Source organism: Elephas maximus, chromosome Y, assembly GCF_024166365.1.
Source record: "Elephas maximus indicus isolate mEleMax1 chromosome Y, mEleMax1 primary haplotype, whole genome shotgun sequence".
Classification (NCBI taxonomy): domain Eukaryota; kingdom Metazoa; phylum Chordata; class Mammalia; order Proboscidea; family Elephantidae; genus Elephas; species Elephas maximus.
The window spans coordinates 5,901,273-6,045,451 of NC_064847.1; the positions used below are offsets into that span (position 1 = coordinate 5,901,273).

Here is a 144,179-nt window from a genome sequence, read left to right on the forward strand (position 1 = left end):
ACCAATCACTCCTGCCCCTCTAAGACTGTAGAACAGAGCCTCTACCATACGGTTAATGACTACCTACCTGGACACCTGAGCTGAATCTATACAATAAGAATGAATGGACTTCTTGACTAATATATATACCTAATAAACATCTCTAGCCATCTGGTGGCAGGACGACAAAGCTTCAAAGGCAAAAACAAGCTAACTCACTCAAGCAACCCATTGGGGCATATTGCAACAAAACACAGCAAGAAGCTAGGATACAGTAAACAAACAGAAAATAAACAAATACAATAATTTATAGATAGCTCAGAGACAACAGTCAACATGCTAGGATGCAGTAAACAAACAGAAAATAAACAAATACAATAATTTATAGATAGCTCAGAGACAACAGTCAACATCAAATCACATAAAGAAATAGACCATGATCGTTTCAACAAGCTCTCAAAACAAAGAATCAAGGTATCTTCTACATGAAAGCGCCTTCCTGGAATTACCAGTTGCAGAATACAAAAGATTAATATAAAGAACTCTTCAAGACATCAGGAAGGAGATCAGGCAATACACAGAACAAGCCAAGGAACACACAGATAAAACATTTGAAGAAATTTAAAAGGTTATTCAAGAACATAATGAAAAATTTAATAAGCTGCAAGAATCCATAGAGGGACGCCAATCAGAACTTCAGAAGATTAACAATAAAATTACAGAAGTAGACAACTCAACAGAGTCAGGTGAGCAGAGCTGAGCAAGTGAAAGGCAGATTGGTAAGCTTGAAGATAAAGCACTTGGCACAAATAGATTTGGAGAAAAATCACCTAAAAGAATTTTGAAAAATGAAGAAATCTTAAGAATCATATGGAATTCTCCCATGAGAAATAGCCTATGAGTGATTGGAGTACCAGAACAGGGAAGGATAACAGAAAATGCAGACAGAAGTGTTGAAGATTTTTTGGCAGAAAAATTCCATAATAGAGGGAAAGAACAGATGATATCTATCCCAGATGTTCATCGAATGCCACATAAGGCAGATTTTAAAAGAAAGTCACCAAGACATAATCAAACTTGCCAACCCAAAGATAAAAAGAATTTTAAGAGCAGCCAGGGATAAACAAAAGTCACCTACAAAGGACAGTCAATAAGAATAAGCTCGGACTACTTGGCAGAAACCATGCAGGCAAGAAGGCAATGGGATGACTTATTTAAAAAATGGAAAGAAAAGCACTGCCAGCCAAGAATCATGTATCCGGCAAAACTGTCTCTCAAATATGAAAGTGAAATTAAGATATTTCCAGATAAACAGAAGTTTAGGGAACTCATAAAAACAGAACCAAAACTACAAGAAATACTAAAGGAAGTTCTTTGGTTAGAAAATCGAGTATCAACGCAGGACAAGAACACTGGGCAGAGCAATCAGAGGTCAACCCAGACAGGGAAATCACAAAAATAAATAAAGATAAAAAATGCTCAAAACAGGAAAACAGCAATGTTGTTATGTAAAAGAAGACAACATTAAAACAAGAAAGAGGGGCTAAGAAATGTAGTCACAGGTCTTTCAAATGGAGAGGAAAACAAGGCAATATAAATAAAAAAAAGTTATGTTTAAAGGTAGAAAAATGAGGTTAAATATTAAGGTAACCACAAAGAAGACTAACTATTCTACTCATCAAAATAAAACACAAGAAAAAAAACAGAGACTCAGGAGAAACAAAAAACAACAACAAATAATAGGAAAAGACAATATGTAAAGATAAACTACTCAGCACAAAAAATTAAGTGGAAAAAAAGAAACTGTCAACAACACACAAAATGACAGCACTAAACTCATACCTATCCATAATTACACTGAATGTAAATGGGCTAAGGGCACCAATAAAGAGACAAAGAGTGGCAGAAGGGATTTTAAAAAACATGATCCACATATATATTTCCTACAGGAGACACAACTTAGAAACACAAACTAAACTCAAAGGATGAAAAAAATGTAGGAAGCAAACAACAACGGAAAAACAGCAGGAGTGGCTATACTAATTTCCAACAAAACAGACTTCAAACTTCAATCTACCACAAAGGATAAGGAAGGATACTATATATTGATTAAAGGGACAACACACCAAGAAGATATAACCATATTAAATATTTATGCATCCCATGAAAGGACTGCAAGATACATAAAACAAACTCTAACAGCATTGAAAAGGTGCCACAATTATAGTAGAAGACTTCAACACACCACTTTCAGTGAAGGACGGGACAGCCAGAAAGAAGCTCAATAAAGACATGAAAGATCTAAATGCCACAATCAACCAATGCGACCTCGTAGACATATACAGAACACTCCACCCAACTGAAGCCAAGTATATTTTCTTTTCTAGTACACATGGAACATTCTTTAGAATAGACCACATATTGGATCATAAAACAAGCCTTAGCAGAATTGAAAATATTGAAATATTACAAAGCATCTTCTCTGACCATAACATCATAAAAGTAGAAATCAATAACAGAAAAAGCAGGGGAAAGAAATCAAACACTTGGAAATTGAACAGTACCCTGCTCAAAAGAGACTGGATTAAAAAAGACATTAAGAATGGAATAAAAAAAATCATAGAATCCAATGAGAATGAAAACTCTCCCTATCAGAACCTTTGGGACACAGCTAAAGCAGTGCTCAGAGGTCAATTTATATCAATAAATGCACACATACAAAAATAAGGGGCAAAATAAAAGAATTATCCCTACAACTTGAACACATAGAAAGAGAGCAACAAAAGAGACTTTCAGGCACTAGAAGAAAGCAAATAATAAAAATTATAGCAGAATTAAGTGCAATAGAAAACAGAAAAACAGGTGAAAGAATTAACAAGACCAAAAGCTTGTTCTTTGAAAAAAGTAACAAAATGGATAAACTATTAGCCAAACTGACAAAAGAAAAACAGGAGAGGAAGCAAATAACCCAGATAAGAAATGATTTGGCTGATAATACAACAGACCCAACCAAAATTAAAAGAATCATATCAGATTACTGTGAAAAATTATACTGTAACAAATTCGAAACTAGAAGAAAGAGATGACTTCCTAGGAAGACACTACCTACCTAAACTAACACAAACAGAGGTAGAACAATTAAATAGACCCATAACAAAAGAAGAGATTGGAAAGGTAATCAAAAAACTCCCAACAACAACAACAACAACAACAACAAACCCTGGCCTGGATGGCTTCACTGCAGAGCTCTACCAAACTTTCAGAGAGAAGTTAACACCACTGCTACTAAAGGTATTTCAGAACATAGAAAAGAACGAATACTCCCAAACTCATTCTTTGAAGCCAGCATATCACTGATACCAAAACCAGGTGAAGACACCACACAAAAAGAACGGTACAGACCTATATCCCTCATGAACTGAGATGCAAAAATCCTCAACAAAATTCTAGCCAATAGAATTCAACAACATATCAAAAAATAACTCACCATGACCAGGTATGCAGGAGATGGTTCAGCATTAGAAAAACAATTAATGTAAACCATCATGTAAGTAAAAAAAAAAACACAAGAATCACGTGATATTATCAATTGATGTAGAAAAGGTATTTGACAAAGTTCAACACCCATTCATGATAAAAACTCTCAGCAAATTAGGAATAGAAGGAAAATTCCTCAGCATAATAAAGGACACTTATACAAAGCCAATAGCCAACATCATCCTAAATGCAGAGAACCTGAAAACATTCCCACTGAGATCAGGAACCAGACAAGGATGACAATTATTACCACTCTCATTCAATATTGTGCTGGAGATCCTAGTCAGAGGAATTAGTCTAAATAAAGAAATATAGGGCTTCTATATTGTTAAGGAAAAAGTAAAAGTATCTCTATTTGCAGATGACATGATCTTATACACAGAAAAACCTAAAGAATCCTCAAAAAAAAAAACAGTACTGAAATCAATAAAAGAGTTCAGCAGAGTATCAGGATACAAGCTAAACATACAAAAATCAGTTGGCTTCCTCTACAGCAACAAAAAGACATCGAAGAGGAAATCACCAAATCAATACTATTTACAGTAGCCCCCAAGAAGGTAAAATACCTAGGAATAAATCTTACCAGACATGAAAAGACCTATAAAAGAAAGCTACAAGACACTTCTGCAACAAACCAAAAGAGACCTACATAAGTGGAAAAACATACCTTGCTCATAGATAGGAAGATTTAACATTGCAAAAATGTCTATTCTACCAAAAGTGATCTATAGATACAATGCAATTTAGATCCAAATTCCAATGACATTTTTTAATGAGATAGAGAAACAAATCACAAACTTCATATGGAAGGGAATGAGGCCCCGAATAAGTAAAGCATTATCGAAAGAGAAGAACAAAGTGGGAGGCCTCATTCTACCTGATTTTAGAACCGATTATACTGCCACAGTAGTCAAAACAGTCTAGTACTGGTACAACAACAGATACACAGACCAGTGGAACAGAAATGAGAATCCAGACATAAATCCATCCATATATGAGCAGCTGATATTTGACAAAGTCCCAAAGTTTGTTAAATGGGGAAAAGACAATCTTTTTCACAAATTGTGCTGGCATAACTGTATATCCACCTGCAAAAAAAATGAAACAAGACTCATACCTCACTCTATGCACAAAAACCAACTCAAAATGGATCAAAGGCCTAAATATAAAATCTAAAATGATAAAGATCATGGAAGAAAAAACAGGGACAATGCTTGGAGCCCCAATACATAGCATAAATAGTATACAAAACATTACTAACAATGCACCAGAGAAACTAGATAACTGGGAGCTCCTAGAAGTCATAAACCTGTGCTCATCCAAAGACTTCACCAAAAGACTAAAAAGATTACCTACAGACTGGGGAAAAGTTTTTGGCTATGACATTTCTGATCAGTGCGTGATCTCTAAAATCTACATGGTACTGCAAAAAACTCAACTACAAAAAGACAAATAACTCAATTAAAAAATGAGCAAAAGATATGAACAGACACTTCTAAAGACAAAACTCAGGTGGAGAAAAGATACATGAGGAAATGCTCGCAATCATTAGCCTTTAGAGAAATGCAAATCAAAACTACCATGAGAATCTATCTCACTCCAACAAGGCTGGCATTAATCCCAAAACCACAAAATAATAAATGTTGGAGAGGTTGAGACAGATAGGAACACTTATATACTGCTGGTGGGAATGTAAAGTGGTACAACCATTTTGGAATCGATCTGGCGGTTCCTTGAAAAGCTAGAAATAGAACTACCATAGTCTCTAGCAATCCCACTCCTTGGAATATATCCTAGAGAAATAAGAGCCTTTACACAAACAGATATATGCACACCCATGTTCACTGCAGCACTGTTTACGATAGCAATAAGTTAGAAGCAACGAAATTGGCCATCGATGGATGAATGGATAAATAATTTATTGTATATTCACACAATGGAATACTACGCATAGTAAAGAACAGTGAGGAATCTGTGAAACATTTCATAACATGGAGGAACCTGGAAGGCATTATGCTGAGTGAAGTTATTTGCAAAAGGACAAATATTGTATGAAGACCACTATTATAAAAATTTGAGTGGTTTAAACAAAGGAAACTATTCTTTGATCATTATGAGAGTGGGGAGAAAGGGAGGTGAGGGAGAGAGGTTTTCACTAATTATATACTAGATAAGAACTATTTTAGGTGAAGGGAAAGAGTACACACAATACAGGACAGGTCAGCAGAACTGAACTAAACCAAAACAAAGAAGTCTCCTGAATAACCCGCATGCTTCGAAGGCCAGAGAGCAGGGGTGGGGGTTTGGGGACCATGGTTTCAGGGGATATCTAAGCAATTGGCATAATAAAATCTATTAAGATAACATTCTGCATACCACTTTGGAGAGTGCCATCTGGGGTCTTAAACCCTAGTAAGTGGCCATCTAAGATGCATCAATTGGTCTCAACCCACCTGGATCAAAGGAGAATGAAGAACACCAAAGACACAAGGTTATTATGAACCCAAGAGACAGAAAGGGCCACATGAACCAGAGACTACATCAGCCGGAGATCAGAAGAACTAGATGGTGTCCAGCCACAACCGATGACTGCTCTGACAGGGAACACAACAGAGAACCCCTGAGGGAGCAGGAGAGCAATGGGATGCAGACCCCAAATTATCTTAAAAAGACAAGACTTAATGATCTGATTGAGACTAGAAGGACCCCAGTGGTCATGGTCTCCAGATTTTCTGTTAGCCCAAGACAGGAATCATTCCCAAAGCCAACTCTTCAGACAGGGATTCGACTGAACAATGGGAAAGAAAATGTTACTGATGCCCACGTGAGACTATGTGGGCAGCTCCTGTCTGAAGGGGAGATGAGAGGGCAAAGAGGCTCAGAAGCTGGCTGAATGGACTCTAAAAGAAAGAGTGGAGAGGATTGTACTGTCTCATTAGGGGGAGAGCAATTAGGGGTATATCACAAGGTGTGTATAAATTTTTGAATGAGAGACTGGCTTGATATGTAAACTTTCACGTAAAGCACAATAAAAATTAAAAAAAAAAAAAAGGCACAAGGTAAAAATTAGTCCAAGAGACTAATGGACAACGTCTACCACGGCCTCCACCAGAATGAGTCCAGTACAACTATATGGTGCCAGGCTACCATCACTGCCTGCTCTGACAGAAATCACAGTAGAGGGTCCGAGACACCTGGAAAAAAATGTAGAACAAATTTCTAACTCAAAAAGACCAGACTTGCTGGCCTGACAGAGTCTGGACAAATCCCGAAAGTATGGCCTCTGAGACCCTTTCAGCTCAGTAACGAGACCCCTCCTGAGGTTCACCATTCAGCCAATGATTGAAAAGACCCATAAAAAAAAAAAAGAGACTAAAGGGGAATACCAGCCCAGTGGCAAGGACTAGAAGGCAGGAGGGAACAGGAAAGCTGGTAATAGGGAACCCCAGGGTTGAGAAGGGAGAGTATTGACATGTCGTGGGGTTGTTAATCAATGTCATAGAACAAGAATGTGTCTATTAACTGTTTGATGACAAGCTAGTTTGTTCTGTAAACCTTCAAATAAAGTACAATTAAAAAAAAAAGTAATGCTGGAAGCAACAAGAGAGGAACAAACACTGACAGAGAAAGTATCCCAAGTAAGATTAAGTGCAAATTTCCCAAAACTTCTTGTACCATGGGTGAACATGGAGGACATTATGCTGAACTACGTCAATAGACAAAAATTATATTGCATGTTTTTACTTTTATGGAATGACATGACAAATATACAGAAAATAATGATCATTAGTGGTTACCTGGTATGGGCAGGTATGGGCATTCACTCTCTGGATAGTGATGGGAAAGGTAACACCAAATGAAGTGTACACAGCTGGACAAAGGTAAATGATGTCACTAAAAAGTACACGAGAGGAGGTGGAACCAATGTGGTGGACTAGACAGGCGCTTCCTGCAAGCCTTCTTTACAACAAAAACCTCAAAAAAACAAGTGAAACAAGTATATTTATGACAAGCTAGGAGCCCTGAGAATCAAAGGCAAGCTTAGAAAATGAACAGAGGGGCAAGGGGAGGAAAATACCATTCAGAAGCAGAGGGGAGTTGCTGGACCTGAATTGCCAGGAGCCCTCAAGCACCATTCCCAGAGCTACGGCGGTGGTGGCGGTGCACTGGTACTAGCATTCGGCCGCAGTTTCCTCAGGAAGAAGCAGCCAGCCACACAGCCTACTCACACCTCCAGAACAAGAGAAGAAGGTGCTTTCTGCAAAAGCTAAGTACTTGTGTATATTTTACAGCATCCTCCACCCCCAAGCCGGCTTCAGTGGCTGAATTCCCTGGGCCTGAGATAGCCCCCGTTAGGCAACTAGAGCCATCCTCCTGGACTTGGAGAAGGAAAAAAACTGCAATTGGGGGAAAAGATAATTTACCAGCTCCACTAACAGGGGGAGATCAGGACAGAAGAAGCTCCTGTCTACGCATAAATGGTTTGCGGACTTTGAGCACCTTTCCGTTCTGCATGGACCTGTGCGGGCGTATTTCAGGAGAATAGGCCCTTGTTGGCAGACTCCAACTGTTTCAGCTGTGCGGTGGAGAGGTGGGTGTTTGATGTTTGACATTGCTTTGCCTGTTAAACAGGGTCCTTACCTTCCCACATCAGGGACCTAAGGACTGGTAGCTCCACTAAGGTCACCCAGCCACCCACAACAGGGGTCCAAAGATAACTGGTACCTCCCAGTCCTTACAACCAAAAACTTTGGGTGGTCATGGTCCGTCTACAGAACCCAGCGACCTGCACACTCTAGGGAACAGGGAAGTGCTTTCCTCAGGGACATTGAAGGGTCGGTTCTCAGCCCCTGGCCTTGTTCAGAGAATGACCCCCTTCTGCAATCAGAGAAGGGTACACATACCAATCACCCCTGCTCCTCTAAGACTGTAGGACAGAGCCTGTACCACACACTTCATGATCAGCTACCTGCACACATGAACTGAATTCATACAAGAAAAGTGAATGGACTCCTAGACTTATATACCTGATAACAGCTCTAGCCATTGGGGGACAGGACGTCAGAGCTCCAAAGGTGAAAATAATCAAGCTAGCTCACTCAAGCAACCCATCTGGGTATACCAAAACAAACCAAAGCAAGAAGCTGCAACACAGTAAGCAAGCATACATTAATACAATAACTTATAGATGGGTCGGAGACAACAATCAATATCAAGTCACATAAAGAAACAGACTATGATCATCTCAACAAGATCTCAGAACAAAGAATCCAGGGATCTTCTAGATGAAAGTGCATTCCTGGACTTACCAGATGCAGAATACAAAAGATTAATATACAGAACCCTTCAAGACATCAGGAAGAATATGAGGCAATACACGGAACAAACCAAGAAACACAAAAATAAAGCAATTGAAGAAATTAGAAAGATTATTCAGGAACACGATGAAAAACAATACACTGGAAAAATCCATAGACAGACAGCAATCAGAAATTCAGGATAACAATAAAATTACAGAAGTAGACAACTCAACAGAAAGTCAGAGGAGCAGAATTGAGCAAGTAGGAGCCAGAATTTCTCAATTCAAAGATAAATCACTTGGCACTAACATATTTGAAGAAAAATCAGATAAAAGAATTTTTAAAAATGAAGACTCCTTAAGAATCATGTGGGACATATTTTAAAGTGACAATATACCAAGAAGGTATAACCATATTAAGTATTTATGCACCCAGTGAAAGGGCTGCAAGATACTTAAACTCTACCAGCATTGAAAAGTGAGATAGACAGCTCTACAATAATAGTAGGATACTTCAACACACCACTTTTGGTGAAGGACAGGACATCCAGAAAGAAGGTCAATAAAGACACGGAAGATCTAAATGCCACAATCAAACAACTTAACCTCATAAACATATACAGAACACTCCACCCAACAGGAACCAAGGATACTTTCTTTTCTAGTGCACATGGAACCTTCTCTAGAATAGACCACAGATTAGGTCACAAAGTAAGCCTTAGCAGAATCCAAAACATTTAAATACTACAAAGTATCTTCTCTGACCATAACATCATAAAAGTAAAAATGAATACAGAAAAAGCATGGGAAAAAAATCAAACACCTGAAAACTGAACAGTACCCTGCTCAAAAAAGACTGGATTATATAAGACATTAACAGTGGAATAAAGAAATTCATAGAATCCAATGAGAATGAAAATACTTCCTATCAGAACCTTTGGGACACAGCGAAAACAGTGCTCAGAGGTCAATTTACATCAATAACTGCACACATCCAAAAAGAAGAAAGGGCCAAAGTCAAAGAATTATCCCTACAACTTGAACAAATGGAAAGAGAGCAACAAAAGAAACCGTCACGCATCAGAGGAAAACAAATAATAAAAATTAGAGCAGAACTAAATGAAATAGAAAACAGAAAAAATAATTGAAAGAATTAACAAGACCAAAAGCTGGCTCTTTGAAAAAGTCAACAAAGTTGATAAACCATTGGCCAAAATGACAAAAGAAAAACAGGAAAGGAAGCAAAATCCTGAAGAAGAAATGAGATGGGCGATATTACAACACACCCAACTGAAATTAAAAGAATCATATGAGGTTACTATGAAAAATTGTACTGTAACAAATTTGAAAACATAGAAGAAATGGATGATTTCCTAGAAACACATTACCTGTCTAAACTAATACAAACAGAGGGAGAACAACTAAATAGACCCTTAACAAAAGAGGAGATTGAAAAGGTAATAAAAAAACTCCCAACAACAACAAAAAAACCCTGGCCCAGAGGGCTTCACTGCAGAGTTCTAGTCTAAATAAAGAAATATAGGGCATCTTCTCTTACAGAGAAGAGTTAACACCACTACTCCTAAAGGTATTTCAGAGCACAGAAAAGGACGGAATACTCCCAAATTCATTCTATGAAACCACCATATCCCTGTTACCAAAACCAGGTAAAAACACCACACACACACACACAAAAATTACAGATCTAGATCCCTCAGGAACTCAGATGCAAAAATCCTCAACAAAATTCTAGCCAATGGAATTCAACAACATATCAAAAAAATTATTCCCCATGACCAACTGGGATTCATATCAGGTATGCAATGACGGTTCAACATTAGAAAAACAATTAATGTAACCCATCACATAAATAAAACAAGAATCACAAGATTTTATCAATTGATGCAGAAAAGGCATTTGACAAACTTCAACACCAATTCATGATGAAAACTCTCAACGAAATAGGAATAGAAGGAAAACTCCTCAGTAAAGGGCATTTATACAAAGCCAACAGCCAACATCATCCTAAATGGAGAACGCCTGAAAGCATTTGCCATGAAAATGGGAACTAGACAAGGATGCCCTTTATCACTGCACTTATTCAACATTGTGCTGGAGGTCCTAGCCAGAGCAATTAGGCTAGAAAAAGAAACAAAGGGCATCCACACTGGCAAGGAAAAAGTAAAAGTATCTCTATTTGCAGATGATACTCTGATGAACTCTTCTATTAGATTCAGTAGTTTTCCTGAGGATTCCTTAGGAGAACTACTGAATCTAATAGAAGAGTTCAGCAGAGTATCAGGATACAAGATAAACATACAAAAATCAGTTGGATTCCTCTATACCAACAAAAAGAACATGGAAGAGGACATCACCAAATCAATACCATTTACAGTAGCCTCCAAAAAGATAAAATACTTAGGAATAAATCTTACCAGAGATGTAAAAGACTTATACAAAGAAAACTACAGTACACTTCTGTAAGAAACCAAAAGAGACATACATAAGCGGAAAAACATACCTTGCTCATGGACAGGAAGACTTAACATTGTAAAAATGTCTACTACCAAAAGCAATCTGTAGATTTAATGTAATTCCAATCCAAATTCCAATGACATTCTTTAATGAGATGGAGAAACAAATCGCCAATTTCACATGGAAGGGAATGAGGCCCTGGATAAGTAAAGCATTACTGAAAAAGAAGAACAAAGTGGGAAGCCTTACTCTACCTGATTTTAGGACCTATTATACTGCCACAGTAGTCAAAACAGCCTGGTACTGGTACAACAACAGGTACATAGACCAATGGAACAGAATTGAGAACCCAGATGTAAATCCATCTACTTATGAGCAGTTGATATTTGACAAAGGTCCAAAAACAGTTAAATGGGGCAAAGACCGTCTCTTTAACAAACAGTGCTGGCATAACTGGATTTCCATCTGCAAAAAACTGAAACAAGGTGCACACCTCACTCCATGCACAAAAATGAGCTCAAAATGGATCAAAGACCTAAATATATAATCTAAAGCAATAAAGATCATGGAAGAAAAAATAGGTACAATGTTAGGAGCCCTAATACATGGAATAAACAGTATAGAATACATTACTAACAATGCAGAAGAAAAACTAGATAACTGGAAGCGCCTAAAAATCAAACACCTATGCTCATCCAAAGACTTCACCAAAAGAGTAAAAAGACTACCTACAGGCTGGGAAAAAGTTTTTATCTATGATATTTCTGATCAGCACCTGATCTCTAAAATCTACATGTTATTACACAATTTCAAGCACAAAAAGACAAATAACCCTATTAAAAAATGGGCAAAAGGTATGAACAGACACTTCACTAAAGAAGATGTTCAGGTGGATAACAGATACATGAGGAAATGCTCACAACCATTAGCCATCAGAGAAATGCAAATCAAAACTACAATGAGGTTTCATCTCACTCCAACAAGGCTGGCATTAATCCAAAAAACACAAAATAATGAATGTTGGAGAGGTCGCAGAGAGATTGGAACACTTCTACACTGCTGGTGGGAATGTAAAATGGTACAGCCTTTTTGGAAATCGATTTGGTGCTTCCTTAAAAAGCTAGAAATAGAACTACCATAGGAGCCAGCAAGCCCACTCCTTGGAATATATTCTAGAGAAATAAGAGCCTTTATATGAACAGATATATGCACACCCATGTTTATTGCAGCACTGTTTACAATAGCAAAAAGCTGGAAGCAACCAAGGTGTCCATCAACGGATGAATGGTAAGATAAATTATGGTATATTCACACAATGGAATACTATGCATCGATAAAGAACAGTGAAGAATCTGTGAAACATTTCATAACATGGAGGAACCTGGAAGGCATTACGCTGAGTGAAATTAGTTTCAAAAGGACAAATATTATATAAGACCGCTATTATAAGAACTTGAGAAATAGTTTAAATGGAGAAGAACATATTCTTTTGTGGTTACGAGAGGGTGGAGGGAGGGAGGGTGGGAGAGGGATATTCACTAATTAGTAGATAAGAATTACTTTAGGTGACGGGAAAAACAACACACAATACAGGCATGATCAGCACAGCTGGACTAAACCAAAAGCAAGGAAGTTTCCTGAATAAACTGAATGTTTCGAAGGCCAGCGTAGCAGGGGTGGGGGTTTGGGGACCATGGTTTCAGGGGACAACTAAGTCAATTGGCATTAAAAAATCTATTAAGAAAATATTCTGCATACCACTTTGGAGAGAGGCATCTGGGGCCTTAAACTCTAGGAAGCAAAGCATCTAAGATGCATCAGTTGGTCTCAACCCAGCAGGAGCAAAGGAGAATGAAGAACACCAAGGACACAGGTAATTATGAGCCCAAGAGACAGAAAGGGCCACATAAACCAAAGACTACATCAGCCTGAGGCCAGAAGAACTAGATGGTGCCCAGCTACAACTGATGATTGCCGTGACAGGGAACACAACAAAGAACCCCTGAGGGAGCAGGAGGGCAGTGGGATGCAGACCCCAAATCCTCATGAAAAGACCAGACTTAATGGTCTGACTGAGACTGGAAGAACCCCAGTAGTCATGGCCCCCGGACCTTCTGTTGGCCCAGGACAGGAGCCATTCCCAAAGCCAACTCTTCAGACATGGATTGGACTTGACAATAGGTTGGAGAGTGACGCTAGTGAGGAGTGAGCTTCTTGGATCAGGTGAACATTTGATGCTATGTTGGCATCCCCTGCCTGGAAGGGAGATGAGAATGTAGAGGGTGTTAGAAGCTGGTGAAATGGACATGAAAAGAGAGAGTGGAAGGAGGGAGCAGGCTGTCTCACTAGGGGGAGAGTAATTGGGAGTATGTAGCAAGGTGTATACAAGTTTTTGTGTGAGAGACTGACTTAAATTGCAAACTTTTACTTAAAGCACTATAAAAATTATTTTTAAAAAAAGTACCAAGAAAAAGGATACGTTGGTAATTGCTACGGCATATATACTTTTGAGATCACAGCAATAACTACCAAAAAATATATGTCTGTATATACGCGTGTATGCTCGTAGATATGTATATATGTATGTATATATAGGTGTATGCATATGTTTATGTATCTTTGTTACTGCATGCACTTATATTCATGCATATAATAAAGCACATAAGGGACACAGTTACAGATATTTCTGAGACATAACCAAACACCTGTGGGCTTGGATTTCTGGGTTTGAAGGGTTACGACTTCAGTTTCATAAGATACCTCAATCAACTGGCATAGTATAGTTCATAAAGTTATGGTCTGCATCCTTGTGGGTAGTGTCTCGGTTCTTAAAAGATTATGAGCAGCCACCTAAGAAGGAACAATTGGTAAGAATGAAGCCAGGCTTGAAGAAGAAACTTATCTACAGGCAAACGGGAAGAACTAGATGGAGCCCAGCTACTGCTACCAACCATTCCAATCAGGATCATGTTACATGGACCCTGCTAGAAGGGAGAAAAACATGGCAGAGAACTTCAATATAAAAAATCTGGACTTACTGGCCATGTTGAGACTGGCGGACTCCGTGAGACTATTCAAACCTTAAGATGAAATTAACTCCTGAGGTAACCTCTTGTGGCTGAATAAAAAATTAGCTAAAAAACTAGTATCATCCATAAGTACTTTGCTCTTTTTAAAAAAAACCACATATAGGAGACCAAATGGTTAACAATCACATTAAAACAAAGTGAGAATGTAAGAGGAAGGGAAATAGATTAATGGAAACAGAACACTCAGAGCAGAAATAATGAGAATGTTCACATATTGCAAAGAATGTAACCAATATAACTGAACAACTTGTGTAGAAATTGTTGAATGGAAACATAAGTTTCTGCATAAACCTTCACTGAAAACACGGAACAACAACAACAAAAGAGATTAAGTGCTAATTAATCCACTAACCAACTCCCATTGAGTCAATTCTAATTCATAGCAACCCCATACGGTTTCCAAGCCTGTAAATCTCTATGAAAGCAGACTACCAATTACTATTCATAAACTTGGAGACCAAAAGGCAATGGAACAATACATTTAAAGTGTAAAAAGAAAATAAGTCAATCAAAAATACTAAACTTGGCAAAACAGTTCTTCATGAATAAGGGTGAAATTAAGACATTCCCAAATACACAAAAGCTGAGAATTTGTTACCACCAGACTGAACCTAAAAGAAATGTTAAAGAGTCATCACACAGAAAGGAAAAAACACTAGGCAGTAACTTCAAACTGCATAGAATAAACTGTTTCCATTAAAGGTAATTATGTGGGCAAGTTTCAAGGTAATTTGCTTGGTAATTATAGTTTCAAGTACATAATTTAATCATTTATAATTACAAATGCATAAAAACTAATATACAAGGTACTTGATCTATAAATATGTAATGGTTGATAACAATATCAACAAGAAATGAATGGTATATGTATAGGGTTACTGAAGTCAAGTTGGTATCAATTTAAACCAGGTTTTTAAAAATGTAAGATGTTAAACCTAATTTTATGGTAACCACAAAGAAAAATACCTAAAAAAATACACATGAAGAAAAAACAACAACAAAAAGCACCAGTATTGGAGGAAGAAAGAAGCTACATGATACACACACACACATACACACACACACACACACACACAAAAATAATAAAGTGGCAGAAATAAGTTCTTCCTTATCAGTAACTGTCAAACATGTAAGAAAAAAAAATTAAATGCCTCAAGAAAAAGGCATAGAGTAGCAGAACAGATTTTTAAAAAATGATCCAACTATATGCTGTGTATAAGAGACACACTTGAGACAGGCTAAATGTAAAATATTTTTAAAAATTAGTAACATTTAAGAGAGTTGGCATGGAAATTTTAATATCACATAAAATAGACTCAGTCAAAATCTGTTCTAAAAGACAATGAAAAATATTATATAATGAAAAGAAGGGCAATTCATCAAGAAAGTATAACTCTTATAAATATATATTCACATATCAGAGCTCCAAAATACATAACAATACAAAACACTGATAGAACTAAACGGAAATACACAGTTCTACAGCAATAGCTGGGTATGTCAATATACTATTTTCGCAACAGACAACATAACTAGAAAGATGATCAATAGCAAAATACATAACCTGGACAATATTATAAACCAACTAGACCTAACATATATAGAACACTTCATTCAACAACAGCACAATATGCATCTTCTTCAGTGCACATGAGTCATTCTCCAAGATATTTGAGGTCACAAAGCAAGTCTCAATATATTTCAGAAGACTGAAATCACACAAAGTGTATTTTCAAACAAAATGGAATGAAATTAGAAATTGTTAACAACTGGAAAAGACACTAGCATGGAAATTAAGGAATACACTACTAAACAACCAATGGGCCAAGGTAGAAATCAGAAAATATTTAGAGTTAAATGAAAATAAAGCAACATTTCAAAACATATGGCATACAGTGAAGGCAGTGCTTAGAGGAAAATTATGGCAGGAAATATTTACATAAAAAGACAAAACAATCTCATATTAATAACTTATTTAGAACTTTAGAAAGTAGAAAAAGAAACCCAAAGCTACCAGAAGAAAATAATGAAGATATGATCAGAGATAATAAAACAGAGAACAGAAAGGCAAAAGAGAAATCAATGAAACCAGAAGACAAATTTTTGAAAGAAAAAAAACTAACAAATCATTAGCTAGACTGACAAAGAAGATGAAAATCAGAAATGAAATAATACAACCAATGCTACAGAAGAAAAAAAAAGCTTAAGTGAATACTGTGGACAATTGTACACCAACAAATTAGATGAAATCAAATGACATATTGCATTGGGTGAATCTGCTGCAAAAGACCTCTTTAAAGTCTTAAAAAGCAAAGATGTCACTTTGAAGATGAAGTTGAGCTTGACCAAGCCATAGTATTGTCTTATATGCATGCAAAAGCAAGGCAATGAATAAGGAAGATCAAAGAGGAACTGACACATCTGATTTACAGTACTGGGGAAAAATACTGACTATACCATGTCCTACCAGAATAATGATAAGATCTGTCTTGGAAACAGTACAGCCAGAATACACTTTAGAAGGAAGGATGACAAGACTTCTTTGAACATGTAGTCAGGAGGGACCAGTCCCTGGAGCAGCACATCATGTTTGGTAATGTAGAGAGTCAACAAAAAAAGAAGAACCTCAACTAAAGGGATTTATACAGTGACTGCAACAATGGGCTCAAACATAGCAATGACTGTGAATGAAGAGCAGGACCAAGCAGTGTTTCATTCTATTATACACGGGGTTGCTAGACTCAATAACACCTAACAACAACAGAAGAAATTGACAAATTCCTAGAATCAGACTAATGTCTCATATTGACTCAGAAAAATTATAAAGCTACAGTAATCAAAATTGTCTGGTACTTGTATAATGACAGACTAATTTAGACCAATGGAATAGAATTTAGAGTCCATAAATAAACCTGCGACTGACCTTTGAAAGTCAAGTGATCTTCAAAATGGTGCTAAATCCATCCAATGGGGGTAAGTACAGTCTTTTTTAACAACTCTTGCTAGAGCAACTGAATTTCCACTTAAAAAAGAATGAAGCTGGGCCCATAAACCTTACACCATAGATGAAAAAAATTATGGGCCTAAGATCTAAATGTAAGATCTAAAACCATAAAATTTCTAGACAAAAAAAAATTTCTAGGGACCAACAAACACATGAAAAGGCACCATGATCATTAGCTATTAGAGAGAGGCACACCAAAACTACAATGAGATATCATCTCACCACTACTCAGATAGCCACTTGCTAGTGCTTAAGACCCAAGATGCCACTCTCCAAAGTGGGATGCAGAATATTTTCTTAACAGATTTTATTCTGCCAATTGACTTAGATGTTCCCCAAAACCATGGTCCCCAAACCCCTGTCCCTGCTATGCTGGCCTTTGAAGCATTCAGTTTATTCAGAAAATTTCTTGGTTGGTTTAGTCCAGTTGTGCTGACCTCACCTGTATTGTCTGTTCCCGTTCCCTTCACCTAAAGTAATTCTTATCTACTATCTAATTAGTGACAACTCATCTGGTCTTCAGTCACTAGTGTCCAATGAGTCAAATCTATTCTTGAGATTGTATCTAAATTCAGGTGGGATATACTCAAGGTCATATTTTGGTTCTCGTGGACTTGCTCTGATTTTCGTCAGTTTCAGCTTGAGCTTGCATATGAACAATTGATGGTCTGTTCCACAGTCAGCCCCTGGCCTTGTTCTGACAGATGATATTGAGCTTTTCCATCATCTCTTTCCACAGATGTAGTCAATTTGATTTCTGTATATTCCATCTGGCGAGGCCCATGTGTATACTCGCCATTTATGTTGGTGAAAAAAGTATTTGCAATGAAGAAGTCGTTGGTCTTGCAAAATTCTATCATTCGATCTCTGGCATTGTTTCTATCACCAAGGCCATATATTCCAACTACTGATCCTTCTTCTTTGTTTCCAACTTTTGCTTTCCAATCATCAGTAATTATCAATGCATCTTGATTGCACGTTTGATCAATTTCAGACGGCAGCAGCTGATAGAAATCTTCTATGTCTTCATATTTGGCCGTAGTGGTTGGTGCTCAAATTTGAATAATATTCATATTAACTGGTCTTCCTTGTAGGCATATGGTTACTATCCTACCACTGACAGCATTGTATTTCAGGATAGATCTTGAAACATTCTTTTGGACGATGAACGCAACACCATTCCTCTGCGAGTTGTCATTCCCAGCATAGTAGACTATATGATTATCTGATTCAAACTGGCCAATACCAGTCCATTTCAGCTCACTAATGCCTAGGGTATCAATGTTTATGTGTTCCATTTCATTTTTGACAGTTTCCAATTTTCCTAGATTCATACTTCGTACGTACATTCCAGGTTCCAATTATTAATGGATGTTTGCAGCTGATTCTTCTCATTTTGAGCCATGCCTCATAAGAAAATGAAGGTCCCAAAAGCTTTACTCCATCTACTTCATTCAGGCTGACTCTACTTTGAGGAGGCAGCACTTCCCCAGTCATCTTTTGAGTGCCTTCCAACCTGGGAGGCTTATCTTCCAACACTATATCAGACAATGTTCCACTGCTAGTCACAAGGTTTTCACTGGATAATGCTTTTCAGAAGTGGACTGCCAGGTCCTTCTTCCTAGTCTGTCTTAATCTGGAACCTCAGCTGAAACCTTTCCTCCATGGGTGACCCTGCTGGTGTCTGAATACCGATGGCATAGCTTCCAGTATCACAGCAACACACAAGCCACCAACTACGACAAACTGACAGACACGTGGGGGACTCCCACATATATTCCCCAGGTTTTTGTACATATTAGAAATGTAAAGCAGATCTTTTGGAGTGCAGCATACCTCCTCCTGGGTCAAACTTTGTACTTCACCTTTTGCTGACTACATCTGTGGAAAGAGATGATAGAAAAGCTTAATATCATCAGTCAGAACAAGGCCAGGGGCTGACCATGGAACAGACCATCAATTGCTCATGTGCAAGTTCAAGTTGAAACTGAAGAACATCAGAGCAAGTCCACAAAAGCCAAAATATGACCTTTAGTATACCCCACCTGAATTTAGAGACCATCTGAAGAATAGATTTGACTCATTGAACACTAGTGACCGAAGACCAGACGAGTTGTGGAATGACATCAAGGACATCATCCATGAAGAAAGCAAGAGGTCACTGAAAAGACAGGAAAGAAAGAAAAGACCAAGATGGATGTCAGAGGAGACTCTGAAACTTGCTCTTAAGCATCAAGCAGCTAAAGCAAAAGGAAGAATTGATGAAGTAAAAGAACCAAACAGAAGATTTCAAAGGGCGGCTCGAGAAGATAAAGTATTATAATGACATGTGCAAAGAGCTGGAGGTGGAAAACCAGAAGGGAAGAATATGCTCGGCGTTTCTCAAGCAGAAAGAACCGAAGAAAAAATTCAAGCCTCGAGTTGCAATAGGAAAGGATTCCATGGGGAAAATATTAAACGATGCAGGAAGCATCAAGAGAAGATGGAATACACAGAGTATTATACCAAAAAGAATTAGTCGATATTCAACCATTTCAAGAGGTGGCATATGATCAGGAGCTGATGGTACTGAAGGAAGAAGACCAAGCTGCTCTGAAGGCACTGGCGAAAAACAAGGCTTCAGGAATTGATGGAATATCACTTGAGATGTTTCAACAAACAGATGCAGCACTGGAGGTGCTCATTCATCTATGCCAAAAAATATGGAAAACAGCTTCCTGGCCAACTGACTGGAAGAGATCCATATTTATGCCTATTCCCAAGAAAGGTGATCCAACTGAATGTGGAAATTATAGAAAATATCACTAATATCACATGCAAGCAAAATTTTCCTGAAGATCATTCAAAAGTGGCTGCAGCAGTATGTTGACAGAGAACTGCCAGAAATTCAGGCCAGTTTCAGAAAAGGACGTGGAACCAGGGATATCATTGCTGATGTCAGATGGATCCTGGCTGGAAGCAGAGAATACCAGAAGGATGTTTTCTGTGTTTTATTGACTATACAAAGGCATTCGACTGTGTGAATCATAACAAACTATGGATAACACTGTGAAGAATGGGAATCCCAGAACACTTAATTGTGCTCTTGAGGAAGCTTTACATAGATCAAGAGGCAGTTGTTAGGACAGAACGAGGAGACCTTGATTGATTTCAAGTCAGAAAAGGTGTGCTTCAGGGTTGTATTCTTTCACCATACCTATTTAATCTGTATGCTGAACAAATAATCCGAGAAGCTGGACTATTTGAAGACTAATGGGGCATCAGGATTGGAGGAAGACTCATTAACAACCTTTGTTATGCAGATGACACAACCTTGCTTGCTGAAAGTGAAGAGGACTTGAAGCACTTACTAATGAAGATCAAAGACCACAGCCTTCAGTATGGATTGCACCTCAACGTAAAGAAAACAAAAATCCTCACAACTGGACCAATGAGCAATATCATGATAAATGGAGAAAAGATTGAAGTCGTCAAGGATTTCATTTTACTTGGATCCACAATCAAGAGCCATGGAAGCAGCAGTCAAGAAATCAAAAGACTCATTGCACTGGGCAAATCTGCTGCAAATGACCTCTTCAAAGTGTTGAAGAGCAGAGATGTCACCCTGAAGACTAAGGTGCTCCTGACCCAAGCCATGGTATTTTCAATCACATAATATGCATGTAAAAGCTGGACAATGAATAAGGAAGACTGAGGAAGAGTTGACGTCTTTGAATTGTGGTGTTGGCGAAGAATATTGAATATACCATGGACTGCCAAAAGAACGAACAAATCTGTCTTGCAAAATGTGCGGCCAGAATGCTCCTTAGAGGCAAGGATGGTGAGACTGCATCTTACATACTTTGGACATGCTATCAGGAGGGATCAGTCCCTGGAGAAGGACATCATGCTTGGCAGAGTACAGGGTCAGCAGAAAAGAGGAAGACCCTCAAGGAGGTGGGTTGACACAGCGGCTGCAACGATGATCTCAAGCATAACAATGATTGTAAGGATGGCACAGGACCGGGCAGTGTTTCATGCTGTTATGCATAGGGTTGCTATGAGCCAGAACAGACTTGACAGCACCTAACAACAATTAGTAAAAGCCCCCTCCCTCTTACCTTCTCTCCCACCTCTCATAATCATCAAAGAATTTTTCTTCTCTATTTAAACTATTTCTCGAGTTCTTATAATAGTGGTCTTATACTATATTTCACTCAGCATAATGCCTTCCAGATTCCTCCATGTTATGAAATGTTTCACAGATTCATCACTGTTCTTAATGATGCGTGGTATTCCATTGTGTGAATATATCATAATTTATTTAACCATTCATCTGTTGATGGGCACTTTGGTTGCTTCCATCCTTTTGCTATTGTAAACAGTGCTGCAATGAACATGGGTGTGCATGTATCTGTTCGTGTAAAGGCTCTTATTTCTCTAGGGTATATTCCAAGAAGTGGGATTCCTGGACTATATGGTAATTCTAGCTTTTTAAGGCAGCAGCAAATTGATTTCCCAAGTGGTTGTACCATTTTACATTCCCACCAGCAGTATATAAGTGTTCCAGTCTCTCGACAACCTGTCCAACATTTATTATTTTGTGTTTTTTTGATTAATGCCAGCCTTGTTGGAATTACATGGAATCTCATTGTACTTCTGATTTGCATTTCTCTTATGGCTAACCTTTGTGAGCATTTCCTCATTTATCTGATAGCTACCTGAATGCCTTCTTTAGTGAAGGTCTGTTCATCTTTTGCTCATTTTTTAATTGGGTTATTTGTCTTTTTGTACTTGAGTTTTTGTAGTATCATGTAGATTTTAGAGATCAGTCATTGATGGGAAATGTCATAGTTAAAAAGTTTTTCCCAGTCTAAAAGTAGTCTTCTTAGTCTCTTGGTGAAGTCTTTGGATGAGCGTAGGTGTTTGATTTTTAGGAGCTGTTATCTACTTTTTCTTCTGCCTTGTTAGTAATGTATTCTATACGGTTTATGCCATGTATTGGGGCTCTTAACATTGTCCCTATTTTTTCTTCCATGATCTTTATCGTTTTAGATTTTATATTTAGGTCTTTGATCCATTCTGAGTTCTTTTTTGTGCATGGTGTAAGATATGCGTCTTGATTCATTTTTTTGCAGATGGATACCCAGTTATGCCAGCACCATTTGTTAAAAAGACTGTCTTTTCCCCCATTTAACTGTTTTTGGGCCTTTGTCAAATATCAACTGCTCATATGTGGATGGATTTATGCCTGGATTCTCAATTTTGTTTCATTGGTCTCGTATCTGTTGTTTTACCAGGCCAGGCTATTTTGACTACAAGGGCAATATAATAGGTTCTAAAATCAGGGAGGTGAGGCCTCCCACTTTACTTATCCGGGGCTTCATTCCCTTCCACATGAAGTTGGTGATTTGTTTCTCCATCTCATTAAAAAATGCCATTGGAATTTGGATCAGAATTGCACTAAATCTGTAGGTTGCTTTTGGTAGAAGTAGACATTTTTACAATCTTAAGTCTTCCTATCCATGAGCAAGGTATGTTTTTCCACGTATGTAGGTCTCTTCTGGTTTCTTGCAGAAGTGTTTTGTAGCTTTCTTTGTATAAGTCTTTTACCTCTCTGGTAAGATTTATTTCTAAGTACTTTATCTTCTTGGGAGCTACTGTAAATGGTATTGATTTGGTGATGTCCTCTTCAATGTTCTTTTTGTTGGTATAGAGGAATCCAACTGATTTTTGTATATCTTGTATCCTGATACCCTGCTGAACTCTTCTATTAGTTTAATAGTTTTCTTGAGGATTCCTTAGGGTTTTCTGTGAATAAGACAATGTCATCTTCAAATAGAGATACTTTTACATCTTCCTTTCCAATATGGATGCACTTTATTTCTTTATCTAGCCTAACGGCTCTGGCTAGGACCTCCAGCACAATGTTGAGTAAGAGTGGTGATAAAGGGCATCTTTGTCTGGTTCCCGATTTTAAGGAGAATGCTTTCACACTCTCTTCATTTAGGATGATGTTGGCTGTTGGCTTTGTATAAATGTCCTTTATTATGCTGAGGAATTTTCCTTCTATTCCTAATTTGCTGAGAGTTTTTATCATGAATGGGTGTTGAATTTTGTCAAATACCTTTTCTGTATCAATTGATAAAATCATGTGATTCTTGTCTTTTGTTTTATTTATATATGATGGATTACATTAATTGTTTTTCTAATGTTGAACCATCCCTGCATACCTGGTATGAATCCCACTTGGTCATGGTGAATTATTTTTTGATGTGTTGTTAAATTGTATTAGCTAGAGTTTTGTTGAGGATTTTTGCATCTAAGTTCAGGAGGGATAAAGGTCTGTATTGTTCTTTTTGTGTGGTGACTTTACCTGGTTTTGGTATCAGGGATATAGTGGTTTCATAGAATTAATTTGGGAGTACTCCGTTCTTTTCTATTATCTGAAATACCTTTAGTAGTAGTGGTATTAACTCTTCTCTGAAAGTTTGGTAGAACTCTGCCGGGAAGCTGTCAGGGCCAGGGCTTTTTTTGTTGTTGTTGGGAGTGTTTTAATTACCTTTCAATCTCTTCTTTTGTTATGGGCCTATTTAGTTGGTCTACCTCTGTTTGTGTTAGTTTAGGTAGGCAGTGTTTTTCTAGGAATTCATCCAAATCTACGTTTTCAAATTTGTTAGAGTACAATTCTTCATAGTAATCAGATATGATTCTTTTAATTTCAGTCGGATCTGCTGTAATGTCATCCATTTCATTTCCTATTCGGGTTATTTGCTTCCTCTCCTGTTTTTCTTTTTTCGGTTTGGCCAATGGTTTATCAACTTGGTTGATTTTTTTCAAAGAACCAGCTTTTGGTTTTGTTAATTCTTTGAATTGTTTTTCAGTTTTCTATTTCATTTAGTTCTACTCTAATTTTTATTATTTGTTTTCTTCTGGTGTCTGACAGTTTCTTTTGTTGCTCTCTTCCTATTTGTTCAAGTTGTAGGGATAATTCTTTGACTTTGGCCCTTTCTTCTTTTTGTATGTGTGTATTTACTGATATAAATTGACCTCTGAGCACTGCTTTCATTGTATCCCAAAAGTTCTGATAGAAAGTGTTTTCATTCTTGTTGGATGCTATGAATTTCTTTATTCTATCCTTCATGTATTCTATAATCCAGTCTTTTTTGAGCAGCATATTGTTCATTTTCCAAGTGTTTGATTTCTTTTCTCTGCTCTTTCTGTCATTGATTTTTACTTTTGTGGCCTTATGGTCAGAGAAGGTGCTCTGTGATATTTTGATGTTTTGGATTCTGCTAAGGTTTGCTTTGTGACTTTATATGTGGTCTATTCTAGAGGACGTTCCATGTGCACTAGAAAAGAAAGTATACTTGGTTGCTATTGGGTGGAGTGTTCTGTATATGTCTATGAGGTCAAGTTGGTTGATTATGGCATTTAGATCTTCCGTGTCTTTGTTGAGCTTTCTTTCTGGATGTCCTGTCTTTCACCGAAAGTGTTGTTGGTCTCCTACTGTTATTGTGGAGGTCTCTATCTCACTTTTCAATGCTGATTGAGTTTGTCTTATGTATCTTGCAGCCCTTTCATTGGGTGCATAAATATTTAATATGGTAATATCCTCCTGGTGTATTGTCTGTTTAATCATTATATAGTGTCCTTCCTTATCCTTTGTGGTAGATTTAACTTTAAAGTCTATTATGTCAGAAATTAATACTGCCACTCCTGCTCTTTTTTGATTGTTGTTTGCTTGATATGTATTTTTTTCCCTCCACGAGTGTTTGTTTGTTTGTGTTTCTACATCTAAAGTGTGTCTCTTGTAAGAAGCGTATAGCTGGATCGTGTTTTTTAATGCAATTTGCCATTCCCTGTCTCTTTATTGGTGCATTTAGTCCATTTACATTCAGTGTAATTATGGATAGGTAAGAATTTAATACTATCATTTTGGTATCTTTTTTGTGTGTGTGTGTGTTGTTCACAGTTTCTTTTTCTCACTTAATTTTTTGTGCTGTGTAGATTATCTTTATATATTGTCTTTTCCTCATATCCATCGTTGTTGGTTTTTCTCTGCTAGGTCTCTATTTTTTTTGTGTATTTTATTTTGATAAGTAGGATAGTTTGTCTCCTTTGTGGTCACCTTATTATTTACTACCATATTTCTAAATTTAAACCTAACTTTTATTTCTTCATATTGCCTTGAGTTCCTCTCTTTATTGTTTTAGTGTTGTCTTCTTTTACATAATAACGTCACTGTTTCCCTGTTTTGAGCGTTTTTTTAATCTTGATTTATTTTTGTGATTATCCTGTCTGGGTTGACATCCGATTGCTCTGCCCAGTGTTCTAGTCTTGGGCTGATACCAGATATTATTGATTTTCTAACCAAAGAACTCCCGTTAGTATTTCTTGTAGTTTTGGTTTGGTTTTCATGAATTCCCTAAACTTCTGTTTACCTGGAAATGTCCTAATTTCACCTTCATATTTGAGAGACAGTTTTGTTCAATCTATGATTCTTGGCTGGCAATTTTTTTCCTTCAATTTTTTTCTGTAAGTCATCCCATTCCCTCCTTGCCTGCATAGTTTCTGCCGAGTAGTCCAAGTTTATTCTTATTGACTCTCCTTTGTAGGTGACTTATTGTTTATCGCTAGCTGCTCTTAAAATCCTCTTTATGTTTGGTTTTGGCAAGTTTGATTAAAATATGTCTTGGTGACTTTCTTTTAAAATTTACTTCATGAGGTGTTTGATGAGCATCTTGGATAGATATCTTCTCATCTTTCACGATATCAGGGAAGTTTTCTGCCAACAAATCTTCAACAATTCTCCATTTTCTGTTGTGCTTCCCTGTTGTGAAACCCTAGTCACTCGTAGCGTATTTCTCTTGATAGAGTCCCACGTGACTCTTAAGCTTCTTTTTTAAAAAAATTATTTTATCTGATTTTTCTTCAAATGTGTTGGTGACCAGTGCTGTATCTTCAAGTTCACCAATTCTGCCTTCCAATTCCTCAATTCTACTCCTCTGACTTTCTATGGAGTTGTCTAATTCTGTAATTTTATTGTTAATTGTTCAAATTTCTGATTGCTCTCTATCAATTTTTCTAGCTTATTAAATTTTTCATCATGTTCCTGAATAACCTTTTTAATTTATTCACCTGCTTTATCTGTGTGTTCCTTGGCTTGTTCTGCGTATTGCCTGATTTCCTTCCTGATATCTTGAAGGGTTCTGTATATTAATCTTTTGTATCCTGTCTCAAATACATCACTGTAGGCCTCATCCTCATCCTGATGCTCTGATCCTGGGGATTTTGCCAAAATATCATATACATTTTTACTATCTGGTTCTAATGGTAAGAAAAAAAGCAAAATTTCAGGTATCATGAAATAAGGGTCTCAAAGTAAAAAAGGGATCCTTTTCCAGTCAAGCCCAGTTTACAGTACTGATCATCTTCCTGTCCTCTCTCACACCAGAGAGAAATGTGCCGTAGCTTATTCACTACCTATTCAGCTGAAAACGTTTTGCTCACCACACACAGAGCTGCCATAGAACTTCCAAGAGTCTTCTGAGTCATCACAATACTGTAGGCCATTTAAATAATCTGGAGAGAGAGAGAAAGATAAGACCTGCTGATATGGACAATATGCTGGCAGTCTTAGGAGGCATTTTTCCTATAAAAGCAGAACAGGTTGGCATGCCACTTCCTGTCTCCCCCACAAAGTTCCTTTTTTGCACACCAATCCAGTTTCTGGCAAAAGTTGCTAGTCTTCCCAGGGACAGATACCATAACACTCTAGCCCACCAAAACAAAACATAAATTGGTAAGCTAAAACTTTCTGCACTTTGATATGCAAAAATAAAAGCTAAAATGGCAGTAAGTAAATGTAACTTTGGGTTACATTAACTATAACTTACTTACTGTAACTTAAGTTAGTGACATTCTTTGGCTCTAAGTGTATGATAAGTAATTTAAGTGCAGGCACGTTACACTCATGAAACTCTTATGCTTTTTGCTTCTGTTTTATAGGTCCTTTAATAACTAGGGAAACTGCTGGTGTAGTGTTTAAGAACTATGGCTGCTAACTAAAAGGTGAGCAGTTTGCATGCACCAGAGGCTCGTTGGAAACTCTATAGGGCATTTCTACTCTGTTCTATAGGACTGCTATGAGTTGGAATTGACTTGACAGCAAAAGGTTTTTAAAGGGTTTAATGACTACAGCTTTAGTAATGGGTTATCCAGTGACTGAACACCAAGAACTATCCAAATAACTTCATGTATAAAAGGCTTAGGACTTTCATCCAGACTCTCAATGTAAAAATATGAGCCATAGCTAAGATGAAAATGCATTTTCAGGAAGTGCAAATAATTTTAGGAAATCTCCTAAAGCATTAGTGTGAATAAACCAAAACCCGTTGTCACTGAGTTGATTCCAACTCATAGGGATCCTATAGGACAGAGTAGAACTACTCCATAGGATTTCCAAGGATTGACTGGTGAATTTACACTGCTGACCTTTTGGTTAGCAGTTGACCTCTTAACCACTGTGCCACCAGGGCTCCATTAGTGTGAACAGATCAAAGCAAATGTGTAATCAATGACTATTCCTGAAAATAATTAGCTTCATTAGACGAATGATTTACCACACAAAAGATTAAACACATTATTGCTGTCCTAAACTCTTTAAAACTCAAGTTTTTAAACTTCTGCTTAGTAAAATCCAAATCTAAATAATTACCACCTAATTTTTTAAAAATAAACAGCACTTCTTGAACTTTGTGATTCATGATTCTTGACATGATCTACCTCTCAGAAACCTTTCCATAAGTTTGCTGTGAGTCATTTTCATGATGGTTCCACCTGAGTATAGAGCTAGAGAGGGTTCAGCAACATAGGAAAGGAGCAGCTGGACAATTTCCAAGTGATCATCCTCAATTGCATTATGGAGAGGCCTGGGGAGAGACACACAGTGAGGACTGAGCTTGTGCACATGATGTTTGTTTCTGGAGTCCTGGTGGTGCAGTGGTTAAACAGTTGGCTCCTAATCAAAAGGTCAGCAGTTTGAACCCACCGGCTGCTCTGTGGGAAGAAGACCTGGTGATCTGCTCCTGTAAAGGTTACATCCTAAAAACGTTATGGGGCAGTTCTCCTGTGTCACATGGAGTCACTGTGGGCTTTTTTTTTTGGAACTCCATTTTTAAAAGAAACTAAGTACAAAGATAAATGATTAGGGAAGGCTCAACTAAAATCCTGATCCCAGGATTTTATACAGATCAATGATCAACCCACTGGACCAGAAGCTGAAGAATGGTAAGGAGAGAGGAAATGCGATCAGGAGCTGGTCTAGAATCAGTGAGTGTCTGCGGTATGTTCTCAGGAGAGTAAAAAGCCCTCCCATCTATGTCCACTGGGAGATGAAACACTGTCTGCAGCCCCATCCTGAGATAATGTTATTTGACACTAGAGAGAAAAGGAAATTAGGCTGAAAACCAGAAGACACATCATAAACTTTTAACCAAAACCCACTGCGTAGAGTCAATTCTGACTCATAGTGACCCCATAATGTTTCCAAGACTATAAATCTCTATGGAAGCAGACTGCCATGTCTTTCTCCTGTGGAGCTGCTGGTGACTTTGAACCGTCAGCCTTTCAGTCAGCAGTCAATTGCTTTAACCACTGTGCAACTTCAGTTCCTTATAAATGTTTAAAGTTATACTGGACTTGCCAAAAAGTTCTCTTTAATTCAATTCCAGAGAATTTTGCCATCCGTGTACTATCATGTCCCTCTAATCTTTCTTCCAGAGTTTCGTGTACACCCTGAGAACCACAGCGTATCCCAGGCTGAAGCCAGACCCACCACTGACCTTGTTACATCCTGGGTGCTGAAATTGACGTCAGCACCATATTTAAGGAGGTGTCCCATGATGTTGAGCCAGCCTCTTGCACAAGCTCCACGTAGGCAAAGTAACCTTTGCAACTTCGGTGATTCATGTCGCAAATCCTGTTCTACAGGCAGTACACAAGACCACATCCGGTGGAAGGGGTAAGGAGGACTGCCATCAGATTGCTGCCAAATATACCTTGTAACAGTGACCTCTCTGTAGCTTGGTAGTGCCTGCTTTCAAAGATACACCCCTTATGCCCAGGCAGAAAGAACGTGTCTGGGCTGGGTAGTGGGGCAGGTGTATGTGTAAAGGCTTGGTGCTGGGGCAAATGTAGTCTGGGACTGTGCTTGAAGCCTGGCTCTGCCACTGCCCAGCTGTCTGGATTTGGACAAACTATCCTTCAGAAATTACCCTTACACTTCTGCAAACCTCCATTTCCCCCTCTGTAAAAATGAGAAAAATAACAGAGCTTACAGAAGACTGTCAAGAGACTGCAATTAGCTAATCCTAAAAACATCCTATGCCCAGTGCCTGCAGTAGTGACCACAGAGGGATTCTGGCTACAGATATCTCAAATGGCCCATTAGTAAGTATGAAAGCATTCTAACTCAATCCTAATTCAATAGGTGGTAGTGACAACAACACAAGTTTATATAAAATATGGATGATCTGATATTAGTGGTAGTTCGTGTGCTGCTATGATGTTGGAAGCTATACCAGCAGTATTTTAAATACAAGCAAGGTCACCCATGATGGACAGGTTTCAGTGGAGTTTACAGACTAACACAGACCTGGAGATCTACTTCCAAAAGTCAGTCAATAAAAATGGATTACAATTTACCACTGTCTGATAAAGTGCTGAAAGATGAGGCCTCTAGGTTGGCAGGTACTCACAATACACATTGGCTTCAACAATGAACCAAGCATTGTAAAGATGGCACAATACTGAGCAAAGTTTCATTCTGTTGTAGATTGGGTCGCCATGAGTCAGTTCTGACTCAACCTCAAGTAACAATAAAAAATGACTATCAATTCATGAGAGATTATGAGCTAGAGATCATGCTTCAACTTAGTCAGTGATGCCCAAAGGTGAGCCAAGTTCTTACGTCACTCTTATAGAAACCCCAGGAATCTGACTGTGGGTAACAATGCTCCTGTTTTATATGCAGTAGAGTTAAAGAGAAGTTTATGTGTACTATTTAAAATGTTTCACATAGGGGGCGAAGCCAAGATGGTGGACTAGGCAGACGTTACCTCGGAGCCCTCTTACAACAAAGACACAGAAAAACAAGTGAATCGATCACATACATAACAATCTACGAACCCTGAACAACAAACACAGATTTAGAGACGGAGAATGAACTAATACGGGGAAGCAGCGATTATTTTCAGAGCCTGGAGCCAGCTTACCACTCAGGTACGGCACAAGCACAGAGAGCTGCTCCACCCCCTGAACTAACCCCAGGAGGGGGACCAGCCGGTTCCGCGGGTGGTGTGGGACGCAGCCGGTAGGAGAAGTCCCCGGGAGGCAGTGACTGGTCTTGGAACGGGGAGAGCAGCGTCACCAGGGAACCATCCTGCCGGGATTTGGACTGGATGCAGGCGGCTTCATTAACATCCTAATAGCCTGAGCCAGAGGGAGAACTCTGATAGGGATCTGACTGCATTTTTTTTTTTAGCGGATTTTCTGGAAAAACTAGTTTCCCAGTGATGACTCAGAGACAACAATCCATATCAAACCACTTAAAGAAGCAGACCATGACAGCTTCTACAACCCCCCAAACAAAAGAATCAAAATCTTTCCCAAATGAAGATACAATCTTGGAATTATCAGATACAGAATATAAAAAACTAATTTACAGAATGCTTCAAGACATCACAAATGAAATAAGACAAACTGCAGAAAAAGCCAAGGAACACACTGATAAAACTGTTGAGGAACTCAAAAAGATTATTCAAGAACATAGTGGAAAAATTAATATGTTGCAAGAATCCATAGAGAGACAGCATGTAGAAATCCAAAAGATTAACAATAAAGTTACAGAATTAGACAACGCAATAGGAAGTCAGAGGAGCAGACTCGAGCAATTAGAATGCAGACTGGGACATCTGGAGGACCAGGGAATCAACACCAACATAGCTGAAAAAAAATCAGATAAAAGAATTTAAAAAAATGAAGAAACCCTAAGAATCATGTGGGACTCTATCAAGAAGGATAACCTGCGAGTGATTGGAGTCCCAGAACAGGGAGGGGGGACAGAAAACACAGAGAAAATAGTTGAAGAACTCCTGACACAAAATTTCACTGACATCATGAAAGACGAAAAGATATCTATCCAAATGCTCATTGAACCCCATTTAAGATTGATCCAAAAAGAAAAACACCAAGACATATTATCATCAAACTCACCAAAACCAAAGATAAACAGAAAATTTTAAAAGCAGCCAGGGAGAAAAGAAAGGTTTCCTTCAAGGGAGAATCGATAAGAATAAGTTCAGACTACTCAGCAGAAACCATGCAGGCAAGAAGGGAATGGGACGACATATACAGAACACTGAAGGAGAAAAACTGGCAGCCAAGGATCATATATCCAGCAAAACTCTCTCTGAAATATGAAGGTGAAATTAAGATATTTACAGATAAACACAAGTTTAGAGAATTTGCAAAAACCAAACCAAAGCTGCAAGAAATACTAAAGGATATCGTTTGGTCAGAGAACCAATAATATCAGATATCAGCACAACACAAGGTCACAAAACAGAACGTCCTGATATCAACTCAAATAGGGAAATCACAAAAACAAACAAATTAAGATTAATTAAAAAAAAATACACATAACAGGGAATCATGGAAGTCAATAGGTAAAAGATCACAATAATCAAAAAGAGGGACTAAATACAGAAGCATTGAGCCACATGGAGAGTGATACAAGGCGATATAGAACAATACAAGTTAGGTTTTTACTGAGAAAAATAGGGGTAAATAATAAGGTAACCACAAAAAGGTATAACAACTCTATAATTCAAGATAAAAGCCAAGAAAAACGTAACGACTCAACTAACATAAAGTCAAACACTATGAAAATGAGGATCTCACAATTTACTAAGAAAAACGCCTCAGCACAAAAAAGTATGTGGAAAAATGAAATTGTCAACAACACACATAAAAAGGCATCAAAATGACAGCACTAAAAACTTATTTATCTATAATTACCCTGAATGTAAATGGACTAAATGCACCAATAAAGAGACAGAGAGTCACAGACTGGATAAAGAAACACGATACATCTATATGCTGCCTGCAAGAGACACACCTTAGACTTAGAGACACAAACAAACTAAAACTCAAAGGATGGAAAAAAATATATCAAGCAAACAATAAGCAAAAAAGAAGAGGAGTAGCAATATTAATTTCTGACAAAATAGACTTTAGACTTAAATCCACCACAAAGGATAAAGAAGGACACTATATAATGATAAAAGGGACAATTGATCAGGAAGACATAACCATATTAAATATTTATGCACCCAGTGACAGGACTGCAAGATACATAAATCAAATTTTAACAGAATTGAAAAGTGACATAGATACCTCCACAATTACAGTAGGAGACTTCAACACACCACTTTCGGAGAAGGACAGGATATCCAGTAAGAAGCTCAACAGAGACACGGAAAACCTACTTAAGACAATCAACCAACTTGACCTCATTGACTTATACAGAACTCTCCACCCAACTGCTGCAAAATATATATTTTTTTCTAGCGCACATGGAACATTCTCTAGAATAGACCACATATTAGGTCATAAAACAAACCTTTGCAGAATCCAAAACATCGAAATATTACAAAGCATCTTCTCAGACCACAAGGCAATAAAACTAGAGATCAATAACAGAAAAACTAGGGAAAAGAAATCAAATACTTGGAAAATGAACAATACCCTCCTGAAAAAAGACTGGGTTATAGAAGACATCAAGGAGGGAATAAGGAAATTCTTAGAAAGCAACGAGAATGAAAATACTTCCTATCAAAACCTCTGGGACACAGCAAAAGCAGTGCTCAGAGGCCAATTTATATCGATAAATGCACACATACAAAAAGAAGAAAGAGCCAAAATCAGAGAACTGTCCCTACAACTTGAACAAATAGAAACTGAGCAACAAAAGAATCCATCAGGCACCAGAAGAAAACAAACAATAAAAATTAGAGCTGAACTAAATGAGTTAGAGAACAGAAAATCAATTGAAAGAATTAACAAAGCCAAAAGCTGGTTCTTTGAAAAAATTAACAAAATTGATAAACCATTGGCTAGACTGACTAAAGAAATACAGGGAAGGAAACAAATAACCTGAATAAGAAACAAGAAGGACCACATCACAACAGAACCAAATGAAATTAAAAGAATCATTTCAGATTATTATGAAAAATTGTACTCTAACAAATTTGAAAACCTAGAAGAAATGGATGAATTCCTGGAAAAACACTACCTACCTAAACTAACACATTCAGAAGTAGAACAATTAAATAGACCCATAACAAAAAAAGAGATTGAAACGGTAATCAAAAAACTCCCAACAAAAAAAAAAGCCCTGGCCCAGATGGCTTCACTGCAGAGTTCTACAAAACTTTCAGAGAAGAGTTAACACCACTACTTCTGAAGGTATTCCAAAGCATAGAAAATGACGGAATACTACCCAACTCATTCTATGAAGCCACCATCTCCCTGATACCAAAACCAGGTAAAGACATTACAAAAAAAGAAAATTATACACCTAGATCCCTCATGAACATAGATGCAAAAATCCTCAACAAAATTCTAGCCAATAGAATCTAACAACACATCAAAAAAATAATTCACCATGATCAAGTGGGATTTATACCAGGTATGCAAGGCGGTTTAATATCAGAAAAACCATTAATGTAATCCATCACATAAATAAAACAAAAGACAAAAACCACATGATCTTATCAACTGATGCAGAAAAGGCATTTGACAAAGTCCAACACCATTTATGATAAAAACTCTTACCAAAATAGGAATTGAAGGAAAATTCCTCAACATAGTAAAGGACATCTATGCAAAGCCAACAGCCAATATGACTCTAAATGGAGAGAACCTGAAATCATTTCCCTTGAGAACGGGAACCAGACAAGGATGCCCTTTATCACCGCTCTTATTCAACATTGTGCTAGAAGTCCTAGCCAGGGCAATTAGGCTAGACAAAGAAATAAAAGGTATCCAGACTGGCAAGGAAGAAGTAAAGTTATCACTATTTGCAGATGACATGATTATATACACAGAAAACTCTACGGAATCCTCCAGAAAACTACTGAAACTAATAGAAGAGTTTGGCAGAGTCTCAGGTTATAAAATAAACATACAAAAATCACTTGGATTCCTCTACATCAACAAAAAGAACACCGCAGAGGAAATAACCAAATCAATACCATTCACAGTAGCCCCCAAGAAGATAAGATACTTAGGAATAAATCTTACCAAGGATGTAAAAAACCTATACAAAGAAAACTACAAAGCTCTACTACAAGAAATTCAAAAGGACATACTTAAGTGGAAAAACATACCTTGCTCATGGATAGGAAGACTTAACATAGTAAAAATGTCTATTCTACCAAAAGCCATCTATACATTTAACGCACTTCCAATCCAAATTCCAGTGTCATATTTTAAGGGGATAGAGAAACAAATCACCAATTTCATATGGAAGGGAAAGAAGCCCCGGATAAGCAAAGCACTACTGAAAAAGAAGAAGAAAGTGGGAGGCCTCACTTTACCTGAGTTCAGAACGTATTATACAGCCAGAGTAGTCAAAACAGCCTGATACTGGTACAACAACAGGCACATAGACCAATGGAACAGAATTGAGAACGCAGACATAGATCCATCCACGTATGAGCAGCTGATATTTGACAAAGGACCAGTGTCAATTAATTGGGGAAAAGAAAGCCTTTTTAACAAATGGTGCTGGCATAACTGGATATCCATTTGCAAAAAAATGAAACAGGACCCATACCTTACACCATGCACAAAAACTAACTCCAAGTGGATCAAAGACCTAAACATAAAGACTAAAAGGATAAAGACCATGGAAGAAAAAATTGGGACAACCCTAGGAGCCCTAATACAAGGCATAAAGAGAATACAAAACATTACCAAAAATGATGAAGAGAAACCCGATAAATGGGAGCTCCTAAAAATCAAACACCTATGCTCATCTAAAGACTTCACCAAAAGAGTAAAAAGACCACCTACAGATTGGGAAAGAATTTTCAGCTATGACATCTCCGACCAGCGCCTGATCTCTAAAATCTACATGATTCTGTCAAAACTCAACCACAAAAAGACAAACAACCCAATCAAAAAGTGGGCAAAGGATATGAACACACATTTCACAAAAGAAGATATTCAGGCAGCCAACAGATACATGAGAAAATGCTCACGATCATTAGCCATTAGAGAAATGCAAATTAAAACTATGATGAGATTCCATCTCACACCGGCAAGGCTGGCATTAATCCAAAAAACACAAAATAATAAATGTTGGAGAGGCTGCGGAGAGATTGGAACTCTCATACACTGCTGGTGGGAATGTAAAATGGTACAACCACTTTGGAAATCTATCTGGTGTTATCTTAAACAGTTAGAAATAGAACTACCACACAACCCTGAAATCCCACTCCTCGGAATATACCCTAGAGATACAAGAGCCTTCATACAAACAGATATATGCACACCCATGTTTATTGCAGCTCTGTTTACAATAGCAAAAAGTTGGAAGGAACCAAGGTGTCCATCAACGGATGAATGGATAAATAAATTGTGGTATATTCACACAATGGAATACTACACATCGATAAAGAACAGTGATGAATCTGTGAAACATTTCATAACATGGAGGAACCTGGAAGGCATTATGCTGAGCGAAATTAGTCAGAGGCAAAGGACAATATTGTATAAGACCACTATTATAAGATCTTGAGTAATAGTAAACCTGAGAAGAACACATACTTTTGTGGTTACGAGGGGGGGAGGGAGGGAGGGTGGGAGAGGGTTTTTTATTGATTAATCAGTAGATAAGAAATGCTTTAGGTGAAGGGAAAGACAACACTCAATACATGGAAGGTCAGCTCAATTGGACTGGACCAAAAGCAAAGAAGTTTCCGGGATAAAATGAATGCTTCAAAGGTCAGCGGAGCAAGGGCGGGGGTCTGGGGAACATGGTTTGTGGGGACTTCTAAGTCAATTGGCAAAATAATTCTATTATGAAATCATTCTGCATCCCACTTTGAAATGTGGCGTCTGGGGTCTTAAATGCTAACAAGCGGCCATCTAAGATGCATCAATTGGTCTCAACCCACCTGGAGCAAAGGAAAATGAAGAACACCAAGGCCACACAACAACTAAGAGCCCAAGAGACAGAAAGGGCCACATAAACCAGAGACCTACATCATCCTGAGACCAGAAGAACTAGTTGGTGTCCGGCCACAATCGATGACTGCCCTGACAGGGAGCACAACAGAGAACTTCTGAGGGAGCAGGAGATCAGTGGGATACAGACCCCAAATTCTCATAAAAAGACCAAACTTAATGGTCTGACTGAGACTAGAGGAATCCCGGCAGCCATGGTCCCCAGACCTTCTGTTGGCACAGGACAGGAACTATCCCCGAAGACAACTCATCAGACATGAAAGGGACTGGTCAGCGGGTGGGAGAGAGACGCTGATGAAGAGTGAGCTAATTATATCAGGTGGACACTTGAGATTGTGTTGGCAACTCTTGTCTTGGGGGGGGATGGGAGGATAGAGAGAGAGAGAAGCCGGCAAAATTGTCACGAAAGGAGAGACTGAAAGGGCTGACTCAAGAGGGGGAGAGCAAGTGGGAGTAGGGACTGAGATGTATGTAAACGTATATGTGACAGACTGATTGGATTGTAAACGTTCACTTGAAGCTTAATAAAAGTTAATTAAAAAAAAAAAGTACTTTAAAAAAATAAAAATAAATAAAATGCTTCACATAATCTCCCTCTATATTGCCCCCCACAAAGCCCTCGTGGCTCAGTAGCAAAGTACTTAGCTGCTAACTAAAAGATCAGTGGTTTGAACTCATCAGCTGCTCTGTGAGAAAAAGACGCGGCAGTCTGCTCCTGTAAACATTACAGCCTTGGAAACTCTATAGGTCTGTTCTACTCTTTCCTATAGGGTCGCTATGAGTGAGAACCTTAATGCAATGGGTTTCTAGATTGTTGGTGGCATAATGGTTAAGTACTACAGCTGCTAACCAAAAGGTTGGCAGTTCAGATCTACCAGGTGCTCCTTGGAAACTCTATGGGGCAGTTATACTCTGACCTATAGGGTCACTATGAGTTGAAATTGACTCAACACCAACGCATTTGGTTTCTTTTTCTTTTTTTGGCCCACCTTACTCTGGGATAAATCAATATATTTTCTTATTATGTTAATAATAGGAACATGACATACTACATTGTTTTGAATTAAGTCGTGTTAAGATATGCTTAAGTCTTAACCCCTGCATTGGTGCTTATGACCTTCCTTGGGATGTAATCAGAGAAGCCATATGAAAGTAGGAGGTATTCTAATCCTAGCCCTTCCTTTTTTTTTTTTAACCTGTTCAATTTTTTTTTTTTAATTGTGCCTTAGGTAAAAGTTTACAGCTCAAGTTAGTTTCTCATACAAAAATTTATATATTATTACGTGAGTCTAGTTGCAATCCCTATATGTGACAGCATACTCCTTTCCACCCTGTGTTTCCTATGTCCATTCAACCAGCTCCAGTCCCTTTCTGCCTTCTCATCCTGCCTCCAGACAGAAGCTGCCCATTTAGTCTCATGTATCTACTTGAACTCAGAAGCACATTCTTCATGAATATTATCTTATGTTTTATAGTCCAGTCCAATCCCTGTCTGAAGAGTTGGTCTTGGGAACAATGCCTGGCTTGGGCTAACAGGAGGTCTGGGGGCCATAACCACTGGGGTCCTTCTAGTCTCAGTCAGACCATCAAGTCTGGTCTTTTTACGGGAATTTGAGATCTGCATCCTATTGCTCTCCTGCTCCTTCAGTGGTTCTCTGTTGTGTTCCCTGTCAGGGCATTCATCGGTTGTGGCTGGGCACCATCTAGTTCTTCTGGTCTCAGGCTGATGGAGTCTCTGGTCTCAGGCTGATGTTGCCCTTTTGTCTCTTGGGCTCATATTTTCCTTGTGGCTTTGTTGTCCTTCATTCCCCTTTGCTCCAGTAGGGATGGGACCAATTCATGCATCTTAGATGGTCACTGCCAAACTTTTAAGACCCCAGACACCACTCACCAAAGTGGCATGCAGAACATTTTCTTAATAAACTTTGTTATGCCAATTGACCTAGATGTCCCCTGAATCCACAGTCTTCAGACCCCCACCCTTGCTCTCTGTCCCTCATAATCCTAGTCCTTTCTAAATACGTATTATAACATAGAAGAATACACATAAAAGCAGAGATTCATGATAGGAAGACAAATCCCATGTGATGATGGAGACAGATGCAGCAAAGGAATGCCAGAGTTTGCCAGCAGGCACCAGAAGCCAGGACAGAGGCAAGAAATCGTTCTTCTCTCAAACTGAAGGGAATCAATATAGTCGAGATCCTGATTCAAAAGTGTGAAAATATAAATTTCTACTCTTTAGAGGCACCCACTTTGTGGTATCTTGTTTGGCAGCTCTAGGAAACAGACACATTGCAACCTACACATTTCGGTAACTAAATGAAACATCTCTATCCTTTCCAATTTTCAAAACATGTCTGTGTCAGCAGCTTGCATTAGAATCACTGTTATTAATCTTACTTCTTTGGGTAAGTTGTGGCATGGTCATTTATTCCACGTTTTATTACCTTGATTAAGGCAGCTTTCAAAAACACGAAAGAGTATTTGCCACCAGAAAATACGTTATTCTACTTCCCTATGAATCGAGCAGAGCACTCTTAGTTTCTAAGAACTGAGGGTATGCAGAGAGTAAGAGTGAACTAACCCAAAGTCCACTTATGAAGAGAGAGTTCCATGTGGTCGGAGTGGGCCACTATTCTTGATACCCCCTATGTAATTCAACTGCTAAACCAAATACTGTGTTCATTCTAGCCCACTCATTGACCCAAGGTAGGTTCTGAAAACCTGTATGCCATTTTGGAACACATCAATCAAAGTGCTCACTCAAGTGCTAACTAGAATGTTCCATATGTGCATCCAGTAAACCTAGTGTTCCATTCTGATAACCCTCCATCAGTGCCCAGTTGCTTTAGGCTAAGGTGGCAGCTCCCTTCCAAAATAAGAGCCAGAAGAGAGAAAGTATGCCCACAATCCTCTGGGCTCCTAGGCCACCTTTCCTGAGCACTGGAATCACAGATACCACATGAAGCTGCTGCTCTTCTAGCAGGCCCTCATTAGCCAGATTTGAGTGGATGGCTGCAAGTTAATGAGTTGTGTGCCCCAGCCGGGGAAAGGCCCTGCCACGTGACTCCGGGATCAGGTCTGAGCGCCACTGACTGCTGTGCACAGATCAGTTTACCTGGATCCCAGTGGATTTATTTGTTCTGACAATCATGGCATTTACCTGGAAACCCTTATGGCTGCTAGGGCTGATTCAAGGGTAAGTCAGCTTTCTTCCTGGAGGATGGCAGTGAAGGCACTAATGCCTGACAGGTCACGCTTTTGTCATGGGCTGTCCTAACTCAACAATGGTGATATCACTATTTACACAGTATTTCCCAGGTTCTCAAATGAGAATGCTATACCACAGTATATCAGGAAGGGAAAATGGGACTGCTCTCATTCGACTCTTGGGGAAATTGAAGCCCAGAGAGTTTAAACCTGAAATTCAAATTAATGAGAAGGATTAGACCTATAACTCACATCTTTTGGTACCTGGTCCACAGGGAGGACTAAAAAAGCCCAGTCATGGGTTCCAGCTTGAGAATTGTAATTCAGCTGTGCTAAGAGGGGATATTACTAGTTACTATCACACAAAGTGCCTGAAAGAGTTAAATGAGTTAATATAGGCTGTATGGACTTGAAAACAACGTACTGTTACTATAAGCTATTATTTTTACCCTCCAACCATATCTGATGGCTTGTTACTCCAGAGTACACAGGGAGACTTGTAGCCAAGCTGGGCAGCCTGCTGCAGGAAACTCTCATTGAAGTTCTTACAGACAACCAGTCTCTGGGCTTCCAGTGGTATAGATTTCAACTGGGTTCTATTTTGAGAGAAAGTTAGGCATGGCATCTGCAAGGATTGGGAAGCTGGTAGAAAATGTTGCAAATGGACAAAGGACTTCTGCTCCTGCTTGGCTGGTAACAAATCATACTCCAAAGTGGGCTCCAGTTGCTTTCTGAACTTCTGGATAGTCACCTGTCACAAAACCAGGTAGTGCACACAGTTAAGACCATGTCTTCAAACACGTGCCTCTACCCAGGTTAGTGGAGTAAAGCACTTTTTTACATTTGTTTTAAGGAGGGTTCAGACATTATATTAGTTCCTAGGGCTGACATTACAAAGAGACTTGAGACAACAGAAATTTATACTTTCATAGTTTCAGAGGCCAGAAATCCAAAATCAATAGTGATCAGTCATAGGTGGACATTCCCAACCCATAACGTGGAATGGGTCCCATTCAAGTCCAAAATCCAGCAAGGCAAATTCCATTAGTTAAAAGGCCTGAGAATAACTTATCTGTGGCTCCATGCTCTGTCTTTTGAGAGCACTGGGGCAGAAGCCACCTTGGTTTCTGCAGCAATCCCACTCTCTGGAACCAAGGAATTGGTAATACCACCCTGGGCTCACAGACTCTGGGCCTGCAGTGGCAACAGCAGCCCCAATGGTCTGAGTCACCTTCAGAGTCATTTTCCTTTTTCTTGAATGGTAACACACATTCACATTGAGCAAGCCTAATTAGCCAGTTTCCTGCCTATAGAATATCAGATCAATAGCCTTCCTTCATGTCATCTGTCTCCTTCAATCCAAACTGGCAAAATTAGTTGATTGGCAAAATCTCTTGTCCCTGTCTCTTCTTATGCTAAGCAAATACTTCTTCAATTTATCTCTTTCATCTCACACTTTACAGTAAGCATTTTGTTTAAAAACCTTCTCGGCTAAAAAGTTCACTGCTTACAAACTAAACTTTCTACAAAATAGTAAAGTATAATTCAGCCAAGTTCTCTGCCACTTTATAACATGGATCACCTTTCCTTAAGAGTCCAAAAATATTTCCTCATTTCCATGAAATCTCACCAAAAGCAGCTTTAATATTCAGATTTCTAGCAGCATTCTGTTCATGATGATACATATATTTTCTAAGATGAAAAAAGCTTTCTCTATAACACTATTCACTTCTTTTTGAACTTCTCAGTTTCTTGTTGTTGTTAGGTGCTGTCAAGTTGGCTCCAACTCATAGCAACCCTAGGTACAACAGAAAAAAATACTGTCTGGTACTGTACCATCCTCATGATCATTGTTATGTTTGAGATCATTGTTGCACCCACCGTGTGAATCCATCTCTCTGAAGGTTTTCTTCTTTTCTGCTGACGCTCCACTTTACCAAGCATGATGTCCAAAAGTACTTAAGATGAAGCCTCATTATCCTTGCTTGTAAGGTGTAACCTGACTGTACTTCTTCCAAGAAAATGTGTGTGCTGGCAGTCCACAGTATATTCAATACTCTTCGGCAACACCATATTTCAAATGCATCAATTCTTCTGGGGTCTTCCTCACTCATTGTTCTATGTTTTGCATGCATATGAGGTGACTGAAACCATCATGGCTTGGATCAGGCACACCTTAGTCCTCAAAGTGACATCTTTGCTTTTTAACACTTAAAAGGTGTTTTTTGCAGCAAATTTGCCCGTTGCAATATGTCATTTGATTTCTTGACAGCTGCTTCCATAGATGCTGATCGTGAATCCAAGTAAAATGAAATCCTTGACAAATTCAGCCTTTTCTCTGTTTATCATGATGTTGCTTATTGGCCCAGTTGGGAGGATTTTTGTTTAAGCTAAGGCGTAATCCATATTGAAGGCTGGGATCTTTGATCTTCATCAGTAAGTGCTTCACAAGTCCTCTTCACTTTCAGCAAGCAAAGTTTGTCATCTGCATACAGTAGGTTGTTCATGAGTGTTCCTCCAATATGCCATTTTTCTTCATACAGCCCACCTTCTTAGATTATTTACTCAGCATACAGGCTGAATAAGTATGGTGAAAGGATACAATCTCCATGAATACCTTTCCTGACTTCAAAACACACAGTATTTCTTTGTTCAGTTCAAATGACTGCCTCCTGGACTATGTATGGGTACTTCATGAGCACAGTAAACTGTTCTGTAATTCCCATTCTTAGCAACGTTATCCACAGTTTGTTATGTCCACATAGTGGAATGCCTTTGCACAGTCGATAAAACACAGGTAAACATCTTTCTGGTATTCTTTGCTTTCAGCCAAGATCCATCTGACATCAGCAATGGTATCCCTGTCTCCACATCTTCTTCTGAATCTGGCCTGAATTTCTGGCAGTTCCCTGTCAATGTACTGCTGCAACCATTTTTGAATTATATTGAGCAAAATTGTATTTGTGTGTAATATTAATGATATTGTTCAATAATTTCCTTATTCTGTTGGATCACCTTTCTTAGGAAGGTATACAAATATGGATTTCTTTCAGTTGGTTGACCTGGTCTTCCAAATTTCTTGGCACAGATAAGTGAGCACCTTGAGCACTGCATCTGTTTGTCGAGACATCTCAGTTGGTACTCTGTCAATTCCTGAAGGCTTGTTTTTGCCAGTGCCTTCAGTGAGCTTGGACTTCTTCCTCAGTACCATTGATTCTTGATCATATGCTACCTCCTGAAATGGTTGACATCTTATCATTTTTCTTGGTTACAGTGATTCCTTCCATCTTGTTTTGAGTGTTTTCCTGTCTTTTGGTTTTCTAATTTCAGGTAGTTCATGTTTCATTATAATATTTTACTTTGTCTTCTTGAGCCTCCCTTTGAAATCTTCTATTCAGCTCTTTGACTTCATTATGTCTTCTGTTCACTTTAACTACTCCATGTTCAAGAGCAAGATACAGAACCTCTTCTGGCATCTGTTTTGGTCTCTTCTCTCCTGTTTTTAATGACTCTTGCTTTCTTCATGTATGATGCCCTTGATCTCATTCCACATCTTATCTGGTCTTTGGTCACTAGTGTTCGATGCATCAAATCTATTCTTGAGATGGTCTCTTATTTCAGGTGGGATATGCTCAATGGCATATTTTGGCTCTCATGGACTTTTTAAAGTTTTGTCAGCTTCAGACTGAATATGCATGTGACAGCTGATGCTCTCTTCCACAGTCAGCCCCAGGCCTTGTTCAGACTAATGATATCCTGCTTTTCCATCCTTTCTTTCCACAAATGTAGTTGATGTGATTCCTGTGTGTTCTTCTGGCGAGGTCCACACGTATAGTCACCACTATGTTATTGATAAAAGGTATTTGCAATGAAAAAGTCATCAGTGTTGCAAAATTCTACCATGGCATCTTTCTATAATCAAGGCCATGCTTTCTTTTTTCCAACTTTTGCATTCCAGTCACGAGTACTTATCAATACATCTTGATTACATGTTTGATCAATTTCAGACTGCAGAAGAAGCTGGAAAAAATCTTCAATTCCTTCATCTTTGGCCTTTAGTGGTTACTGTGTAAATCTGAACGATAGTCATATTAACTAGTCTTCCTTGTAGGCTTATGGATATTATTCTATCACTGACTGCACTGTACTTCAGGACAGATCCTGAAATGTTCTTGTTGATGAGGAATACAAGCAACATCATTCTTCAATTTCTCATTCCTGGCATAGCAGATCATATGATTGTCTGATTTAAAATGGCCAATGCTAGTCCATTTCACCTCGCTAATGCCTAGGGTATACATCTTTATGTGTTCCATTTCATTTTTGATGCTTTCCAATTTTCTGAGATTCATACTTTGTACATTCCATGTTCCTAGTATTAATGGATGTTTACAGCTGTTTCTTCTTCTTTTCAGTTGCACCTCATCAGCAAATCAAGGCCCTGAAAGCTTGACTCCATCCACGTCACTAAAGTTGACTCTACTTCCAACCTGAAGGGTTGATCTTCCAGCACTATACCAGACAATGTTCATAAGGTTTTCGCTGGCCAATTTTTCACAGGAAAAAGAAGTAGTCCTTCTTCCTAGTCTGTCTTAGTCTGGAAGCTCTTCTGAAACCTGTCCATGATGGGCGATCCTGCTGATACTTATAATACTGGTGGCATAGCTTCCAGCATCATAGCAACACATACACCACCATAGTACGACAAACTGACAGAACTTCTCAGTGCTACTATAACAGAAATGCCACATGTGATTAACTTTAGTGAACAGAAATGTATTTTCTCAGTTTTGGATGTCGGAAGTCTGAATTCAGGGAGTCAGTTTGAGGGGAAGGCTGTCTCTGTCTGCTCTGGGAGAAGATCCTTGTCTCTTTCCAGTTTATTCCTTGGTTCCTCAGTGATGTCCATGTGGCAGCTACCTTTTCTCCATTTGTGCTTCATTGCTTCTGTGACTAAATTTCTCCTTTTATGTCTCAAAACTGATTGGCTTAAAACAACACACTCTACGCTGATACAGTCTGATTAACATTATAAAGAAAACTATTGTCAAATAGGATTACATCCACAAGTATAGGGGTTAGGATTTACCACATACCTTTTCGGGGAACATAACTCAATCCATAACAGAACACTTATCAGAACTGACTTTAATGTCCATATTCTGACTGTCTCTTAAATATTGTGTATGTTTTTACTATCAAGAAACTCTAACATCTTGCAGTCTCTATCCACTATCCAATTCTATTTCTACATTTTTAGGTATTTGGCTTGTTGCAGCAAGTCTCCAATCTCTATGTTTTCATATGGTCATCGTTCTTCAGTGTCTATATTTTCTCTCGTCTTCTTATAAGCACACTGGTCGTACTGGATTATGGTCCACTGTACTCTAGTACCACAACCTGTCTCTTTGTTTACCTGTGTTCTATGATTATACAAAGGCTTTCAACTGTGTGGATCATAACAAATTATGGATAATGTTGTGAAGAATAGGAATTCCAGAACACTTAACTGTGCTTATGAGAAACCTATACATAGACCAAAAGGCAGTTGTTCAAACAGAACAAGGGAACAATGCGTGATTTTAAATCAGAAAAAGCATGTGGTAGGATTGTATCCTCCATCATTCTTATTCAACATGTATGCTGACCATATAACAGAAGACGCTGGAATATATGACAAAGAAAGTGGCACCAGGATTGGAGGAAGACTCATTAGCAACCTGCAATATGAAGATGACACTACCTTGCTTGCAGAAAATGAAGACAACCTGAAGCACTTACTGGTGAAGATCAATGACTGCAGCCTTCCTTATGGATTACACCTCAACATAAGGAAAACAAAAATTCTCACAACTGGACCAATAAGCAACACAATGAAAAAGAGAAAACCCTAAAGTTGTCAAGGATTTCATTTTACTTGAATCCACAATCAATGCCATGTCTGTGGAAACAGCAGTCAAGAAATCAAATGAGGATGTATTGCATTAGGCAAATCTTTTGCAAAAAACTCTCTAAAGTGTTGAAAAGTAAAGATGCGCCTAACGCGCACCTGACCTAGGTATTTTCAATTGTCTCATATGCATGGGTAAGTTGAACAATGAGAAAGAAAGACTGAAGAAGAACTGACGTCTTTGAATTGTGGTGTTGTTGAAGAACACTGAATATGTCATGGACAGCAAGAACAATGAACAAATCCACCTTGGAAGAAGTACAAACGGAATGCTCCTTAGAAGCAAGGATAGCTAAACTTTGTCTCACATGCTTTTGACATGTTATCAGGAGGGATCAGTCCCTGAAGAACATCATTCTTGTTAAAATAGAGACTTAGCAAAAAAGAGGAAGACCTTTAATGAGATAGACTTACCCAGTGGCTGCAACAACAAGCTCAAACATAGCAAGGATTGTGAAGACAGTGCAGAACCAGGCAGTGTTTTGTTCTTTTGTACGTGGAGTTGCCATGAGTAGGAGACACACTGACAGCACTAACAATCTAACAACTACTCATCTTAACTAACTATTTTTGCAACAACATTATTTCTAAATAAGGCCATGTTCTAAGGTTCCAGGAAGAATATAAATTTTGGAGGGACACTATCCAACCTAGTACAGTCATCAAAGGAGGTGTTTCACTGATTAAGAAATGGGGTTTCAAGCTTACTAGTTTAAAGCTTCATCAACCTCCCCCTTAAGAAGAAATGCATGTCTAAGACCTGGGAATGAAGTTTAGAGGAGGCATCCAGAGAAAGGAAATCTATCCTTGAGAAGCAGTGGAAAGTGGTTGAGGGTAGCACAGGCTGCTGATGGACTTGCACAGGTGCAAGTGGTGGAAAAGTAAAAAGTACGTTGCCATCAGCATTATTCATATAGTTGCTCCTGTCAGCAACAACTCCAGCCTCAATTCCTGGGGTATCAAGTGCTTGGTTTTGCACAGTCTCTTCCTAGATGGCTTACCACTGGTGTTGGTATATTTCCGCAGCAGGTAGGCAGCCTGACAATTCTCGTCTTCTTGCATGCATAGCACATCTCTCTTCTGGCTTTCTTTAATTTTCTGGTGTTTATTAGGCAGCCTCGAGGCTGGCGTACATGTTGGCTGGGTCTCCTTTTTTGCTGTTTGCATTGGTGGATGAAAGGCTCTTCATGAGCAGAGAGCTGGAGAACACAGGCAAGTCTAAATATGGAGGGGCAGGTGAATAGGAGGAAGGGGGGAGAGAAGACACAGGTGTTACAATTGCAGCTGGTGCAGAAAGAAAAGTCCACTGTTAACACTGATCACTGAAATGGCTTCAGTGTTTAAAGATATATCCATTGTTTTCAAAGCATTAATATTTTAATTATCCTATATTCCAACAGCAAATATGTTAATCAACAAAACACCAAGCAGCAAGTTTCTTCAAAGCACCCAGACAAGAGGGCAAAAGCCAGCTCTTTCCACTCTCCATCTCCTACCTGCTGGGACAGGTACAGGACCTTCCAAAGGCAAGCTATTCTACATATTCAGAACCCAGTCAGGAGACAGGAGACAGCCCAAGGCTATCATGAGGCTGCAATGAGAACACTGGCAAGCTTCTGTGGCCACCTGAACCCCTCTTCTGGCTGGGTGAGGAAGTTGAGGAATTCAAGCTCCCCTTTGTCTACTGCACTCCTCACCGTAGGCTCAGAAGGAAGTGGGGAAGGCATGCTTAGTAGGGGAGCAGTCTCACATACCTTGTTCATTGCTGTTGGGTTTGAGGGACTCTTCTGACCAGCTTCTGCTTCTACTGCCATTGGCCTCCAATGTTTCCCTGCCTGTTCTCTCTGTAGTAGTGTTATGCCTTTGGGAGGTGACCTCAGGCTGCACTGACCTGTTAATTCATATCTAACTTTCTGGTTAGGCTTGCTGTCTACCACTGACATCTGCTGCTTCCACTGTTCTTGAAGGCACAGGTCATGATCCATTTTAGGATGCAGCCCTCTTAGTTCAATGTACACCTTTACATTGATCAGCTCAGTATAAAGTGGGTCTTCTAAGCTGTTAGAGGAACTACTTGTTATTTGTCTCTCAGATCACTCAACTAGTAGAAAAATGGAAAAATAACTACATATTAAAGTGCCCTCAGGGAACAAACTGTCTTAGATGTCACTGATATGGGAGTAAAGGAAGGGGGACGGGTATAATCATTGTCTGCTTTAGCATGTCTTGACAGGCAGGCTTATTTGGCTTTGGCCATCTTTGGGCTTCAGCTCTTGCATCTGGCTTTGAGGGGAATAGAATCACTCCACCCCTCCTACCTTTACATTTCCCTCACCAATGAGGTATGTGGAGGCAGTGCCCTGCATCTAGGGTGGACAGTGTACCTCACATCCACACCTACATACCTATCCACCTCTGGCCACATGCATCGTCCCCCCTACCCCCCAGAAGGCAGCTGAAATGCAACAAGCTCACCTTTAGAGACTGCTCTTTGCTTCACTTTCAGCACAGTTGCCTCAGTTTGGCTTCCATCACTGAGGGCTTTGTGTTTTCTATCTTTCCAGAAAATGAACTTGTGGGATGTGTCCACAGCTGCCTGGTCAGCAAGCTGCCTCTCCATGAAGTACCTCTGTCCTCCTGGGCTGCAACAGGATTGAGTTTGTTCCCAGCACTACACTTGCCTTGGGGGAAGGAAGACATTACATAAATGAAGAGCCAAAAGGTCAGCACAAGAAGGAAGGATTTGAGGAACAGATAAGACCACTATAGCTAAGGTAATCTGCTATTAACGTAAAACTAATATATTGATATCTGCCTTCCCTGGAGTTCTTCTACATTTGAGGCACAAAATCCTCAGAAACAGAATTCTCCAAAGAAAGGACACCCAGAAATCAGGAAATAAATTAGAAAGCAGAGTCTTATGCTGAAACTACACAGCACAAATGACCTATCTCTTATACTCTATAGACTCATAACTTTCTCTTTTTATCTTTGGAGGTAGGAGAGAACCAAGAAAAAGAAATGGAGTATTAACACTACCTTACTTTTTAAAGCACATAGTACTTTGGCAGCAAGATCCACCCAGTTCAGAACTGACCTAAAATTGTCTCTGGAAGCACTTGCTCTGATCATTATTTTTAAAGAATTGGAAAGCTAACAAAATAAGGAGACCAAACATGCCCACAATGTCCTGTATAGAAGGAATAATATCAATATTCATTTGGGTCAACAGGAGAGAAGAAGAAAGAGCAATAGGAAACTGAGTGACTAAATTAAGTTCAAGTCTTTGATGGGCAAAGTGATCGTCTCTCCTGGAGGACTCTAAGCTACACAGCCAAAAGTGTCACAATCCGTAAGGAAACCCTGGTGGCATAGTGGTTAAGTGCTATAGCAGCTAACCAAAAGGTCGGCAGTTTGTATCCAACAGATGGTTCTTTGAAACTCTCTGGGGCAGTTCTACTCTGTATTACAGGGTCACTATGAGTTGGAATTGACTCGTGGGCAATGGGAATGCGCAATCTGTAAGACAAGCAGGAAGACACAGAGAACCTGGGTAGAGTAAGGGTGCTGGGAAGAAGGTCCTAGGAAAGCTAAAGGAAAGGTTTTCTAGCACATGTACAAGTTTAGAGAATTTCAAAGAATTTAATCTGATCCCTGCATCTGTCTTCTTTCTCACACATGTGGAGACAAAAGTATACCACTAAAACCAAGGGGCTGCCCCATTTATTGTTCAAAAAAGTGGAAGGCCCTCTGGTCCAGAAAAGGAAAGCCTGCCAAGACTACAGGTCCTCAGGGACACTGGGACACCCATAGGGATATGAGTCACCTTGCTGGGCAGGATGAATTTCCAACCATATGAACTGGGTAAGCTAGACACCATGATTCAGTGACTCAGAAGGTCAGGCTCACCTTTTACAGATGCCACTTTAACTGTGAGATACACTTGCAACTACACAGGCATTGAAGAATATGACCAAAGCAGGACTTTCCTCATGATAGTGTCCTAACACAAAGCCCAGCAGCAGCAAAAAATACAAAGAATCTCCTATATGGCTCATTTATCCTTACAAGACCATGCTAGGAAGAAGAGTAACAGTCTAAGCCATGGACAGATGAAGCGAAGAAGAAAGACTATAAATTTTCATTTCATCATTTCCTTAACCATTCTAGCAATAACAGCACCACTCTAATACTAACCAAAGCGAGCATACTACACATTCTTCTCCAATGCATGGAGATCATTACCAAGGTTAGGTCATGTGTTAGGTTACAAAAGAAAGGTTCAATTTAAAAAGACTGAAAGCAGAGGGCAGAGCCAAGATGGCGGAATAGACAGCCGCTTCTGTTGAACCCTCTTTATAACACAGACCCAAAAAAACAAGTGAAAGGAGTATATTTGTGACAAGCTGGGAGCCCTGAGCATCAAAGGCAAGCTTAGACAATGAACTGAGGGGCAGGCGGAGGAAGAGTCCGTTCAGAAAAGGAGAGGAGTTACCGGACCTGAATGCGGGGAGCCCTCAGAAACCATTCCCTGAGTGGCTGCGGCAGCGACAGCGGTGGCAGGCTGGTACTAGCCTTCTGCTGCAGTTTCCTCAGGCAAAACAGCAGCCACACAGCCCACTCACACTTCTGGAACCTGAGGAGAACGGTGTTCTTGGCAAAAGCTAATTACTTGCATATATTTTACCACGCCCCCCCCCGCCCCCGGCCCCAAGCCAGCTTCAGCAGCTGAATCCCTGGGCCTGAGGTAGACCCTGGTGACAACCTAGGGCCATCCTCCCAACCTTGGGGATGGAAAAAATTTGCAACTGGGGGGAAAAGATTATTTGCTAGCTCCATTAACTGGGGGAGCTCAGGAGAGAAGCAGCTCCTGTCCAGCCATAAACTGTCCATGGAACTTGAGCAACATTCCCTTCTGCATGGACCTGTGTGGGCCTATTTTGGGAGAATAGGCCCTTGTTGGCAAAATCTAACCATTTCAGCTGTGTGGTGGAGAGGTGGAGGTTTGACATTTGACATTGCTTTGCCTATTAAACAAGGTCCTCACCTACCCACAACAGGGACCTAAGGACTGGTAGCTCCACTTAGGTCACCCAGCCACCCACGACAGGGGTCCAAAGATAACTGGTACTTCCCAGTCCTTACAACCAAAAACTTTGGGTGGCAATGGTCCCTCTGCAGAACCCACTCAACAGCATGCTTTAGGGAACAGAGACACGTATCCCTCAAAAACCCTTGGGGGTCGGTTCTCAGCCCCCTGCCTTGTTCAGAGCATGACTCCCTGCTGCAATCAGATACCGGTATATACGCCAATCACCCCTGCACTTCTAAGACTGTAGGACAGAGCCTGTACCACGCACTTCATGATCAGCTACCTGGAAACCTGAGCTGAGTTCATACAAGAAAACTGAATGGACTTCTAGACTGATATACTTGATAACAGCTCTAGCCAGCTGGGGACAGGACACCAGAGCTCCAAAGGCAAAGATAATCAAGTTAGCTCACTCAAGCAATGCATAGGGGTATACCAAAACAAAACAAAGCAAGCAGCTATGACACAGTAAGCAAGCATAAACTAATACAGTAACTTATAGATGGCTCAGAAACAACAGTCAATATCAAGTCACATAAAGAAACAAACCATGATCACCTCAACAGGCTCTCAAAACAAAGAATCCAGGGATCTTTTAGATGAAAGTACATTCCTGGAATTACCAGATGCAGAATACAAAAGTTTAATATATAGAACTCTTCAAGACATCAGGAAGGAAATTTGGCAAGGAACACACAGATAAATCACCTGAAGAAATTAGAAAGATTATTCAGGAACATAATGAAAAGTTCAATAAACTGGAAAAATCCATAGACAGCAATCAGAAATTCAGAAGATTAACAATAGAATTACAGAATTAGATAACTCAATAGAAAGTCAGAGGAGCAGAATTGAGCAAGTAGAAGCTAGAATTTCTGAACTCGAAGGTAAATCACTTGGCACTAATGTATTTGAATAAAAATCAGATAAAAGAATTAAAAAAAAAAATGAAGAAACCATAAGAATTATGTGAGACTCTACCAAGAGAAATAGCCTACGAGTGATTGGGGTACCAGAGCAGGGAGAGATAACAGAAAATACAGAGAAAATTGTTGAAGATTTATTGGCAGAAAACTACCCTGATATTGTGAAAGATGAGAAGACATCTATCCAAGATGCTCATCAAACTCCACATAAGGTAGATGTTAAAAGAAAGTCGCCAAGACTTATAATCAAGCTTGCCAAAACCAAAGATAAACAATTATAAGAGCAACAAAGGATAAAAGAAAAGTCACCTACAAAGGAGTGCCAATAAGAATAAGCTCAGACTTCTCAGCAGAAACCATGGAGGCAATAAGGCAATGGGATGACATATTTAAAAATTTGAAGGAAAAAAATTGCCTGCCAAGAATCATATACCCATTAAAACTGTCTCTTAAATATGAAGGTGAAATTAAGATATTTCCAGATAAACACAAGTTCAGCGAATTCGTAAAAACCAAAACAAAACTACAAGAAATACTAAACGGAGTTCTTTGGTTAGGAAATCAATAATATCGGATATCAACCCAAGACTAGAACACTGGGCAGAACAACCAGAAGTCAACCCAGACAGGGAACTCAAAAAAAACAAAGCAAGATTATAAAAAAAAAAAAAAGCCCAACACAGGTAACAGTGATGTTTTTATATAAGACAACATTACAGTAATAAAGAGGGGCTAAGAAATGTAATCATACACCTTCCATACGGAGAGGAAGATAAAGCGACACAAAGAAATAAAAGGTTTAAATTTAGAAAAATAGGGATAAATGGTAAGGCAACCACAAAGGAGACAAACTATCCTACTCTTCAAAATAAAATACAAGGGAAAAATACAGACTCAGCAGAAACAAAATCAACAACAAATATGGGGAAAGGACAATATATAGAGAAAATCTACTCAGTACATAAAATCAAGTGGGAAAAAGAAACTGTCAACACACAAAAAAAGACATCAAGATGATAGCACTGAATTCATACCTATCCATAATTACCCTGAATGTAAATGGACTCAATGCACCAATAAAGAGGCAGAGACTGGCAGAATGGATTAAAAAACAGGATCCATCTATATGCTGCCTACAAGAGAGACAGCTTAGACACAGAGACACAAACTAAAACTCAAAGGATGGAAAAAAAATATATCAAGGAAACAATAAGCGAAAAAGAGCAGGAGTGGCATTATTAATTTCTGACATAAAAAACTTTAAAGTTAAATCCATCAGAAAGGATAAGGAAGGACACTATATAATGATTAAAGGGACAATACACCAGAAGCTAGAACGATATTAAATATTTACGCACCCAATGACAGGGCAGCAGGATACATAAAACAAAGTCTATCAGCATTGAAAAGTGAGATGGACCACTCCACAAATAATAGTAGGAGACTTCAGCACACCAATTTGGTGAAGGACAGGACATCCAGAAAGAAGCTCAATAAAGACACAGAAGATCTAAAGGCCACAACCAACCAGCTCTACCTTGTAGACATGTACAGAACGCTCCACCCAAAAGCAACCAAGTATACTTTCTTTTCTAGTGCACATGGAACATTCTCTAGAATAGACCACATATTAGGTCATAAAGCAAGCCTTAGCAGAATCCAAAACACTGAAATATTACAAAGCACATTCTCTGACCATAAGGCCACAAAAGTGGAAATCAATACCAGGAAAAGTAGGGAAAAGAAATCAAACACTTGGAAACTGAACAATACCCTGCTCCAAAAGGAATGGATTATAGAAAACCTTATGGATGGAGTAAAGAAATTCAGAGAATTCAACGAGAATGAAAACACTTCCTATCAGAATCTTTGGGACACAGCGAAAGTGGTGCTCAGAGGCCAAATTGTATCAATAAATGCACACATCCAAAAAGAAGAAAGGGCCAAAATCAAAGAACTATCCCTACAACTTGAACAAATAGAAAGAGAGCAACAAAAGAAACCCACAGGCACCAGAAGAAAACAAATAACAAAAATTAGAGCTGAACTAAATGAAATAGAAAACAGAAAAACAATTGAAAGCATTAACAAGACCAAAACCTGTTTTTTTGAGAAAATCAACAAAATTGACAAGCCACTGGCCAAAGTGACAAAAGAAAAACAGGAGACAAAGCAAATAACCCAAATAAGAAATGAGATGGGCAATATTACAAGAGACCCAACTGAAATTAAAAAAAAAAATCATATAGATTAGTACGAAAAACTATACTCAAATTTGAAAACCTGGAAGAAATGGATGAATTCCTAGAAACTCACTACCTACCTAAAGTAACACAAATGGAGGTAGAACAACTAAATAGACCTGCAACAAAAGAAGAGATCGAAAAGGTAATTAAAAAACTTCCAGCAAAAAAAAGCCCTGGTCCGGATGGTTTCACGGCAGAGTTCTACCAAACTTTCAGAGAAGAGTTAACACCACTACTACTAAAGGTATTTCAGAGCATAGAAAAGAATGAAATACTACCAAACTCATTCTATGAAGCCACCATATCCCTGACACCAAAACCAGGTAAAGACACCACAAGAAAAGAAAAATTATAGACCTATATAGCCTATGAATGTAGATGCAAAAATCCTCCACAAAATTCTAGCCCATAGAATTCAACAACATATCAAAAAAATAATTCACCATGACCAAGTTGGATTCATACCAGGTATGCAGGGATGGTTCAACATTAGAAAAAAAATTAATGGAATCCACCACATAAATAAAACAAAAGACAAGAATCACAAGATTTTATCAATTGATGCTCAAAAGGCATTTGACAAAGTTCAAAAATCATTCGTGATAAAAACTCTCAGCAAAATAGAAATAGAAGGAAAATTCCTCAACATAATAAAGGGCATTTATACAAAGTCAACAGCCAACATCACCCTAAATGGAGAGAGCCTGAAAACATTCCCATTGAGATCGGGAACCAGACAAGGACGCCCTTAATCACCACTCCTATTCAGCATTGTACTGGAAGTCCAAGCCAGAGCAATTACTCTAGATAAAGAAATAAAGGGCAGCCAGATTGGCAGGAAAGAAGTAAAAGTATCTCTATTTGCAGATGACATGATCTTATACACATAAAACCCTAAGGAACCCTCCAGAAAAGTACTGAAACTAATAGAAGAGTTCAACAGAGTATTGGAATACAAAATAAACATACAAAAATCAGTTGCATTCCTCTACACCAACAAAAAGAACATCGAAGAGGAAATCACCAAATCAATACCATTTACAGTAGCCCCCAAGAAGATACAATAGCCTAAGAATATACAATACGTAGGAATAAATCTTACCAGAGATGTAAAAGACTTATACAAAGAAACTACAGTACACTTCTGCAAGAAACCAAAAGACAGTTAGATAAATGGAAGAACATACCTTGCTTGTGGATAGGAAGATGTAACATTATAAAAATGTCTATTCTACCAAAAGCGATCTATACGTTTAATGCAATTCTGATCCAAATTCCAAAGACATTCTTTAATGATATGCAGAAACAAGTCACCAGTTTCATATGGAAGGGAAAGAGGCCCTGGATAAATAAGACATTACTGAAAAAGAAGAACAAAGTGGGAGGCCTTACTCTACCTGATTTTAGAGCCTATTATACTGCCACAGTAGTCCAAACAGCCTGGTAGTAGTACAACAACAGATGCATGAACCAATGGAACAGAATTGAGAATCCAGACATAAATCCATCCACATATGAGCAGTTGATATTTGACAAAGGCCCAAAAACAGTTAAGTGGGGAAAAGACAGTCTTTGTAACAAATGGTGCTGGCATAACTGGATATCCATCTGCAAAAAAATGAAATAAGACCCATACCTCACTCCATGCACAAAAACTAACCAAAATGGATCAAGGACCTAAATATAAAAATTGAAATGATAAAGATCATGGAAGAAAAAATAGGGACAATGTTAGGACCCCTAATACATGGCATAAACAATATACAAAATATTATAAAGAATGCAGAAGAAACACTAGATAACCAGGAGCTCGTAACAAACACCCATGCTCACCGAAAGACTTCACTAAAAGAGTAGAAAGACTACCTACAGACTGGGAAAAAGTTTTTAGCTATGACATTTCTGATCAGTGCCTGATCTCTAAAAACTACATGATACTGCAAAAACTCAACTGCAAAAAGACAAATAACCCAATTAAAAAATGGGCAAAAGATATGAATAGACACTTCACTAAAGAAGACAATCAGGTAGGTAACAGATACATAAGGAAATGTTCATGATCATTAGCCATTAGAGAAATGCAGATCAAAACTACAATGAGATTTCATCTCACCCCAACAAGGCTGGCATTAATCCAAAACACACAAAATAATAAATGTTGGAGAGGCTGTGGAGAGATTGGAACACTTCTACACTGCTGGTGGGAATGTAAAATGGTACAACCACTTTGGAAATCGATTTCGTGCTTCATTAAAAAGCTAGAAATAGAACTACCATAAGATCCAGCAATCCCCCTCCTTGGAATATATCCTAGAGAAATAATAGCCTTTACACAAACAGATTTATGCACGCCAATGTTTATTGCAGCACTGTTTACAACAGCAAAAAGATGGAACCAACCAAGGTGCCCATCAATGGATGAATACATAAATAAATTATGGTATATTCACACAATGGAATACTATGCATCAATAAAGAACAGTGAGGAATCTGTGAAACATTTCATAACATGATGAACCTGGAAGGCATTATGCTGAGTGAAATTAGTTGCAAAAGGACAAATATTGTATAAGACCACTATTATAAGAACTTGAGAAATAGTTTAAACTGAGAAGAAAACATTCTTTTGTGGTTACGAGAGGGGTGCAGGACAGAGAGTAGGAGAGGGGCATTCACTAATTAGATGGTAGATAAGAACTACTTTAAGTGAAGGGAAAGACAACACACAATACAGGGGAGGTCAGCACAATTGGACTAAACCAAAGCAGTTTCCTGAATAAACTGAATGCTTCGAAGTCCAGCGTAGCATGGTATGGGGTCTGGGGACCATGGTTTCAGGGGACATCTTAGTCAACTGGCATAATAAAATCTATTAACAAAACATTCTGCATCCTACTTTGAAGAGTGGTGACTGGGCTCTTAAATGCTAGAAAGCGGCCATCTAAGATGCATCAATTGGTCTTAACCCACCCGAATCAAAGGAGAATGAAGAACACCAAGGACGCAAGGCGATTACGAACCCAAGAGTCAGAAAGAGCCACATGAACCAGCAACTACATCATCCTGAGACCGGAAGAACTAGATGGTGCCCAGCTACAACCAATGACTGCCCTGACAGGGAACATAACAGAGAACCCCTGAGGGAGCTGGAGAGCAGTGGGATGCAGACCCCAAATTCTCATAAGACCAGACTTAATGGTCTGAATGAGTCTAGAAGGACCCCCGTGGCCATGGCCCCCAGACCTTCTGTTGGCCCAGGACAGGAACCATTCCTGAAGCCAACTCTTCAGACATGGATTGGACTGGACAATGTGTTGGAGAGGGATGCTGATGAGGAGTGAGCTTTTTAGATCAGGTGGACACTTGAGACTATGTTGGCATCTCCTGTCTGGAGGGGAGACATGAGGGTGGAGGGGGTTAGAAGCTGGCGAAATGGACACGAAAAGAGAGAGTGGAGGGAGAGAGCAGACTGTCTCATTAGGGGGAAAGTAATTGGGAGTGTGTAGCAAGGCGTATACGGGTTTTTGTATGAGAGACTGACTTGATTTGTAAACTTTCAGTTAAAGCAAGATAAAAATTATTAAAAAAAAAAAAACTGAAAAGAACGTATCCTCTCTGACCAGAACAGAATGAAACAAATAATAACAGAAGGAAAACTGGAAGATATACAAATAAGTGGGTATTAAACAATATACTATTAAGCAAACAATGGGCCAAGAAAGAAATCAAAAGAGAAATTAAAAAGTACTTGAAGAAGAATGAAAATGAAATCACAACATACCAACTTTATGGGATGCAGTAAAGGCAGTACTAAAAGAAAAGTTTATAGGGGTAAATGCTTACATTAAAAAAGACAAAAAGAAAACTTCAAATCAATAGCCTAACTCTATGATTTGAGAAATTTAAAATAAAATTAAAGCAAACTTAGTCCAAAGCTACCAGAAGAAAGGAAATAAGGTAAGAGCAGAAGTAAATGTAATAGAAAAGGAAATACAATAGAATCAACAAAACCAGAAGCTGGCTCTTTGAAAAGATCAAACAGTTAACAAGGCATTATTAAAACTGACAGAGAAAAAGAGAGAAGGTCTGCATACCTATGGATTATAAAAGAACTCTACGAACAACTGTACACCAGCAAATTAGATAGCCTAGCAGCTCTACTCTGTCCTATAAGGTTTCTATGAGTCAGAACTGGCTTAACAGAACATAACAACAGCACAACAGGTGAAATGTAAAAATTTCTAGACAAACGAATTACTTAAACTGAGTCAAAAACAAATATCAGATCTAAACAGAAACACAAAATGTAAAGAAATTAAATCAGTTACCAAAAATCTCACAACAAAAAAAGTCCTGGAGCACATGGTTTCCCTAGGAAATTATACAGAAGATTTATAGAAATGGCATTAATACTTCTCAAACTATTCCAAAAAATTGATGGGATGGGAACATTTCCTATCTCATTCAATGAGCTAGCATTATTCTAATACCGAGACGACACCACACAAAAAATAAATAAATAAGAAAACTACATATCCAAATCCCTTACGAATATATATTCAGAAATCCTCAACAAAATAGTAATAAACCAGGCGGCAGAGTCAACATGTCACTATAGACACACATTATGTCAACTGTCTGTATCAAAGACCGGAAAAACTAAGTAAAGCAGATACAAACATCAATCCTGGAACCCTAATCAAATAAAAGGATAAATAAGTTGGTCAAACACTGTCTTAGGCTGCGTTCTCTAGAGAAGCAAAACCAGTAATGCATATAAATATATATAGAGAGATTTGTATTAGGGATACGGCTCACTCAATTGTAGGGGTTGGAATATCCCAAGTCTTTGGATCAGGATAGAGGTCTTTCCCAATTCATGGAGCTGCAGAAGTTGGTGAAATCAAGATGAGTAGTTTGGAGGGCTGGGATCCACCTCACAGGTTGTGACAGTCGAGGAATCCCCAAGGTTGGCAGGCAAGACCGCAATGTTTCTCCTGAGTCACTTAGCTGCAGGGGCTGGCAAACCCAAGATAGGCAAGTCAGTGAGCAGGACTCTTGCTTGCAGGTCATGAAGATTGGCGAATCCCAAGATGGACAGGTAAGCTACTAGCTCAAGTCTCAAGAACCAGAGCTCTGGTCAGACAAGAGGCAGCTGCTGGATCCAGAACAAGCCAAACACCTTTGCAAAGCGAGCAGGAAGGAAGTAGGCACCAGAAGGCAGAGAAATGAGGCTGACTGGGTGATAAGCTGCCCATGGGCCCCACCCCCACCAGCACTATTCAGCAGATTCCATCATGGGGGTGATCACGTATCATATTTCAACAGAAAAGTCATCACATTATACAACTGCTAAAACACTGACAATCATGGCCCAGCCAGGTTGACACACAATCTAACCCATGTCAAACACTGAATGGAAGAAGAAACTGACAGAAACCATAGAAAAGGGGAGATACAGAGTGGAAATCTTCTGCCAACTAGCATGGCATAACACTGCCATCTTTGAACACAGCCAGCAACCACCCTGGATAGGGAGTACAAGGCAGCTTCACAGAACTCCCAAAAGGAAACAGAGTACCCGGTAAACAGAGAAATTCACCTTCCCAACCCTCACCTTTCTGTCATGCACACCACCTCCACCCCTTCCTAATGCGCCATGCTGTGCTACTCAGCTAGACAGCCATTGGCACAACACCATCCTGGTTCTCCCTGCTCCCACGTGATGGCTCCTGACACATCATTTTTTAATTTTTTTCTCCCCCTTTCTCCATTTTCTTTCTCCCTCCCATACTATGCCACCTCTCCTCCTTTCTGGTGGGTCACACTGTGCCACCTAGCTAGAGAGCCACCATCTCACCACTGACATGGATCTACCTCACCACCACTTGCTGGCTCCTGCTACATGATTTTTAAATTTTATATGTATTTTTCTTTTTTGCCCTTTCTTCCTTTCCTTTCTCTCTTTCACCTAGTCCCATATGACACTCCCACCTCCTTCCACTGGATCATGTCATGCCACCTCAGTTAGAGAGCCACCAGCCCACAACCACCCTGGGTCCACCCTGCCCCCACTTGCTGGCTCCTGCTGCACCATCCTTTTTTCTCTCTATTCCTTTTCTTTCTCCCTGTATGCCACCCACCCCTTCCTGCCAGGCTATACCACACAGCCAATACTAAAGAGCCACCAGCCCACCGCCACTCTGGGACCACCTTTCTCTCACGATGCCATTTTTCCTTTTATCCCTTCTTTCCTTCCCTTTCTTTCTACTAGACCTGTACATCATCTCTCCCCCTTCCTCCTGGTCCATACTGCACCACCCATGGCTAGAGAGCCACCAGGCCCCCGTCACCCCAGGTTTGCTCTACCCCCACACCCTGGTTCTGCCATATTGCTGGTTTTTTTTTTTTTCTTTACTTTCTCACCTCCACCTAGCCCATATGTCACCTCTCTCCCTTGCAACTGGTCCTCAGGTTCACTCTGTCCCCATTCAATAGGCCCCACCACCCCAACAGTTTTTATTTCTTTTTGTTTCTCTTTCCTTTCAATCTCCCTCCTACCTACCCCCTGACACAGTGCTGTAGATAGTGAGCCACAGGCACGCTGGTGAACCAGGCCACCTAACCCCCTCCTGCCAACTCCCAACATTCACCATTTTTTGCTCTTTGTTTTCTTTCCCCCTCCTACTTATTCCCACTTCCTTTCCACTGGCCCGGGGGTCCACCCTGCCTTCACTCACCAGCCCCAACATTGCAGCCAGTTTTTTTTAATTGTTTTGTTTTTTCCTATTCTTTTCTTTCTCCCAACGTAGCTATGGGCACCATCTTCCCCCATTCCAGCTAGACACTGATGCACTGTCATGGCTACAGAACCACCAGTGCACCAGCCCACCACTGCACCATGTTCACCACACCCACACCCCTGACCACACCGATTTTTTTCTTTTTTATCTTTTCTTTCTCCCTCCAACCAAGCCAAATATATCACCCCTCTCACTTCCCATGGGCCCTGGGGCCTGCCTCACTCCACTGGTTGGCCACTACTGCACCCTTTTTTTCCTGTCTTTTTCTCTTCCTACCTCCCACTTAGTTCTACCCCCTTCCTACCAACTACCACTGCAACACAGTGGCTAGAAAGCCACCAGGGCCCACCACCACCACAGGTCCGCTTTGCCCCCACCCATTGGCTTCCACTGTGCTGCTATCTTTTTCTTTTCCTTTGTATTTTCTTTCCTTTCACCCTCCCACCTAGCTCCATAAGCCTCCTCTCCTCCTTTTCCACAGGACCCTGCATCTGCCTGCTGCAACAGCTTTCTTCTTTTTTCCTTTCTTACCTTTCTTTCTCCCTCCTACCTGGTCCTGTAGACCACCTCCCCTGACTTCCCGCTGGCCTATGGCACACCATCACAGATAGAGTGGAACCACCGCACCAGCCGACCACTGCCTCAGGTCCACCTGGCACTCACTCACCGGGCCTCATCATGACACAATATATTTTTTCTTTCTACTTCCCACCTAGCCCCACACATTCCCTCCCCCTTTCCCACTGGACCCCAGGTCCACACAGCTACCACCTGCTAGAAAATTTTTTCCTCCCTATCTCTTTTCTTTCCCCTACCTACCCCAAATGCCAACCTCCCTCCCCTTCTTGTCAGCCTTCTCCACTGCTGCCACAGCTACAGTATCCATGGTGCTCAGGCCTGCTGTAGTACTAGGCCCTCCCCATCCCTCCTTTACCACCACTTAACCAGCTGCTGAAACACTGGAAAAGAGTCAGTAACACTCCCCATCTCACACTCCTGCAAATCTGGCAAGGGGCTAAGAAGGCTCTCACAACACTAGAAGAAAATCAGGACACAGTCAACACCCACCCAATCTGCCCATAGTCACCCTCCAAAACCAGTGTACTGCAAAGTGGACTCACCCTGCCTGCTGGCTTTATCCACCCAGACCCAGTGGTGACAGCAGTAAGTCCATACTTTGGATATGTTGTCAGGAGGGATCAGTCCCTCAAGAAGGACATCATGCTTGGTAAAGTACAAGATCAGTGGAAAAGAGGAAGCCTCTTAATGAGATCAACTGACATAGTGGCTGCGATAATGGGCTCAAGCATAACAATGATTGTGAGTATGGTGCAGGACCAGGTAGTGTTTCATTCTGTGGCACACAGTGTGCTGCCCTGAGTTGGAACATAGTCCATGGCACCTAACAACAACAACAACAGCTAAATGGAGGCAAATTAAGATAGAAACTCTGAACAGACCAAAAACAAGAGAAAAGATTGAAGAGGTAATTTAAAAAAACAAAAAACAACTCTCCTTACCAATATACACAAAAAATAGCCCTGGCTCTTCTGCAGAATTCTACCAAACATTCAGAGAAGAGCTCACACCAGATCTACCCAAACTATTTCAGAGCACAGAAAAGAAGGAATATTCCCACATCCATTCTATGAAGCCAGCATTGCCATTACCAAAGCCAAACAAAGACACCATAAGAAAATAAAATTACAGATGAATATTTCTAATGAACATAGATGCAAAAATTCTGAAGATAATTCTAACCAATAAAGTTAAGCATTATATCAAAAAACTAATACAACACGACTGAGTGGGCTACATACCAAGTATGCAAGCATGGTTCAACATTAGAAAATCAATGAACATAATTCACTACGCAAATAGAACAAAAGTATCAAGTGGTTATCTTAATTGACACAGGAAAGGCATTTGATAAAGTCCCACACCCACTCCTGATAAAAACTCTCAATAAAATAAGAACAGAAGGTATATTCCTCAAGATAATAAAAAGCATCTATATCACACCAACAGCTAACATCATTCTCAATGGAGACAGGCTAAAAGCATTATTCCTGAACAAACAAGATAAGGATGCCCTTTATTACCACTGTTATTCAGCCTTATTCAGCACGGGCTGGAAGTCCTAGATACAGCAACAGGCAAGAAGAGGAAACAAAAGGCATCCAAACTGGTAAGGAAGAAGTAAAATTATCCCAGATAATATGATACTACACATACAGAAACCCAAAGGTTCTACAAGAAAACTACTGGAACTAATAGAAATGTTAAGTATACTAGCAGGATACAAGATCAACATATGAATCAGTTGGATTCCTATACACCAAAAACAGGAATTTGAAAAGAAAACCAGGAAAACAATATCATTTATAATAGCCTCTAAAAAGATAAATTCTAGGACTAAATCTAGCCAGGAATGTAAAAGACCTGTACAAAGAAAAGTACAGAAAACTTGTAAGAACACTTTTAATTGTAAGAAATCAAAAGAGACCTACATAAATGGAAAAGTGTATCATGCTCATGGATAGGAAGACTCAATATTGTAAAAATATCAATTCTACCAAAAACAATATACAGATTTAATCCATTCCCAATCCAAATAGCACAGCATTCTTTAACAAGGCGGACAAATTAATTATGAACTTTATATGAAAAGGAAGGAGCCCCCAATAAGCAATTCATTACTGTTGAAGAAGAAAAATTGGGAAGCTTCACATCACCTATTCTCAGAAACTACTATACAGCACGGTATTCAAAACAGCCTGGTACTGGTACAATGACAGATACATAGACCAATGAGACAGAATTGAGAAACCAGCTGTAAATCCATCCACCTATAGACAACTAATCTTAGACAAAAGATTGAAGTCCATTAAAGGGCAAAAGGCAGTCTCTAACAAGTGGTGCTGGCAAAATTGGATATCCAACTGTAAAAAAAAGAAACAGGACCCATACTTCAAACCATACATAAAAACTAACTCAGAACAGATCAAAGATCTAAATATAAACCCTGAAACTATAAAGATGATAGAAGAAAAATAGGGACAATGCTAGCAGCTCTAAAACATGGCATAAATGGAATACAAAACATAACAAGCAATGCAAAGCACCAGAAGATTAACTAGACAACTGGCAGATCCTAAAAATAAAAGACTTAAGCTTATAAAAAGACTACACCAAAACAGTAAAAAGAGAATGTACAGAATGTGGGGGAAATGGCTATGACATATTCAATAAGAATCTAATCTCTAAAATCTATAAAATACTTTAACACCTCAATAACAAAAAGACAAATCCAATTAAAAAATGGGCAAATGATATGAGCAGACACTTCACCAAAGAAGGCATTTAGGTGGCTAACAGACACTGGAGGAAATGCTCACGATCATTAGCCATTATAGAAATGCAAATCAAACCTACAATGAGATATCACCTCACCCCAACATTACTGGCATGAATAAAAAAACAAAAAATAACAAAAGGTGGAAAGGTTGCAGGGAGGCTGGAACTCTTATGCACTGCTGGTGGAAATATAAAATTGCACAACTGCTATGCAAAATGACAGGGTGCCTCCTTAAAAACCTTGAAATAGAAATACTACATGATCCAGGAATCCCACACCTAGGAACATACACTAGAGAAATAAGAACCATCACACGAATGACATATGCATACCCCTGTTCACAGAAGAATTATTTACAATACCAAAAAGATGGAAACAACCTAAGTGCCCATCAACAGATGAATGAGTAAACAAACTATGGCATATATACACAATGGAATACTACACAATGATAAAGATCTATGATGAATCTGTGAATCTCTCAGCACAGGTGAATCAGGAGGGCATTATGCTGAGCTAAATACATCAATCACAAAAGTACATATATTGTATGAGACTATTACAAAAACCCAAGAAAAGTTTTACACACAGAAAACAAAAAATCTTAAATGGTTATGATGGGCTGGAGGATTGGGAAGGGGAAATCACTAACTATGTATCAGACAAGTGTTAACTTTGATGAATGGAAAGACAGCACACAATACGGGGGAAGTCCAAAGAACTTGACCAAGACAAAACCACAGAAGCTTCCTAGACACATCCAAGCACCTTGAGGGGCTGAGTTACTGGGGTTAAGGGCTAGAGACTATGGTCTTGGGGGACATCCGGGTCAGTTGGTATAACATAGTCCATAAAGAAAATGTTCCACATCTTACTCTGGTGAGTAGCATCTGGGGTCTTAAAAGCCTGTGAGTGACTGTTTGAAAATATTGGTCTCATCACATTCATAGCAAAGGAGAATGAAGAAAATCAAAAATACAAGAAAAATATCAGTCCAAAGGACTACCAGACCACATGACCACAGCCTCCAGCAGCCTGAGCCCATCACCAACTACTCTGACAGGGATTACAATAGACGGCCATGAACAGAGCAGGAGGAAAACATAGAACAAAACACAAATTCACAAAAAAAAGGCTAGACTTTTGGTCTAAGAGAGATTGGAGGAACCACCAAGACCATGGTCCCTGGACAACCTGCTAACTCAGAACCTAAGCCATTCCTGAAGTTCACCTTTCAGCCAAAGATTTAAACCTGTTGCCATTGAGTTGATTCTGACTCAAAGTGACCCTAAAAGACGGAGAATAGCTGCGCCAGAGGTTTCCAAGGACAGCCTGGTGGATTTGAACTGCCAACCTTCTGGTTAGCAGCTGTAGTTCTTAACTGCTACGTCACCAGGGTTTCCAAATATTAGGCAGACCTATAAAACAAACCATGACACACATGAGACACATGCTTCTAGGTTTCGTCAAGTGCACAAGACCCAACAGGCAACATTTGCCCAAAAGTAAAGACGAGAACACAGGAAGGAACAGGAAACCTGGATAAATGAACACAGTGAACCTGGGTTGTAATGAGAAAAGGTGAGAGTGCTAATATATGGGGGAGACTTCAGCCAATGGTGCTGAACAATTTGTGTACAAATTTTTTAATGAGAAAAAAGTGTATAAAATGGAAGCCTGAATAATGATCAGATTAAGATAATTTAAAACAATATTAAAAAGCACAAAGTGCCAAAGGAAAACATGAACAAACAAACAAAAAAAGGCAATCAGGAAAACTACGCATGACCAAAATGAGATTATAAACAAACACACACACTATAAAAAGACAAAGAGAAATACTGGAGCTGAAACATATAACAATAGAAATTTAAAAATTCATCAAAAGGCCTAAACAAGAGGTCTGAGCTGACATAAGAATCAGTGAACCAGGAGATAAGGAAATCAAAATCGTTGAGTCTGTAGAGCAACAACATAAAATAATTAAATTTTCTAACCATAGTCTAATGGAACTGTGGAACACCAGCAAACAAACCAACATACTTTTCAAAAGAATCCCAGAAGGAGAATAGAGAAAAGGACAGAAAGAATATTTAAAGAAAGAATGGCAAAAAAAAAAAAAAAAAAAAAAACCTTCCAAATCTGATTGAGGTGCCTGATTCTACAAATCCAGAAGATCAAAATTCTGAGTAAAAGAAATCCAAAGAGATCCACACTGCAACACATTATAATCAAACTCTCGAAAGTCAAAGAGAAAATACTGAAAGGGTCAAGACAGAAGCAAATTGTCATATTAAAAGGATTCCCAGTAGGATTACTGTATTTTTATGCAAATAACACAAGCCTTCTTCATTTGCATGCCAATTTCTTCCTCCCCTGGCAAGGTATTTTCACAAGTGCACTATGCTAATTTTTTTTTGTTTCACAGCAACATGTGCTGATTTCTCCTCATACACGATGGTGGCTAAATTGCAAGATATTTTAAGTGCTGGAAGTAAAGAATTGTCAACAAAGAATACTTGTGGCAAAACTCCCTTCAAGAATTAGAGCAAAATTAAAAAATGCTTAGATACACAACAGCTGAAGGAGCTTATCATCATTAGACCTGCCCAAAAGAAATGCTAAAGGGTTTCCTTCAGATGGAAAGGAAAGAACATTCAATGGTAACTCAAAGTCAAGCACAGAAAAAAATATCTCCATTAAAAGTAATTGCATGGGCAAGCATAAGAGCAAGTTTTAAATACTGTTGCTGATAACTCTAATTGTTATATCCTGTATGCCAATAGGTAACATCATGATCACGAAGAAAAGATTGAACTTGTCAAAGATTTCCCTTTGCTTGGATCCACAATCAACACTGATGGAAGCAGCAGTCAAGAAATCAAACGACATACTGCACTGGGCAAAGCTGCGCAAAAGACATCTTTAAAGCGTTGAAAAGCAAGGACGTCACTTTGACAACTATGATGCCCCTGACCCAAGCCATTCACCTCATATGCATGCAAAAGCTGATCAATGAATAAGGAAGACAAAAGAAGAATTGATGCATTTGAATTATGATGCTGGCACAGAAGATTGAAAATACTACAGACTGCCAGGAGAGTTAACAAATCTGTTCTCAAAGAAGTACAACCAGAATGCTCTTTAAAACAGAGGACACCAAAGACTGTCTCATGTACTTTTGACATGTTACCACTCCCTGGAGAAGTACATCATGCTTGGTAAAGTAGGTCAGTGAAAAAGAGGAAGACACTTAATGAGATGGACTGACACAGTGGCTGCCACAATGGGCTTAAGTATAGCAACAACTACGAGAATGGTACAGGATGGGGCAATGTTTCATTCTGTTCTGCACAGGGTCACTATGAGTTGGAACTGACTCAAAGGTACCTAACAACAACAACGTAAACCAACTAGACGTTACAGAAAAAATAGTACTATAAAACTATTCCAAAAAGGCGGGGCCAAGATGGCTGACTAGGTAGACGCTACCTCGGATCCCTCTTGCAACAAAGACTCAGAAAAACAAGTGAATCGATCACATACATGACAATCTATGAACCCTGACCATCAAACACAGATCTAAAGAGTTGACCTGAGTGACAGATGAGCAAAAAGCTGTGCCTTGAACCAGCGACCGCTTCTGGAACCTGTGACCCACTCCACAGCCTTGAGCCCTCACGGTTCCCTGGTGCTGAGTGGTGGGGCTGATAGCGGCTTGCTGAGGCAGGGCAGGCACGGGACATAGCCCTAACCCCTGGCCACCGGGGTAACCTCCGTAGACCCTCAGCCAGCACAAGCAGGCTGCACACTAACGAGGCTAACAAGAGAACGAACGAGCAACCTCGGGGAAGCAGTGACTGTTATCGGGGCCTGGAGCCAGCGTCCCAGTCAGAAAACTCTGGTGCCGGGCTTTTCACTGGGTACAGGGGAGCTGAGCACAGCATCCTGAGACAGCGCAAACACAGAGCGCAGCCCTAGCCCCCTGAAGTGACCTTGGGGGAAGCCCAGCCAGTGCACCCAGGCAGCACAGCAACGCGGCTGACAGGAGAAGGACAAGCTAGGAGGCAGCAACTGGTTTTCGAGCTGGAAGTGCGGCATCCCAACCGGGGAACCGTGGCCTTGGGTTTTGGACCGGGAGCAGAGGAACCGTCCATGGCTTCTGAGACAGCACATGCACAGTATGCGGACCTGACCCCCAGGGGCAATCTCGCCTCAGGCAACGCACACAGGCTACCTGTCCCTCGGGAATCTCAGATAAAACAGTCCTCACCAAGCAAGATAAGTAACTTTGTCTATATTCCTGGGTGTTACTCTCTCCTATCTATCTGATCCCTCCCTCCCCTTCCCAGGTGGCTTCATTAACATTGGAATTTCCTGGGCCTGAAGTGCTCTGCTGGTTTTTTTTTTTTTTTTGGTTTGTTTGTTTCTTTTGTCTTTTCCTAACCCATTCTCCTGACCTGAGAGAAGCAGCTACAAAAAACCCAGGGACCAAGAATCCTTCCCTGACTTCCCGAAATTGGACTAAAAATACAGAACCAGCTACAGCCAAGCATATAACATCCACAGTCTTGGGCTTTCATCCCTACAGGGAACAAGGTGGCTATTATAATACAGAGGCAATTCTGATAGTGATCTGACTGTAATTGTTTTAGCGGATTACTGGAAAGACAAGTTTCCCAGGTCTGATATCTCTGCATATTCAACAGAGCCCTCACTGACTCACAAAGGGGAACTGAGGGCTGAAGCTCCACCCAAACCATCTAACCTCCTGCCAGAGGGGTCTGAGGATAGTGACATCTACCAATCTGTACAGGAACATGCATTGGGGGCCTAAGGTACAGCTGCCGAGCCCACCCACCAAAGTGCTTTAGGAATAGAGACATACCTACCTCACTGGCACTTGGGGGAAGCCTGTCAGCATCCTGCCCCCCCGGAATGTGACCCCTTGCTGCTACTAGAATCTGGTGCACACAACTATCACCACTACTCCTCTAAGAGAGCTGTCCCCACAACTTGAATAAAAAGAAAGTGAGCAACAAAAGAATTCATCAGGCCCCAGAAGAAAACAAATAATAAAAATTAGAGCTGAACTAAATGAAACAGAGAACAGAAAAACAATGGAAAGAATTAACAAAGACAAAAGCTGGTTCTTTGAAAAAATTGACAAAATTCATAAGCCATTGGCCAGACTGACTAAAGAAATACAGGAAAGGAAACAAATAACCCCAAGAAGAAACGAGATGGGCCATATCACAACAGACCCAACTGAAATTAAAAGAATCATATCAGATTATTATGAAAAATTGTACTCGAAGAAGTTTGCAAACCTGGAAGAAATGGATGAATTCCTAGAAAAACACTACCTACCTAAGCTAACACAATCAGAAGTAGAACAACTAAATAGACCCATAACAAAAAAGAGAGATAGAAAAGGTAATCGAAAAACTCCCAACAAAAAAAAAGCCCTGGCCCAGACGGCTTCACTTCAGAGTTCTACCAAACTTTCAGAGAACAGTTAACACCACTACTACTAAAGGTATTTCAAAGCATAGAAAATGATGGAATACTACCTAACTCATTCTATGAAGCCACCATATCCCTGATACCAAAACTGGGTAAAGACATCACAAAAAAAGAAAATTACAGACCTATATCCCTCATGAAGATAGACGCAAAAATACTCAACAAAATTCTAGCCAATTTTTTGATATAACAAAATTTTTTATATGAAAAAAAATAATCCACCACGACCAAGTGGGATTTATACCAGGTATGCAAGGCTGGTTTAATATTAGAAAAGCAATTAATGTAATCTGCCATATAAATAAAACAAAAGACAAAAACCACATGATCTTATCAATTGATGCAGAAAAGGCATTTGACAAAGTCCAACACCCATTTATGATAAAAACTCTCGTCAAAATAGGAATTGAAGGTAAATTCCTCAGCATAATAAAGGGCATCTATACAAAGCCAACAGCCAACATCATTCTAAATGGAGAGAGCCTGAAAGCATTTCTCTTGAGAACGGGAACCAGACAAGGATGCCCTTTGTCACCACTCGTATTCAACATTGTGCTAGAGGTCCTAGCTAGAGCAATTAGGCTAGACAAAGAAATAAAGGGCATCTGGATTGGCAAGGAGGAAGTAAAATTAACTCTATTTGCAGATGACATGATTATATACACAGAAAACCCTACGGAATCCTCCAGAAAACTACTGAAACTAATAGAAGAGTTCAGCAGAGTCTCGGGTTATAAGATAAACACACAAAAATCACCTGGATTCCTCTACATCAACAAAAAGAACATCGAAGAGGAAATCACCAAATCAATACCATTCACAGTAGCCACCAAGAAGATAAAAAAGTTAGGAATAAATATTACCAAAGATATAAAAGACCTACACAAAGAAAACTACAAAGTATTAGTCCAAGAAACTAAAAAGGACCTTCATATGTGGAAAAACATGCCTTACTCATGGATAGGAAGACTTAACATAGTAAAAATGTCAATTCTACCAAAAGCCATCTATACATACAATGTACTCCTGACCCAAATTCCAATGACATTTTTTAATCTGATGGAGAAACAAATCACCAACTACATATGGAAGGGAAAGAAGCCTCGGATAAGTAAAGCATTACTGAAAAAGAAGAAGAAAGTGGGAGGCCTCACTCTACCTGATTTTAGAACATACTATATAGCCACAGTAGTCACAACAGTGTGGTATTGGTACAACAACAGGCACATAGACCAGTGGAACAGAATTGAGAACCCAGATATAAATCCATCCACATATGAGCAGCTGATATTTGAAAAAGGCCCAGTGTCACTCAGTTGGGGAAAAGATAGTCTTTTTAACAAATGGTGCTGGCATAACTGGATATCCATTTGCAAAAAAATGAAACAGGACCCATACCTCACACCATGCACAAAAACTAACTCCAAGTGGATCAAAGACCTAAACGTAAAGACTAAAACGATAAAAATCATGGAAGAAAAAATACAGACAACGTTAGGAGCCCTAATACAAGGCATAAACAGAATACAAAACATTACCAAAAATGATGAAGAGAAACCAGATAACTGGGAGCTCCTAAAAATCAAACACCTGTGCTCATCTAGAGACTTCACCAAAAGAGTAAAAAGACCACCTACAGATTGGGAAAAAAAATTTCAGCTATGACATCTCTGACCAGTGCCTGATCTCTAAAATCTATATGATTCTGTTAAAACTCAACCACAAAAAGACAAGCAACCCAATCAAAAAGTGGGCAAAGGATATGAATAGACACTTCACTAAAGAAGATATTCAGGCAGCTAACAGACACATGAGAAAATGCTCTCAATCATTAGCCATTAGAGAAATGCAAATTCAAACTACGATGAGATTCCATCTCACTCCAACAAGGTTGGCATTAATCCAAAAAACACAAAATAATAAATGTTGGAGAGGCTGCGGAGAGATTAGAACTCATACACTGCTGGTTGGAATGTAAAATGCTACAACCACTTTGGAAATCTATCTGGCATTTTCTTAAAAAGTTAGAAATAGAACTACCATACAACCCAGAAATCCCACTCCTCGGAATATACCCTAGAGAAATAAGAGCCTTTACACGAACAGATATATGCACACCCATCTTTATTACAGCATTGTTTACAATAGGAAAAAGATGGAAGCAACCAAGGTGTCCATCAATAGATGAATAGTTAAATAAATTATGATACATTCACACGATGGAATACTGTGCATCGATAAAGAACAGTGACAAATCTGTGAAACATTTCATAACACGGAGGAACCTGGAAGGCATTATGCTGAGTGAATTAGTCAGATGCAAAAGGATAAATACTGTATAAGACCACTATTATAAGTTCTTGAGAAAGAGTATAAACTGAGAAGAACACATTCTTTTGTGGTTACGAGAAAGGGGAGGGAGGGAGGGAGGGTGTGAAAGGGTTATTTACTGATTAGTTAGTAGATAAGAACTACTTTAGGTGAAAGGAAGGACAATACTCAATACACAGAAGGGCAGCGCAACTGGACTGGACCAAAAGCAAAGAAGTTTCTGGGATAAACTGAATGCTTCGAAGGTCAGCGGGGCAAGGGCGGAGGTTTGGGGACTATGGTTTAAAGGGACTTCTAACTCAATTGGCATAATAAACTCTATTATGAAAGCACTCTGCATCCCACTTTGAACTGTGGTATCTGGGGTCTTAAATGCTAATAAGTGGCCATCTAAGATGCATCAATGGTCTCAACCCACCTGGATCAAAGGAGAATGAAAAACAGCAAGGTCACACGTAACTATGAGCCCAAGAGACAGAAAGGGCCACATGAGCTAGAGACTTACCTCATCCTGAGACCATAAAAACTAGATGGGGTCCGTCCACAACCGATGACTGCCCTGACAGGGAGCACAACAGAGAACTTCTGAGGGAGCAGGAGAACAGTGGGATGCAGACCTAAAACTCTCATGAAAAGACCAGACTTAATGATCTGACTGAGACTAGAAGAATCCCAGTGGTCATGGTCCCCAAACCTTCTGTTGGCCCAGGACAGGAACCATTCCCGAAGACTACTCATCAGACATGGAAGGGACTGGACAATGGGTTGGAGAGAGATGCTGATGAAGAGTGAGCTACTTGTATCAGGTGGGCACTTGAGACTGTATTGGCACCTCCTGTCTGGAGGGGAGATGGGAGGGTAGAGAGGGTTAGAAACCAGCAAAACGGTTACGAAAGGAGAGACTGGAAGAAGGGAAAGGGCTGACTTATAGTGGGAGAGTAAATGGGCATATGTAGTAAGGTGTATATAAGCTTATATGTGACAGACTGACTTGATTTGTAAACGTTCACTTAAAGCACAATAAAATTATTTAAAAAAAAAAAAAAAAACTATTCCTTCCACATATGACTTGACCCTATTGAAAAGGAAACATGTTGTGAGACTTAACATGTGTGCCCTCATGTGTTCTGGTAGTTCACTACAGTTTGCTAAGCCTTTCTTATATATAAGAATAGTGGCATGTAGCCACTATTATCCATTGCCACTGAAAAATCTCAGCCATCAGCTGTGAAGAGCAGAGGTCTGCTTGGTCCTGCAGTTGCCCAAGACTAGCTTCGTATGTCAGTCTCCCTAATAAATGCCTTTGCTGCCACCCTACAGTTGCCCACCTCTTTGCGCCCTCCACTTTTGGAGGTAAGTTCATGTTACAAGTTTGTGCTGGGACAACTAATTCAGTCAGCCAGGAAACTGAGGAAATGGTGAGTTGGAGTGAGGCTTCTGAGGGGGAAATCCTATGGTGGCCAGCAACCTCCACGTGGAGTGGTCTGGCCCATATGCTTGACATATGTGGACTGCTGGTTTAGTAGAGGGATACCTCCAAAACATCAAGCGGTATAGCACAGTTGTGAGAAGACACACATCTTCATAAGTGTGGAAAGGAAGCTAGGAAGGTAGCAGCCATGGGGTGGCTGCTGCTCTGGGCTATTTGGCTAGCCACCAAAGTCAAGCTAACTGCTGAAGTGTGCATAAGGGTTTTACAGAAAAAATCAGAGCTGGAGAGGGATGTGTAGCAGTCATGTGTGTCCAAGACTGATGTACTGAGCAGAATCAGCTGCTAGAAATGCTTACATGTATGTTCGTAAAGATGGGGGGAAGGATGTTACCAAAAGCAAACATCAGGGCACTCTTCATAAAAGGTGAAACACGGAGTCCTTGGGAACAAATCTAGTAGTGACTCAGAAGTGGAATTAATAGTCAAGGGGGAGCCTGGGTTTGCAGAGCAGCCCCTCCAGGTACGGCCACTCATTACTCCTGAGATGAAAGGCACCCACAGTTTTGATGATTATAAGCAAGAAATCTCATCAGCCATGACAAAGCAGGAATACATCCCCACTGAGCTGATTGAATTGCACAGGAAATTACACCAGAAAAGAAACCACTGCAGCTTGGCTACTACGTCTGCATCTGCAAGATATCAGGGGAGATGGTGTATCTTTAAATGGAGCCAAGGCAGAAAAAATAAGTAACACAACCACTCACATCACCTCTCCAACGTGTTTACGTGCAACTCGGAACACAGAGGGTATACATGCCTTCGTGGATTGGATCATCTTGTGTTGTAAAAAGGCGTGGCCAAATAAGGGGGAATCTTTCTGGTATGGTTGGGAAGTCCACTTCTGTAAAGGAGTTACATCAACTAATATGAGAGCTAGGTATGCGCCACACCATTTATACCAAGCACTTCTAGGGACCAGCCAACAAACTCTTTACAGCAGGAATCAAAGCAAAGATCCCACGGGCAACCCAATCTCCTAGTATAGCAGCTCAGTCACTAGCAGCTAGTGATTATAGTTAGTGCCTTAATTGGCCTGGCAATCTACCAAGTGGGACAAGCTATAGCTGACTTGGGTGATACTGAAAGGGCTAGAGCAAAAGGGATACATGCATGGGAAGAGAGACAAGAAACACTAAAAGCCCTGTAAGACAATCATCCAAGTAACCTGAAAGTTACCTGAAAGCAGAGGTGGGTGGACTTAGTAGTAGCTGCTGGGATGGCAAAGAAAAAGACAGATAAGCAACCCAACGCAATTTTGGTCAGCCTTTTGAAGACTCTGAAGCCAGAGTGACAATACTGCTTTCTGACTCCTACTGTCACTTCCCCACCTGAAGAAGTGCCCCTTACCATCCAGGTGGACCCTGCCAAACCCCAGGGACTAGGGGTGGGGCTCGAAGTAACCTGCAAGTCAGGGCCCTGCAAGGGGACTAGAGGCCCCATGTAGACGTCGCAATACATTGATCGAGAACAAACCAGCAACAGATACTAGCTCTGGTAGATACAGGGGCAGAGTGCACCCTCGTCTTCAGAAACTCTGAATGGTTTCAAGGACCCGCTTTGGCAATCTATGGGAAAGTCCATCTGCGTAAGCTCCATACTCTTGACCCTGCAAACAGGACGTACTCTCCCTTAAATAGCATTAAGTATATGTTTCCCCAATACTGGAATACATCCTAGTGGTGAATGTTCTCACGAGTATGACCTTGACTGAATCTGTGAGATAATTCTGGTTGTGTATGAGTGTCATAAAGCAGTCTTCAGGGGCAATGTGGCATGGGAACCAGTGACCCTGCCCCAACCACAAAGACTGGTAGGCACTGGGCAATGTAAATTACACAGAGGATATACCATTTTGAAATTGAACAGAGCAGGCATCCTCCGGGAAACCCACAGTGCTTTTAATAGCCCTGTGTTGCCTGTTAAGAAACTAGATGGCTCCTAGTGTATGAATGTGAATTACAGAGAACTTAACAAGGTGATCCCCACCTACTATTTTCCCCTTCCCTGCCACTTCCTTTGGTGTCATTGTATTGATAATATCATGTTAATTGCTGAAGATGTTTATCTGTTACTAGTGTCTGGATGCCCTCATCATCCACCTCCAGGGGAGAAAATGGGCTATAAATCCCCAAAAGGTGAAGGGGCTGGAAATGTAGGTAAAATTCTTAGGGGTTGTCTGATGTCGCAAGACCTGAGTATTACCTGAAGCCATAGCTGCCGGCTTTCCTGGAGGGGGTGCACCAAGGCGCTACCTGAGGCTTTGAGGTTGATAAATTTGACCCCTACTGGGGATTTAGCCCCATATACCAGACTGAGACCTGTGTGACCATCCAACAACAATACAAGTGACCTCAAAGGCCTTGGAAGCGTAGCCATCAAGATTGTTAACAGAACATAATAGCATGGTTCTCTGGATACCTGAGAACCTGGTGCCAGCAAGTCCAACTGTGTACTCGCACCTGTTTTGGGTCACCCATAAGGGTGGGGTGGTTACTTCATCTCTCTGGAAATGGAGGAACAGATCAGCCTAGCATGGGAGCTCACCATCCTGATGCATGGAAGGCCTTGCCAGTCACACTTCACGTGGAAAGAATGATGGCTATATTATGAGGATCAGAAGTGAGTCTCCTTTTCTGGCATACAGCAAAATGAATGGCTTTACTCACAACACTCCCAAATGACCTCCCGGGGACACCATATATGGTACATTTGGCCAGGAAAAATGCCTAAAGCAGCTGCTGTTCTCACCACTGGAGGGGAAGCCACTAGTGTGAGCCTAACAAAAGGAGAGGATTTATGCCTCTAAGTACCTACTAAACACTTGTCTTTCCAACTGTAGGTATGGCCTAATGTGGTTTCTTCCCTCCAGGGGTACCCCTTGATTTCCAGAACTTTCTAGGCTGGGCTCACAGCTTCAGTGTAGTACACAACAAAAGCAGCTGCTGGATCTGTGGACAAATTTCCTTCTCAAGGGCTGAAAGCATGACTTGGAGTGTGAAGCTTCTGACCAGAACTGATGTGGCTGCTGTGGGAGACATGAGGGATGGGGATTAAAGCCTCTTGAACTGAGTGGGGTATTACAGAAAGGGTAAGCATAGCACGACATCACCTTTTTCTGGACTCAGGCTGTCATGGACACCCCTACCTTGGTAAGATGCTGCAGTGCCTCTCAGCAGTGGCCACAGGAGAGTATTTACCACTTCTCAGGTGGTTTAGGTTGGTTGATACCTGAACAGGGTGTGTTAGGGCAATCTGCTTCTGTCTGTTTTGAACCAACTAAAATTGGATTCTCCTGTCTCTCTCTAATTCCTCATCCCACAGAGTGGGCTCGACCCTTGTGTCCCACTAACAATGGGTGATAACACCTAAAACCACTGAACAGCAACAATATAAAAACCCCAAGACGACGGCAGGAGTGTACCTTGCTCCTAACGGCACTCAATGACACTGTGGCCACTACATGTGGTCCAGGTTACTGTGTAATTGGACAGGTGCTCCACTTTGGGGTAACCTTATGCTATGGGAATTGTCAGAAAAACTACACCAAAACTTCTGAATTACCCTGTTAGGCTGGGTTCTCTAGAGAGCCAAGACCAGTAAAGTGTATAAATATACATAGAGATTTATGTCAAGGAAATGGCTCACAAGGAAATGGTTGCAGAGGCTGGAATGTCCCGAGTCTGTGGGTCAGGATAGAGGCTTTTCCTGATTCATGTAGCCACAGGGGCTAGCAAACCCAAAACCGGCAGGTCAGAGAGGAGGGCCCTTGATCACAGGCTGAGAAGATCGATGAATTACTAGACTGGCAGGCAAGACTACAGGTAAGCTGCTAGCTCAAGTCCCAAAAGCTGGAGGTCAGACAAAGAGAAAACAGCTGCAAGACCCAGTGAGAACAAAAAGCCCCAGAGACTTGTCAGAATGTCCACTTACATTCAATGCAGGACACATACCCAAGGAAACTCACTTTCAACTGATTGGCTACTCACAGCAGATCTCATCATGGGGGTGATAACATATCAAATCTCAACATGGAAGTGATCACAACATTATATGACAGCCAAAACACTGAGATCATGGGCCGGCCAAGATGACACATAATCTTAACCATCACAGTCCACCCCCGTCAACTTGGCATCTGTACACATCCCCATAAACCATACATAATCTCTGAAAAAAGACAATTACAAAGTCATACTTGCACCTAACATGATACAAGGAACACATACACAACTGAAAATGCACTAGCCTTCTTCACATCTTACATTTTATAAGTGAAGTAAACAAAAATATTTGATGCAAAAATATGTACAAATATATACAAGGCAGAAATACAATTACAATCCTAGTTTCTGCAACTCATCACCTGGCTGTAACTGGCATTTTGAACTACCTTCTTCCATCACCCTTTCCGTATTCCCTTTACCCTAAGCAAGCATCTCAACCGCTTGTGGTTCTTTGACTGGTGGGGTGGCCCAAATCTTCATTCCTGAAGAGTCTGGGCCATTAGTAGTCATGTTGGAACTGGGTTGCTGTAGTTTTCCATTGACTTTAATCACAGGGCATGGAAGTACTGAGAGACACCCTAAGGGATTGCTTGCATTCCAGACATACTCTTCTTTACCTCCATTAGGTAATTATTAATCCAATTCCCTCTTGGTAATCAAAATCAATCATACCAGCCTGTATGGTAACTACCTTCTTTGCCTACTGATCCAGAGGCTTAAGGAGCCCAAAGTGACAAGGTGGCATTCTTAGCTTCCAGTTCAATGGAGTCAGTGATGTGTCTCAGGGTGGGAGCATTCCCCTCTTTCGAACTAAGACCTTGAGACCCGCAGAGGATAAAGTCATGGGAACTGGATGCAAAAAACTTGCAACTGGGTCACTAAGGGTAACAGTGAGTGGTGTCACTCCCATTTCTACTGCTTGATTCCTGGGACCATGAATTCTGGCTATGGGAGAAACAGCACCATATATTAGACGCTGGTTTAAAGCATATACAGTCTCCTAGAGAACACTTCCCCAACCCTGCAAGATACTGCCACGTAGCTGGTGTCGCAATTGTGTCTTTAGGTGACCATTCCATTGTTCTATCAAGCCAGCTGCTTCAGGATGATGGGAAACATGGTAAAACCAGTGAATTCTATGAGTATGGGCCCACTACCACACTTCATTTGCTGTGAAGTGAGTCACAGAGGCAATGCTGTGGGGGATAACATGGCAGTGGATAAGGCGTTCCTTAAGTCCATGGATGGTAGTTTTGACAGAAGCACTGTGTGCAGGGAAGACAAATCCATACAAGTGTCTATTTGAGTAAGAATAAAATGCTGCCTTTACCAAAATGGAAGTGGTCCAATGTAACCAACATGCCACCACGTTGTTGGCTGATCATCTTGAGGAATCGGGCCACATCAGGGACTCAGTGTTGATGTCTGCTGCTGGCAGACTAGACACTTAGCACTGGCTGTAGCCAGGTCAGCCTTGGTGAATGGAAGGCCATGTTGCTGGGCCCATGCATGACCTCTGTCTCTGCCACCATGGCTGTTTTATTCATAAGCCCATTGAACAATGACAGGCGTAGATGGGCAAAGAGGTTGACTGGTTTTCACAGAATGCGTCATCCTATCCACTTGATTGTTAAAATCTTCCTCTTCTGAGGTCACCCTCATAGACTGAATTGTGTCTTCCCAAAAATATGTATCAATTTGGGTAGGACACGATTCCCAGTATCGTGTGACTGCCCACCATTTTGTCATCTGTTGTGATTTTCCTATGTGTTGCAAATACTATGTGTTGTAAAGCAGTGCTGGGAGCAGAGTGCATCCTATGGACTGAGGTTCCTACCTGGAGAAGCTCCTTGACTGAAGAAAACTGATGACAAAGAACTTCATCCAGATCCCACAGAGAGAGGAAACCTTCCCCTGGAGCTGGCATACAGATTTTGGTGCTTCTAGCCTACTAGGCTGTGAGAGAATAAGTTTTTCTTTTTTAAAGCCACCCACCTGTGGTATTTCTGTTATAGCAGCACTAGACAACTAAGACACTTGATAAATAGGCCAAAGCAGCATAGCCAAGTAGGAATATGTTGCTTCCAAAGTCCCAAGGTGACCAGCAGGTGTTGTGTCTCCTTTTTAGTTGTGGGAGGAGCCAGATGCATTAATTACCCTTTACTTTAGAAGGAAAATCTTGACATGCCCCACACCACTACACCCTTAGAAATTTCAGTACAGTAGAAGGTGCCCGACTTTTGTGGGATTAATTTCCCACCCTCCAGCACACAAATGTTTTACCAATAAAATCTTAGTAAATGACACTTCTTCTTTACTAGGTCCAATCAGCATAATGTCATCAAAGTAATGGACCAGTGTGACGTCTTGTGGAAGGGAAAGGTGATCAAAGTTTCTGTGGACTAAATTATCACATAGGGCTGGAGTGTTGGTGTAGCCCTGAAGTAGGCAACTGAAGGTATATTCCTAGCCTTGCCAGCTAAGGGCAAACTTCTTTTGATGATCCTTTGAAACAGGTATTGAGAGAAAGGCATTAGCCAGATCAACAGCTGCAGACCTGGTACCAGGAGATATACTAACTTCCTCAGGCATGAAACTACATCTGGAACAGCAGCTACAATTGGAATCACCACCTGGTTAAGTTTTTGAAAATCCACTGTCATTCTCCAAGATCCATAACTTTTTCACACAGGCTGGAGAGGAAGGTTGAATGGGGATGTGGTGGGAATCACCACCCCTACATTCTTCAAGTCCTTGATGATGACTGTAATTTTTATAACTTCCAGGAATGTGATATTGCTCTTAGTTAGCTATTTTCCTAGGTAGGGGCAGTTCTAATCAATTCCACTTGACTTTTCCTACCATAATACTCCTTACTCCATTTGTCAGGGATCCGATGTGGGTTTCTGACAGTTGCTGAGTATCTACTCCAATTATGCAATCTGGTACTGGGGAAATCACTACAGGATGGATTCAGGGGCCCAGTAGACCTACTGTGAGATGGACATGAGCTAAGACTTCATTAATAACCTGACCCCTATATACCCTCACTCTGACTGGTCAGCCTCAGTGATGATCTGGGTCTCAGGAATTAGTGTTGGTTCAGAGTCAGTATCCAGTAATCCTCAAAAAGTCTGATTATTTCCTCTTCCCCAATGAACAGTCGCTCTTGTAAAAGGCAGTAGATCCCTGTGGGGAAGGCTTGAAGGAAGACTAACGATACAAATTTTGGGCAGTATACTGATGTCATTTCAGAAGGACATTTAACGGTTGTGGGTCTTTAAACTTGCCCAAATCTGAGGGGTCATGGCTCTCTATTGTGGCAATTCAGGTTAAACTGGTGTTCACGTGACCTAGAATTCATCCGCTTTTACAGATCAAGTAAAAATTTGGTAGATTTCCTATCTAGTTCACTTCTAGGGACACCATGACTAAGTAGCCAATACCAGAAGCTTGTGCAAATCAGACTATTCTGATTACTGCTTTGACTTTGCTGTCCTAGTGTACCCATACCCACCTTGTCTTTGTCGACTGAGTGTAGGCACTTTGCCTTTACTACCACAGGGTCCAATCAGTCCCTGGGTACTTAGGAGTCTTAATTAGGGCAGTCCCACCATCAAATCTGACTTACATAAAAGAATAATCACGGAAGTCTTCAAGGATACTGGGGCTTCTTTTACAAATTTGGTCCTCACAGTTGTGGTAAAAGATGTGTCTTCTGGGCACTTCGTGTGTGAGGCTGTGGGTCTAACCTGATAAATCTACTCTAGCATGCCAATTTCCCTAAGCCTTTGGATACCTCCTTCTACAGTATACCAAAGCAGGTGTGGTACTTCAACTTGATTTAGTGTAGGGCACCATGTAATCCATGCTTCAGAGACCCACCCAAATAAACTATTAGATAGTTTTTTAACTCCTCAAGATGAAACACTGAGTGAAGAATCTGTGCTTAGTGGGCCCAAATTGATAAACACAGACCAATCTATCTTTATGTTCCTTGCACAATTGTCCCACACTTTTAACAGTCATTCCCACATAAATTCCCTAGGTTTCTGTTTGTACACATTAAAAAGTCAAGCAGTTATTTTGTAGTGTAGTGTACTGTTTTCCTGGGTCATATTTTGTACTTCACCTTTTGGGGCTCTCTGGGACTTAAGTCTATTTATAGGTCTGGAAGCTAAAGTTGGTAGTGGGGAAGTGTTTTGAGAACATTCAGCATTGTCTTGTAAAGCATCTGCCTCAGGAGATACCCCTGCCAATGACTCAGAAAAATGCTCTTTAGATGCAGCTGAGTTAATCTCGTTAGATGGGAGTTGGGCTGATGGTTTTACTGGGGAGGGTGCTTTAGCAGAGAAACATGGATGGGAGTGAAAGGGCTCATTCTGTTGGGAGGAATGATTTAACAGAATGATTCAAAGGACTCTGTGTTTCCAGCTTCCTGATTATCTAACCATATGACCACATCCCAAATTTCAGGATCCCATTTCTTCCCAATCAACGCCCTTAATTTAACTTCAGACACCCCTCTAGGTTGGCAACTGAGTTGGCGTCCTAATTCAGCACTCTTACAATAAGATTCTAGCTTTGGTTTTTGGCAATATTAACTCTCTTACTATAAGAAATAAGGCTTTTTTTGAAGGCACAATTGGAAACTTTGAGGTCATTTTTGAGGCACTTAAGCTCTGACTCTGAACCATTTAGCCCATCTCTTTCACCAGTTTGTCTTGTGAAAGTAGGACCAACCAACCAGCTTCATTATACTTCTCATTATGACAAAATTGTAGAATGGTATCACACTTGCAATCACCCAGAGCCTCACCTTTCATCAATACGTGATCTATTGATGGTGATATTTTGAGTATTTATACTGCCACCTCACCCCATGGATTAGCAGTGCCCTCTTCTCTACTGGAAGCAGAGTATCAACATCTTTAAGACTAACCTGACTTGAGGACCAATTTAGAAAACTCGTCCTTACAATTTTCTTTCTCTAGACTCACTCTTGGTACCAAATGTCTTGAGCTAGGTTCTCTAGAGAAGTAAAAAACCGTAAAGTGTATTAAAATATATATAGAGAGATTTATATCTAGGAAATGGCTCACATGGTTGTAGAGGCTAGAACATCCCATGTCCGTGGGTCAGGATAGAAGCTTCTCCTGATTCACATAGCTGCAGGGGTTGGCAAGCTCAAGGTTGGTAGGTCAGAGAGCAGAGCTCTAGCTCACAGGCTACAAAGATCAACAAATACCAAGATCTGAAAGCAAGATCAGAGGTAAAATTCTAGCTCTAATCCCAAGGACTGGAGGTCAGACGAACAGGAGCCAGCTGCAGGATCCAGTGCCAGCAAAGTTCCCTGAGCCTTGACAGAATGTCCATTTATATTTGATGCAGTCCACACACCCAAGGAAACTCCCATTCAACTGATGGGCTACTCATAGCAGATCCCATGATGGGGGTGATTACATATCAAATCTCAGCATGGAAGTGATCGCATTGTACGACTGCCAAAATACTGAGAATCATGGCCCGGCCAAGTTGACACAAAATTTTTTTTCAATTGAACTTTAGATGAAGGTTTATACAACAAACTAGTTTCTTATCAAACAGTATACACATTGTTTTGTGACATTGGTTAACAACCCCACTACATGGGAACACTCACCCTTCTAAACCCTGGGTTCCCTATTACCGGCTTTCTTGTGCCCTCCTACATTCCAGTCCTTCCCCCCAGGGCTGGTGACACACAATCGTAATCACCACATACCTCATGGTAAAAGCCAGAAGGACCAGCTGTAGTCTTTTCCACTAGTATGACTTTCTTCTAACTGTTTTGGTTTTCTTCATTGGTTTCCTAGAAGTAATGGGAAAAACTGAAGCACTAATTTTACTAAATAGTCCCTGAACAAAAGCAGAGGAAGCTTGTGGCTATTAACTGCTAAAACCACCCAAATGAGGAGGGTAGTCCTTTAGAACATTGTAACGGTGGCTCAAGGCAGGACATGTGCCACAGTTAAAAATGAAAATGTTATACTTATATACCAGATTACCACCAGAACATGATTGATTTGCTAGGCATATAAAGAAAGACGTAGAAACCTTGGACACATCTGATGTCTGGTCTGCTCTGCTTGCCTGGTTTTCGACTTTTCTGTCTGGCTAATGAGGTTTTCGGTTGGGCCTTGGTCTTTTTCTGGGTATGTGGGTTTTCTGCAGTGTTGTCTATATTGTTGGTGTGATCTGTGCTTCCAACTATAGTGATGGTGTTTGTCTCTCTCAGAAAAGGTGGGAGAGCCTTTGTGGAAGAGGGGAAACATGTTAGGTTATAAGTGCCAATCAAGGGGTGAACTGAAAGGAACACAGACTTTGCAAGGCCAAACATGAGCACCGTCATGCATTCTGCTAGTTCACTACAGTTTGCTAAGCCATTCTTATGTAAGTTTCTGGCATGTAACCATTATTATTCACCACCACTATATAACCTCTGCCCTCCCTCTGCAGGGCACAAGGATCTGCCTGGTCTTGCAGCCAACCAAGACTCACTTTGTATGCAACACAACCCAGTGCTGTCAAGTCGATTCCGACTCATAGCGACCCTGTAGGACAGAGTAGAACTGACCCATAGAGTTTCCGAGAAGTGCCTGCGCTTTCAAACTGCTGACCTTTTGGTTAGCAGCTGTAGCACTTAACCACTACCTTAATAAACTCCTTTGCTGCCACCTGGAGTTGGCTGCCTCTTTCTTTAGTCTCTCAGCACCCTCCATTTTTGGAAGTAAGTTTCACATTACAAGTCCATGCTGGGTTACCTCTATACACAAAAACCCAAGAATCCACTAGAAAACTATCAGAATTAATAAATAAATTCAGCAAAGTGGCAGGGTACACACAAAAATCAGTAAAAATCCATAGCCCAGCAATGAGCAACCTGAAAATGAAATTAATAAAACAACTCCCTCTACAACATCATCTAAAGAAAAACCCACAAGAAGACCTGTACATTGACAATTATTAAGATGTTGCTGAAAATATTAAGACTTAAATAAATGGAATAACCACCTGGGTAAGAAGTCATACTACCCAAAGCAAACTGCAAATTCAACTGAATCCCATAAAAATTCCAACAGCCTTCTCTTCAGAAATGGAAAGGCCAATCTTCAAATTTTTATGGAACAACAAGGGGCCTGATACAGAAAAGGAATTTTGAAGACAAAAAGAAAAAAAGAGGACTAACACCTCTCAATTTCAAGAATACACTAAAGATTAATAATAAAAACAGTCTTGCCAGACTTAATGCTCATACTGGGACTGGAGGGACCCCTGAGGCCATGGACCTCAGACCTTCTGTTAGCCCAGGGCAGGAACGATTCCCAAAGCCAACTCTTCAGACAGGGGTTGGACTGGAATAGGAGATGGAAAACGAGACTGGTGAAGAGCGAGCTTCTTGGATCAACTGGCCACAGGAGACCATGTTGGCTTCAGCTGTCTGGAGGGAACATGAGAGGGCAGAAGGGGCCAGGAGCTACCCGAATAGACACGAGGAGAGAGAGTGGAGTGAAGTACTTTGCTATATCATCAGAGGGAGAGCACTTAGGAGTGCAAGGTGCATGTAAATTTTTTGTTTCATTTTTATTGTGCTTTAAGTGAAAGTTTACAAATCAAGTCAGTCTCACACACAAAAACTTATATACACCTTGCTACATACTCCCAATTACTCTCACCCTGATGAGACAGCCTGCTCTCTCCCTCCACTCTCTCTTTTAGTGTCCCACTTCACCAGCTTCTAACCCCCTCCACCCTCTAGTCTCCCCTCCAGGCAGGAGATGCCAACATAGTCTTAAGTGTCCACCTGATTCAAGAAGCTCACTCCTCACCAGCATCCCTCTCCAATCCATTGTCAAGTCCAATCTATGTCTGAAGAGTTGGCTTCGGGGATGGTTCCTGTCCTGGGCCAGCAGAAGGTCTGGGGGCCATGACCACTGGGATCCTTCCAGTGTCAGTCAGACCATTAAGTCTGGTCTTTTTATGAGAATATGGGGTCTGGATCCCAGTGCTCTCCTGCTCCCTCAGGGGTTCTCTGTTGCGTTCCCTGTCAGGGCAGTCATTGGTTGTAGCTGGGCACCATCTAGTTCTTCTGGTCTCAGGATGATGTAGTCTCTGGTTTATGTGGCCCTTTCTGTTTCTTGGGCTACTAATTACCTTCTGTCCTTGGTGTTCTTTATTCTCCTTTGATCCAGGTGGTTTGAGACCAATTGATGCATCTTAGATGGCTGCTTGCTAGTGTTTAAGACCCCAGACACCACTCTTCAAAGTGGGATGCAGGATGTTTTCTTAATAGGTTTTATTATGCCAGTTGACTTAGATGTCCCCTGAAATCATGGTCCCCAAACCTGTGCCCCTGCTACACTGGCCTTCAAAGCATTCAGTTTATTCAGGAAACCTCTTTGCTTTTGGTTTAGTCCAGTCGTGCTGACCTCCCCTGTATTGTGTGTTGTCTTTCCCTTCACCTAAAGTAGTTCTTATCTACCATGTAATTAGTGAATAACCCTCTCCCACCCTCCCTCCCTCCCTCCTCTTGTAACGACAAAAGAATGTTTTCTTCTCAGTTTAAGCTATTTCTCAAATTCTTATAATAGTGGCCTTATGCAATATTTGTCCTTTTACAACTAATTTCACTCAGCATAATGCCTTCCAGATTCCTCCGTGTTATGTAATGTTTCACGGATTCCTCATTGTTCTTTATCCATGCATAGTATTCCATTCTGTGAATATTCCATAATTTATATCTTCATCTGTTGATGGGCACCTTGGTTGCTCCCATCTTTTTGCTATTGTAAACAGTGCTGAAAAAAACGTGGGTGTGCATGTATCTGTTCGTGTAAAGGCTCTTTTTTCTCTAGGATATATTCCAAGGAGTGGGATTGCTGGATCATATGATAGTTCTATTTCTAACTTTTTAAGGGAGCATGAAATCGATTTCCAAAGTGGTTGCACCATTTTACATTCCCACCAGCAGTGTAGAAGTGTTCCAGTCTCTCCACAACCTCTCCAGTATTTATTATTTTGTATTTTTTGGATTAATGTCAGCCTTGTTGGAGTGAGATGAAATCTCACTTTGTAGTTTTGATCTTCATTTCTCTAATGGCTAATGATCTGACCATTTCCTCATGTATCTGTTAGCTACCTGAAGGCCTTTAGTGAAGTGTCTATTCATATCTTTCTCCCATTTTTTTATTAATAATTTTCATTGAGCTTTAAGTGAATGTTTACAAATCAAGTCAGTCTGTCACATATAAGCTTATATACACCTTACTCCATACTCCCACTCACTCTCCCACTAAAGAGTAAGCCCGCTCACTCCTTCCAGTCTCTCTTTTGTGACAATTTTGCCAGTTTCTAACCCTCTCTACCCTCCTATCTCCCCTCCAGACAGGAGATGCCAACAGAGTCTCAAGTGTCCACCTGATACAAGTAGCTCACTCTTCGTCAGCATCTCTCTCCAACCCATTGTCCAGTCCCTTCCACGTCTGATGAGTTGTCTTCGGGAATGGTTCCTGTCCTGGGCCAACAGAAGGTTTGGGGACCATGACTGCCGGGATTCCCCTAGTCTCAGTCAGACTATTAAGTCTGGTCTTTTTATGAAAATTTGGGGTCTGCATCCCACTGATCTCCTGCTCCCTCAGGGGTTCTCTGTTGTGCTCCCTGTCAGGGCAGTCATTGGTTGTGGCCAGGCACCATCTAGTTCTTCTGGTCTCAGGATGATGTAAGTCTCTAGCTCATGTGGCCCTTTCTGTCTCTTGGGCTCATAGTTATCATGTGACCTTGTTGTTCTTCATTTTCCTTTGATCCAGGTGGGTTGAGACCAATTGATGCATCTTAGATGGCCACTCGTTAACATTTAAGACCCCAGACGCCACATTTCAAAGTGGGACGTAGAATGTTTTCATAATAGAATTATTTTGCCAATTGACTTAGAAGTCCCCTTAAGCCATAGTCTCCAAACCCATGCCCTTGCTCCGCTGACCTTTAGAGCTTTCAGTTTATCCCAGAAACTTCTTTGCTTTTGGTCCAGTCCAGTTGAGCTGACCTTCCGTGTATTGAGTATTGTCCTTCCCTTCACCTAAAGTAGCTCTTATCTAGTAACTAATCAGTAACTAACCTCTCACACCCTCCCTCCCTCACCTCTCTTGTAACCACAAAACAATGTGTTCTTCTCAGTTTATACTATTTCTCAAGAACTTATAATAGTGGTCTTATACAGTATTTATCCTTTCGCATCTGACTAATTTCACTCAGCATAATGCCTTCCAGGTTCCTCCATGTTATGAAATGTTTCACAGATTCATCACTGGTCTTTATCAATGCGTAGTATTCCATTGTGTGAATATACCACAATTTGTTTAACCATTCATCCATGATGGACACCTTGATTGCTTCCAGGTTTTTGCTATTGTAAACAGTGCTGCAATACACATGGGTGTGCATGTATCTGTTCATGTGAAGGCTCTTCTTTCTCTAGGGTATATTCTGAGGAATGGGATTTCTGGATTGTATGGTAGTTCCATTTCTAACTTTTTTTTTTATTATTATTAACTTTTATTGAGCTTCAAGTGAACGTTTACAAATCAAGTAAGACTGTCACATATAAGTTTATATACACCTTACTCCGTACTCTCACTTGCTCTCCCCCTAATGAGTCAGCCCTTCCAGTCTCTCCTTTCATGACAATTTTGCCAGCTTCCAACTCTCTCTATCCTCCCATCCCCGCTCCAGACAGGAGATGCCAACACAGTCTCAAGCGTCCACCTGATATAATTAGCTCACTCTTCATCAGCATCTCTCTCCTACTCACTGTCCAGTCCCTTTCATGTCTGATGAGTTGTCTTTGGGAATGGTTCCTGTCCTGGGCTGACAGAAGGTTTGGGGACCATGACCGCCGGGATTCCTCTAGTCTCAGTCAGACCATTACGTATGGTCTTTTTGTGTGAATTTGGGGTCTGCATCCCACTGATCTCCTGCTCCCTTAGGGGTTCTCTGTTGTGCTCCCTGTCAGGGTAGTCATCGATTGTGGCCGGGCGCCAACTAGTTCTTCTGGTCTCAGGATGATGTAGGTCTCTGGTTCATGTGGCCTTTCTGTCTCTTGGGCTCATAGTTATCATGTGACCTTGGTGTTCTTCATTCTCCTTTGATCCAGGTGGGTTGAGACCAAATGATGCATCTTAGATGGCCGCTTGTTAGCATTTAAGACCCTAGATGCCACATTTCAAAGTGGGATGCAGAATGTTTTCATAATAGAATTATTTTGCCAATTGACTTAGAAGTCCCCTTAAACCATGGTCCCCAAACCCTCACCCTTGCTCCACTGACCTTTGAAGCATTCAGTTTATCCCAGAAATTTCTTTGCTTTTGGTCCAGTCCAGTTGAGCTGACCTTCCATGTATTGAGTATTGTCCTTCCCTTCACCTAAAGCAGTTCTTACCTACTAATTAATCAGTAAAAAACCCTCTCCCACACTCCCTCCCTCCCCCGCTCTTAACCACTAAAGTATGTGTTCTTCTCAGTTTATACTGTTTCTCAAGAATTTATAATAGTGGTCTTATACAATATTTGTCCTTTTGCCTCTGACTAATTTCACTCAGCATAATGCCTTCCAGGTTCCTCCATGTTATGAAATGTTTCACAGATTCGTCACTGTTCTTTATCAATGCGTAGTATTCCATTGTGTGAATATACCACAATTTATTTAACCATTCATCCATGATGGACACCTTGGTTGCTTCCAGCTTTTTGCTATTGTAAACAGAACTGCAATAAACATGGGTGTGCATATATCTGTTTGTGTGAAGGCTCTTATTTCTCTAGGGTATATTCCAAGGAGTGGGATTTCTGGGTTGTATGGTAGTTCTATTTCTAAATTTTAAGAAAATGCAAGATAGATTTCCAAAGTGGTTGTACCATTTTACATTCCCACCAGCAATGTACAAGAGTTCCATCTCTCCGCAGCATCTCCAACATTTATTATTTTGTGTTTTTTGGGTTAATGCCAGCCTTGTTGGAGTGAGATGGAATCTCATCGTAGTTTGAATTTGCATTTCTCTAATGGCTAATGATCAAGAGCATTTTCTCATGTGTCTGTTAGCTGCCTGAATATCTTCTTTAGTGAAGTGCCTATTCATATCCTTTGCCCACTTTTTGATTGGGTTGTTTGTCTTTTTGTGGTTGAGTTTTAACAGAATCATATAGATTTTGGAGATCAGGCGCTGGTCAGAGATGTCATAGCTGAAAATTCTTTCCCAATCTGTAGGTGGTCTTTTTACTCTTTTGGTGAAGTCTTCAGATGAGCACAGGTGTTTGATTTTTAGGAGCTCCCAGTTATCTGGTTTCTCTTCATCATTTTTGGTAATGTTTTCTATTCTGTTTATGCCCTGTATTAGGGCTCCTAATGTTGTCCCTGTTTTTTCTTCCATGATCTTTATCATTTTAGTCTTTATGTTTAGGTCTTTGATCCATTTGGAGTTAGTTTTTGTGCATGGTGTGAGGTATGGGTCCTGTTTCATTTTTTTGCAAATGGATATCCAGTTATGCCAGCACCGTTTGTTAAAAAGACTATCTTTTCCCCAATTAACTGACACTGGGCCTTTGTCAAATATCAGCTGCTCATATGTGGATGGATTTATATCTAGGTTCTCAATTCTGTTCCATTGGTCTATGTGAATGTTGTTGTACCAATACCAGGCTGTTTTGACTACTGTGGCTGTATAATAGGTTCTAAAATCAGGTAGAGTGAGGCCTCCCACTTTCTTCTTCTTTTGCAGTAATGCTTTACTTATCCGGGGCTTCTTTCCCTTCTATATGAAGTTGGTGATTTGTTTCTCCATCAGATTCAAAAATGTCATTGTAATTTGGATCAGAAGTGCATTGTATGTATAGATGGCTTTTGGTAGAATAGACGTTTTTATTATGTTATGTCTTCCTATCCATGAACAAGGTATCATTTTCCACTTGAGTAGGTCCTTTTTAGTTTCTTGCACCAGAACTTTGTAGTTTTCTTTGTATAAGTCTTTTACATCTTTGGTAATATTTATTCCTAAGTATTTTGTCTTCTTGGGGGCTACTGAGAATGGTATTGATTTGGTGATTTCCTCTTCAAAGTTCTTTTTGTTGATGTAGAGGAATCCAGGTGATTTTTGTGTGTTTATCTTATAACCCGAGACTCTGCCGAACTCTCCTATTAGTTTCAGTAGTTTTCTGGAGGATTCCGTAGGGTTTTCTGTGTATAAGATCATGTCATCTGCAAATAGAGATAATTTGACTTCCTCCTTGCCAATCTGGATGCCCTTTATTTCTTTGTCTAGCCTAATTGCTCTGGCTAGGATCTCTAGCACAATGTTGAATAAGAGCGGTGATAAAGGGCATCCTTGTCTGGTTCCCGTTCTCAAGGGAAATGCTTTCAGGCTCTCTCCATTTAGAATGATGTTGGCTGTTGGCTTTGTATAGATGCCATTTATCATGCTGAGGACTTTACCTTCAATTCCTATTTTGATGAGAGTTTTTATCATAAATGGGTGTTGGACTTTGTCAAATGCCTTTTCTGCATCAATTGATAAGATCATGTGGTTTTTGTCATTTGTTTTATTTATATGGTGGATTATGTTCATTGTTTTTCTAATATTAAGCCAGCCTTGCATACCTGGTATAAATCCCACTTGGTCGTGGTGGATTATTTTTTTGATATGTTGTTGAATTCTATTGGCTAGAATTTTGTTGAGGATTTTTGCATCTATGTTCATGAGGGATATAGGTCTGTAATTTTCTTTTTTTATGATGTCTTTACCTAGTTTTGTTATCAGGGATAAGGTGGCTTCATAGAATGAGTTAGGTAGTATTCCGTCATTTTCTATGCTTTGAAATATCTTCAGTAGTAGTGGTGTTAACTCTTCTCTGAAAGATTGGTAGAACTCTGCAGTGAAGCCTTCCGGGCCAGGGCTTTTTTTGGTTGGGAGTTTTTTGAATACCTTTTCAATCTCTTTTTATGTTATGGGTCTATTTAGTTGTTCTACTTCTGATTGTGTTAGGTTAGGAATTCATCCATTTCTTCCAGGTTTGTAAATTTGTTCGAGTACAATTTTTGATAATAATCTGACATGATTCTTTTATTTCAGTTGGGTCTGTCGTGATGTGGCGCATCTTGTTTCTTATTCGGGTTATTTGTTTCCTTTCCTATATTTCTTTAGTCAGTCTGGCCAATGATTTATCAATTTTGTTAATTTTTTCAAAGAACCAGTTTTTGACTTTGTTAATTCTTTCAAATGTTTTTCAGTTCTCTAATTCATTTAGTTCAGCTCTAATTTTTATTATTTGTTTTCTTCTGGTGCCCGATGGATTCTTTTGTTGCTCACTCTATTCATTCAACTTGTAGGGACAGTTCCCTGATTTTGGCCCTTTCTTCTTTTTCTATGTGTGCATTTATCGATATAAATTGACCTCTGAGCCCTGCTTTTGCCTTTCCCAGAGGTTTTGATAGGAAGTGTTTTCATTCTCGTTGCATTCTATGAATTTCTTTATTCCCTTCTTCATGTCTTCTATAACCCAGTCTTTTTTGAGCAGGGTATTGTTCATTTTCCAAGTATTTGATTTCTCTTCTGTAATATTTCTCTGATTGATTTCCACTTTTATGGCCTTATGGTCTGAGAAGATGTTTTGTAATATTTCGATGTTTTGGATTCTTCAAGGCTTGTTTTATGACCTAACATGTGGTCTATTCAAGAGAATGTTCCATGTGTGCTAGAAAAAGAAGTATACTTTGCAGCAGTTGGGTGTAGTGTTCTGTATAATTCTATGAGGTCAAGTTGGTTGATTGTAGCAGTTAGGTCTTCCGTGTCTCTATTGAGCTTCTTACTGGAAGTCCTGTCCTTCTCTGAAAGTGGTGTGTTGAAGTCTCCTACTATAATTGTGGAGGTGTCTATCTCACTTTTCAGTTCTGTTAAAGTTTGTTTTATGTATCTTGCAGCCCTCTCATTGGGTGCATAAATATTTAATATGGTTATATCTTCCTGGTCAATTGTCCCTTTAATCATTACGTAGTGTCCTTCTTTATCCTTTGTGGTGGATTTAACTTTAAAGTCTTTTGTCAGAAATTAATATTGCTACTCCTGCTCTTTTTTTTATTGTTGTTTGCTTGATATATTTTTTCCATCCTTTGAGTTTTAGTTTGTTTTTGTCTCTAAGTGTAAGGTGTGTCTCTTGTAGGCAGCATATAGACAGATCATGTTTTTTTATGCCGTCTGAGACTCTCTGTCTCTTTATTGGTACATTTAGTCCATTTACATTCAGCGTAATTGTACATAAGTATGTGTTTAGTGCTGTCATTTTGATGTCTTTTTATGTGTGTTGTTGACAATTTCATTTTTCCACGTTCTTTTTTGTGATGAGACGTTTTTCTTTGTAAATTGTGTCTTCCTCATTTTCATAGTATTTGACTTTATGTTTGCTGAGTTGTTATGTTTTTCTTGGTTTTTATTTTGAGTTATGGAATTGTTAGACCTCTTTGTGGTTACCTTAATATTTACCCCTATTTTTCTAAGTAAAAACCTAACGTGTATTGCCCTATATTGCCTTGTATCCCTCTCCATATGACAGTTCTATGCTACCTGTATTTAGTCCCTCTTTTTGATTATTGTGATCTTTTACATATTGACTTCAATGATTCCCTGTTTTGAGCATTTTTTTTCTTTTTAAAATTAATCTTAATTTGTTTTTGTGATTTCCCTGTTTGAGTTGATATCAGGATGTTCTGTTCTGTGACCTTGCATTGTGGTATTATCTGATGTTATTGACTTTCTGACCAATTTCCTTTAGTATTTCTTGTAGCTTTGGTTTGGTTTTTGCAAATTCTCTAGGCTTGTGTTTATCTGTAAATGTTTTAATTTCACCTTCATATTTGAGAGAGAGTTTTGCTGGATAAACGATCCTTGGCAGGCAGTTTTTCTCCTTCAGTGCTCTATATATGTCATCCCATTGCCCTCTTGCCTTCAAGGTTTCTGCTGAGTAGTCTGAACTTATTCTTACTGATTCTTCTTTGTAGGAGACCTTTCTTTTCTCCCTGGCTGCTTTTAAAATTTTCTCTTTATCTTTGGTTTTGGCAAGTTTGATGATAATATGTCTTGGTGAATTTCTTTTTGGATCAATCTTAAATGGGGTTCAGTGTTCAGTGAGCATCTTGGATAGATATCCTTTCTTCTTTCATGATGTTAGGGAAGTTTTCTGCCAACAGATCTTCAACTATTTTCTCTGTATTTTCTGTTATCCCTCCCTGTTCTGGGACTCCAATCACACGCAAGTTATCCTTCTTGATAGAGTCCCACATGATTCTTAGGGTTTCTTCATTTTTTTTAAGTCTTCTATCTGATTTTTTTTAGCTATATGGATGTCAATTCCCTTGTCCTCCCCCCCACCCTGTATTCCAATTGCTCGAGTCTGCTCCTCTGACTTCCTATTGACTTTTCTAATTTTGTAATTTTTCTGTTAATCTTTTGAATTTCTGAATGCTCTCTCTCTATGGATTCTTGCAGCTTATGAATTTTTGCACTATGTTCTTGAATAATCTTTTTGATTTCTTCAACTGCTTCATCAGTGTGTTCCTTGGCTTTTTCTGTGGGTTACCTTATTTTATTTTTGAGGTCATCCCTGATGTCTTGAAGCATTCTGTAAATTAGTTTTTTATATTCTGCATCTGGCAATTTCAGGATTGTATCTTCATTTGGGAAAGATTTTGATTCTTTAGTTTGGGAATTGTAGAAGCAATCATGGTCTGCTTCTTTATGTGGTTTGATATTGACTGCTGTCTCCGAGCAATCACTAAGATATTGTAGTGATTCATTCTATATTTGCTCACTGAGTCTTATCTTGTTTTGTTTTCTTTCAATATACGTAGATGGGCTACTAGATTGCGCTGTCTTGATTGTTGTAGCCCTTGAATCACTTATGTCCTATTATCAGCTGGTTTGGGCTGTTACCAGATATATAAGCCTAAGAGCCCATTCACTATTCTTGAGTAGAGTCTGATTTTGGGTCAAGTGTGTGGTGCAGACTGTCACCTATCCACCTAGAGAAGTAGTGGTGATAGTTGTGTGCACCAGATTCTAGTAGCAGCAGGGTTTCAGACTCCAGGGGAGGGGGCAGGATGCTGACAGGTTTCCCCCAAGTGCCAGTGAGGTAGGTGTGTCTCTATTCCTAAAGCACTTTGGTGGATGGGCTCTGCAGCTGTACCTTAGGCCCCCAATGCAAATACCTCTCAGATTGGTAGGTGTCACCCTCCTCAGACCCCTGAGGCAGGAGGCTAGGTGCTCTGGGGGGAGCTTCAGCCCTCAGTTCCCTGTTGTAGGTCAGTGAGGGCTCTGTTGAATACGCAGAGATATCAGACCTGGGAAACTTGTCTTTCCAGTAATCCGCTAAAACAATTACAGTCAGATCCCTATCAGAAATGCCTTTGCATTATAATAGCCACCTTGTTCCCTGTAGGGATGAAAGCCCAAGACTGTGGATCACATATGTTTGGCTGGAGCTGGTTCTGTGTTTTCAGTCCAATTAGGGAAGGATTTTTGGTCCCGGGTTTTTTGTAGCTGCTTTTCTCAGGCCAGGAAAATGGGTTAGGAAAAGACCAAAAAAAAAAAAAGGAAGAAAAATCACAGCGCACTTCACTCTTTGGCTCAGGAAATTCCAATGTTAATGAAGCCGCCTGGGAAGGGTAGGGGAGGGTTCAGATAAATAGGAGAGAGTAGCACCCCAGAATATAGACAAAGTTACTTATCTTGCTTGGGATGACTGTTTTATCTGGGATTCCCAAGGGGCGCATTGACTGTGTGCGTTGGCTGGGTAGAGATTGCCCCTGAGAGTCAGGCCTGTGTCCCATTCTTGCACTGTCTCAGAAGCCATGGTCAGTACCTCTGCTCCCAGTCCAAAGCCCAGCGCCAAGGTTCCCCAGCTGGATGCCTCACTCCAGGCTCCAAAACCAGTCGCTGCCTCCTGGTGACTTCTCCTCCTGTCAGCCGCATCGCTGCACTGCCTGCATGCACTGACTGGGCTTCCCCCGAGGTCAGTTGAGGGGGCTAGGGCTGCGTCCCATGTTTGTGCTGTCTCAGGATGCCATGCTCAGCTCCCCTGAGCCCAGTCCAAAGCCCAGCCCCAAGGTTTCCTGACTGGGATGCTGGCTCCAGGCTCCAAAAACAGTAGCTGCTTCCCCATGTTTGTTCGTTCTCAGTCTCTGTCACTCAGGTCAACTCTTTAGATCTCTGTTTGATGGTCAGAGTTCGTAGATTGTCATGTATGTGATCGATTCACTTGTTTTTCCGAGTCTTTGTTGCAAGAGGGATGTGAGGTAGCTTCTACCTAGTCAGCCATCTTGGCCCCGCCCCGTTCATTTTTTAATTGGATTATTTGCCTTTTTGCAGTTGAGTTTTTGCAGCATCAGGTAGATTTTAGAGATCAGGTGCTGATCAGAAATGTTATAGCTAAAAACTTCTTCCCAGTATGTAGGTAGTCTTTTTACTCTTTTGGTGAAATATTTCAGTGAGCATGGGTGTTTGATTTTTAGGAGCTCCCAGTTATCTAGTTTTTCTTCTGCATTCTTAATAATGTTTTGTATACGGTTTATACCAAGTATTTGGGGTCCTAACACTGCCCCTTATTTTTTCTTCCATGACTCTTATCGTTATAGATTTTATATTTAGGTCTTTGATCAATGTTGAGCTCATTTTTGTGCATGGAGTGAGGTATGGATCTTGTTTCTTTTTCTTTTTTTTTTTTTTTTTTTTGCAGATGGATATCCAGTTTTGCCAGCACTGTTTGTTAAAAAGACTGTCTTTTCTCATTTAACTGTTTTGGGGCCTTTATCAAATATCAACTGGTCATATGTGGATGGATGTATGTCTGGATTCTCAATTCTGTTCCATTGGTCTATGTATCTGTTATTGTACCAGTACCAGACTGTTTTGACTATTGTGGTGGTATAATAGGTTCTAAAAACAGGAAAAGTAAGGCCTCCCACTTTGTTCTTCTTTTTCAGTTATGCCTTATTTATCCAGGGCCTCTTTCCCTTCCATACGAAGTTGGCGATTTGTTTCTCCATCTCATTAAAGAATGTTGTTGGGATTTGGACTGGAATTGCGTTAAATGTATAGATTACTTTTGGTAGAATAGACATTTTTATAATGTTACATTTTCCTATTCAGGAGCAAGGTTTGTTTTTCCACTTATGAAAGTCTCTTTTGGTTTCATGCAGAAGTGTACTGTAGTTTTCTCTGTATAAGTCTTTTATATCTCTGGTAAGATGTATTCCTATGTATTATATCTTCTTGGGGGCTACTGTAAATGGCATTGATTTGGTGATTTCCTCTTTGATGTTCTTTTTGTTGGTGTAGAGGAATCCAACTGATTTTTGTATGTTTATCTTGTATCCTGATGCTCTGCTGAACTCTTCTATTACTTTCAGTATTTTTCTGGAGGATTCCTTATGGTTTTCTGTGTATAAGATCATGTCATCTGCAAATACAGATACTTTTACTTCTTCGTTGCCAGTCTAGATGCCTTTATTTCTTTTTTCTAGCCTAACTTCTCCGGCAAGGACCTCCAACACAATGTTGAATAAGAGAGGTGATAAAGGGCATCCTTGCCTGGTTCCCGAACTCAGTAGGAATGCTTTTAGGCTCTCTCCATTTAGGGTGATGTTGGCTGTTGGCTTTGTATAAATGCCCTTTATTATGTTGAGGAATTTTCCTTCTATTCCTATTTTGTTGAGAGTTTTTATCGTGAATGGGTGTCGAACTTTGTCAAATGCCTTTTCTGCATGAATTGATAAAATCGTGTGATTGTTTTTTGTTTATTTATGTGGTGGATTCCAATAATTGTTTTTCTAATGCTGAACCATCCCTGCATACCTGGTATGAAACCCACTTGGTTGTGGTGAATTATTTTTTTCATATGTTGTTGTATTCTATTGGTTAGAATTTTGTTGAGGATTTTTGCATCTACATTCATGAGGGATATAAGTCTATAATTTTCTTTTCTTGTGGTATATTTACCTGGTTTTGGTATCAGGGATATGGTGGCTTCATAGAATGAGTTTGGTAGTATTCCATCCTTTTCCATGCTTTGAAATACCTTTAGTAGTAGTGGTGTTAACTCTTCTCTGATAGTTTGGTGGAACTCTGCAGTGAAGCTGTCCAGACCAGGGCTTTTTTTTTTTTATTGGGAGTCTTTTGATTACCTTTTCGATCTTTTCTTTGGTTATGGATCTATTTAGTTGTTCTATCTCTGTTTGTGTTAGTTTAGGTAGGTAGTGTGTTTCTAGGAATTCATCCTTTTCTTCTAGGTTTTCAAATATGCTAGAGTATAGTTTTTCATAGCAATCTGATATGATTCTTTTCATTTTAGTTGGGTCTGTTGTAATACCGCCCATTTCATTTCCTATTTGAGTTACTTGCTTCCTGTCCTGTTTTTCTTTTGTCAGTTCGGCCAGTGGTTTGTCAATTTTATTGATTTTTTCAAAAAACCAGCTTTTGGTCTTGTTAATTCTTTCAATTGTTTTTCTGTTTTCTATTTCATTTAGTTCAGCTCTAATTTTTATTATTTTTTTTCTTCTGGTGCCTGTGGCTTTCTTTTGTTGCTCTCTTTCTCTGTTCGAGTTATAGGGATAATTCTTTGTTTTTAGCCCTTCTTTTTGAATGTGTGCATATACTGATATAAATTGGCCTCTTGCTGTGTCCCAAAGGTTCTGATGAGAAGTGTTTTCATTCTCATTGGATTCTATGAATTTCTTTATTCCATTCTTAATGTTTTCTATAACCCAGTCTTTTTTGAGCAGAGCATTGTTCAGTTTCCAAGTGTTTGATTTCTTTTCCCTGCTTTTCCTTTTATTGATTTCCACTTTTATGGCCTTAGGGTAAGAGAAGACAGTTTGTAATATTTCAATGTTTTGGATTCTGCTAAGGCTAGCTTTATGTGGTAATATGTGGTCTATTTTAGAGACTGTTCCATGTGCACTACAAAAGAAAGTATAGTTGGTTGCTGTTGGTTGGAGTGTTCTGTACATGTCTATGAGGTCAGGTTGGTTGATTGTCTTTATTGAGCTTCTTTCTGCATGTCCTGTCCTTCACCGAAAGTGGTGTGTTGAAGTCTCCTACTATTATTGTGGAGCTGTCTATCTCACTTCTCAATGCTGATAGAGTTTGTTTTATGTATCTTGCAGCCCTATCACTGGGTGCATAAACATTTAATATGGTTATATCTTCTTGGGTATTGTCCCTTTAATCATTATATAGTGTCCTTCCTCACCCTTTCCAATGGATTTAAAGTCTATTTTGTCAGAAATTAGTATTGCCACTCCTGCTCTTTTTTGAATGTTATTTGCTTGGCACATTTTTTTCCATCCTTTGAGTTTTAGTTTGTTTGTGTCTCTAAGTCTAAGTTGGTGTCTCTTGTAGGCAGCATATAGACGGATCTTATTTTTTAATCCATTCTGCCACTCTCTGTCTCTTTATTGGTGCATGTGGTCCATTTACATTCAGGGTAATTCTGGATAGGTATGAACTTAGCGCTATCATTTTGGTGTCCTTTTTTGTGTGTTGTTGAGCATTTTTTTTTTCTATTCAATTTTATGTGCTGAGTAGATTATCTTTATATATTGTCCTTTCCTCATATTTGTTGTTAGTGATTTTGTTTCTGCTGAGTGTGTATTTTTTTCTTATACTTTATTTTGATGAGTAGGATAGTTTGTCTCCTTTGTGATTACCTTATTATTTACCTCTATTTTTATAAATTTAAACCTAGCTTTTATTTCTTTGTATCGCCGTGTCTTCCTCTCCATAAGGAAGGTGTATGATTACATTTCTTAGCCCCTCTTTATTATTCTAATATTGTCTTCTTTTATGTAATAACATCGCTGTTACCCTGTTTTGAGCTTTTTTTAATAATCTTTTTTTTTTTTTTTTTTGGATTTCCCTGTCTGGGTTGACTTCTGGTTGCTCTGCACAGTGTTCTAGTCTTGGGTTGATACCTGATACTATTGATTTTCTAACCAAAGAACTCCGTTTAGTATTTCTTGTAGTTTTGCTTTTGTTTTTACTAATTCCCTAAACTTGTGTTTATCTGAAAATGTCTTAATTTCACCTTCATATTTAAGAGATCATTTTGCTGGATATATGATTCTTGGCAGGCAATTCTTTTCCTTCAATTTTTTAAATATGTTATCCCATTGCCTTCTTGCCTGCAGGGTTTCTGCCAAGTAGTCCAAGCTCATTCTTATTGGCCTTCCTTTGTAGGTGACTTTTCGTTTATCCCTCACTACTCTTATAAATCTCTCTATATCTTTGGTTTTGGCAAGCCTGATTATAATATGTCTTGGTGACTTTCTTTTAACATCTACCTCATGTGGAGTTTGATGAGCATCTTGGATAGATATCTTCTCATCTTTCATGATATCAGGGAAGTTTTCTGCCAACAAATCTTCAACAATTCTCTCTGTATTTACTGCTATCCCTCCCTGTTCTGGTTCTCCAATCACTCGTAGGTTATTTCTTGATAGAGTGCCACATGATTCTTAAGGTTTCTTCATTTTTTTAAATTCTTTTATCTGATTTTTCTTCAAGTATTTTGGTGCCAAGTGATTTATCTTTGAGTTCAGAAATTCTACCTTCTACTTGCTCAATTCTCCTCTGACTTCCTATTGAGTTCTCTACTTCTGTAATTTTATTGTTAATCTTTTGAATTTCTGATTGCTGTCTATGGATTTTCCAAGCTTATTAAACTTTTCGTTATGTTCCTCAATAACCTTTCTAATTTCTTCAATTGCTTTATCTGTGTATTCCTTGGCTTGTTCTGTGAATTGTCTCACTTCCTTCCTGATGTCTTGAAGGGTACTGTATATTAACCTTTTGTATTCTGCATCTGGTAATTCCAGGAATACACTTTCATCTAGAAGATCCCTGGATTCTTTGTTTTGAAAGCCTGTTGAGGTGATCTTGATCTGTTTTTTTATGTGACTTGATATCGATTGTTGTCTCTGAGCCATCTATAAGTTATTATATTAGTTTATGCTTGCTTACTGTGTAATAGCCTCTTGATTTGTTTTGTTTTGGTATACACCTATGGGTTGCTTAAGTGAGCTAGTTTGATTATTTTCACATTTTGAGCCCTGATGTCCTGTCTCCAGATGGCTAGAGCTGTTAACAGGTATATCAGTCTAGGAGTCCATTCACTTTTCTTGTATGAATTCAGCTCAGGTTTCCAGGTAGCTGATCATCAAGTGTGTGGTACAGGCTCTGTCCTAGAGCCTTAGAAGGGCAGGGGTGATTAGCGTATATACTGGTATCTGATTGTAGCAGGGGGTCAAGCTCTGAACAAGGCAGGGGGCTGAGAACTGCCCCCGAGTGTCTCTGAGGAAAGTACGTCCTTGTTTCCTAGAGCATGCAGGTGGGTGGATTCTGCAGATGGACCATGGGCACCCCAAGTTTTTGGTTGTAAGGACTGGGAGGTACCAGTTATCTTTGGACCCCTGTCACAGGTGGCTGGGTGACCTGAGTGGAACTACCAGTCCTTAGGTCCCTGATGTGGGTAGGTGAGGACCTTGTTTAATAGGCAAAGCAGTGTCAAACATCAAACACCCACCTCTCCACCACACAGCTGAAATAGTTGGAGTCTGCCAACAAGGGCCTATTCTCCTGAAATAGGCCCACACAGGTCCATGCAGAAGGGAAAGGTGCTCAAAGTCCGCAAATGGTTTATACCTGAACAGAAGCCATTTCTGTCCTGAGCTCCCCTGGTTAGTGGAGCTAGCAAATTATCTTTTCTCCCAAATGCAAATTTTTTCCTTCCCCAAGGCCTGGAGGATGGCTCTAGGTGCTCAACAGTGCCTATTTCAGGCCCAGAGAATTCAGCCGCTGAAGCCGGTTTGTGGGTGGGGGAGCACAGTAAAATATACACAAGTACTTAGCTTTTGCTGTGAGCACTGCCCTCCTAAGGTTCTGGAGGTGTGAGTAGGCTGTGTGGCTGGCTGCTTCTCCTTGAGGAAACTGCAGCCGAATGCTAGTGCCATCCTGCCACCACCACAATGGGAATGGTGCATGTAAATTTTTGTATGAGAGACTGACCTGATTTGTAAAATTTCACTTAAAGCACAATAAAATAAAAAAAAAAAAGTCTTGTATTGATATAATGATATACATAGCAATGGAAAAGAACACACTTTAGAAGCCATAAAATCCCATACATACAAGATTAATTGATTTTTCAACAAGGATGCTAAATCCATTCAATGGGAAAGAACAGTCTCTTCAATAAATGGCTCTGGGACAAGTGAATTTCCACAGAAAAGAATAAAGCTGGAACCATATCTTATCATATAAAAAAGTTAACTCAAAATGGATCGAGAACCTAAATGTAAGAACTAAACCAGTTGCCACTGAGTTAACTTTGATAAATACGAACCTGTCTGTGTCAGAGTAGATCTGTGCTCCATAGAGTTTTCAATGACTGGTTTTTCAGAAGTGGACCACAAGGCCTTTTTTCTGAAATGCCTCTTTGTGGAGATGAAGCTCCAACCTTTCAGTTAGCAGTGAGTGCTTAACTGTTTTCACCAACCAACCAACCATCCAAACAAACAACAAAAAAACCACATTGCCATGAATTGATTCCAACTCTTGGGAACCCTACATTATAGACTAGAACTGCTCCATAGGATTTTCTTGGCTGTAATCTTTACAGAAATGCATCAACTGGCCTTTCTTCTGCAGCACTGCTGCTGGGTGGGTTCCAATCACCAATCTTTAACTTAGTGGTAGAGTGCAAACCACTTTCACCACCTAGGGACCTCCTTTTGCCACCACTCAGGGGCTCCAAATATAAGAGCTAAAAACCGTAAGACCATAATATTCATAGAAGAAAACATAGGGTTAATATTTTGGGGTTTAGTTTTTGATAATGAATTCTTAAAATATGATACCAAAAACACAAACAACAAAAGGCAATATAGATAAATTAGACTTCATCAAAAATAAAAACTTTTGTTGATCTTTGTCAACAAAGTAAAGGAAAAAATCTGAAGACTGGGAGAAAATACTTGGGAATCATACATCTAATAAGGGTTTAATACTCAGAATATACAAAGAACTACAGCTCAACAAAAACACAAATAACCCAATTAAAAAATGGGAAAAGTATTTGAATAGCTATTTCACCAAAGAAGTTATATAAACAGTCAATAAATACATGAAAAGTCATTAGGGGAACACAAATCAAAATACCAAGAGATGCAATTTCACTCCCACTAGAATGTCTACAATGAGAAAAATGGAAAACAAGTGTTGGTAAGGATATGGAGAAATAAAAAATGTCATCCACTGCTGGTTGGATTATAAATGGAACAGCCACTGTGGAAAACAAATTTAGTGTTTCTTCAAAAAGTTAAACATAAAACGACCACATGCCCAAAAAAAGACTCCGAAGCAGACATTCAAACAGATAATTGTACACCGATGTTCACTGCAAGTATTATTCCCAGTAGCCAAAAGGTATAAAGTACCCAAATATTCTTATGTGCTTGGAAGGGGTAGGGAAATGAGGGAAACACTATGGTGCCCTTGGCTGGGAAGTGTAATTCCACTGCTACAAAATGAAACCTGTCTGAACCACACTTGACCTCTAGCATTGCCATGACTCTGCTACACTGTGTACTCTCACGCTAAACTGTGTTTATAACTGCAGGATAATAACTCCTCAAAGATGCTGCATTCCTGAAGGACACAACATTCAAAAGGAAAGTCAGCCCTTCATTTCATGGGTACCGAAGCAGCCCCCCTTCTACTAGCAGATGCCAACTGGACTCTGGACCATAGAAAGTGAGTTGCTTCCTTTTGCCTCCCCCTACTTGAGAACACTCTCAGGTTAACAGCAGGATTTCCCTGTTCTCCCACATATGGCAACACACACAAGTCACTCAGGTTTACTTAATCTCTCACTGTCATTCTGGTCAACAATGATCTCCTCCAGGGAGACCAACTTTGGCTTTTTGTTCTGATTTCCTTCAGCCTTTTCCAGTCTGCTGGGCTGAATTTGCACACCTCGGAGTCTTCTCTCTCTTTCATCTCCAATTTGGAGAAGCACATAATTGCACACAAGAAAGAAAATGGAGATGGAAACAAAAAACACTTTAATATAAAGGTTATTTCATTTGTCTTACATTAAGGGAAATTATTTCCAAAGAAAATTTTTCCCCCAAAATGAATCACAATTTATGAGATGAAATTATTTTCATAAAGTCATAGGTATACAGATATATACGCTGTGTGTATGCGTGACCATTCACTATTGCAAAGAGACAAACTTTTTTTTGGATTTTGTCTTGTTTTTGGAGATAAACAAAATGGCCCACAAACTTCCCTTTGTAAATGTTGAAATTAAATTTAACTCTAAAGGTTTATATAACATTTTAGTAACAAAACTTTGAAAAAATTTTTTGAAGAAATGACCTCAAGGTAAGCAATAGATAGACATAAAATATTGTCCCCTTGAAATTCTTCCATCCATATAATTAAAGTGGGCACTCAATTGATCATTTAGATAATTTTATACACTTTTAAAAACATAAGCCAATTTTCCCTTTAAAATTGTAAAAACAATTAGACTTCATTCAACTTTTTAAAAAGTAAAATATCTTAGGAAATCCCAATACAACATCTATCATAACTGGCTACCAAGTTAAATGTACACCCTAGCCTTTTAAAAGATGTGTGTATAGTGTATATACATATATGTCTGAAGGCTATATGAACCCCACAGACATGCACATTTCCACCAAGTATCATGCAAGTATCACTGCCAATCATATTTAATATCATATAACAAACACAGAAATCAAAGAAATTGTTCATTATTATGCAGTCTTTATATATCTGTCACAATAATTAAAACTTATGTTATCGGCATTCAAGTGGAGCTCTCTTATAATCAACAGAATAACTTAATATATTCAGACACATGAACCTACTAAGTGTTATCACTCACATTCCCTTATTAAACAGATATCACATATTCAAATTACCACACACTCATTTAAGCAAATATGTATGGCACCTTTCCCTGCCATACCCCCCCAGTCTTCTTTACTCATTAAAAAAACTGACAGCTGGTAAAGGGTCTGAAGTTGGGGTGGGGGCTCACCTGCAATGCCCACTGTTCTTGGCTGAGCTGACTGGAATCTGTACACACTTTGGTAGTGAACTGGTCACCAACATAATCAGTGGAACTTGTGATTATTTTTGCCAGTTTGTATGGCTTGCATTTCAGAACTCTGCCATCAATTGATTCGGCATCATCAGATCCACCTCTAGTGTAGGTGGGGCAGCATCCACACTTGACGGGGGGACGCTGCTTACGCAAAATGGTTTGGGTTCCTCTTGGTTTTTACCAAAAGTCGTGGCAGGGTCATTGCTCCCAAGAATCTGCTCAAGGAATGAAGTCACAACAGGCAAGCCCAGGTTCTCTTTGTTGGTACCTGCGGGAACATTCTCTTTCCTTAAGCTGAAGATTGATTGGCCTGGGGCCTGTTTTAAAGCATATGCTTCATTGAAGTCACTGATATGCCCCAGCTCCTCCCTCAAGGCAATGAGCTCTGGTGCTGCTTCAGGTCCAGATCAGCTGAGGGCTTTGTAGTCTCTGTGCTCAGGCCAACCTTCCTGGCTGTAAAGCCAGGTTTGGACACATTCGTGTTTTTAGTATCTTGTTCTTCTTGGAGAAGGTCTACATTGAGTTTGTCACTTTTGACAACTGTTTTCCCTTGATTCCAGCTGGGGTTCAGTTTTGGGTTCTTGTCAGTGGGGACTTCTGGATGTAACTTCATGAGGCTGGCTTCCAACATCTCAGAAAACTGAGCCTGAAGGGTTGGGTACATGGAGTGGGCTCTCTCATCAGACCTGAACCTCTTCTCCCATTTTTTCTCTTTAGCAATCTCTTTGGGCATGTGTGGTACCAGCAAGTGATGCACCATGCCCAAACCCAGGGCATCCTGGTAGGTCACAAACTCTGGCTGGCCTGGGGGCAGCCTGAAGGATGGTCCAGGCTTTGGAGGAAGATGCCTAGTAGAAAGATTGCCATTTGGTAGCAAAACTGGGTGAGGATAGACAGGTCCTTTGCCATGTAAGGAGAAGGGACTGATAGCAATGCCCTCAGGCACTGGGTAATTAACAGAAGTTACTCCAGGGGATTTGTGGGAATCTGAATGTCTCATTTGAAGACAGAAATATTGAGCAAGGCCATTCTCATTTGCTTTGAAACTTGTTCTGAGTTGTTGGCTTTGGCACTCTTGCTGCTGGTACATCCATTATGCTTGCCAGACGTGGTCAGAGGCTGGTCCATGTGTTGAATAACAGATGTCCATGGAGCTCCAGCTTGTCTTGGTGCCATCTGCACTGGCATTTGGGTCTGGCAAAGTGGTAGCTGGGTGGCTGGTGCTTGACACTGACTCCGAAATGTTACTGACTGTGACGTCTGTGCTGCCCATGCAGGGACAGGAAGAACTCCGCTGCTGCAGTATTGCCCAGTGTGGTACCTTGTTTTTCAGTGGCATACTTTCACTATTGTTCTCTTTGCTAGGACTTGGCCTAGGCACCACCCACGATGAGGGAGCTGTGCTAATGATTTCAGATGTATAGCTAGCACAGTCACTTCCTGGAGTAGATAGTTTTTCTTTCAGAAGTTCACTTCTGGACAGCACTAAGACACTTCCACCTCTGCTGTGAACTAAGGTTGTGGGAGCCATCTTTTTCATGTGGTCAGCTTTGGAAGAATTCATGTCCACCACTTTAGAAGACAAGTCAAGTGGCTGGTTGTTGACATCTTTGGAAAATATCTGCTTCTCCAAAAGAGAAGGTAAGCTGACATCTTTTCTGCCTTGAACCTCTGTTTTCCAGGCATGCCTGGATAATGGCTGGGCACCTTTGCCCCCTTCCAGAACCTTAGGATAATCGTCTTTGGAAATGCTGGCCATGGCGAACTCACTTCGACACGGTGACTGAAGGACAGCTGGAGATCCCGGCATAGTGCCTGTGGAATTTAGAGTAGGTGTCTGCAGCAGGCTGTGTGGGCAGGTGGGTAAGGGATGACGGCCGAGGTGGGGGGGCACAGGACAGCTCAGTCCCCTACCAGGCCACTAGTGACTGACTTGGCAGAGGACACCCTAGGCTGTTTACTCTTCTGGATGTGAGGATAGGCATGTGACTCAGCAGGGTTCCCAGGACTGACCCCTATCTTTCACAGTAGACTTTTGTCTGCACAGTGAACAACAGCTGGGACGGTAGGGAGGCCAATGGTATGGAGAGCCTCATGGGCAAAGCCAAGGATGCTGGGATGTGGGAACTGAGGAGGGGGCAGGTAATGAAAAGCTCTCTCGGTTGGTGCAGACTGGAGAGTACAATGGCTGGGCTAAGCTGTAGGACTGCTGAAGTAGCAATGCCTTGTACATGTTCAGTGAATACTTATTTGATGAGTAAGGGAAAAGGTAAATGCCTAGTGTGGCCCCCTCCGTGTAAGGACTAACCCAGGGCAGCCACAGGTAACTAGCACTGTAAATGTTCAGACGGCTCACAGGCCTGTCTAAGCCCATTGTCTTCCATCAGGGGTATGGCACTTTTTTGTATTTCAGGTGATGTTTTATAAATAGCACTGAAGCCATTTAGGGGTTTTCCAGAGAGAGTGGAAGCCTCCACACTCCCGAGTGTATTCTGTTTGAACTGCACCCCTGGATTTCTTTTGGAAGAAAGCCCAAGACCACCTAGAGTGCTTGTGGCAGCCTTCCAACCCTTCTGTGAGCCCACTCCATAAAAGCTAGAGTAGACATGTTTCCCGGGACATGGAGTTCTTCACAGATCAGGAAAGTGTGGTCCATGCTCAGCACTGCCAGGCCATCAATCCAATAGGCTGTGGCTGCTTCCATCTTTGCAGAAGAATATGCGTGTTACTTAGGACACTCCTTCAAGCCAGCAATGCCCATCCCTACACAGGCATTCCTAAGAGAAATCACATTCTAGTTCAATATATTACCCTTAAAATAGGAACAGAAAGGGTTAACCAAAAAAAAAAAAAAGAATAAAGGGTTAAATAACAAACTCAAAGGGCCTGTTCTCCTCCTTTATCTACATTCCTTTCTTAGGGTAGTTCTCATCTCATTTCAGCTAGAATTATATGGGCATGTTGATCCCTTTAGACTTTTGACAGATGTATTAACTAAATCATCTATTAACTCTGGGATTCTCACCTTCTCAGCAAAAATTCTTTGCTGCAATTGAGAAGACAGCAATTCCAATACTCAAATTGCCATTCTGATGGGGTAAAGTTCTCACACTAAACCCTCCCAAGACAGTTAGTGTGTGTGTGTGTGTTCGTGTGCCTGTGTGTGTTCGTGTGTGTGTGTGTATGTGGGTGAGGGTGTGGACTTCATTTTTCCTGGCAGTAGGAAGGTATTACTTAATAGAACAAGAAACAATTTTCAAGGGGCAATAGAAATGTAGGACTTTAGCTGGCTCACTTCTAAATCAAAAGAGAGGCCATGAGCCAAAGTGTGGTTTTGTCTTCTGGTTTCCTCTCCCTGGTATCTGAAGAAACAGTCCTGTGTTTCATGTTTACTGGAAAGATAAACCATACCAGTCTATTTGGAGGCTAAAATTTGTCCATCTGGGAGCAATGATGTGCCCTGTAGCTTGTCAAAGTAAAAGCATCATATCCCATCAGTAAATATGGATACAAGGTATGTAGCAAATATGTTAAAACAAATACACTACCAAGAAGGCACAGGAAGTGCTTGGAGGAGAGTCTAACCCCACAGCAGAGTTTTGCTACACATCCCCACCCTGAACCTCAGGGAAGACCTTTAGGTATGCAAAATAATGCATGATTTCATGACAGATCATCAATATTCAGACACTGAATCAATACAAAGCTGTTAATCTCTTACTACATTGTGCTTCAGGGAATTTTCTTCCCTCAGTTACAGGCTGGTTTTTGAAGTGTTCCACCATTTACAGGAATTTTCCCATTTAAAAAAATGCTCCAACTTTAAGAAAACAGGCCTTGCTTAATCCACCTTTCATAGATTTCTCCAGAAGAGATCAGTTTCTAATAACTACCTTTTAAAAACTGTCCTTAACAAATATTGTATGGGACCACTACTATAAGAACTCAAAAGAGGAGGGGCCAAGATGCAGAGTAATCGGACAATTCCAGCAATCCCATTTACAACAAAGACCAAAAAAAAAAAAAAAGTGAAATGATTATATATGTGACAAGCTAGGAGCCCTGAACATCAAAGGCTAAGTTAGAAAATGGATGGAGTGGCAGAGGAGGGCTACTTGGTTCGGAAGTGGCAAGCAGTTGCCAGACTCCACAGGAACCCTCAAACACAATCCCCTGGAGTGACCATAGCAGGGTTGGAGGTCGCATTCCACGTGTGGTTTCATCAGGGAAAGACAGTGAGCCACACACTCACACCCCCGGAACAAGAGAACAGTGTTCTCATCAAAAGCTAAGTACTTGCATTTATTTTACTGTACCCTCCAGCCCCCAAGCTGACTTCTGTGGCTATCAACTTCCCTGAGCCTAAGATAGGTCCTGCTGAGCATTCTGAGCCATTCTCACAGCCTTGGAGAAGGAATAAATTCACAACTGGGGGAAAAGATAATCTCCCAGCTCCACTAAGTTGGGGAGCTCAGGACAGAAGTGGCTCCTGACTAGGAAAAATGATCTGTGAACTTTGAATATCTCTCACCCTGAATAGAGAATAGGCTCTTGTTGGCAGACTACAACTGTTTCAGCTATGAGGTGGACAGTTGGGTTTTTGAGGTTTGACACCACTTTGTCTGTTAAACAGGATGTTTACCTACACACATCAGGGGCCTAAGCACTGGTGGCTCCACCCATGTCACCCACCCACCTGTGACAGGGGTCCAAGGATGAGTGGTACCTCCCAGTCTTTACAACCAAAAGCACTGGGTACCCATGGTCCAGCTGTAGAACCCATCCGCCTGTGCGCTGTAGGAAAAAGGGATGCACTTTTCTCACAGACACTCGGGGGACAGTTGTCAGCCCCCTGCCTTGTTCAAAGTATGACCCCTCACTGCAACCTGATACCTGGGCCTATGTCAATCACCCCTGCACCTCTAAGACTGTAGGACAGAGCCCGTACCACACACTTGGTGGCCAACTACCTAGATGCCTAAGCTGAATCCATACAAGACAAATAATTGGACTTCTAGGCTTATATACCTGGTAACAGCTCTGGCCATCTGGTGACAGGATGTTAAAGCTTTAAAGGTGAAAAGGATCAAGATATCTCACTCAAGCAGCCAATTTGGGCATATCAAAACAAAACAAAGCTAGAAACTAGGATGCAGTAAGCAAACTTAAAATAATTAATACGATAACTTATAGATGGTTCAGAGACAACAGTCAACAGCAAATCACAAAAGGAGCAGACCATGATCAATTCAACAAGCTCTCAAAACAAAGTATGAAGGAATCTTCCAGAGGAAGGTGTTTTCCTGGAATTACCAGATGTAGAATGCAAAAGATTAATATACAGGACTCTTCAACATCAAGAATGAGATAAGGCAAAACACAGAACAAGCCAGATAAAGCAGAAGAAATTTAAAAGGTTATTCAAGAACACAGTGAAAAATTTAATAGGCTGCAAGAATCCATGGAGAGAGAGCAATCAGAAATTTATATTATCAAAAAAAATACAGAATTAGACAACTAAGTAGAAAGTCAAAGGAATAGAACTGAGGAAATGGAAGGCATGATTAGTAAAACTGAAGATAAAACACTTGGCATCAATACATTCAAAGACAAATCAGATAAAAGAATTCAAAAAAAAAAAAAAGAAGAAGAAGAAGAAACCGTAAGAATCATGTGGCACTCTATGCAGAGAAATCACCTACAAGTGACTGGAGTACCAGAACAGGGAGGGATAACAGAAAATACAGAGAGAATTGTTGACAATTTGTTGGCAGAAAACATCCCCGATATCATGAAAGATGAGAAGTTATCTATCCAAGATGCTCATTGAACTCCACATAAGGAAGATCGCAAAAGAAAGTCACCAAGACATATTATAATCAAACTTGCCAAAATCAAAGACAAAGAGAGAATTTTAACAGTGGCTAGGAATGAATGAAAAGTCACCAGCAAAGGAGAGTCAATAAGCTTGGGCTACTCAGCAGAAACCACACAGGCAAGAAGTCAATAGGATGACTTATATTCAGCACTGAAGAAAAAAATTGCTAGTCAAGAATCATATATCCAGCAAAACTGTCTCTCAAATTAGAACATTTCCAGATAAAGAGAAGTTTAGGGAATTTGTTAAAAAAAAAAAAAAAAGAAAGAAAGAAAGAAAAGAAAACTACAAGAAATACTACAGGGAGTTTTCTGGTAAGAAAATCAATAATATCAGATATCAACCCAAAACTAGAACACAGGACAGAGCAACCAGATGTCAACCCGGTTAGGGAAATCACAAAAATAAATCAAGATAAAGAAAAAAAAAGCCTCAAATCAGGGAAATACTAATGTCATTATGAAAAACATAACAACATTAAAACAATAAAAAAGGACTAACAATGTAGTCATGGATCTTTCCTATACAGAGGAAGTCAAGGCAATATAAATAAATGTTGGATTTAAACTTAGAAAGACAGGGGTAAATATTAAGGTAACCGAAAAAAAGAGACTAACAATTGTACTCATCAAAATAAAATACAAAAATAAATAAATAAATAAAGACTCAGCAAAAACAACAAATAAGAGGAAAAGACAATACATCAACTACTCAGCACAAAAAATTAAGTGGGAAAAAAACAGTCAAAAACACACAAAAAAGACAAAAAAATGACAGCACTAACCTCATACCTATCCATTATTACACTGAATGTAAATGGACTAAATAAATAAATAAAGAGATAGAAGAGGGGATGAATGGATAAAAAAACATGATCCGTCTATATGTGGCCTACAAGAGACACCTCTTAGACTTAAAGACACAAACTAAAATTCAAGGGATGAAAACAAAGATATCAAGGAACAGCAATCAAAAACAGCAGGATTGGCAATGTTAATTTCTGACAAAATAGAATTTAAAGTTAAATCCAGCAGAAAGGATAAGGAAGCACACTATACAATGATTAAGGGGACAATATACTAGGAGAATATGACTGTAATAAATATTTATGCACTCAATGACAGGCTTCAAGATACATAAAACAAACTCTAACAGCATTGAAAAGTGAGATAGACAGCTCCACAATAATAGTAGGAGACCTCAACATGCCACTTTAGGTGAAGGACAGAACAACCAGAAAAAAGTTCAATAAAGACACAGAAGATGTAAAAGCCACAATCAACCAAACTGACCTCATAGACATATACACACAACACTCCAGGCAAGAGCAGCCAAGTATATTTTCTTTTCCAGTGCACATGGAACATTCTCTAGAACAGACCACATTTTAGGTCATGAAGGAAGCCTTAACAGAATCTAAAACACTGCAATATTACAAAGCGTCTTCTCTGACCATAAGGCCATAAAAATAGAAATCAATAACACAAAAAGCAGGGAAAAGAAATCAAACACCTGGAAACTGAACAATACCCTGCTAAAAAAAAACTGGATTATAGAAGAAACCAAGGAAGGAATAAAGACATTCACATAATCCAATGAGAATGAAAACACTTCCTATCAGAGGCTTTGGGACACAGCTAAAGTACTGCTCGGAGGTCAATTTTTAGTAATAAATGCACACAGACAAAAAGAAGGGCCAAAATCAAACAATTATCCCTACAACTTGAACAAATAGAAACAAAAGAAACCCTCAGGGACCAGAAGAAAGCAAATGGTAAAAATTAGAGCAGAACTGAATGAAATAGAGACAAGAAAAAAACTAAAAGAGTTTACAAAACCAAAAGCTGGTTCTTTGAAAAAAATAACAAAATTGAAAAACCACTGGCAAAACTGACAAAAGAGGAAGCAAATAACCCTCACACGAAATGAGATGGGCGATAGCACAACAGGCCCAGCTGAAATTAAAAGAATCACATCAGATTGCTACAAAAAGGTGTACTCTAACAAATTTGAAAACCTAGAAGAAAAGGGTGACTTTCTAGAAATGTTACCTACCTAAACTAACACAAACAGAGGTAGAACAACTAAATAAACCCAAAACAGGAGATTGAAAAGGTTATTTAAAAACTACCCCCAAAGAAATTCCTGGCCCAGACAGATTCACTGGAGAGTTCTATCAAAATTTCAGAGAAGAGAATACTACCTAACTCATTCTATGAAGCCACCATATCCCTGATACCAAAACCAGGTAAAGACATCACAAAAAAAGAAAATTAGACCTATATCCCTCATGAACGTAGATGCAAAAATCCTCAACAAAATTCTAACCAAAAGAATTCAACATTAAAAAAAAGTAATTCGCCACCACCAAGTGGGATTTATACCAGGTATGCAAGGCTGGTTTAATATTAGAAAAACCATTAATGTAATCTACCGCATAAATAAAACAAAACACAAAAACCACATGATCTTATCAATTGATGCAGAAAAGGCATTTGACAAAGTCCAACACCCATTTATAATAAACACTCTCAGCAAAGTAGGAATTGAAGGAAAATTCCTCAACATAATAAAGGGCATCTATACAAAGCCAACAGCCAACATCATTCTGAATGGAGAGAGCCTGAAAGCATTTCCCTTAAGAACAGGAACCAGACAAGGATGCCCTTTATCACCGCTCTTATTCAACAATGAGCTAGAGGTCCTAGCCAGAGCAATTAGGCTAGATAAAGAAATAAAAGGCATCGAGAATGGTAAGGAAGAAGTCAAAGTATCTCTATTTGCAGATGACATGATCTTATACACAGAAAACCCTAAAGAATCCTCCAGAAAACTACTGAAACTAATAGAAGTGTTCAGCAGAGTCTCAGGATACAAGATAAACATACAAAGATCAGCTGGATTCCTCTATAACAACAAATAGAATGTTGAAGCAGAAATCAGCAAATCAGTACCATTTACAGCAGTCCCCAAGAAGATAAAACACTTAGGAATAAATCTTACCAGAGACGTAAAAGACCGATACAAAGCAAACTACAAGACATTACTGCAAGAAACCAAAAGAGGCCCACATCAGTGGAAAAACATAACTTGCTACTGGATAGGAAGACTTAACATTGTAAAAATGTGTATTCTACCAAAGGTGATCTACAGATTTAACGCAATTCTGATCCAAATTCCAATGACATTCTTTAATGAGATGGAGAAACAAATCACCAACTTCATATGGAAGGGAAAGAGGCCCCAGATAAGTAAAGCATTACTGAAAATGAAGGACAAAGTGGGAGGCCTCACTCTACCTGATTTTAGAACCTGTTATAACACCACAGTAGTCAAAACCGGCTGATACTGGTACAACAACAGATACACAGACCAATGAAACAGAACTGAGAGTACAAACATAAATCTATCCACATGTGAGCACCTGATATTTGACAAAGGCCCAAAGTCAGTTAAATGGGGAAAAGTCAGTCTGTTTAACAAATGGTGCTGGCATAACTGGATATCCATTTGCAAAAATAAATGAAACAAGGCCCATACCTCATGCCATGCATGAAATCTAACTCAAAATGGATCAAAGGCCTAAATATAAAATCTAAAATGGTAAAGGCCATGGGAGAAAAAATAGGGACAATATTAGGAGCTCTAATACATGCCATAAACAGTATACAAGACATTACTAACAATGCACAAACACCAGAAGAGAAACCAGGTAACCGGAATCTCCTAAAAAATCAAACATTTATGCTCATTCAAAGACTTCACCAAAGAGTAAAAAGATTACCTACAGACTGGGAAAAATTTTTTAGCTATGACATTTCCAATCAGCACCTAGTCTCTAAAATCTACAAGCTGCTGCAAAACCTCAACAACAAAAAGACAAATAGCCCATTTAAAAAAATTTGCAAAAGATACGAACAGGCACTTCACTAAAAAAGACATTCAGGTAGCTAAGTGATACATGAAGAAATGCTCACGATCATTAGCCGTTAGAGAAATGCAAATTAAAACTACAATGAGATACGATCTCTCTCTAACGAAGCTGGCATTAGTCCAAAAAATACAAAAGAATAAATGCTGCAGAGGCTGTGAGGAGACTAGAACACTTATACGCTGGTCGTGGGAATGTAAAACGGTACAGCCACTTTGGAAACCAATTTGGCACTTCCTTAAAAAAGCTAGAAATAGAACTAACCATACCATCTAGTAATCCCACTCCTTGGAAGATATCCCAGAGAAATAAGAGCCTTTACACAAACAGATATATGTTTACAATAGCGAAAAGATGGAAGCAACCAAGGTGCCCATTAACGGATGAATGGTAAATAAATTATGGTATATTCACAGAGGGGAATACTACACATCAGCAAAGAATAACGAATCCATGAAACATTTCATAACACAGAGGAATCCGGAAAGCATTATGCAGAGTGAAATTAGTCAGTTGAAAAAGGATGAATATTGTATGAAGCTACTACTGTAAGAGCTCAAGAAATAGTTTAAACACAGAAGAAAATATTCTTTGAAATCTTCTCTCTGTGAAGCAGAAAGGAACGGAGAGGGATATTCACCAATTAGATAGTAGACAAGCACTATCTTAGGTGAAGGGAAAGACAACACACAATACAGAGGGGTCAGCACAACTGGACAAGAGCAAAGGCAAAGAAGTTTCCTGAACAAACCAAATGCTTTGAAGGCGAGAATAACAGGGGTAGGGGTTTGGGGACCGTAGTTTCAGGTGACATCTAAGTCAACTGGCATAATAAAATGTATTAAGAAAACACTCTGCATCCCACTTTGGAGAGTGACATTTGAAGTCTCAAACACTAGAAACTAAGATGCATCATTTGGTCCCAAACCACCTGGACCAAAGGAGAATGAAAGGCACAATTATGAGCCCAGATGACATAAAGAGCCAGATAAATCAGAGACTACATCACCCTGAGACCAGAAGAACTAGATGGGTCCAGCTACAACTGATGACTGCCCTGAGAGGGAACACAAGAGAGAATCCCTGATGGAGCAGGTGACAAGTGGGTTGTAGACCTCAAATTCTCGTAAGAAGACCAGACATAATGGTCTGACTGAGACTAGAAGGACCTCGGAGGTCATGGTCCCCAGACCTTCTTTTAGTCCAAAACTGGAACCATTCCCAAAGCCAACTCTTTAGACAGGGGTTGGACTGGGCTATGGCATCGAAAATGATACTGGTGAAGAGTGAGCTTCTTGGCTTATATAGACACATGAGACTATGTAGGCAGCTCCTGTCTGGAGGGGAGATGAAAAGGAAGAGGGGAACAGAAGGTGGTTGAATGGACATGGAGAACACACAGTGGAGAGAAGGAGTGTGCCATCTCATTGGGGGTGGGCTACTAGGAGTATATTGCAAGGTGTACAGAAGTTTTCATATGAGAGTGACTTGATTTGTAAATTTTCACTTAAAGCAAAATAAAAAATTTAAAAATTAAAAAAAACTCAAGAAAAGGTTTAAACACAGAAGAAAACATTCTTTGATGGTTATGAGGTTGGGAAAGGAGGGAGAGGGGTACTCACTAACTAGAGACAAGGATTATCTTAGGTGAAGGGAAGACAACATACAATACAGGGGAAGTCAGCACAACTGAACTAAGCCAAAAGCTAAGCAGTTTTCTGAACAAACCAAACACTTCAAGGGATAGACCAGCAGGGGCAACAGTCTGGGGACCATGGTTTCAAGGGACATACAGGTCAACTGGCATAACAAAGTTTATTAAGAAAATGTTCTACATCCCACTTTGGTGAGGGGCATCTGGGGTCTTAAAAACTAATAAGCAGCCATCTAAGATGCACCAAATGGCCCCAACCCACCTGGAGCAAAGGAGAATAAAGAACAGCAAAGACACAAGGAAAATATGAGCTCAAGAGACAAAAAGGGAGACATAAACCAGAGACTCCATCAGCCTGAGACCAGAAGAACCAGATGGTGCCGGGCTATCACCAGTGGCTGTCCTGACATGGAACACAACAGGGAGTCCCTGATGGAGCAGGAGAAAAATGGAGTGTAGAACTCAAATTCTAGTAAAAAGACCAGCCTTTATGGTCTGAGACTGGCGGGACCCCACAAGACATGCCCCCCAGGACTCTCTGTTACCCCAAAACTAAAACCATTCCCGAAGCCAACTCTTCAGACAAAGATGACTGGACTATAAGACATACATTGATAATCATGAAGGGTGTGCTTCTTAGCTCAAGTAGATACATGAGACTAAATGGGCAGTTCCTGTCCAGAGATGAGATGAGGAGGCAGAAAGGGACAGAAGCTGATAGAATGGACCTCAGGAAACCTGCAGTGGAAAGGAGTGTGCTGTCACCCTATAGGAACACAACTAGAGTCACATAACAATATGTGTATAAATCTTTGCATGAAAAACTAACTTGAGCTGTAAACTTACACTTAAAGCACACACACACATACACAGAGAGAGAGAGAAAGAACTGTCCTTAAAAAAAAATTCCTCCCCAGTAACGGACATAGAAAAGTCTCTCCACGTGGTGATTCAACTTGACTGGGATAAACAAAGACAGAGCAGTTTGTGTGGACTTGAATTCACAAACCAATGCTCAACTTGCATATGCCAGACCTTAATCATGACCACTTCTCCCATACAACCTTTTCCTCTAGACAGGCCAAAACAAGTAGGTCCATCTCAGTCCTACCCTTCTAGCCAACCGTTATATTCCACACATTAAGTAGCAGAAGAAAAGCCAGAGACCAAAGGTGGACCTGAAGACTAGAGTCTATGAGCTACCATATCATCAACCACTTGAAGATTCTTCTGTATTGACCATGAGGACAGGGTTTCAAAAGCTTTCCTAAAACAAAATTATGTACCATATGCTACATGGTTTCCATGATAATAATAATTAGTCATATTTGATTACTTTTATCAAAATGGTGGGGGATGAACAATAACATCATATAAATATCAACTGCACCAAGTTGAATAGGAAGCTGCATAGATGTGCCAGGCTGGTCTAGCTGCCCTGGAATGTGTATCAATGAAGCAGCTGGCACCAATTTTCAGACACCAAGGATAAAATCGCTGATATGCAGGAAGAGTAACGTTCATTATCTACTGCTTAACTCCTTCTACCAGTGTTACACAAATGAGACAAAGATAATCTGTGTGTGCTGGACCTCAAGTTATTTATTTCTTCACAGTAAGCTGGAGCCTATTAGCCCAAAAAGCTCACTGGCACCAAAATGAAATTTTTACACAACCAATTGTTTTAAAAACAGTCTAGGGGAGATCTCCTGGAAGATGGTGGCATAAGCAGTTCTATACTTCCTTCCCTTCCATTCTATCACCAAGGAAAACAATCACAACTCAGTAGATTCAGCTTTGTAGGATTTCTAAAAAGCAATCAAAGAGTCAGAGCAACTAGATAAACACTAAATCAAGAAAAAAAACCTTTTAAACAGCAGAAAAACTGTTTTTCCTACTGCCAGTGGTCTTCCTCCTCCTTGCACCATGCCAGCAGCAGAGCTGTAGGAGTAGCAGTTGCAACAGAGCTGCACTATGTATCTCACTATTAGAGAGGTGACCCTTTCTCTGGATCTGGAGTGAGCAAACAAGACTTTGCTTTTGCTGGTGGACTGTTTTGTGTGTCTATTCAGATAGATCTGTCTGACATCTTCCTGAAGAACTCCCAGTTTAGCCATCTTCCAAACTCTTGCAGGGAGAGGAAAAGAAACTACCGATGCTTGAATGCTTGGCTGCTGTTAATTAGAACAAAATAGAGTGAATGAAGCATACAATAAGTTCCTGAGGGAAGAAAGAATTTCTTCCAGAATTTAGACCTTCTTTGCATAATTTTGACCATTCATAGCACTGTGCATATGGGGAGAATGACAAAGCTATGCATTCTCAGGGCAAAACACATGAGCACCAAACACCTAAGAATAACCTAAACTTACACATAGGGCTGATCCATGCTTTCACATTGGGCTGATTTCTAAGCACAGATCCACATTTCAAAGATTGGGAGAGGGATTTCCATATGTTTGTTTGCTTTCTTTTATTTCTGGAGTACAAGGATGCTGCTTTTGAGACAAAAGCTCAGAACAGGGTGAGAAACAGAGTTCTTAGTTTCCGGAGACATCCAGGAGAAGAGGTATGTTACGGATTGAATTGTGTCCCTACTAGACTGACAGAACAAATTTCTCTGTTAAAGTCATCCACTTGAGGTATTTCTGTTGTAGTAACAATAGATAACTAAGATAAGGTATTACAAAAATAGCTACAGGAAGTTATTGGGTACATTTCTTAAAATTCCTAAGGTTGATGCTTGAACAACGTGAACATAAAACTGAGCTGCACATGTAAAGACTATCAAGATGGCAAATGTTTTATTACACACATATTTGCCACAACAACAACAAAATCAAGTGTAAAAACATCACATCCCTTTGTGCTCAGATATAACACATAATATTCAAATGCACTGGTTTCAATAACAAAACAAAATCACAAGACATACAAAAATGACGGCCCATTCAAAATGACAAAACAAAGAGGAAACACCATCAGTATGGTTGTCTGGATAAAGAACTAGAAAACTTTAAAATAACAGTATTAAAAATCATCAAAGAACTAAAGGAACAGATGGACAAATGACTAAAGGAACTCAGGAAAACCCAAGAAAAAAGCAAATCAATGAAGAAACAAACCACATAAAAAGGAACTAAACATGCAGGGGCCAAAGTGGTGGAGTAGTCAGATGCTTCCGATGATCCCTCTCACAACAAAGACCCCCCAAAAAAACCAAGTGAAACGATTATATTGACATAAGTAGGGGGCCTGAATATCAAAGGCAAAGTTAGAAAATAGACTGAGCAACAGGGGAAGGGAGAGACAGTTCATAAGTGGAGACCACTTCCTGGGCCTGAATTTCCAGGAACCATCAGGCACCATTGCCGGGAGCAACTGTGGCGGGCTACCAGTAGTATTCCAAACACAGTTTCCTCAGGGAGAGAGAGCCAGCCACACAGCCTACTCATACCTCTGGAACCAGAGAAGAATGGTGTTCTCAACAAAAGCTAAGTATTGACATATATTTTACCGCAGCCCCTGCCCCCAAGCCAGCTTCAGTGGCTGTCTATTTCCCTGGGCCTAAGATAGGACCTGCTGAGCACCTTGAGCCATTCGTCTGGCCTTGGAGAAGGAATAAATTCACAACTGGGGAAAAAGATAATCTGCCAGCTCCGCTAACCTGGGGAGCTCAGGACAAAAGCGGCTCCTGTCCAGGCATAGAAGGTCCATGGACTTTGAATAACTTTTCCCCCTTGCGTGGACCTGTGTAGATCTATTTCAGGAGAACAGGCCCTTTGTTGGCAGACTGCAGCAGTTTCAGCTCTTCGGTGGAGAGGTGGGTGTTTGATGTTTGTCACTGCTTTGCCCATTAAACAGGGTCCTCGTCTACCCACATCAGGGGCTTAAGGACTGGTGGCTCCACCCATGTCACCTAGCCACCCACGACAGGGGTCCAAGGATAAGTGGCACATTCCAGTCTTTACAACCAAAAGCACTGGGTGCCCATGGTCTGGCTGCAGAACTCACCCATCTCTGTGCTGTAGGGAACAGGGATGTGCTCCCCTCACAGGCACTTGGGGGATGGTTGTCAGACCCCTGCCTTCTTTAGAGCATGACCCCCTGCTGCAACCTGATACTGGTACCTACACAAATCAACCCAGCCCCTCTAAGACTGTAGGGAAGAGTCTGTACCACACACTTGATGACCAACTACTAGGACACCTGAGCTGAGTCCATATAAGAAAAGTAAATGGATGCCTAGACTCATACACCTGGTAACAGCTCTAGTCATGTGGTGACAGGACATTAGAGCTTCAAAGGTAAAAAAAAAAAAAAAAACTACCTTGCTCAAGTAACCTATGCAGACATACCAAAACAAAACAAAGCAAGAAGCAAGGATACAGTAAGCAAAGATAAAATAACTTATAGATAGCTCAGAGACAACAGTCAATATCAAATCACATAAAGAAGCAGATGATGACCGCTTCAACAAGCTCTCAAAACAAAGAATCACTGGAACTTCCGGAGGAAGGTGGCTTCCTGGAATTACCAGATAGAGAACACAAAAGATTAATGTGCAGAACTCTTCAGGACATCAGAAACAAGATCAGGAAGGAGATCAGGCAATACTCAGAATAAGCCAATGAATATACAGAAAAAGCAGTTGAAAAATTCAAAAGGTTATTCAAGAACATAAAGAAAAATTTAGTAAGGAGCAAGAATCCACAGAGAGACAGCAATCAGAAACTCAGAAAATTAACAATTATAAATTATACAACTCAATAGAAAGCCAAGGAAGCAGAAATGAAGAATTGGAAGGCAGAATTAGTGAGATTGAAGATAAAACACTTGGCACAAAAATATTTGAAGAAAAATCAGATAAAACCATTTTAAAAAAGGAAGAAACCCTAAGAATCATGTGGGGCTCTATAAAGAAGAATAGCCTACGTGTGACTGGAGTACAAGAACAGGGATGGATAACAGAAAATACAAAGAGAATTGTTGAATATTTGTTGGCATAAAACTTCTGAGATCATAAAAGATGGGAAGATATCTATCCAAGATGCTCATCAAAATCCACATAAAATGGATCTCAAAAGGAAGTCACCAAGACATAATATAATCAAACTTGCCAAAACCAAAGACAAAGAGAGAATTTTAGGAGCAGCTAGGGATAAACAAAAAGCCACATAAAAGGACAGTCAATAAGAATAAGCTCAGACTACTCAGCAGAAACCGCACAGGCAAGAAGGCAACGGGGTGACTTATATAAAGCATTGAAGAAAAAAATTTGCCAGCCAAGGATCATATATCCAGCAAAACTGTCTCTCAAATATGAAGGTGAAATTAGGACTTTTCCAGATAAACAGAAGTTCAGAGAATTTTTAAAAACCAAACCAAAACTGCAAGAAATACTAAAGGGAGTTCTCTGGTTAGAATATCAGTAATATCAAAATATCAACCCAAGACTAGAACACAGGACAGAGCAACCAGATGTCACCCCAGATAGAGAAATCACAAAAATAAATCAAGATTAAAAAAAAAAAAACACTTAAACCAGGGAAACACTGATGTCATTATGTAAAAGAAGACAACATTAAAACAATAAACAGGGAATAAGAAATGTAGCCAAAGATCTTTCATAGGTAGAGGAAAACAAGGCGATATAAACAGATAAAAGTTTGGTTTAAATGTAGAAAAACAGGGGTAAATATTAAGGTAACCACAAAGGAGACTAACAATCCTACTAATCAAAATAAAATACAAGAAAAAAATGAAGAATCAGCAGAAACAAAACCAACAACAATGAATAAGAAGAAAAGGCAACATATAAAAATAAAAAACTAAGCACAAAAAATTAAGTGAGAAAAGAAACTGTCAACAACACACAAAAAAAAGACAACAAAATGACAGCAGTAAACTCATACCTATACATAATTATGGTGAATGTAAATGGAGTAAATGTGCAAATAAAGACATAAAAAGTGGCAGAATGGATTTTTAAAAAATGCTTATCTATATGCTCCTACAAGAGACACACCATAAAGACATAAACAAACAAAAACTCAAAGGGATGGAAAAAATATATCAAGCAATCAACAATCAAAAAAGAGGAGTGGCAACATTAATTTCTGACAAAATAGAATTTAAGGTTAAATCCACCACAAAGGATAAGGAAAGACACTATATAATGACTGAAGGGGCAACACACCAGGAGGATATAACCATATTAAATATTTATGTTCCCAATGACAGGGCTGCAAGATACATGAAACAAACTCTAACAGCATTGAAAAGTGAGACAGACAGCTCCATAATTATAGTAGGAGGCTTCAACACACCACTTTCAGTGAAGGATAGAATATTCAGAAAGCAGCTCAATAAAGACATGGAAGATCTAAATGCCACAATCAACCAACTTGACCTCATAGACATACACAGAACACTTCACCCAACAGCAGCCTAGTATACTTTCTTTTCGAACACACATGGAACATTTATTAGGTCATAAAGCAACCCTTAGCAGAATCCAAAACATTGAAATATTACAAAACATCTTCTCTGACCGTAAGGCATTAAAGTAGAAATCAATAACAGAAAAAGCAGGGAAAAGAAATCAACACTTAGAACTACACAAAACCCTGCTCAAAAAAGTGCGTTATAGAAAACATTCAGGATGAATAAAGAAATTCATAGAATCCAATGAGAATGAAAACACTCCCAATCAGAACTTTTGGGACACATCGAAAGTAGTGCTCAGAGGTCAATTTATATCAATAAATGCACACATACCAAAAGAAGAAAGGGCCAAATTCAAAGAATTATCCCTGCAACGTGAACAAACAGAAAGAGAGCAACGAAAGAAACCTTCAGGCACCAGAAGCAAATAAAAGATTAGAGCAAAATTAAACCAGAGAACAGAAAAACAATCGAAAGTGTTAACAAGACAAGCTGGTTCTTTGAAAAAATTAGTAAAATTGATAAAGAATTGGCCAAACTGACAAAAGGAAAGCAGGAGAGGAAGCAAATAACTGGAATATGAAATGAGGTGGGCGGTATCACAACACACTCAACAGAAATTAAAAGAATCACCTCAGATTACTACGAAAAATTGTACTGTAACAAATTTGAAAACGTAGAAGAAATGGATGCATTTCTAGAAACACACTACCTACCTAAACTAACAAAAACAGAAGCAGAACAACTGAATAAACCCATAACAAAAGAAGAGATTCAAAAGGTAATTAAAAAACTCCCAAAGAAAAAAAAAACCCTGACCCGAATGAACAGCTTCACTGCAGAGTTCTACCAAACTTTCAGAGGAGAGTTAACACCACTGCTACTAAAGGTATTTCAGAGATAGAAAAGGAAGGAATATTCCCAAACTCATTCTCTGAAGGCAGCATATCACCAATACCAAATCAGGTAAACACACCATGAAAACAGAAAAGTACAGACATATATTCCCCATGAACTTAGATGCAAAAATCCTCAACAAAATTCCACCTAATAGAATTCAACAACATATCAAAAAAATAATTTACAATGACCAAGTGGAATTCATTCCATGTATGCAGGGACGGTTCAACATTAGAGAAACAATTAATGTAACCCATCACATAAGTAAAACAAAAGACAAGAACCACAAAATCTTATCAATTGATCCAGAAAAGGTGTTTGACAAAGTTCAACACACATTCATGATAAAAACTCTTAGAAAAATAGAAATAGAAGGAAAATTCCTCAACATAATAAAGGACGTTTATACAAAGCCAATAGCAAACATCATCCTAAATGGAGAGAGTCTGAAAGCATTCCCCTTGAGAAGGGGAAACAGACAAGGATGCCTTTTATCACCATTCTTATTCAACATTGTGCTGGATGTCCTAGCTAGAGAAATTAGACTAGATAAAGAGACAAAGGGCATCAGATTGGTAAGGAAGAAGTAAAAGTATTTCTATTTGCAGATGACATGATCTTATACACAGAAAACTCTAAAGTGTCCTCAAGAAAACTACTGACACTATTAGAAGAGTTCAGCAGAGTATCAGGATACAAGATAAACAAACAAAAATCATTTGGATTCCTCTACATCAACAAAGAGAACATTGAAGCGGAAATCACCAAATCAATACCAGACCTATACAAAAAAAACTACAGACACTACTGCAAGAAACCAAAAGTGAACTACATAAGTGGAAAAACATACCTTGCTCATGAATAGGAAGACTTAACATTGTAAAAATATCTATTCTACCAAAAGCTACCTATAGATACAACGCAAGTTTGATCCAAATTTCAATGCCATTTTTTAATGAGACAGAGAAACAAATACCAAATTCATACGGAAGGGAAAGAGGCCCCGGATAAGTAAAACATTACTGAAAAAGAAGAACAAAGTGGGAGGCTTCACTCTGCCTGACTTTAGAACCTATTATACCACCACAGTGGTCAAAACAGCCTGGTACTAGTACAAGAACTGATACATAGACCAATGGAACAAAATTGAGAATCTAGACATAAATCTAACTACATATGAACATCCGATATTTGGCAAGGCCCCAAAGTCAGTTAAATGGGGGAAAAGACAGTCAGTTTAACAAATGGTGCTGGCATAACTGGATATCCATCTGCAAAAAAATGAAACAAGACCCATGCCTCAGACCATGCCTGAAAAGTAACTCAAAATGGATCGAAGACCTAAACATAAAATCTAAAACGATACAGATCATTAAAGAAAAAATAAGGACAATGCTAGGGGCCCTAATACATGGCATAAACAGTATATAAGTCATTACTAACAATGCACAAACACCAGAAAAGAAATTAGATGACTGAGAGCTCCTAAAAATCAAATGCCTATGCTCATCCAAAGACATTACCACGAGAATAAACAGATTACCAACAGACTGGGGAAAAGTTTTTAGCTAGGATATTTATGATCAGGGTCTGATCTCTAAAATCTACATGATACTGCAAAAACTCAACTGCAAAAAGACAACCCGATTAAAAATGGGCAAAGGATATGAACAGGCACTTCACTAAAGAAGACATTCAGGTGGCTAACAGATACATGAGGAAATGCTCACAATCATTACCAATAGAGAAATGCAAATCAAAACTACAATGCAGTACCATCTCACTTCAACATGGCTGACATTAATCCAAAAAACACAAAATAATAAATGTTGGAGAGGTTGTGGAGAGACTAGAAGACTTATATACTGCTGGTGAGAATGTAACATGGTACAACCACTTTGGAAATCGATTTGGTGCTTCCTTAAAAAGTTAGAAATAGAGCTACTACACGATCCAGCAACCCCACTCTTTGGAATATATCCTAGAGAAATAGAAGCCTTTACACAAACAGATACATGCACACTTAAGTTCATTGCATTGGTGTTTACAATAGCAAAAAGATAGAAGCAACCAAGGTGCCCATCAACGGATGAATGGATAAAAAAAAAAAAAATGGTATATTCACACAATGGAATACAACACATCAATAAAGAACAATGATGAATCTGTGAAACATTTTGTAACATAGAGGAATCTGGAAGGCATTATGCTCAGTGAAATTGTCAGTTGCAAAAGGACAAATATTGTATGAGACCACTATTATAAGAACTCAAGAAATAGTTTAGACACACAAGAAAATATTCTTTGATGGTTACCAGAGCAGGGTGGGAGGCAAGGAAAGGGGTATTCACTAATTAGATAGTAGAAAAGGATTATTTTACGTGAAGGGAAAGACAACACACAATACAGGAGAGGTTGGCACAACTGGACTAAACCAAAGGCAAAGAAGTGTCCTGAATAAACTGAACACTTTGAAGGCCAGAGTAGCAGGGGCAGGGACTTGGGGACCATGGTTTCAGGTGACATCTAGGTCAACTGGCATAATAAAATCTATTAAGAAACATTCTGCATCCCACTTTGGAGAGTGGCATCTGAGGTCTTAAACGCTAGCAAACAGCCATTTAGGATGCATCAGTTTGTCTCAATCCACCTGGACCAAAGGAGAATGAAGGACACCAAAGACAAGGTAATTATAAGGCAGAAAGGGCTGCAAAAATCAGAGACTACATAAGCCCGAGACCAGAAGAACTAGACAGTGCTTGGCTACAATAGATTACTGCCCTGACAGGTAATAAAAGAGAGAACCCCTGAGGGAGCAGGAGAACAATGGGACACAGATCTTAAATTCTTGTAAAAAGACCAGACTTAATGGTGTGACTGAGACTAGAAGGATCCCATAGTATGACAAAGTGACAGACTTGTGGGAGGAGATCAGAGGTAGTGAAGATGATATATTTAAGTGTTGAAAGAAAACAACTGTGAACCATGAATTTCTATATCCAGAAAGCATCCCATAAAAACAAGGAGGGGTGAAGAAGTGGAGAAAGACAATGATGTACGCAGCTTTGTGCTCTTGTCCTCCAGGAAAAACAGAAAAAAAAAACTAGCAAAAACTGATTAAGCCAACAATCTTAGAGCTCTGTACTCCGGGTTAAATGGTTGGTAGACCAAACTGAATTAATAAAAATACATATAAATGATTGGAGAGCAGTTGCTGTATACATGTCTACATTCCACAGTCCTCACTGGCTCAGCATAGCCATTTTGAGGTGGCAGCAGTGACCAGCATCCCCAGGCAAGGAGTCCCCTGTTGGGGTGGCATGGTAAGCAGAGTACAGAATGGCACTCCTGGATACAGTTCCATGTCAGAGTGTGAGTTGGTACCCCTGTGCAGGAAGTCTCTTGTGAAAGCAGCACAGTAATCACAGCATGAGCTTGCACTCCTGCTGAAGAGCCCCGTGTCATTAGTGGCATACCGATTATAGTATGTGCCAGTGCTCTCAGGCAAGAAGTCTTGTGTTGGAGCAGCACAGTAAGCACAGTGTGAACTGGCACCTCTGGAAGTTGGTCTTGTCTTAGAACCGTTGTCAGCACAGAATTTGTCAGCATTCCCACGTGAGGAGTCTCATGTTGGAGAGGTATAGTCAGCACACAGCAAGAGTAAGGTCTCTGGCTCACAGAATCCCATGTTGGAATGGCACAGCCAGCACAGTAATGGCAAAACAAGACAGGGAAAGAGCATCACTAGATAACAAATAACAGACAGGCTAGAAAATTTTAAGCAACAATATTAACTGTGGAGGCCAATAGCCCCAAGCAGATAATCTTGTGTTGGAGTGGCCCAGTTAGCACAATGCAGACTGGTGCTTCTGGGGTAGAGTCTTGGGCTGGAGTGGTACAGCTAGGAGAGCACTCTTGGGCAGCGAGTCTCATGTTGGAGGGGCACAACCAGCATCCCAAACCATGGAACCTATTGTGAAAGAGCTACATCATTGCTCCCAGCCCAAGAAGCTGGCACTGAATCTCCAACAGTTGCCATTTCCAGGTGAAGAATTTGGGGCTGAAATTACACGGTCAACTTTTCTGTGCAAGGTTTCTGATGGTGTACCTGTGACAATAGCCACTCCCAGGTGATGAGTTTAGGGCTGGAGCTCTACAACCAGTGCTTTCAGGCAGTAAGTCACTGCTGAATTTGCTCCTGTCTGCCGTTCCCAGTGTAGGAGTCTATGACTAGAGTTGCACAGCCAGCACGTGCAACAGGAAAATCTTATGGTTAGGCAATGACAGCATCGGCTCCCACCTGGTGAAGATGGTGCTGGAGCTACACAGCTGGTGCTTTCAGAGGTGAGTTTTCTGGTGAACAATCAGTAACAGCTGGTAATACTAGACAGGTAGTCTGGTGCTGGAGTGGAAGAGCTGGTGTCCCTAGGTGGGAAGTCTGGTGCCACAGCAGCACAGTCAACATCTTCAGTAAGGCAGCCAAGTTGTGTAGCAGCCACACTAGGTGCTTCTAGACAAAGAGTTTGCTGCTAGAGTAGCACAGCCAGCATCCCCACTCAGGGAAGCTACAGGTGAAGCAGTGACAGCCGGCACCCACAGATAAGGAGACCACTAGAGAAGTGACCAAGTAAATACACCAAGACAGGGAGTCTGGTGTTAAAGCAGAGAACTATAATCTTTAATTACTTAAAATAATAATAATAAAGAAAAAGAAGACCAAGCATAGGCGAAGAGAAAGAAGCTAATCTCCAAATTTACCAAAGTATAGTAGTTAAATGTTCTTGTTAGAACAAAAATGTCACAAGGCATATGAAAAAAACAGGAAAATACGGACCACGCAAACGAAATAATGACAGAAACTATCCCACAAAGAATAGATAATGGAATCGCTAGACAAAAAATTTAAAGCAACAGTACTAAATACGCTCAGTTAAAAACAAACAAACAAAAAAAAAACTACAGGAAAATACAAAAACAAAACAAGAATCTCAATAAACAGAAATTTTAGAAATCAGAGTTGAAAAGTACAGTTAAAGATATAAAAAAAAATTCACTGCAGAGGTTCAACAGCAGATTTGAATTGGCAAAGAAAAAATCAGCAAGCTCAAAGGTAAACAATCAAGATTATCAAGTCCGAGGACAAAAAGAAGAGAGAATGGAAAAAAAAAAAGAGAGAGAGAGAACAAAGCCTACAGGAAATGTTGACCACAAGCCACAGGACTAATACGTGCATTACTGGAGCTCCAGAATAAAAGATAAAGAAGCAAAAGGAACATTTGAAGAAATAACACCTGAGAACTTCCTGAATCTAATGAAACACATAAAACTACACATCCAAGAAGCACAACAAATTCCAAGTAGAATAAACCCAAAGATGGCCACATTGAGACACGTTATAATCAAACTTTGGTAAACTAAGAATAAAGAGAAAATATTGAAAGTAGCAAAAAAGAAGGAAAGTATCATATACAAGGGATCCTCAATAAAATTAATGGCCAAATTCTCCTAAAGAACAAAGGAGGGAAAAAGTCAGTGAGATAAAATATTTAAAGAGCTGCAAGAAAAAAACTGTCGACCAAGAACACTACATCCAGCAAAACTTTCATTCAAATATAAATATGAAATTAAGACATTCTGAAATTTAAAAAAAGCTGAGGGAATTTTTTACCACTGGACTTTCCTACAAAAATAAAGGGAGTATCGCACATGGGAGAGAGGACAGTAGGACATAACTCGAAGGCATACATACAGGGGAGAGAGAATCTCCATCAAAGGTAATGTCTTAGAAAGTATAACATTTACAGTATTATGGGTTATATATACATTTCTTATGTTCTTCACGCATTGTAAGGACAAGTGCATAAATAATAAGTATAAATATTCATGCTCCAGGGCACATGTTGTATAAAAACATAACAGCCACTTCACCGATGTTGAGTCAAATCTGACTCAAAGTGACACTGTATAGGATGGAGTAAAACTACGCTATAAGGTTTCCAAGGAGCAGCTGGTGAATTAGAACTGCCAATTTTTTGCTTAGCAGCCAAGCTCTTAACCACTGCGCCATCATGGCTTTAAAAACATAAGAGTTTATAACAACAAAATAAATGTGAGAGAAAGGAGGGATATAAAAATAAAAATTTGTATGTCACTGTAGTTGGTATCATTTTAAACCAGGTAGTTATAAATATGTCAAACATAATCCTCATGGTAACCACAAAGACAGTAACAAAAACCACACACACGTACATTCACATGGGAAAAGGAAGAAAAAGTGTTGGCAGAACGAACAGAACAAAACATAACCCAACTATATGTTGTCTGCAAGGAACATATCTTTGAAACAGGATGGTTGAAACTAAAAAGAAAAATATCCAATGCAAATAGTAACCAAAAAAATGTCAGTATGGTGGTTTTAATATCAGACAAAACATATTTAGAGTCAAAATCTATTATAAGAGACAAAAAAGGACATTAATGATAAAAAGATCAATTTGTCAAGAAGGTATGGCAGAGACAGATGAGACTATGTGGGCAGCTCATCTCTGGAGGAGGGATGAGAAGGCACAGTGGGACAGAAGCTGATTAAATGGACATGGAAATACAGGGTGGAGAGAAGGAGCGTGCTGTCTCTTTGGGGGAGAGCAACGAGGAGTATATAGCAAGGTGTATACAAATTTTTGCATGAAAGACTGACTTGATTTGTGAACTTCCACTTAAAGCACAACAAAAATTTTTTAAAAAAGAAAAAAAAGGGATGGCAGGCCCTATAGCTCAAGCAAATAAAAGAAAAAAAAAAAGAATTAGAACAGGAAAAGAAGCCAACAGCTACCAGAAGGAAGCAAATAAAGATTAGAGCAGAAATAAATGAAATAAAAAATAAAGCACAACAAAAAAATGAATAAGATCAAAAATTGGTTCTTGAAAAGATCAACAAAACTGACAAACCACTGATCGAACTGACAAAAGAAAAACATAAAAAGAAGCAAATAACGAAATAAGAAACGAGATGGGGGACATTACAACAGACCTTACTGAAACAAAAAGGATCTTAACTGAATGCTATGAAAAATTTCACTTCAAAAATTTGAGAATGTAGAGGAAATGGACAAATTTCTAGAAATACACTACCTATCTAAACTGACACAAACTTAGAAAATTTGAACAGACCTCTAACACGAAAAGATAATGAAGAAGTCATTAAAAAAAAATTCCAACAAAAAGGCCTGGCCAAAAAGCATTCACTAAATAATTCTACCATTCAGAGAAGTGCTCACATTAGAACCTCTCAAACTTACTCAGAGTGTAGAAAAGGAAGGAATACTCTATGATGCCAGCATAACCTGGATACCAAAGCCAAGAAGAGACATCACAAAAAAAGAAAATCACACACCAATCTCTCTCATGACTATAGATGCAAAAATTCTTTTGTCTATATATTTAGAATGGTTTACTGATTTATAGGAATATTTTAATAAACAAATCAATCACAAAATTAAAAAGCATCCTGGAATTTAAAAAAAATTTAAATGCATTTCAGAGGAAGGTTTACAAAACAGATGAGATTCTTATTAAACAATTACTAAACTTACTGTTTTTGACATTGGTTACCAACACCATGACATGTTAACACTCTCCCCTTCTTGACCCTGGGTTTCATATTACCAGCTTTTATGTCCTGTCCTGTAGTCTCAGTACTTGCCCCTGGGCTGGTGTGTCCCGTTAGTCTCATTTTTGTTTCGTGGGCTGGTCTAGTTTTTGGCTGGAGGGTAAACTTCAGGAGTGACTTCAGTACTGAGCTAAAAGAGTGTCTGGTGACCACAATCTTGGGACTTCTCCAGTCTCTGTCAGAGCAGTAAGTCTGGTCTGTTTTTTTGGAAGTTAGAATTTTGTTCTACATTTTTCTCCAGCTCTGTCTGAGACCTCTCTATTGTGACTCCTGCAAGAGCAACCAATGGTGGCAGCCAGGCTTCAACTAGTTGTGCTGGACTGAGTCTGGTGGAGGTTGTAGTACTTTCCCTCATGTCTTTGGTTTCCTTTATTCTTCCTTGCTCCAGGTGGGGTGTGGCCAGTGCAGTATCTTAGATGTCTACTCAGAAGCTTTTAAGACCTGACATGCTACTCACCAGAGTAGAATCTAAAACATTTTCTTCATAAACTACGTTATGCCAATTGAACTATATGTTCCCTGAGACCATGGTCCCTCAGTTCTCACTCCAGTAATTCAGCTCCTCCGGGAGTTTAGAAGTGTCTAGGGAACTTACATGATCTTGCCTTGGGCAAACTGTGCTCGCTTTCCCCATATTGTATACTGTCTTAATCTTCACAAAAGTTACTACTTATCCATTGTCTGTTTAGTGTTTTTCCATCCCCACCCCTCTCTCTGCCCTTCTAACCATCAAAAATGGATTTCCGTGTGTAATCTTTTCATGAGTTTTTATAGTAGTGATCTCACACAATATTTGTCCTTTTGTGACTGACTGACTTCACTCAGCATAATGCCCTCCAGATTCAGCCATGTTGTGAGATTCTTTGCAGATTCATCATTGCTCTCTATCGTTGCCTAGTATCCCACTGTATGTATGTACTATAGTTTATCCATTCTTCTGCTAAAGGACATCTAGGTTGTGTCTACCTTTTCGCTATTGTAAACAATGCTGCAATTAACATGGGCGTGCACATGTCTATTTGCGTGATGGCTCTTATTTCACTCCATTCCTAGGGCCCTAAGCTATTTCTGTCTCTAGCTTTCTAAGGAAACGCCATATCATTCTCCAAAATGGTTGTGAAATTTTGCATTCCCACCAGCAGTGCATAAGAGTTCCAATCTGCCCAAAACCTCTCCAACATTTGTTATTTTCTGTTTCCTTTTTTTTTTTTTTTTTTGGATTCATGTCAGGAATGCTGGGGTGGGATGGTGTCTTATTGTGGTTTTGCTTTACTTTTCTCTAATGGCTAGTGATCACGAACATTTCCTCATGCGTCTGTTAACTGCTTGATTTCTTTGGTGAAGTATCTGTTCATCTCCTTTGCTCATTTTTTAATTATTTGTCTTTTGTGGTAGAGGTGTTGGATTTTCCTGCATATTTTAGAGATTAGATCTTTGTTGAATTTGTCATGGCCAAAAAATTTTTCCCTACCTCTAGATTCTCTTTTTACTCTTTTGGTGAAGCCTTTTGATAACCCTAAGTGTATACTTTTTAGAAGGTCCCAGTTGTCTAGCTTATCTTCTGGAGTTTGTGTGTTGTTAGTTATGGTTTGCATGCTGTTAAGGCCATGTATCAGGGCCTCTAGCATTGGTCCTATTTTTCTTCTATGATCTTTACAGTTTTTGGTTTTATATATAGGTATTTGATCCATTTTGAATTAATTTTTGTTCATGGTGTGAGGTATGGTCTCGTTTCATTTTACTGCAGACAAGCAACAAGTTTTGCCAGCACCGTTTGTTCCACAGAGTGTCTTTTCTCCATTTGATGGACTTTGGACCCTTGACGAAGATGAGGTGACAGTAGGTTGACGGATTTACATTTAAGTTCTCAATTCTGTTCCACCGTTCTTTGTGTCTGTCATTCCACCCATAACAGGCTCTTTTGATTACTGTAGCTGTATAGTAAGTTCTGAGGTAAGATAGTGAGAGTACTCCTACTTTATTCTTCTTCAGTAGTGCTTTACTTTTCTGGGCCCTCTTCCCTTTCCATATAAAGTTTGTGACTAGTTTTTCCATCTCTTTAAAGAATGCTGTTGGCATTTGGCTGAGGATTAACATTTTCACAATGTTGAGTCTACTTATCCATGATCAGGGTGTTTTTCCATTTATGTAGATCTCTTTTGGTTTCTTGTAGTTGCGTTTTGTAGTTTTCTTTGTATAGGTCTTTTACATCCCTGGTTAGATTTATTCCTAAGTTATTTCATTTTTTTTTCCCAGGGGCTACCATAAATGGCATTGTTTTCCTGATTCTCTTTATTGATCTATAGGAATCCAACTTATTCTTGTATGTGTACCTTATATCCTGTGACTCTGTTGACTCTATTAGTACCAGTAATTTTCTCGTGGAGTCTTTCAGGTTTTCTATGTGTAATATCATATTCCCTGCAAATAGGAACAGTTTTACTCTTTTGTTACCAATTTAGATGCCCTTTGTTTCTTTTTCTTGCCTTATTGAGCTAGCTAGAACTTCTAGCTCAATGTTAACTAGGAGTGGTATTAAAGATCATCCTTGCCTTGTTTCTGTCCTCAAAGAAAATGTTTTCAGCTTCTCTCCATTATGATTGATGTCGGCTGTTGGTTTTGTATAGATGTCCTTCATTGTGTTGACTGGTATCTCTTCTATAACTATTTTATTGAGAGTTTTCATCAGGAATGGGTGTTGGACTTTGTTGAATGCCTTTTCTGTGTCAATTGAGATGATCATGTGATTATTTTATTTATGTGGTGGATTACGTTGATTGATTTTCTAATGTTGTGCCATCTTTATGTACCTGATATGAATCTCACTTGGTTGTGGTATATTATTATTATTGTTATTGGGATATGATCCTGACTTCTATTGGCTAGAATTTTATTGAGAATTTTTGCATCTATATTCATAAGAGCTATTGGTATATAATTTTCTTTTTTTGAGGTGTTTTTGTCAGGTTTTGTTATCATAGTTATCCTGGCTTCATAAAATGAATTCAGAAGTAGAATGAATTCTGAAATACTTTGAGTAGTACTGGTGTAAGCTCTTCTCTGAATGTTTGGCAGAATTCTTCAGCAAACCATCTGGGCCAGGGTATTTTTTGTTGGGAGCTTTTTTGTAATTACCCTTTCAATCTCTTCTCTTGTTATGGGTCTGTTCAGATTTTCAACATCAGTTTGTATCAGTCTGGGGGGGGGGGCGGTGGTAGTGTGTTTCCAGAAATTTGTTCTTTTCCTCTAGGTTTTCATATTTGTTGTGAGTGTAGTTTTTCATAATCTTCTGTTATGATACTTTTTATTTTAGTTGGGTCTATTGTAATGTTTCTTATTTCACTCTTATCTGGGTTATTTGCATCCTCTCATTTTTCTTTTGTCAGTTTGGCCAATGGTTTGTCAATTTTATTGACTTTTCCAGGAGCCAACTTTTGGTTTTGTTCTTTCTATTGTTTTTCTATTCTCTATTTCATTTATTCCTGCTCTGATCTTTATTATTTTCTGTCTTCTGGTGCCAGTGGACTTCTTTTGCTAGTCTCAATTTGGTCAAGTTGTGTACCTAATGTTTTGATTTTGTTTCTTTTGACGCATACATCTATTGCTCTAAATTGACCTCTGAGCACAAAGAAAACTACAAAACACTACTGCAAGAAGCAAAAAGAGACCTACACAAATCAAAAACATAGCATGTTCATTGACAAGAAGACTCAAAATTGTGAAAATGTCAATTCTACCCAAAGTGATCTACAAATATAATGCAAACCCAATTCAAATACCAACTGCAGTTTTTGAAGACATGGGAAAATAATTACTAACTTTCTATGGAAAGGAAAAAGGCCCCAGATAAGTTAAGTCTTATTGAAAAAGAAGAATAAAGTATGAGGCCTCACATTACCTGATCTCAGAACCTACTATACAGTCACAGTAGCCCAAACAGCCTTGTAGTGGTACAATGAGACACGTAGACCAATGGAACGGAATTGAGAACCCAGGTGTAAATCCATCTACCTATGGTCATCTGATTTTTGACAAAGCATAGGCCAATAAATTGGAAAAGTTTCTTGAACAAATGACACTGGTAAAACTGCATGTCCCTCTGTAAAAAAAAAAAAAAAGAGAGAGAGAGAGACAAGACGTATACTTCACACCATACACAAAAACCAAGTCAAAATGGATCAAAGACATAAATCTAAAGATCAGGTAAAAAAAAAAAATAAGGACTGATGCTAGGGGCCATAATATATGGCATAAATAGGATACAAACCATAGCTAACAATGCACAGACACCAGAAGATAAAGTAGATAACTGGGAGCTCCTAAAAACAAAACACTTATGCTCATCAAAAGACTTTACCAAATGGGTAAGAAGAGAACCTATGGACTTGGAAGTATTTTTTGGCTGTGAAATAACCAACAAGGGTCTGATCTCTAAAATCTATCAGGTACTGTAACACCTCCACAACAAAGAGACAAACAACACAATTAAAGAATAAGCAAAGGATATGAACAGACACTTTACCAGAGAATACATTCAGGCAGCTAAAAGACACATGAGGAAATGTTCACAAGGATTAGCTATTAAAGAAATGCAAATCAAAACTACAATGAGATACCATCTTACTCTGACAATATTGGCAAGGATCAAAAAAAAGAAAAAAACAAGTGTTAGGTTGTGGGGAGATTGGAACTCTTAAGCACTGCCAGAGGGAATATAAAATGGTACAACCACTATGGAAAATGACACGGCGCCTCCTTAAAAAAGCTAGAAATAGAAATACCATATGATCCAGCAATCCCACTCCTAGTAATGTATCCTAGAGATATAAGAGCCACCACACGAATAGACATATGCATACCCATGTTCATTGCAGCATTGCTCACAATAGCTAAAAGATGGAAACAACCTAGATGCCCTTCAACAGATGATGGATAAACAATCACACACATGATGGAGTACTATGCAACAATAAAGAACTATGATGAATTTGTGAAGCATCACACAACATGGATGAACCTGGAGGGCATTATGTTAGATGAATAAGTCAATCACAAAAAGACAAATATTGTATGAGACCACTACTATAAAAACTCATGAAAAGGTTTATGTGCAGAAAGAAATAATCTTTGATGGTTACAAGGAAGGGGAGAGTTGGTGAGGGTGTGAGGGTAAATTGCTAACTAGATATTAGACTACTGTGAACTTTGGTAAAGGGAAAGATGGTACACAATATTGGGGAAGTTACCACAACTTGACCAAGGCAAAGTCATAGAAGCTTCATAAACGCATCCACATACCTTGACAGACTGAGTTATTGGGGCTCAGTGCTGCAGACCATGGTCCGAGGAGTCAACTAGGTCAACTGGCATAGCGTAGTTCATAAAGAAAATGTTCTACATCCAACCTTGGCAAATTGCACCTGGTGTCCTAAAAGCTTGTGAGTGGCCATCTAAGATATGTCTACTAGTTCCATTCTATCCAGAGCAAAGGAGAATGAAGAAAACCAAACAGCCAAGAAAAATATCAGTCCAAAGGACTAATGGACCACAAGGACCATGGCCTCCACCAGCTCAAGCCCAGAAGAAATAGAATGAGGGAGAAAAATGTAGAACAAAATTCAAATCCACACATACACACACACACACACAAAAAAAAACACTGGTCTGGCAGGAATAAGAGGAACCCTTGAGTCTATGGTGCCCAGAGACCCTTTTAACTCAGGATTGAAGCCACTCCCAAAGTTCACCTTTCAGCTAGAGATTAAACAGGTCTATAAAACAAACAGTAACACATGGAAGGAACGTGCTTCTTAGTTCAGTTAGGCATACGAGACTAAACTGGCAACACCTGCCCAAGAACTATGATGAGAAGGTAGGAAGGAACAGGAAAAAAATGAACTGATGGAAATGGTGAACCTGAGGTGGGAAAGGAGATAGTGCTGAACACCGAGGGGATTGCATCCAATGTCACAAAACAATTTTCATATAAATTCTCAAAAGAGAAATCAATTTGCTCTATATACTTTCACCTAAAACAAAATGTTTAAAAAAGGATATGACAATTATACTACATGCACCTAACTTAAGAGACAGAATTCAAAGACAGGTCTACAGTTTGAACGAACCTAGCACCCTGCAGAGGAAACCCTGGTGGTGTAGTGGTTAAGAGCTACATCTGTTAACCAAAAGGTCAGCTGTTCAAATACACCAGGAGCTCCTTGGAAATTCTATGGGGCACTTCTACTCAGTCCTGCAGGGTTGCTATAACTTGGAATCAACTTGAGGGCAATGCGTTTGGTTTTTGGTTTTAACACCCTGCAGAAGAAAAGGCCTGAAGGTTTGCTTTCATGAAGATTATTATTGTTGTTGTCAGGTGCTGTCAAGTTATTTTTTGACTAATAGCAATCCTAGGTAACAGGAGAGAACTACCCCATAGGATTATCTGTGCTATAATACACAGGAGCTGGGGGCTGACTTAGTGGCAGCTAACACCACCACCAACACAATAACAGTTGAGACTTCAATACACCCCTTTCAATAATCAGTAGAGCAAGAAAAACAATACAACCAATTATATCAAAAGTTGACTAAAAAAATAAAATAAATTGGCAAATCTTTAACTAGACTACATAGAAAAAGAAAGAGAAGGTGCAAATCCCTAAAGTGGAAATTGAAAGTGGGAACATTGCACCAACCGAAAAGAAATAAAAAGGATCATAAGATAATACTGAGAAACTGTATGCCACCAAAGCAGATAACTCAAAAGAAATAGAAAAATTTTCTAGAAACATATATCCTCTCTTCATTGTCTCAAGAATAGAAGATCTCAACAAACCATAACAAGTGAAGTGAATGAATCACTAATTAAAAATCTTCCAGCGAAGATCAGTGCTGGGCCAGATAACCTCACTGGGGAATTCTATCATTTCTAGAAATGACTGCAATTGTACTTAAGTTTCCCAAAAACTAAGAGGGAAGGGAACACTTCCTAACTCATTCTATAAGTCTAGCATTACCTTGATCCCAAAACCAGACAAAGACATCAGAAGAAAAGAAAACAAGGGATCAATATCTCTTACGAATACAGATGCAAAAATCCTCAACAAAATATACTACTAAGTCAAATCCAAACCCATGTTAAAGGGATTACACACCATGATCAAGTGGAACTTATCCAAAAATGCAAAGGAGGATCATTAGAATATCAACCAATATACCACATTAATAGAATAATGGAAAAGATCACATGACCTCAGTCAATTCAGAAAAGGCATTGATGGCAAAAACGTCACCCAGAGAATTGGGCGGTCTCCATGCAGGTAGGTTTGCTAGGTCCAGGATGCTGCAGGCTCCAAATGAGACCTGTTTTCAATCACTGTAAAATTAATAACAGAGTTGATATAAAACTGTTAAAATGATACGGCAGGGAAAAATGCAAATGGTACAGCCATTGTGGGAAACAGCCTAGCAGTTACTAAAAAAACTAGAAGTAGAGCTGTCATTTGACCCAGTAATTCCACTCCTCTAACAGATGTGACATGAACAGGCATATGTACACCTATGTTCATCACAGCACTATTCACGTTCATTACAGCACTATTCACAACAGCAAAATGATGAAAACAACTTAAGTGTCCACATATACCCCTGTTATGTACATACAATGGATAAAGAAAAACTATTTCCCAAAACATCTTGGAACATGGGTGAACCCGGAGGGCTTTATGTTGAGCAAAATAAATCAATCACAAAAAACAAATATTGTATGTTCTCACTATTATGAAATGACATGAACAATTAAATAAACAGAAACACAATGCTCATTAGAGGTTACCAGGGATGGGAGGTGCACTCTCTAGGCAGCATACACTTGTTATTTTTGGTCATAGGAAAGGTATGAAGGTGCAGTGTTACACAACTTGATGAAAGTAAATGACGTCACTAAAAAGTACACAAGAAAAAAAGACCTATTGGTGATTGCTATGGCATACGTAATTTTGAAACAACTTAAAAAGTAAACAAACAAAAAACAAACCCATTGCCATAGAGTTGATTCTGACTCATAGCGACCCTATAGAACAGAGTAGAACTGCCCCACAGGATTTCCAAGGAGCCCCTGGTAGATTTGAACTTAGCCTCCTGAATCACTGCACCATCAGAGCTCTAATATGAGTATAGGTATGTACATACATGTATATACATACATATACACACATATATATACACTTGTATGCATATTTACATGTAGATGCATCTATGTGACTGTGTGCACACATATTCATATAAATCATAATACAAATAGAGAGCACAGTTACAGATACTCCTTAGATATGACCAAACATGTCCCAGGACTGGATTTCTGGGTTTGACAGATTAGAACCATAGTCTTGTAGAAAACTTCATCAACTGGAATAATACGGTTCATAAAGGTTATGTTCTATATCCTAATTTGGTGAGTAAAGTCTGGGCTCATAAAGCTTGCTAGCTGCCATCTAAGATAAAACTATTGGTCTCTACCTGTCTGGAGCAAAAGAGAAAGAAAGAAACCAAAGACTCAAAGAAGAATGTAGTCTGTAGGACAGTCTACACAAACCGCAGCCTCATCTACCCTGAGACAAGAAGAACTAGATGGTGCCTGGCTACCAATCATTCTAATCAGGGCCACAACAAATGGACCCTGACAGAATAAGAGAAAAACGTGGAAATGTGGAACAGAACCACAAATTCTTTAAAAAAAAAAAAAACCCAGACCTAAAGGACTAGAGACTGGAGGGCTCCACAAGACTACCACCCTGAGATACTTCCCAAACCTTGAACTGAACCTAACCACTGAGGTCACCCTGTAGCTAAATAACTGGGTCAAAATTCATATGGGTCATAATGAGTGTCACCCATAATTACCATGCTCTTAAAAAATCACCTGTATGAGGCCAAACAATCAACAGTTACTTTAAAACAAAGATAAGAATGTAAGGAGGTAGCGAAACTAGGTTAATGGAAAAGGAACTAGAATGGAAATAATGAGAATGTTCACACAATATGAAGAATGTAACCAATGTCACCTACCTAACAGCTTGTACAGAAATTGTTGAACAGGCGCCTAAACTGCTGGGTAAACTTTCACCAAAAACACAATAAAATATTCTTAAACAAAAACTGTTCATATGAGGTCTTTTCCTGAAAATTAGATAATACAGATTCGCCTTGTAACCTGGGCGATCTATTTGTTTAATAAAAGAGCTTTACAGCAGATCTTGATTGGGATTGTTGGAAATATGTAGCCTGTGTTTCAAACTGTTTATAAAACAATCACATTACTCTGGGTAAAAGTCGTAGACACTTGCCTTTATAACCCTGCCCCTACATCTAAAGTTGATGATACTTGGATGGCACCAGAGGCTTTCAGCAAGTGCCCTCCTCAGTGGATCCACTCCCTGTCTTTTGTTGTTGTCTGGTAGAGGCCAGGACAAGCAGAAGCCAAGCAGTGGGGATACCTGCCTGAAAGGCCAGAAGTGACAAAAAGGAGTAGGATCAACCCACAAAGTGATGTGACTTTTATTAGTGAGAGAAGGGGATTCAACAGCTACGGGAGCAAGCCCCTAGACACTGTTCAAAGCTCTCTAACAATATGCAGAAACTAAAACTACCAGGTTGCCAGGGAGAAGGGTGGGGAAATATTCACTAGACAGTAGTCACTTTCTGTTTATAGAAATGAAAAAAGTGGCATCCAATGGGGGTGAAGCTTCCACGGCACAACTGATGTGTTGTTGTTAGATGCCATGGAGTGGATTCAGACTCATAGCAACCCTATGTACAGCAGAACTAAACGTTGCCCAGGCCTGCCCCATCCTCGCAATTTTTGCTGTGTTTGAGCGCACTGTTAGAGCAACTGTGCCAATCCATCTTGTTGAGGGTTTTCCTCTTTTTCACTGACCCTCTCTCTAACAAGAATGATGTCCTTCTTCAGGCACTGGTCCCTCCTGATAACATGTCCAAAGTAAGTGAGACAAAATCTCATCTCCCTCACTTCTAATGAGCATTCTGGCTGTACTTCTTCCAAGACAGATTTGTTTGTTCTTTGGGCAGTCCATGGTGCATATTTGATATTTTTCACAGACACAGTAATTCAAAGACAATTGTTCAGTCTTCCTTATTCATTGTCCAGCTTTCAAAAGCATATAAGCAACTAAAAGCACCATGGCTTAGGTAAGGCACACCTTTGTCCTTAAAGTGACATCCTTGCTTTTTAACACTAAAAAATGTCTTTTGCAGAACATTTGCTGCTAGCCAAAACGTCTGCGGTTCAAATCCACCAATCACTCCTTGGAAACCCTACAGAAGCAGTTCTAATCTGTCCTACAGGGTTGCTACGAGTAGGCATCAACTCTATGGCAAGGTTTTGGGGTTTTTCTGTATACACTATTCGATTTCTCGACTGCTGCTTCCATTGCTGTTGACTGTGGATCCAGCTCCAATGAAATCCTTGACAACTTCAATCTTTTCTCCATTTATCATGATGTTGTATATAGGTCTAGTTGTGAGAATTTTTGTTCTCTTTATATAGAGGTGTAATCCATACTGAAGACTGTGGTCCTTTATCTTCATTGGTAAGTGCTTCAAGTCTTCTTCGTTTCTGGCAAGCAAGGTTGTGCCATCTGCATATCACAAATGGTCAATGAGTCTTTCTCCAATTCTGATGTCGCATTCTTCTTCACAGAGTCCAGCTTCTTGGATTATCTGTTCAGCATACAGATTGAATAAGTTATGGTAAAAGGATGCAACCCTGATGTACAACTTTCCTGACTTTAAACACATTATCCCATTTTATGTGCAGGTTCCTCGTGAAAACAATTGAGTGTTCTGGAATTCCCATTCTTCACAATTGTCCATAATTTATTATGGTCCACATGGTCAAATGCCTTTGTGTAGTCAATAAAACACAAGTAAACATCTTTCTGGTATTCTCTGCTTTCAGACATGACTCATCTGACATCAGCAATGACATCCCTCTTTCCATGTCCTCTTCTGAATTCATCTTGAATTTCTGGCAGTTTCTTGTTAATGTACTGCTGCAATCATTTTTTAATTATTTTCAGCAAAACTTTACTTGTGTGTGATATTAATGATATTGTTCAACAATTTCCTCATTCTGTTGGATGATCTTTCTTTGGAATGGGCACTAATGTGGATATCTTCCATTTGAGTGGCCAGGTAGCTGTCTTCCAAATTTCTTTGCAATGTCAAGTGAGCAATTTCAGCATTGTGTCTGTTTGTTGAAACATCTCAACTGGTACTCCATCAATTCCCAGAGCCCTGTTTTTCACCAATGCAGTGAAAGTTGGACTTCCTTCTTCACAACCATCAGTTCTTGATCATATTCAGAAATAGATTTGATGCACTGAACGCTAATGATTGAAGACCAGACAAGCTGTCAGGTGACATCAAGGACAGTACACACAGAGAAGGCAAAAAGTCATTTAAAAAGAAAGAAAAGACTAAAAAGAGTATCAAAAGAGACTCTGAAATTTGCTTTTGAACTTAGAGTAGCTAAAGAAAATTAAGAAATAATGGAGTAAAAGAGATGAACAGAGCTTTCAATAGGCGGCTCGAGAAGACAAAGTGCTATGATGAAATGTGCAAAGACTTGGCATTTCTCAAGCTGAAAGAACTGTAGAAAAAAATTCAAGCTGGGAGTTGCAATACTTAATGATTCTATGTGCAAATAATGAATGACACAGGAAGCATCAAAGAAGATCAAAGGAACACACAGAGTCACTGTAGAAAAAAGAATTGGTTCAACCTTTTTAGGAGATAGCATATGATCAAGAACCAATGACTGATGTAACTGATATCAATAAGCTGGACATAGAAAACAGAGACAAATGGGCAAATGCTAGGACATGTATGGTTTTGCAACAACACCAACAACCAAAAAAAGTTAGAGCTGCTATAGATGTTAATACTAACTAGACATAACCAACCACTTCACGGAATTAGTTCTCTTGATTTGGGAGCTGTGGTCTTGTGGGACAATCCAGTCAATTCACATAACACAGTTCTCGAAGATTATGGCCCAGTATAGCAAGTAGCGTCTGGGTCTTAAAAGCTTATAGCGGTCATCTAAGATACAACTCTTGGTGTTTACTGAAAGGAAAGTGAATGAAATCCTGGGCTCACATACCTAGTAACAGCTCTAACGACCTGGTGACAGGACATCAGAGCTTCAAAGGCACCAATAATCAGACCAGCTCACTCAGGCAGCATATTTGGGCATATTAAAACAAAACAAAACAAAAAAGAAGCTAGGATACAGTAAGCAAACATAAAATGAATAAATACAATAACTTAATCAAGGGTTGGAGACAACAGTCAATATCAAATCACATAAAGAGGTAGATCATGTTGGCTTCAGCAAGCTCCCAAAGCAATCAAGAAGTCTTCCGGGTGAAGAGAATTCCTGGAATTACTGGAGGTAGAATACAAAAGATTAATATACAGAACTCTTCAAGAGGTCAGGCAAAATGAAGAACAAGCCAAGGAACGCACAGATAAAGCAGTCAAGGAAATTAAGGTTACTCAAGAGCATAATGACAAATTTAATAGGCTGTAAGAGTCCATAGAGAGAAAAAAAACCCCAAAACCCACTGCCATCGAGTCGATTCCGACTCATACAGAAAGGAAACAAAAATTCAGACGATTACCAATAAAATTGCAGAATTAGACAACTCAATAGAAAGTCAGAGGAGCAGAACTGAGACAACAGAAGTCAGAATTAGTGAGACTGAAGAAACAGCACTTGACACCAAC

General features: G+C 39.6%; 1 pseudogene; it reads right to left on the minus strand.

Annotated features, from left to right (window-relative positions):
• Window positions 1–26,591: 26,591 nt before the first annotated feature.
• Window positions 26,592–109,278, minus strand: LOC126069847 (BCL-6 corepressor-like; annotated as a pseudogene).
• Window positions 109,279–144,179: the final 34,901 nt, after the last annotated feature.